Below are 144,179 nucleotides of genomic sequence, written 5' to 3'. Positions count from 1 at the left end.
ATTTAACAATAATAGATATAGTACTTTTAGGAATATATGGCTTACTGGTAGTAAAATAATCATAACTATTAGATTCTTTGACATATATGTGATATTCCTAATTCAAATACTCATTTATCTTTTTGCTGTAGCTTTCAGAATTCATTTCAGAATATGGAGGGGCAGATTGTATTTTAAATGAAACGTTTGTATTTGCAAAAGTTTCGGTCCGCCAATAGTTGGAAACAGTCATAAAATTGTAGATGGTCTTTTTGTATGGACAGTAGGATATAAATCTGTTTCCTTCTACATCATACCTTTCAAGGAGAAATGAGTTGATTATGAGCTTCTTCATGGTTGAATAATATTAGTAGCTCTTAGTCTACCCACCAACTGGACAGCCAGACTTCGATGCTCGGTGGGAACAAGATTTTTTCTCAATCTCCTCTCGTCCCAATACGGCTTAGGGTGTTCACTGGAGAAAGTTAGGAATAAATGCTACGTCATCTCTACGGATGCTCACGAGACAAGGGTTGAGGCTATTTCGTCTCGAAATGGTGTAAAAGTAATGTCTCTTTTGGGCCGTTGCTATTGGAAGTCTAGATAGTGGAGAGTTTTATTCGCACCCAATCCTTAGGCCTCCTATGGTCTGTCGTGAATGGGCAGGGGGAAGATTTAATTTTCTACGTGTAAACTTAATTCCCGTAAATTGTGATGTGTTCAGCTATTGATTGATTCACGTAAGTCCATTGTTATGCACTCAGAAATTACGTTCTCCCTTTTCAAATGTGATGTTACGTCCCAATTATTGTAAATATATGTTTAATTGTATTATTTATTACAACTGGCATTTCCAAGTTAACGTTCAATGAATTATTTGTTACACACTTTTGACATCGTACATTAAATCTCGCAGAACATTGCTATCTTGTTGAAATCTATTTACTGTATGCAATTCTCATAATTGGAGGGAACTCCTCAGCAGTGGACAAACTAAACGGCGTGACAAATATCTTGGCATTTGAAGGCGGCGCTCCAAGTTCCCTTTAAATGCGGCTAGCAAATGAGAGTGCTGCGGTATTGCCACGTTTATTTTGTTCCCATTCAACCTCTGCCACCTGATCGCGCTGAGTTGGTCTGCTTAGCCAAACCATAGCCACACCCCTTTCTCACTCAGCAACGTCGCGTCAGAGTTTGTGTTTTATTCGTTTAGCTGAAATGCCAAGATGTTTGTCACAGGCTTTAATTCTCTGTACGCATTCTCAGTTAACTACAGGAATGGAGTATGAGTCAAGGAGGACGAAAGTTAATCTTAAAGTTTTAGTTTCTGTTGATAATTCAATCAGAAATAAATTACAAATAACGGAAATATTCTGTAATTTTTTCTCGAAACTAAAATATTAAAAATTCCTACAGGTTAAGACACAAATATGGAAGGTAGAGCGAACTAGCACGAGTTGACGAAAGTTGAAATTTCTCCTTACGGTGCATATGTCGTTCTTCTAAATTTGAGAAGCACTCTTTGACATATCAGCCTGGGATATACAGACATATACATTTCTCTCTCTCTCTCTCTCTCTCTCTCTCTCTGTGTGTGTGTGTGTGTGTATTTTTCAAAAAGAACAAATTAGGGCCCTTCACTGAAAAATAGTTTTTTTTTTCTTATTTGAAATTCTTTTTTCTTGACTCCACTTCGATTTCCAAATGCCTTTTGCGATTCAAATATTACTTTGGACTTGGACCTTTGGTATGCAATATGAAATATTTTGGCAATTTTTGGAGTCATTGAAGAAACAAGCTACAGGAAGTGATGAAATGTTTTTCCCCGTATAATAAAATTATATCTTGGGGGCGCGGTGGCTCAGTGGTAGAGCGGTCACTTACGGTGCTTGAGGTCCCTGGTTCGATTCCAGCTCGCCTTGTGTGGACTTTGTGGTGGACAAACACCGTGCTTGGGGGGTTTTCTCGGGTTCTCCCACTTTCTTCATTCCACAATTTTCATTCATTTCTCATCATCAGCGTCTCCTTTAGCCTAACCGGCATAAAACGTGGGACGTAAAACTGAAAGAATTAATTTCATTTTCAAATTATATCTAAGGGGCCGGGTTTTGAATCTTCTTTATAATACTTTAAGAAATATCAATAGAAAATAAAAGGTATTGTAAGTAAAAATATTATAAAGTTACAGTTTTCCAACAAAATAGTAGCTGGTCTGTAACTACACGCATTAGAAGAGTGAATCAAGTTTAGGAAAGGGTAACATATGGTAATGGTTATAACATAGACCATACTTCTTTCTTGATGACAACGTGTAACATTGATGATCTGTTGATCTCTTTGCTTCTGTTGTTTCAACCTTAAATGATATCCTGAAATCAAATGTATAGCTACGAATTATCATTTTATTCAAAATGCTATATTTTATGTCTACGTTACCCTATATCCTTAAGCCTCATTGGAACGAGACTAAAGTGAGAAAAATCCATCCCGAACCGGAATCGAACTCTGAACATTACGTCCATTGAAGAGTCGATGATACCTTACTGATAGTGTTACCGCAGCTCTTCCAAATGATATTACGTTATCTTTTTCTCTCCAATTAGGACATCAGGTATCGTCTCTGACAGAGTGAAAGAAGCAGATCCTCCAATCAATCATCCTGCCAGGATTTTTTTTTTCAATCTAGCAACGCCCTTCCCTTGCAGGCCTAAATTGCATTGTTCATAAGACCACAGGAGCCCAACAGAAAGTGTTATTCCTTTTAATGGCCTTAACATTTTGCTTTATTGACCAGGCAACATACAAAGAAATATTACATACGTTACATAATGGCATTCTTTTGCACTAAACCAGATGGAAACAAAGGCCTATTAACGATATACTATGAGCCCAGTGAGAGGAACACAATAGCCTCACACATATTACAAAGAATGCAAGTACATTCAAGAATAAAAGTTTTGTTCAGTTTGCAAAAACAGCTATTCTAATAATTATATTCTGATATTTTCATTCAATGAGTCCAATATTTTAAGTATTTTTTTTTCCTGAATATAATTCATTTGATAATAACATAAATAATCGTGAAATCCATGTGCGGTTGATGGAATACCAAATTTCAAAAGTATTGTACCGTTAATCGAATAACTAAAAGAAAAGTACGTTTACTTTTATCCAGAATAACAAATAGACTCGAGTAATTAAGAAATGTAACTATAATTCCACTAAATAAATCGATAAATGCATGCTCCGTTATGTGAATAACTAATCGATAAATCCGTGTACTGTTATCCGAATAACAAATCGATAAATTCACACACTGTTATTCGAATAACTAATCGAGAAGTTCTTGTATTGTTTTATTGAATAACTAATCAGTGGCGTAGCTAAAGGGGAGCAGGCGCCGGATTGGAAGGGGGGGTGAAAAACTGAACAAATATTTATTTTTACTAAGGGCGGGGAAAGGAGTTTGAACAAACTAAAGTTCATTTAAAAATTACCTCAAAAACTTAACAGGACAACAACGACTCTCCAACCTTAGGATCATAACCATAGAGCATAAGTTAGCTTCAAACCTATCTTTTGAAGACATTGTAAAAACTTTTGCAGCCAAAACAGCCCGCAAAGTTAAAATTTAGTTCCAGCTTTTTGTGTTTTCATTTAACTTACATTGATTTAAGAGATTTGTACAATGTTTGAGTATAATACTCGAGACAACAGCTTCACTGTTTGTCATATTCTATTCTAAAGCAACAGACTGTTGATTCATTCTACACATATGCTCATCCAAAAGATATAATTCTTTATAAACATTGTGATTTGCAGTTATTGTGATAAGACTGTAAGGATATGTCAAGCATGCTACTCTGAGATTATTTGACAATCAAATACTAATTGGTTTGATGATTTGTACTAAAAATTAAATCATGTACTGCAATTTTGAAATCAAGTTTTACCACTTGAAGAAAAAATGAAATAGGAGAATTACTGTCTGATGACAATATCAAGTGTAGTAGGGGAGCGTTTTGGTTTAGTTGGTCAGGGGGCCGCTAAGGCGAATTCTTGCCCGGGCGACAACTAACTTAGTTGCTAGTTGTATTGTTATATGAATACCTATTCGATAAATTTCTCTCGTATATGTGTGTGTGTACAGGAGGGGGGAAGGATTCTCTAAGTTTATAAATAAAAACTTAGAGCATAATGCAATCCCATAGTCAGCAATCTCGACTGAGACGTTTACGAGCTTTTCTCTGAGTTCGACTAGGCGAATGCCGATATAACACTTTTAAGTATAGGCCTTGTATTTGTTGTTAAAGTATACATTGACTTCGGACACTTTGTCTGATCGTTAAATGAATAAATACAAACAAAACTGTAATAATAATAATAATAATAATAATAATAATAATAATAATAATAATAATAATAATAATAATAATAATAAATTATATGTTGTATATATTGTCTTGCCTGAGACAAGACAAGATAAAAAATAAGGTTTTCTCGTCTTGCCTTGTAAATTTAGTAGAGGCCTCGTCTCATAATTTTTTTTTTGTTTAAGTCTCGTCTCGAATCGATTCTCGAAAGATTCTTTCTCGTTCCATCTCGTTTCATAAATTTATGTATTTGACTTTTGGAAATAAACTTACAAGGCAGGATACCCCGGTGTAACACGCCGATTGTGATAAGATTACACACACATAGAGAACATCGAAAAAGAAACGACACGTATATATATATATATATCGGCCAGCAAGCGCATTAAAAGGGTCAAATAGGAGCATAAAAATGGGCTCAAAATGAGATTATGTGGAATATAACAAGAACGAGAAGATATATCGGAAAATGTATAATTGGATTATATTGTATAACAATTTGAGTATCTTTAAACGTTGATATCTGCTCTTTCTTTTTTACTTAAAATCATTTCAACAAATTATAGCTTATGCAATGAATCACATAACGCTAAAACAGTATTTGAAATCTTAAGACTTCGGTGAACTAGTGTTGACTACGAGATTCCTGAAATATTTCGTCTCATCTCGTCTCGAATTCAAAAGCGAATTTCTCGTCTCGTCTCGCGGCGAACACTAGGTCTATATAATAGAATGGAATCAAGAACAACAGAGTATAAAGGGAGCTCCTGAATTTGAATCCTGGCGGGACCTCATGTAATTCAGATTTTAAATCAAGCTTTAGGTAGACAAAAATCTTTCAGTTTTACGTCCCACGGTTATGCCGATTAGGCTAAAGGAGACGGTGATGATGAGGAATGAATGAAATGGTGGAATGAAGAAAGTGGGAGGAAACGGGAGAACCCCGAGAAAACCCACGAGCAAGGTGTTTGTTCACCAAAAAGTCCACACGGTGCAAGCTGGGATCGAACCAGGGACCCCAAGCACCAGAGGTGACCGCTCTACCACTTTTTTTTTAAAAAAAGTTAACTGATTCACTGAACGTGTCTCAGTAACTTACTTGAACTACTTATTACTTAATTTTACTTGCTTTATTCGTTTACTTGTCTTTTTTTCCAATCACTTAGAACGACAGGGACACGAACACAGAAACATCGAAGACAATTAAAATCGCAAAGGCTCTCCCGCCGGGAAACGAACCCGGGACCCTGTACACCAAAGGCGTACATGCTAGCCACTACACCAGCTGGGAGGGCACCACTGAGCCACCGCACCCGCCTGCTTTAGGTAGACGTTTCATATAGTTTCGGATTCGAGAGAGGTGTTACAATCTGAACTAAGCAACACCAGAATCCAGAAAGGATATCACACTACCTCTATGGTGCCCTGTCGTTGGTTCGATTCCAGACAGCATGCATTCGTAGTTAGGTTCCCCATGAGAAGAGCAATTCCACGAGTCTCGTTGGTAACTAGTTCACCCAAATCTTAAATTTCTAACACTGTCTTAAGTACTGTTACAGAACACATAGTAGGCTATAAAAACTATAAATTGATAAATGGATTGTACGAACACAACGAAGAGCATTTATCAGCACTACGCGTTATTACACAATCTACTACAATAATAAACATGATATGAATGCTGTTACATTATACCCTTCGTGATCCTCTCGTGATGCGGAAGGATTGTAATAGCTTCTAGATTAGTGTGACCAGGTTCTGACAAAAGGAAAAGTGAGGCACAAGTACAATAGTAAATAATAGCATATTGCGTCGGCAATACGCATGTCCTTATTTTAATCAAAGCTAACCTTAAGCTTCAGTGCCGTGCCGTGCCGTGGAAAATCAGCGCCCGGGGCGAAAGTATACGACGGCACCCTCGTACATATAAGTGAGGTCGATACCAGCCGCGAAGCGCCACCATGGTTGACGTGAAGCTATGAAAATTTTCAAAAATAAACCCTGCTTTTCCTTGATTTTGAACGCTTTTTATTAGTTTTTTTAACTTCCATTTTATATAGTTATGTGCACAAGTATAAACTTGACCCTGGCCAAATTAAATATTAGATTGAAAAATACTGCTGTTGATCTCAAATATTCCAAGTAATTTTTTCTCTCTGTGTTTTCGTTTCTTTTCCTCCCGAATTTTGCGGCCCTTGCTTCTGCTCCCGGGGCCGTTATGGCACTGTTAAGTTTGATTCTTCCTTTGCTAACAATAATCTTTTGAGTAGTGTTGAAAATCACAGCGGTTTATCATTCAGAAAAAAAAATGTCTGTGATTTGAAACGTTGTGTTATAAAAAGAAAAAAAAACATTAAAATACTGTAAATAAGTTAAATCAGGACATTTTTAAAAAGGAGGACATTTCTCGATTTTCTAGGTATCTTTGGAACACGCACGACATCTCTTTGAAAAACAGTAGTATACTGCGAAAATCAGTAACGTCTGGTCACCCTATTCTTGATGAAAGTAAGAAAAAAAAAATACTAGGTATAAATTTTATACAATAATTGACAACAGAGGAGGCGGCGAAAACTTTTCGAGACGAGAAAACCTTATTTCTATTTTCTTCCGGTCTCGTGGGTAACACTTACGGGTAACGGAATAGACTTAGACAACAATTTACCTGTTTCCAGTGCTGTAGTCCTAAAATTTTCAGAGGGTATACGCTGTTTTGTGATCATCTATGATTGACATAAGAGACATAGAAGTCATTTTTTTTAATAAACAATGTAAATCGTATGTATTAATTAATTCAATTTCAATATTTTATTTTATTTTATTTATTGAAACAGAACACAACAGGTATTATACCCAATTACAGTGTTCATCTTTCATGAAATAATATATTTACAATTTCCCTTTTAAACCTTGTGAGGCAATCAGCGTAAATATCTATATTTTTTGTCATTTTTAAGAGTATGTTGTAGGTTGCACTAATCCTCCACGTTGGCGACTTATTTAGGATATTCGTCCTTGCTTTTGCACAATAAAAGAAGTTATTGGATGTGTTTCTCTACCTGGAATGTTTATTTGAAAGCTCGAAAGCAATTCGTTGCAGTCTAGCTTATTATTAAGTACCTTGTATAAAAATATCATGTCAGATAACGTTCTTCTTTGTTTGAGGGTTAGAGTTTCAAAATTCCTATTTAATGAATTAGAGTTTTCAGTTCTTGGGAAAATGTTTGTTTCCCTATAAACAAGATATCTAAGAAATTTGGACGGATTTCTTTTATTTTTAGTGAGTTAATTTTTGTATCTGGGTTCCATACAAGCGTCGCGTATTCGAGTTTGGATTGAACGTAAGTTTGATACAATTTTTGAAGCCTGGCAGGTTTACGAAACTCCCTGCCAATTCTTAGAATAAACCCAAGATTTTTGTTCGCTTCATTTATTATGTTATCAATATGACGTTCAAATGTAAATTTTGTATCATACATTACTGCTAAATCATTGACAGTACTTACAACGGGTAGTTAAGTCTCATTAATTGAATATTTAAATTGCACTTTTTTTTTTTTTTTTTTTTACGTTTTGTAATACTCATGATTTTACATTTACTAATATTTACATTCAATAAATTACTTTGACATCATTGCACCACTGAATATAAAGAATACATTACTATTTTATAGTCTAAAAGCATTTCATCATATTTTCTCGATGACACTCAGACCCGTATCCAGGGGGGTTTAGGGGGCCGTGCCTCCAAAATTTTTACTACCCCTTTAAAATTTTCACGGTAGGTTCGCAAATGAACTATAATATGGTGATGAACTATATGGGTTGGATTCGCCCCCTCCCTAACTTCTATCGAGCCCCCCCCCTACATTTTTGGGCTGGCTACCGGCCTGATGACACTTCTTACTTAAATCACGCTATTAATAACATAAATGGGTTTAGGTATGGAGAAGGAACCAACTTCTCCAAGAACAGAAGAAATCGCGCCGGATTTTTTTCATGACATATATTTGAAGTCCTGCTAAGAATATACGAGAAAAAAGGTGATATAGTCACTTGGAGTCATGGTCCGATTAAATAAATAAATAAATAAATATAAACGAAACAGAACTAGAAAGTACTATACGCTTTGAAGCAGAAGGTATATTCTAATAACTAAGATTAAGCAGAGGGTATACGGCGGGTACCGTCGTGTACCTTCGACCAGAGATGGTCATTTTTCCTAACCCACCCTCACCCTCCATTGACGCCCTCACACTCACCTTCCATTGACGCCCTCACACTCACCTTCCATTGACGCCCTCACACTCACCTTCCATTGACGCCCTCACACTCACCCTCAATTACTTTATCGCCCTCACCCTCAACTACTAAAATGAGGGTGAGGTGAGGGTGAGAGCGGCCCTCATGAGGGCAAAATGAGAAAGGATGACCATCTCTGCCTTCGACTACAGCCCTGCCTGTTTCCTTAGCGCATTTCCACTTCCTCCCCAATCCCCTTCTTTATCATCATCCACAAGTGCATTCACCACCCGGGCGGGACTTATACCTTTGAGAGAACAACGTGGTACGTTTACCTCAAATTTTTCATTTTAAATTTTAATTATATTTACTGCTACGTAAATCATGTAATGTTTAATTCAAGAAAGCTATTTTTGTATACTTCATTGCATCGCGTATACGTACACTTGAATAGGAAAAAAACGAAGAAAGAGACAGGTAAACTTGTTTTTGCCCTTGTCTGCATATAAATTTTTAACCAGTTTAAGTAAATTTAGCTAATAAGTACCCATTAACATTTTATTCAAATCAAGAAGAAAAAAAGAAAAAGAAAAGAGACAAACGACTAGCTTTTAGAGGGAAAAAAAGAAAAAAAGAGAAAAATAAAAGTAAATGTTCAGAAAGACCGCATACAATATCTTGTATACAGACGAAGAGTAAACTTCACCTAAAGGAGTTACAAGTTAACCTAATTTATGTCTGCGACATGGAAATGTTTCTTTTGCGAAAGTACCTCCCCCCTTACTCTCCTCAATTGTGATCTTATATAATCACCTCTGGTTGTGTCCTTTGTCCTATCATTTTTTTTCCATTGGAATATGTGTTTGTTGGTTCCGTACAGTTGAGTGGACTCCCCTCCCTTTCTTTCATGAGAAGACAACTAGCCAGAGCTTTCGAGTCGACCCTGAGCCGTCATCGTTCCGTTCTCGTGTTTCACCTGAGTGACGTCACAGCCACGCCTTTTGATTCGCGCTGGGGGGAAATCTTGACATCTCGGACAAGACAAGTAGATCCGATGGATACGTTATAATATACCAATGTAGATAAAAGTATCGTCAGCGCCTCGTTTTTTGTTATTTTTTTTTTCTAGTAACAATCAGACGTTCTGTTCGACCAGTACACATGCAATCTCTTAAATGTTTTGAATTCTAGTTGAGCATAACACTTCTGTGAAATCAATATGTATACAAATATCAGTTAATTAACACGAATTTTCAAGGGAGTTTTTTTTTTTTAACCATGACCGAATTATCTTTACGAATAGGACCCTATCTTTCGCACGATTACTATAGCACAAAAAAAAAAACTTCATTTTCTAAAAATTAACGCATTCAAAATGAAATGAAATCTTTCAGTTTTACGTTCCACCGTTATGCTAAAGGAGACGGTGACGGCTAAAGGAGACGGTGATGATGAGAAATAAATGTAATGTTGGAATGAGTAAAGTGGGAGGAAACGGGAGAACCCCGAGAAAGTCCACGAACGAACACGGTGTTTCTCCACCACAAGGCTCACTTCGCGCGAGCTGGGATCGAACCAAGGACCCCACTCACCAGAGGTGAACGCTCTACCACTGAGCCACCCTGTGCCCCCTTTTACGAATTGAGTTATAGTTTTGATTATCGAATATTACGTAAGGATACTTTAGTTTTGATCCTTAAACATCATCCCACCAAAAATATAATTTCCATAATTGAACATAATGTCACGAAATTTTATTTTGATTATCATATTGAAAATTATAGTTTTAATTATTAATTATGTAACGAAAATGAATCGTCACTGTTGAACATTATGTTAAGAGTATTTTGTTTTGATTTTAGAACATTATATCATCAAATTTTGAGTTTTTTATTATTTGCTTTCTGAACAGTGGGTACAGTGTTCTTATCACCTATGCATAGTTTTCTAATTCAAATCATACTAAGGATTATTTGAAGAAATTGGCAGATTAGATATGTGTCTCAAATAAAGTTCAAAGAAATATATATTTTGGTTGGGATATCAAAGCACACCATATTGTTTTAGGTGATACCTGATTTTTCTTTTTTGTAATGCTAAACTATTGTAGTTTAATTTTTAGTTGTAGGATTATTTTTTTAAAGATTTTATTTACATTGTTGTACTGTTTTACTCATTGACTCTATTCGTAAGTTCAGCAGTCCCGTACCCGGCCTAAAAATGTAGGGAGGCCGGTAGAAGTTAGGGGGCGATCCAACCATATTATAGTTTATCACTGTATTTAGTTCATTTGCAAGCCTACGGTGAAAATTTTTGGGGGGCAGTAAAAGTTTAGGGGAGCCGGATACCGGTCTGAAGCTTACTTTGATGTTTACATTATGAGACTTAATATTGTAAGTCAAACTCTTTTAGTTATAATGTTAAGAGATAAAACATTCGAAAGATGTCCTACTGCGGGAGAGTTGGAAATAAGTGAGAATCCAGTTGGTCTAATTTTGAAGCAGAGAATAACAAGAAAGACCGATGTGGAAAAAACTACGATATTATCAGAGCTAATAAGCTTCATGACGGTATGAGTCAAAATAATACTACCGCTGTCATAATTATATCCAGTTGACAGTATGATATGTTTCTGCTACTGTTTTGTTTTGAAAACTTCAAAATAACTGTCATCAGAGAAACACATATTTCAAACATGGGGGAAAATTAATCTATGATACGTAAAAACTCGGGATGGGCAAAACCGGTTTTTATAAAAACTGGAAACCGGTTTCTAGAAAAAACGAAATCCGGAAAACCGACATTTCGGTTTTCTCCAAAACCGATTCGGTTTTTTCACGAAAATCGGTTTCGGTGAAAACTTTTGGAAGAGAGACAAAACTTTTTCTGTGGAAACGGAATCGGTTTCCAGAGAACAACAACAACACTATTCTGGTCAGAAATATAAGAAATTTTGGATAAAACCGGAACCGGTTTTGAAGAAAACCTAACTGGTTTTGGAGATAACCGAAACCGGTTTCGGTTAAGAAAACCGGGACCGGATTTTTGAAAATTTTCAAAAACCGGTTTCGGTTTTCCTAAAAACCGAAAACTGAAAAACCGGTTTTTGTGCCCACCACTAGTAAAAACAATAAGTGTAAAAACCAGAAACTACGTAATAACTTCTACCCAAACCTCAGAGGGTTAATTATATCACGGAAAATGTATCTTCATTGTTGAACATTATGTCAAAAAAACTTTCTTTTGATATGTCAAAATACTTTCTTTTGATTGTGAATATTATCTCAGCGAAGTTATATTTTTCATTATTGAATAATACGTATGTCACGAAACATAATTTTGATTGTTGAACATTTACCACTAAAATGTATTTTGATTTTTGGGTACTATGTCACCGAAGTTATACTTTCATTATTAAAAATTATGTCACGAAATATTATATTAATTATTTATCATATATAACGAAATTATAAACTGAATTTTGAGCATTATGTCATCAAAGTAATGTTTAGATTATTGAACGTTACGACAAGGAACTTTCTTTTCGTATTTGAATATTATTTACCAAAGTTATTCTTTTCATTTATTGAGCATTACATCAAAACCATTATCTTGATTGCTCTACACTACCTCACTAAAGTTACACTTTTCATTATTGAGCATTACTATATCACAATACATAGTATAGTGTATAGTATAGTAGTGTAGTGTATAGTATAGTAGTACAATGTATTGTATTTTGATTGTTGAGCATTATGTGATGAAACGTTATTTGATTTTTGAACATTAAATCGTGGAAATATATTTTATTTATTTATTTATAATAGGTTTCAGATACAGCACTAGGCCATTTTACACTGAAACATTTTGACTTTTGAGTAAGCCTATTACTACCGAAGTTATACTCTTCATTACTGAAGATTATCACAAAATTGTGTTTTGATTGTTGAACATTATGTTACGAAATTTCGTTTTGATTGTTGAAGATGATATCGAGAAACATTGTTTTGATTCTTGAACATTATATTACGAAATTTGTTTTAGTTGTTTAACGTTATGGAAGCTAAACTATAGTTTTCACCATTAAACAGTGTTTTAGGAAACTATAATTCCGAACGTTAGGTTCCAAAAAACATATTTTAATTAAATTGTAGACATATTCCCACTCTTTTTGAAGCAAACTGTTTTGCATTTTAAAATTGTTTTGATGTTCTAATATTACTAATTAATTCTTGAAATAATTTTCTTTAGTATTGCCACGAGATGAGACGAGACGAGACGAGATTTCATGTTTTCTCGTCTCGTCTTGTGCAAAGCATGTATCGTCTCGAAAAGATGTGCTTGTTTCGTCTCATGTCTCGTTCTGTGGCAACACTAGAGCGGTTAAAAGTGGTTAAAATTACAACTTGTAACAAAGTTTGGTTTGGTTACCAGAGCACAACACGCAACACGACTACAATCTTACAATAAGGACTGCTTAGTTGGGACTGAACCAGTAATGAATTACTACGACAGGTATATTTGTCAATACCGCCGAAAGGCAAGCCTTATCCCACTCATCCTGAGGTTCCTTTTCCAGAATCTCTGACACCACTTCAACAAATAAGGAGGCCAATGTACTTTCCGATTTCAATTCCGATTTATAAAATATTGCCAAACCAGCATCCTTTCAAAACACAGTACCGAAAAATGCTGACACGTTTTTGTCTTTGTTCGAGAAAGATCATGAAACAATGATTAGTTACTGATAAAACTGCTATTAAGAGAAATTGTACTTCTATAACAGAATTTTTATACATAGATATCCTCACCAGATCCCAGAATGAAATCTTCTGAAACACTGATCCCGAATGCTTTAACATTGTACTTGAATCTGGAGCACTATCACAATTAAACTTGAATCGATTGAAAAATTTAAATGAAAGCTGTTTGTAAGAATCATTTAAAAAATAATAACTTTAGTCATTCCTTGTTCTTTGTATGCTAGTTCTCATTTGAAATAATAAACGCTGATGTACATTTCGAAGGCAAATAATTTATTCCGATTTAATAAATTTTTAAAGAAAATTCAAAAACTGTCTTTGCATTTTATAGACACGAAACATTTCACGAGACGTCTTGTGTCTCGTTTCAAAAACGAGACAGACAAGTAGTCTGTCTCGTCTTGTGTCTCGCCTAAAGGGCTGTGTTTCGTTTCGTGTGAGACACGAGGAATATCTCATAGCATCTCTAATTTTGTTTCGGAAGGAATACCGAAGAATGATTATCACAAATTTATTATTATTATTATTATTATTATTATTATTATTATTATTATTATTATTATTATTATTATTATTATTATTATTATTATTATTATTATTAAGTATCTCGGATCTAATGATTTTTTTCCCTATTTCATTTTATTATTACTTTAGGCCTGCGCATAGAAATGATTCTTCCACGTTACTCGATCTTCAGCTTCCTCTTTTAACTACCAATATTTTCTTCTATTTTTCAAATCATCAATCAACATGCAGAAGACAATTTCTTCGCAAGATGTGTCCAAACCTTTCGACCTTTCTACGAAGGATGGTGGCTAGAAGGGTTCTCTTTTCTCCTACCTGATTTAAAACATCGTTTGTTACTCTCTCTCTGTCCATTTTATCTTCTCCATTTTCCTTCAACACCACATTTCGAAACTCTCTAAATATTTCTTCTCCAACTTCCGTAATATCCAAGTCTCTTAAACCATACAGTTCAATACTCCATATAGAAAAATATATTACTTGACCAACTTCTTCCTTAGTCTAATATTAAGCCTACTAGTTAAGGTTGGTTTAAAGGGACAAGTTTTGCCGATAGATGTCACTACATTCTTCGTATCTCTCTCATGTATTTTTTACCTTTCACAGAAATTCACGATTTTTCTTATAAATTTCAACCTAGAGACTTCGAATTTTTACAGAAGGCACTTCATAACCTATTTAACGCAACAATCCGTGCCGATTTTTTATTTAAAATTTTCTTCATTGTTGAAATGGCTTAGTTGTTGAAATGGATATTCAAACCTTTAATAGTATAACTATTTCAACAATGAACAAAATTCTAAATAAAAAATCGGCACAGATTGTTGTCTTCAATAAGTTATGAAGTTTCTTTTGTAAAAATTTGAAGTCTCTAGATCGAAATTTGTAAGAGAAATCGTACATTTTCATGAAAGGTAAAAAATACATAAGAGAGATACGAAGACTGTAGTGACATCTAGCGGCAAAGCTTGTCCCTTTACACCAACCTTAAGAGCGATCTTTTCTTGTTGAATGCTTCTTTGGCTATGGCAATTCTTGACCTGATCTCTTTGGTGCAGTAAGCGTTTATCTCCAAAATACTTCCATGACAAAATAATCGATCTCTTTTATTCAGCATATATACATTTCCAACACAGACACTTAAGTTGAAAGTTAAAGGTTAAAAAAATGAAATTATGACGCCACACTAAATTTTGGTATTTGATTGGTATTTGATCTTTCGTTCTTTTTCTTTTCTTTTTTTTAAAAAATCGTTTTGAAGAATAGATTGAGTTACGGTGTCTTGTTTCAGAAAAATATGACATCTTCATACCTTGTCAAGAGCCACTTTTATTTTAAAGAAAGGTCACTTGAAGACTTGAATTTTGACCTTTTTTTTTTTTTAATCTGATGTGTTGCACAGGCAATGTTTTGACATTTATGACAGGCGCATCAACACACGTAGGACATATGTTAATAGCATCGCATCTCAGATGACGTACGTGGGACAAGTCAATCTCCATTTTCATATTGTATTTGCATTTATCTCTTCTCTCTTTTCAAAACGGACGCGTGTCAAAGATGATGTCACGATTGGGGGACTACTTAAGAGTTGTAAAATGACAACCAGCAACACGTTTCAACTTCCAACATAATTCTTCCTCGCGAATATCAGATTAGCCCTCTACAAACCACTTTTAATACAGTGAAACCTGCTAACTTGTCCATTGAAAATTTGGTCTCTACTATAACTTGCTTACCGAATAAAATTGACTACATTAAGCAGGTTACCTCCACAATTTGGTCACTTGCTTAATGCAGCGAAATTAAGTTGGTTATCATCTAAACGTTACTTTAACTTAACCATCTATATACTAAAAGGCTAGAAAAGTTTATATGTTTGTGGCCAATCCTTTCGACAGAGTTCCTTTCGATCGGAACCATAGGCTCTAGAAAGATGCCGTTTTCACTGATCGATTCCAAATTTTGTGTAGATTAATCAGTTCTAATTAAATATTTAAAAAAAACATGGCCGTTATTTCTTTATTGCATTTTTTTAGGGATACACTGGAAATGTTGAAATTTTAAAAAGAAAAGCATCATATTCTACGAGTTATACATCCCAACATATTTGTGTACAGGGGTCGTATCAAGGTTACTAGAAGGAAAGGTTGGGCTATTCGCACAGACGCTTCGCTCCTCGTTTTGCGGGACGTCACCAGCGAGGAGCAGCAAGTAGGTATAGAGGTGTACGAAGCAGCCAGAATGTCTTTTTTCTTTCTTTATGCATAACATTTTCGCTGTCACAACATTCTCCTACACACAAATTACAAATAAATAAATAATAAATAAACCAGCAATAAATAGAACATCATCTTAACGCAATTTATATTATGGAAAATTAACGATGTACCTGTGTTGCATGACCATTTAATTATTTTTTGATTAGATTGATAATTGTTGAATTAGAATCACATTTTAAATGTATTTATATCTGAAATGTTGCTGTGAATGTATTTAAGCAAAGTTGCAGATAAATATGTGTTTTACCAGGGCAATCTCTGAAATTTCCGGTGCCTGGAGTTAAAATAATTGCGGAACCAATGATAAGGAAAGTTCGACACCCGGCATAAATGGATTACTTTGTGATTACTGATAAGAATATCTCAATAAATACTTAAAACAATGGATAATAATAATAATAATAATAATAATAATAATAATAATAATAATAATAATAATAATAATAATAATAATAATAATAATAATAATGAGAAGAAGAAGAAGATCGTTGATGCATTCAGTTGCGGAAGCCCTTTGAAGCCTAGCAATTTATTTTGTTCAATATACGGCACGCAGGCTTAAAGTTTAAAATTGCCAATTCATATCTTCTCCACATGATTATTAGAACGGAGCTCATCCGTGTTAAACGTCATGTCGACTATCCATCACAGATTATATTTTATGTAACCATTGTTGACCTATGATTGCACTTCGTGACATTAATAGTACACAGTCCGGAAAAATGTATTTGGTTTATATCTAAATATTTGTATGCTAACTAGTGTTACGAGTCGAGACGAGACGAGAAATTAGGTTTTCTCGTCTTCTAGAATCGATTTTCGAAAAAAGCTCTTTTATTCTCGCCTCGAAGTTTCTCTAGCCTCTTGTGTAAATGTATGTACAAAATTTGTCCTCGGGAGACCCGGGTTCGATTCCCGGCGGGAGCTCATGTGGTTCGGATTCCACGTTAATCAGTAGGTCCACGTCTCATATAGCCTCGCTGCTGAAAAGGGACGTTAAACTCAAAATCAACTCAAAATTTGTCCTAACCTCTTAAAGTCACGAGAGATCCACGAAGGATGATATATAACAACAGTTAAACCATATTTATTATTGTAGTATATTGTGTAATGACTTGTGTATCTTTGAATGCTCTTCATTGTGTTCTTACAATCACTTTATCAATTTATAGTTTTTTTATTTGTTTTTTTTAACGATGAACCATGCAACACTAAACCGGTGTTTAAGGTTTAATACTTGGGTGAATTCGTGTTGCCAATGAGACTCATGAAGTTTCTCAACTTGCCTCAAAAACGAGTCGAGAACTCCCATATTTTTAAATTTAAACGAATTTAAAAGATTGTTCTCGTCTCGAATTGCAGACGAAACGAGAAATTTCTCGCCTCGATCTCGTCTCGTGGACAACACTAATCTCAACAATGAATTAGAAATAGTTAACCTGCTAGTTTTCCTCAACGGTCAAACTCTTCCATTTTGTGGTGCAAGGCGTGGGGCAATCGCCCCATCTGTTCTACCCACACGACGTCCCGGAGTTTTACTCTGATTTCTAACTCAAATAAACATTTAGAGGACCAATAAGCAGAAAAAATATCAAAAAATAATTTTAAATTATGAACTTCATGCATACATAGAAATTTATGAAAAAGAATAAGGAAAATAAACTTACTTTATTTTACTTTGAAATCGGGAAATTGGCTCCCCTAGAAAATTTTCTTCGGGTGCCTATGATCCTGACTGAGGACCTTTGTCTTTTCTTCACTATTTTGGCATGGAGGGACTAAAACTATCAGTTAAGTATGAATAGTGCAAATCAAAGGCGTACACATGCATAAAGAAATCGATTGATTGTACAATTGATAATAATTTAGAACAACTTTTAACTCGAAAAGAAACCGATGAAATATAAGCGTCACTGTTAATATTAAACAAACTGAAAATAGTTTGAAAAATGTATCGGTAAATATTGGTGTTTATTTCCCAATGCCGATACCGATACTGCCAAAAGTGGCTGATATTACCGATACTGATAAATCGGTACATCCCTAATTCTATAATGTGGAACACTTGGAGATGAAAGACAAGTGCACATAAAAACATATATGTACACACGTACTCAAGTTCACACTGTCTTGCAATATTGCATGTCTGTACAGTCAATCCCACGTAAAGAAATCTTCCAAGATATAGACAGACCTTTTCTCTATTAAATAATATTCGTCCACGTACACCATTAGAAAAGAAAGCAACACAATTTAACATAGCAAAAACCCAAAATAAATAAAGAATTGTTTGTGGTCTTACTAGCAAATCTTCGCGCGCCAAGCAGACGACAAGCTCTAAGTTCCTCGCTGGTGACGTCACTGTGAGAAGAGCGTGAAAGTAGAGGTTCGGCACATAGGTTAAGAGCACCCCCTGGGTCGTATATCTCTCCGGCGTTTGTTTCATGGCTAAATGATAATGAAAAACGAAGGATAACCATTTCTCGAATCTAAGATAATTTTTTATTGTTTGGAGTGCTTTGTCCAATGAACACCATATATCACTGAATTAATTGTGTAATGTATTTGCTTATTACATACAGCATGCAAGAAGAAAGAAAACGCCGATCATACATGAATTAGAAACTCCAACCGGAAGTAGGCTCAAATCTTGCAAATGGTGCGATATATTGAAAAAAAATAATCTAAAATGCTGGAAAATAATGTACATGTACATATCCCTTTTACAGTACCTCTTACCGATTTTTATCAATACGCTTTTTACTTGTCTGTAAAGGAACATGTACAGATGTTCGAGGAATGACAAGGAGATTCATGCTCATGCGAATGATGTGTTATGTAGAGAGCGCAGGTTCAGCTAGTTTGCTAAAATTTGCTACTTATAATTTGAACGCATTCAGTTGGATATCTTCTAAATTTGGTCACTTTAACTTAACATCCCACATGCTAAAATTTGATGCATAACTTGGCCACCTGATTAATATGGCTGAATTAAATCCGTTATATTCTAAATTTGGCTTCTTTAACTTGGTCACATTCTAAAATTGACTAAATTAAGTTAGCTACTTCCATAATTTGCCCACCTGCTTGTTGTGGCCACATCAAGTTATTTATCTTTTAAATTTTGCTCCATTATGATGGTAACTTGCTAAATTTTACCATAATATGGTGGCTAAATACTAAAATTAGCCACACTAAGGTAAATGTAATGAGCCGAATATCGCCAACAAATGGTAGCACGTATGTCCTACAATTCCAATGTATTTTGTAGGGATAAACAATATTCAGAACATTTTAATCAATTTCAAAAAATAAATATTCAAACATTGTCCAAAGACAAGTTGAATAGATAGTTATCATTCGTAAATTTTTTGATTATTTTTTCACTGTACAGTGTGAACCAATAAATCCTCCACCATTTTGAAAAGATTAATAAAACAAAAAAAGTATTGCAGATAGAAAGTTGCTTATTCAAAAATGTCAAATGATTTTTAAAACAGTCTGTAATAAGGATGAAACTGTAAGTCTTCTTATAGATTTTTTTTAAAACTCTCTCTAGGAAGCGAAATAGCTACAATATGCTTCTTTGCAGAACGTTTTCGGGACTGCAAAACAGACTGTGTTATATATAGTCTCAATATTCTCAGGCGTACGAGCACTTTTAGGTCGGCCAGATAATTTTCTTTCTCAACGCTGAACCCGTTGTTCGGAAATTCTTGGCCCACTGCACGACAGTCTTCCAATCATGAAAATTTCATTACGTCGAATAGCAACGTTCTAGTGAAAAGATCTTTGCACTATAATAGCAAAACTGCCAATTTTGAAAAACATTTTGACTGTGCAGTAAGCGCGATGAGCTTTTGAGCAAACCATAATGACCACTGAAAACGGTAGGTGAGTGGTAAGCGGAAGCGACTTCCCCCCCCCCCCCCGACCCATTCGCCTTTTCACTAATAGCGCTACAGCGGATCAAAAAGTGGAAGGTTTTGTTAGATATTATTGACAATAATATAAATTTTTATAAATTTTTGTGTCATTTCAACAGAGCAGGACAAAGTAATTTAAATGAGAACAAAGTAATTGCAAACTGTTGTCAATAAACAAGTTTCTATCTGCAATATATATATATATATATATATATATATATATATATATATATATATATATATATATATATATATATATATATATATATATATATATATATATATATATATATATATATATATATATATATATATATTGGTTTATTGATCTTCAAAATGTGACAAGTTTTATTGGGTTATACTGTACGGGGTTCAAATTTTCTGCATAAAACGAAAGGAAAAATACCCGGGATGGCGGATGTTGGTTTGAAATTCATAGTTTTACCTCAAGGTCCGTCGACCCTACTGTTCCCGGTCGACGGACCTTGGTTTTACCTATGGCGTCGCTAAGATGTATAGTGACACTCACAACGCCGCTGAAGTTCAACTTCAGTCATCATCATCATGGGGGAAGGGCTTAAAATAACATGTCCAAAATAACCGATATCAGTGTCGAATCCATAATTTTTCGGGATCGCTAATTGGTGATTATCCTGATGATATTTAAGCCAACGTTTAGGCAAGGAAGAACATGTTGGCTGGAACGGGAATTGACAGAGGCAACGCTGGAGGAGTTGCTTTTTGGTTATTTTTCATTCGTATTTCTTTAGTTTCAAAAATGTTGCATAAATCTTATTCCCCCCTTGTGAAGAACGGTCTTTTCAGCTACTATATATATATATATATATATATATATATATATATATATATATATATATATATATATATATATATATATATATATATATATACATAATGGCGGATCCAAATGAGGTTAAAGCCTCCCCTTGACGCTCAGATATACACTGGATAAAATGGGCTTCAATCCTGTTTTACACTGGATAAAACGGCAAACTATGGTTTAGCCCCTCCCTTGAACATATCCTGGATATATATGAAACTATGTTTGACTTTGTAACTCTTGAACCACCCGACCGATCTCGATTAAACTTTGAACATAGATCACATTCAGGCCTAGGATAGTTTTTATCATTTCATTTTTACGGTGCAACGTAGGGGAGGGGGAGTGGGGAGATATTTAAAGATGATCGAGAATGACCGATATTAGTGTCGAATCCATAGTTTTGGAAGTCCCTGAGATGAACAGTGACACTTCTGATGCCATTTAAATCAAAATTCAGACCCGCAACTTGGCTGGGGAGGGAGAGATATATGAAAATGATCGAAAATGACCGATATCAGAGAACGTTTCAGTAATAGTTAAAAATGGCCAACGGAACATATTACTATAGCGAAGCCTGTAATTGACGCTAGTGTATGATAAAATGTCATCTTGACAAAGCCAAGAGGTATTTAACCATACCTAAAGTAGACAGCAGCAAAAGCAAACCATTAAAAATATCTTCGATATTACATAAAACAGAAAAATATTTTCTGAGATAAATCAAAGCATTGAAAAATGAAAGATGGCGCAGGTATTCAACAGCATTAAACAAGCAAAGTTTTGTTTCTACGAGTATCTAGTATGAAATTATTGTAGCGTAGACCTATGATTAATACAAAAATCATGAGTGGCTGCTGAAAGTACACAGTAATTTTTTCTTCTGTTGTTTCTCCCCCTCGCCTCCTCCCTTGTTCTGTACATACAACAGCACAAACCACAATCTGGGTGAAGGACAGGAAACAGGTGTCTTTGGCCAAAAAACAAACCAACAACAGAACAAAAAGAGTTTCATGTAAAAATTAAGACGAAGAGTTGAAAAAAGAAAAGAAAACAAAAACATTTTGTAGCAGTGGTATGATACATGTCTGTACTTTACTGTGTAACATTAAACTGTATTGAAAAAAAAATTAAAAAAAAAACAAACAAATGATGTAATCATTGTTACCGAAAGGTCATTTAAATTACACCAATCAAATATGGTTGCTTTAGCCTCAAGGCGGCCTGGCCTATTGCGTTTCAATTAAGTATATCACTTTCTTTGTTTTTTTCTCTAAAAAAAAGTATCTTGATATTTGCAACATTGACAATCGTAAGAATTTAACAATGAGAATCGTTAAATCTACGCCAAGAGAAGTGAAGTCCTTAAGATTTCTTAAGTAAGAAATATAAAGCATATTACAACAAATAAATTTACAACGACAAATAAATTTACAAGGGCAAATAAATTTATTTGTCGACAAATAAATTTACAACGACAAATACATTGGGAAATTTGTCGACAAATAAATTTACAACGACAAATATAGAGCATATTATAACAAATAAATTTATTACAACAAATAAATTTATTAGGGCGAAACAAAAACTTCAGACTCTTCCACTACCAATGAATTATCATAATGATATAATATTGACAGCCGAGAAAAAAATAATTAAATCTTTCCAATATTTTAATGCAAAAAAAAAAAAATCTCCTTCACGTTATTAGAACAATTGAATGAAGTTCGTGTTAATAGCTAAGAGTAGAAAAATTTTCACACAATTTTCAAATCAACTAATTAACAATGAAAACTATATGAAAGATTCTTTAAAAAAAGAAAAAAAAAGACCTTTAGGATCTATGGTAAAATTTTTAAAAAAGACAGTGTCCAGGAGAAAATCGGAAGCAAACAAATTACAAGAAACAAAAATAGGCCAACGTGTAACGACTTTATCATTTTATGCGATTCAAAAGTGATAATTTCTTGGAAAGAAGTATCTGAGCCCCAAATTTGTCTGTAGGTACTGCCATGCCTTTCAGGATTAAGTTTCTGAAATCAGATTATAACTATTATCAAAAACGAATTTTATGGAACATTAGTGACATTGAGAGACTTTAGGTCTCCATAGCAAGCAGACCGAAGATACGTGACCATGATGGGAAGAAGAAACCTTAATAAAACAGTGACTATTGTCCACAGTACGCAAGACTAACTACTGGAACTATTCATGGTAAGTACGACAAAAACAAATCGAACAGCAAAGATTTTGCATTGCACAAAGGCCAAAAATATTTAGAACTAAGATTGTCCATTGAACGTAGGACAAAAAGAAATTAAACAACAAGAGGTGTCCGTGGTACGAAGGACTAGAATAAATTAACCAGCAAAAGCTGTCAATAGTACGAAAATAAAAACAAACAGTAAAAGTTGTCCATGGTACGAAGAACAAAAACTAAACAGTAAAAGTTATCCATGGTACGAAGAACAAAAACTAAGCAGTAAAGGTTATCGATGGTACGAAGAACAAAAACTAAGCAGTAAAGGTTATCCATGGTACGAAGAACAAAAACTAAACAGCAAAAGCTGTCCATGGTACGAAGACAAAAATAAATTAAACCGCAAAAATTGTTCATGATACGAAGGACAAAAACAAATTAACCAGCAAAAGCTGTTCATGGTACGACGAATAAAAACAAACAGTAAAAACTCTCCATGGTACGAAGAACAAATAGTAAACGGTGAAAGTTATCCATGGTACGAAGAACAAAAACTAAACAGCGAAAGCTGTCAATGATACGAAGAACAAAAACAAGTACCAAAAGGTGTCCATGGTACGGACAAAAACAAATTAAATAGCAAAAGTTGTCCATGGTACGAAGAACAAATACTAAACGGTGCAAGTTATCCATGGTACGAAGAACAAAAACTAAACAGCAAAAGCTGTCTATGATACGAAGAACAAAAACAAGCAGCAAAAGCTGTCCATGGTACGAAGGACAAAAACAAATTAAATAGCAAAAGTTGTCTATGGTACGTACGAAGGACAAAAACAAATTAAACAGCAAAGGTTGTCCATAGTACGAATGACAAAAATAAATTAAAGGCCAGATCGTCTAAGGCTAACCACCAAAGCATATTAAGTGTTCATCGGCTCGCGTTAAGTAGTATGCGTACCACAGGTTGAGAAACCATGGTACTCAAGACAAAATTTCATTGAATAAATAAAAAACTGAACCATAGAACGATGCCTAAGGGTTCTACATCACGCCTATGGGTTTGTTGAGATTGTTTCGTTTCCTCCTATGCTAGCAATCCTTCCAGTATTATTCACTTTCATTAAATTCTCTAATTCTTTACCTACGGTTGAGGTTAGATTTACATTGTTTTTGCACTACCCAATCATGACGAAATATCACGTGGTATTATCATTGTGATAAAGGTGACATAAAACGAGCCCTGCGGGGCTTCTAACCCCTTTCGTTCGCTTACGCTCACTCAGCTATATTTCGTAGTGTAGATAAATAACCTTTTCTTATCGATAAAGTTGAGTATGCGAAGTGGACTAATATCACGTGACAAGTTACGCTCGGGTGGTGGAATTTCAATGTAAATTTGACCTCACCCTTACGTACAGGGCATAACCGTGGGACAAAAAACTAAAAGAAATTTCATTTCAGTGCAGGTACAATAGCGTAATAATAATAATAATAATAATAATAATAATAATAATAATAATAATAATAATAATAATAATAATAATAATAATAATAATAATAATAATAATAATAATAATAACAACTTCTTATTCAAATAATAAATAATGTATATTAGTAAATACAATAATTATGTGTTTTAAATATATAATTACAATGCATTTTCGATAATATTATGTAGTATATTACAGTGCCTAGATATCATAAAATACTACGTAATTTCGACTTTTTATATATACAGATAGACTGAAAAAAAAAGTTTTGCCTAACCGAACAGAATGCTCCATTAGGAAGCAAATGAAAGCGTGTTTTGCTTGAGGAAACACTCAAACCCTCTAATCCCCTCCCCAAAAAAAGCAACGCAGAAGAAAGTGTATTCACAATCAATGTACACAGTTATATATATATATATATATATATATATATATATATATATATATATATATATATATATATAGAGAGAGAGAGAGAGAGAGAGAGGGTAATCGAAGTACTATTTCAAGACATAAAATGGCTTTTCATGACGTAAGCCTGAAGGTGGAAAAAAAATTTTCTTCAGAAACGTAAAATGAAAACAAAACACATACAAAAAAGAAAGACAAATTAGGGTGAGTACTATCTTGAAGGGGCCAGAGGAGAGCGGGACTATAAGAGCCTGGAGGTTGTTTTAGAAAACAAAACCAAAAGAGAGAGAAATTATGTTCCAGTGCAGAAGAGAATGCGATGATGTCTTGTAGCTATGACTGTGAGAAAGACGGACAGAAGCGTGAGTGGCATAATTAACCTTCTGGGACAATTAAAGACGAGGGGGAGGTAAAGCGGCACTCCCTCCCCGATATGGAAACCTCCTTGGAGAAACAAATGCTAAGATAATAATGGCGCCATGAAGCTACAAGATGCCATCGAAGTTTGCTACCTTCTGTTCTAATGGTGGATACTGATTTCTATTTTTCTTCTCTCTCTCTCTCTCTTTTTAACACAGGAAAATAAGAAGTAAAATTAAAACGCTTTCTACAAAAGCCTTCAGGGAGAGGAAAGAAGAATCTGGGATAATGAACATGGAAGACATTTTTAGGGTTTCCGTAGTACTGGATGCCTTTGTTGATCTGCCTGATTTCCTTAATATAATTCCTTGAAGAAACTCTTTTGTCTTGTTGCTCTAAAGCACTTACAAAAAATATTAATTTATGCGACGATTTACATCCTTAACATCATCATAATTATTTTGCCATTGTTGGAAGTCAATTTACGGCAAATTGAAGTTTCTTTCCAATATGTTGACGTAGGAATGATCTTCCTTAGCATAATTTTCCTTCTTTCCTCCCTCATTTTCCTTTCATTGCGTCTCTCACAGTATTATCCTTCCCAAATAATATTCTAACTAATCCTCATCCCTGGTCTAGTGGCCTGCTGTTGTTGCACGAGGTGAGGACATTATCGTTCAGATACAAGGATATTTCCAAAAGTTTCAAGTCTGGCATTGAAATATTGCGCAACTGGTAATAATCCCACTGAAACATCACGCCACTAGTAATAGGTCCACTAAAATATCGCGCCACTCGTAATAAGTCCACTAAAATATCGCGCCACTGGTAATAAATCCACTGAAATATCACAACACTGGTAATAATTCCACTGAAACATCACGCCATTAGTAATAAGGCCAATAAAATATCGCGCCACTGGTAATAAGTCCACTGACATATCGTAATAAATCCACCGAAATATCGTACCACTGCTAATAAGCCAACTGTAATATCGCGTTACTGATAATAAGTCCAATGAAATATCGTGCCACTCGTAATAAATCCACTGAAATATCGCGCCACTAGTAATAAATCAACCGAAATATCACGCCACTTGTAATGAGGCTACTAAAATATCACGCCACTGGTAATAAGTCCACTGAAATATCGCGCCACTGGTAATAAGCCCACTGAAATATCGTGCCACTGATAATAAGTCGAATGAAATATCACGCCACCGGTAATAAGGCTACTAAAATATCGCGCCAGTAGTAATAAGTCCACTGAAATATCGCGCCACTGGTAATAAGTCCACTGAAATATCGCGCCACTGGTAATAAGCTAACTGAAATAACACGCTACTGGTAATAAGCCCACTGAAATATCAAACCACTGGTAATAAGCCTACTGAAACATCGTGCCACTGGTAGTAAGCTAATAAGCCCATTGAAATATCACACCACTGGTAATAACCTGTTCAAGGCATTCAGTGCCATCTATGGAAGAAATAATGTATCAGCTTAAACTGTCTAGCTGCATCAGTTCGTTGGATGCAGTCATTTGCAGTCACTCACTGTGCGTTGCTCCAGCCCATACAGCTATTGTTACCAAGGGTGCAGTACTAAATCTGGGCACTGAATCTCCTCGAAGACAATCTCTTACGGAAACAACCGTGTCAAACTGTAACAACAGCCCTGTGGACTGGAGCATTGTCATGTAATGTGTCAGAGTTCAACACATAGCGATTGATTCAAATGACTGCCTCCAACGAACTGATGTAGCTACACAGTTGAAACTGGTAAATTATTACTCCCATAGATGGCACTGTATGTCATGAATGGCCGCAGAACCATAGGCGCAATATTTTATTGTCAGTCCGGAAACATTTGGAAATACCCTTGTACCACTTTCCTAGGAGCACACGTGGTAGTGCCTACGAAGGCTAGTGGTCGGCATCGATGGGTAACTGCAAAAATAAGGTTGAAAAATATGTTGTCCCAATGTAGTTCAAAGTGAATGTTGGCTATCCGACAATTTGCCGCTATTTATGCAACAGTTTCAATCGCAATTTTACTTCATAATTTGCTACCTTACTTCTTGAAGTTTAGCATCTCTTTTCAACACTGAGACTGTATGAAACTTGTTTAAGGTGGATTCTGAACTACCTAATGCATTCAAATTCCAACACTTTTCCACCGGAAAGCGAAACCTTGAACCAAAGGTGTGCGTGCACAGCCACTAGACCAGCAGAGAAGGTTTTTATTTCTTTCGTGCGCTAACAATTGAATTCGTTGGCAAATGATCAGCAAAGCATCCAATTATAAATTAGGCAAAAGGTTGGCCTAGTCTACCATTTTGTGCTCTACTATTTTCAATATTTGTTCATTGATTCGAACTGTATCTAAACTGCATTCACTAAGCCCTGACTGAATTGTATACATTTAGAAGCCACTGAATTGGAATGTGGCTAATACTAACATTTTTGGTAGGATACCGCAGTATAATTCTGGGGACCCTTTCTAATGCGTATTTGTGTGTTCCGTTGTCTGATTCCATCTACAAGATATCAACGAGAATTTTAATACAAATATGGGGACCCAAGCAAAAATTGAGAAGAGAAAGGAAGGTGCCCCCAAATCCGCATTCGTGGGTATATGCTCGACCATTAAGAAATACAGAAGTTGATTCGTTGTACTGTATATCTGACCGTTTTCGAATCAGTGCTGTCACCTGGTGTATCGTGCTGGAACTATTAGTTTGCGGGCGAGAGCAGTGTTATGTCCCACCCTGTAGGTGCGTGGGTGTTAGAAGTAAATGGCGCCGGAAATCAACCGGTAATAGTAAGATTACGTAATGGCCCTTTTGCATGCTAAGTTTTCGTACGTACTCATTGTGAAAGAGTATTTGGAGAATGGGTTAACACACGGGGTGACTACTGCGAAAGATATTATGGCCCGTTACACATAACAGATTTCCCTAGCGGAACATTCACCCACGACAGCCACTACAGGAAGGGCTGCAAGCAAGTGACATCCATAGTACTACGGGGATCCGTCGATTGGCGAGCCGAGAAAATTCCCCGACACAACGTGATATAAGCCACATATTGCACCTCGCAAAGTCAACTGTGAACAAAGCAATTTGCAAGCGTCTCAGGTTGAAATGTGTGCAGAAGGCTTGTGTAAACCACCTGCTACCGCGTCACATTGCCGAACATAATTCGTACTGCACAAAAATGTATGAAAAGTACTTGGCGGGTTTGAAATGGAAGGAGGTTGTCATAATGGGTGAATCACATGTCCATCTCACTGCTGATATTCATATTCGGATGATCGCATACCGTGACATTGACGGTAAGGGGCGCAGCAACTTTGTACGTCAGTGCAGGGAAAGTTTCCCTCATTGCTTTATGGTTGTTACAGGATTCGAATATGAAGGTAAGTTGATGATACCAAGATGCACAAAAACGTGAAGGTGAATGCAAGATACTTTCAAGAATCCAGTCTGACACCTATCTATCGGAGAGACATTCGACAACTGTATGGAATGGACAATCCATATTGACAAGGTTTCGAGTCATACCGCCAGAACATCACTATGTTTTTATCAGAAAATAGCAGAGGAATTATGAATTCGTGTCATTCCGGTTGAAGACATTCCTGTAAAAAGCCCAGACGCCAGTCCAATTGACTTTTGCGCATTTGATCTCTTGAAACGACGCCTTCAACATTGCCGCCCGCGCACCCTGAACAGTCTATGGAAAGTATATAGAGAGGAGTGAGACAGAATTTCCATGCCTGTCCTGCGCCGGAGCTTGCTGCAATGGAAACTGCGATGCCGTGTGATAGTCCACACTGCTGGGGCTCTAATAGAACATGATCGGTGGTGGCGGCGCAGTATCTCTTAAGGTGAGTACCCGTCAAAAATGTTCGAATATAAAACGAACAGCCTTCTGTATAGCGAATACTTACCACTCTATACTCACGTTAAATTTAAGTCTCTCTGGACTATGAAAATGTTGGGTGGATAAACTCTGTATACTCCAGTATAAGCATTATTTCACCTCTGGTAAATTTATTCACTAGGTAAATCAATGGAGACATCAAGAAGCCAGAATTGGGCCAACTTTGTTAAACTGGTATGAAAAAATCTCTATATCGGTGTATAAGAATCGCTTCATTCTTTTATCTAGTTTTAGAGGAAAAATTAAGTCTTATAAGGTAGGAAATAGGTCTTATTAAAAAAAAAAAAATAGATGAAATGCCCGTTGTTCGCACGGCATGAATAAATATATGGAAAATATTTGGAAGTCCGTTCACTCTAAAAATACAAAGTTCTGAGAAGGTGTAACGATAAAAATCCGTTAAAAATATTTTTGAAATAAACATTTGAACCCATCTACCCATTTAGGATACGCCTTTTAATCAAAATGATGTGATAAACATCCAGGTTGAAATAGTTACTAACTATACCCCAAAATTCATTTTATGCGGATCAGCCGTTTTCCCATAATGTGATCACAAACAATATATAACATTGGTTTTGGACATTTTATTTTTCATCCTATGAGGATGGGGAGTGAACTTGAACTTAAAGGACATTGAGAGCGTCTCTACTCATCTTAGTGGCCCCAAAAATTTTGGGTTGGAGATTAATATCGGTTGCTTTCAATTAATTATATATGCCATCCATTCCCACTCCCTCACATATCCTCACCTTCTTATAAATGGGAACTGCATTTGCACTTAAACGGCATCTGAAGTGTCATTCTTCATCTCAGCCACCCGAAAAACTATGAATTGACCATTAATATTAGTCGTTTTCGATTATTATTATTATTATTATTATTATTATTATTATTATTATTATTATTATTATTATTATTATTATTATTATTATTATTATTACATATTACACCTTCCCGATAATAGGTTTATGGGAATATTTGAATCCTTTCCGCCTTAGAAAATGTTTTCAATGAAAATTTTACAACTCATGTGTAGGGAACCAACTTTGTTTTTATGTTATGAAGTGTTACCTAATATGTTAGGTACGATTGTAAAGACCTACCACTAGACCACTAGGTGCATTAAGGGTGTTTTACGGTACAAATTTGAAGTATAATAATATATAAGATGCGACAAATACGGTATTTTATAAAAATAAGTCGGTCTTTCGAGAGAAAAAGAACAGCCGAAATTAGACGCGATGAAATTCTTAAAAATAAAGATTGACTTACGTTTTCCTCTGCTGAAGAATACAATTTTTAAAAACTGGAGTATTAAAATTATTCATACTTTTATTAGCCATCATCTTGCGAATATTAGAAGTTGTTAGGTCCGAAGGCTCACCTGAAAAGAAAACAGAACGATTTCAATGTAAGCATAGTTAAGAATTCAATAATAATAATCCAACAAAAGGAATACCTACATCTAAGAAGCACATTCTTTACAGAAACAATGAATTCTATTTGATTTTACGCTGTCCAACACTGTAATTGGACACTCAACGTGTGGCATTCCATTCCAAATAAATAGAAGTTACTGTATATAGCTTCCATTGACCCATAACATACGTACAGCATTCAATAGGAAAATAAGCAAATATAAAAAACCTAGCAAACGAAATCAAAAAGTTATCGAAATGTCAGAAAGTTACAGTAACACCAATCATTATCTCAACTACAGCAGTTGTTTCTAGTACTGTATATTATGATTACTCTGTATACATTTAAAAGTAGCTGCCGTGCCATTGCTTATTAAAATTTTACAATCAAGTAATACTAGAAATCCTATTCTAAAAATCCACCAATCACACTTATTTTCTGTAAGTTGGCCACGTTTCAATGGAACCGATGGTGGCCAACATAGACAGGTTTCACTGTATAAAGAATATACCTGAATCATTTTCTGAGGTTCTACAGGATGAGGCAAAAGACTGGATACACCCCTATAAAAGTCAAACGATGTGAGGAATCATAATGTCGTTTGATATCGGGTGTCTATAGGTGGGGGCGCGGCTTATAGGAGCTATGGCGACAGCGGCGGCCATATTGAAGTCCGCCATCTTGGGTTTACGTTACATTTTTCAAATGAGAAGAGGGTCATGTCGCATATTATTTTAGACTGCCTTTTTCTGTGAAATAAATCTGTGTAATCCGATTTGCAATATCTTTATTTGTGTAGGAGTTCTGACCTGTTAAATTTAGAACACTTGTCAGGGTCGGCATTACAGCGGAGCTCAATGACCTGCATTGCGCTCGATACACAACAGAATTTTTTTGCCAGTCCTGCTGCACACGTCGCAGTGTCTGTGGGTTAAGAGAGGCACACGCCTGCACAATACGCCGGCAGAGATTGGTTACATTGTTGATTTTACACACAACTGATTTCAAATGACCCCACAGCAGGGAACGGTGATGGCCATTCCATAGGACCCCTTCTACCTATCCAATGATCGGGAAATTGTTCATCCACCCAAAAACTGTATGACGTCGTAGCATAGTGGGGAGGTGCACCATCTTGTTGGAAGAAAGTTGGGAAATCACCCTACGGATTCAAAACGTTGAAAACCCATAATCACGGAGCATGTTAAGATACCTTTCCCCATTCAAAGTTCCATCGATAAACGCCGGACCCACGGTCTTGTGTCCCAAATAACACACCAAACCAACACTTTTCCACCACCAGCATCTTTACAGAAATCCACCCACGAGAGGTTTGCATCTGACCGGTAATAGTGATTCTGTTTGTTTACCTCACCTTGCACATAAAAGTTAGCTTCGTCTCTGAACAACACCTATCGTATGAAATTTGGATTACTGTCGCACTGATCTAGAGCCCATTCTGCAAGCTGTAACCGCCGATCAGGGTCATCCTCCGAGAGATGATGTTGCAACTTTTAACTGTACGAGTGCCATTGGTGTGTGTGCAACACACGCAGGATTGAACGCTGACTGACACCGGATATTGCTGATAACCGGTGCGTACTGCGATGTGAACTTTTCACAACCGATGCCACAATTGCTGTTGCAATCTCCTCGTCGGTGACTGTTCTTGGACGTTCACTGCGTGGCTTGTTTGCCACAGAACCTATTGCACGAAATTTGTCCAACAACTTGGAAACTGTCATAGGTGAAATGTCACTTCTGTCACGATGCCGGTCATTGAAGTCACCAGCAATCATTCTGCCACTTCGTTTACCACTCATTAACACAATTTCAATGTGTTCCTCCTGTGTAAGTGCCATTGTGGATCACCTGCATCCAGTGGCGGCGATTGGACGTTAAAAGTGGGGGGCAAGACATAATCTGAATATTTATATATCGATGTTAGTTTTCCTGGTTGAAGAAAGGTTGTATAACTAATAGTATAGTATCTTTTTCAGTTAAAGTACCGTATATCGTATTTCATATTTTATTAAGTAAATTGACAAGAGCAACGCAAGTAGTTACTAGCCCTTTGTACTCTTAAACAACGAAAGTGTAAGAAGAGATTTGATTCCTTGCTTATGAACATCTTAAAATTCTGTCTGGAAAATTGTGTGATCAGATAATTTAATAACAAATTTGCAAAACAAATAAATAGGAGGGATAATATTAATAATAGCAATGAAAAATGAGGCTTGTTTTCTAGAAGTTGTATTGAAACTGGGGATTAATGAACAACTGGGGATTAATAATATGTAATTGCAATATTAATTACTTTGAATTGCAATTAACACGAAGTTCCTGTAGCTTTCTTAATTCCACGGGAAGACAAATAACCAATACGTACTCACACAACGGCAAATATTATATCGCACCATTTTCTTTCTGTGAACCTGCAATGCATACAAAAACTTTACATTTCCAAATAAAACTATATACATTAAGGGGTCACTTCAAAAAGTGGAGGACAACTGACCCCTCTTGTCCCCCTAATCGCCGCCCCTGCTTGCAACGATAAAGAAAATTGATCACCTTCTTGTAATTTTAAATTTTAACAGTTCATTACTCCTACACAAATAAAGATATCGCTAAACTGATTGCACAGGTGTATTCCTCAGAAAAAGGCAGTCTAAAATCATATGCGATTATGACTGCCTTCCCATTTGAGAAACGTAACCCAAATCCAAGATGATGGATTTCTAAATGGCCGCCGCTCTCGTCATAGCTCCTGTAGAATAAATTGCGCCCCCACCTATAGACACTCCATACCAAACGACATTATGATTCCTTACACCGTTCGACTTTTATAGAAGTGTATCCAGACTTTTGCCTCACCCTGTACATATTAACTATAATAGCGTTTCAACACCCTCGTACAGTTCCCTATATAGTGGTTTAGTTGTTAGCGTTTCTCCGAGCAACTTTCATCAATACGAGGCGCTCTTAATATTTTATGATGATAAATACAAAACTTACGCAAGCATACATTAAATGGGTTGGGCTACGGAGTTTAATGCCATACGCGATTTGTAAAGCATGACGTTCTAAAATTTGAAGTTTGCTATAAAGGCCGATACCTGCTCTAGCCAAAACTGTATGACCAATTTGATTTGATTTTCAATTTTTAGCATCCCTTTTGAGCAGCGAGGCTATATGAGACGTGAACCTACAGTCTAACGTGTGATCCGAACCGCATGAGCTCCGCCGGGAATCGAACCCAGGTCTCCCACTACAAAGGTACGTACACTAACAGCTTAGTCACGAGAAACCTCGCTGTATGATTAGGTTTGAAGCTTGAGCGAAGAAACGCCTTGTAAGTTTGACCAAGATGGCTCACCGACAACGCTTCCGTGGTTCTCAAAAGTGATTACACCCACTTCATATATACTCCAAAATAAATATGCAGGTATGTATTTATTTATTGAGTACTACTGACATAATACTTTTTTCATTTCTTTCTTAGTGGTTGGATCAACTTCACATAGACCTCTATACCACAAATATAAATATGTCTCGTATTCTCTTATTTATTGTGCACTAACGAAATCTGGAATCATGTGGGATTGAAAGCACTGGCTACGTGCTAAATACTGATGTAAAACATTTGCATTGTTTTCAAAGTGGCTGGACATCTTCACATAAGATCTATGCCCGAAACATAAGTATGACCTGTATGCCATTATTTATTGAGCACTAATTCGGGACCATATGGGATTGAAAGCACTAATTAAGTACTACATTCTGACGTGAAAACTATTCGTTTTTTCGAAGAAGTTGTTCAATTTCACACATATCCCAAACATAAATGAGTTAATTTATTGAGCACTAATTTTGGGATTATGTGAGATGAACAACACTAATTAAGCACTAAATCCTGTGCAATTTAATCAGCGACGCAACTAGGCTAGTTGTTCCCAGGGCAGGAACTCGTCTTTTCTTCCCCCTCCCCGTGACCAACCAAAGCAAAACGCTCCTTCTATTCCAATTCTCCTATTCCATTTTTTCTTCAAGTGCTAAAGTATGATTTCAAAATTGCAATACGTAATTTAGTTTTTAGTAGAAGATAAAACACTCAACTAATTAGTATTTGATTGACAAATATCCTGAAAGTAGCATACTCGAAATATTCTTATAGTCTTATCATAATAATTGCAAATCACAATGTTTTTGGAATTATATCGGGATGTGCATATGTGCAGAATGAATCAACAGCCTATTGCTTTATAATAGAATAATTAATTATGACAAACAGTCAAGCTGTTGCCTCGAGTATTATACTCGGACATTTTGCATATCCCTTAAATCGACGTAAGTTAAATGAAAACACAAAAAGCTGGAACTAAAATTTAACTTTGCGGGCTCTTTTGGTTGCAAAGGTTTTTACAATGTCCTCAAAAGATAGCTTTGAGACTAACTAATACTCTATGGATATGATCCTAAGGTTTGTGAGTCGTTGTTGTCCTGTTAAGTTTCTGAGTTAATTTTTTTAATGATCTTTAGTTTGCTAAAACTCCTTTCCTTGCCTTATAGGGAAAATAAATATTTGCTTAGTTTGCGCCCCCCCCCTTCAAATTCGGCAACCGGGGCACAAACACCGTTTGCCTCCCCCCTTAGTTACGTTACTGAATTTAATTTTGATTATGATACGACTTTTAGGACGTATGAAGTTGGCCCAACCATCTTAGTAGAGCTAATCAATATATATCTCTAAAACAATTAAAACACTAATTATATGTACTTGAGTATTAATAAGCACTTGATCTTGGCATAAAAGTTTGCGTATTTCTCTTATGTGGTTGGGCCAAATTCACATCACAAGCAAAGGATTGTTATGTATTAGGGCTGACCAAAATTTTCCTAAATTTAGAAAAGTTCGGAATTGAGAAAAATTCCTTCGATTTTAAAAATTTGGGAATTGGTCATCCCTATTATTTATCAAGATACTTCGACACTTTAAAGTAAGAATACTCGAACTTCATGTTAAGTTTGTTTTGTCTAGTGGGTCCGCAAGTACTCTACAATACTAAATCATTTTTTTCTTCTGAATAGTACGGAGAAATTAATAAAAATAATGAAACACAAACCAATTAAAGTTCACTACAGTCTATTTGGAGCTCTGGTTTAGGAACTACATCCACACTTAAAGAAGAGAAAAGAAACATGAAAGAGTTACTGCTGTGTGTGTCTAAAAACAAAATCATTAAATAAAGAGACGACACAGCCATCTATCGTACTTTTTTCTACCTTGAAATTTAAGAACTATGTACAACTTTTCTTTGTACGCACCGTATAAACGTGTTGAAAGGAAAATAAATAAATAAATAAATAAATAACAAGACACTGAGAGGTCAAAATATCAATTTGGTATGATTTATTTTAATTGATTCAAAAGAGAGCGTTTCAAACGCTGCGTGATTTCTTCATTAAATATTCAACAGAGGCCACCATCATTCTACATGTCAACACAACCATTTCTATCATTGTTTTGTAATACAAATACAAAAGGAAAAAAAAAAGAGCATCGGAATGTTTAAGTGTTGAAACATTCAGACGGACGAAAATCCAATGGATAGAATGTTAATAGTTTTAAATCGTGTTTGAGAAGGTGGGGGGAGTCTAGGAATTTATAAGTGATCTTGCCCTCTCTCTTCTGAAGATGACTTGTGCAGGACCATCAATTATATTTCGTCAGTTAGAGATTGTACAGTACATAAGCGCGATAATCAACAGAACTTTTTTATAATGTTTTACTAGGTTATTTTGTTTGTTTGTTTGTTAATGTCAAATCTTGCAACTTAATTTTTACTGGCAATTTTCATACCAACTAATGAAGTTGTATCAAACTTTTTTTCATGTGGCCGTAATGATACATCTATATTCAAGTGTATACCCTATCACGATATTTGTGTATTTTTCATGTAATCTTAAACATTATCTCTTGTATTTACGGGCAATATGTGCTACTGAAGTATGCACAAGATAGTTAAAAGAAGAAGAAGAAAATATATTTTCTGATATTATCAAGGATCATAAAATAGAGGATCTGCCCTTACAACAAAATCTTGAAGCCACGTCACAGTTTCGCCACCGCCCAATAGGTTCGCAATATTTTGAGCCAACAATCATGGCGGAAACGAAAGTAGCCAATGAGATGATGGCGGAAACGAGAATAGCCAATCAGACGTGCCGATGCTCGTTTTTTTTTTTTTTTTTTGGCTTCATTGTTTTAATAGGATGAAGACACATATAAGCAGATCCTCTATTTATAACATCCTTGGATATCATTATTGATGTTATGTTAACATAGTAATCTGACGATATGTGTTATTGGTCGTTATAGAAACGAGAAACATTAAATATATCCATCTTGTAGAATCAACATGTATGTTATTTAAAAGGTGTAAATGTTTACTTCATTTCGCATTTTATATTAAATGGTAATATCAAGATGGAGTATTTAAATGGATTTTGGTAAAATAGTAGACTAGATTATAAATATTCGGACTGTGAGCTAAAGTGTAACCCTAAAAATATAAAAGATAAATATATTGGTCGTTACAAACCACATATTTAATCAATTCTTAATTTAAATAATGGGTAACTACAGTGGAGTGCACACGGAAGAGACTCAGCAAGAAGGGCTTAACGGTCATGAGCAAGATATTATGCAAAAATAAATATTTATCATACGAACACTTTAAAATGATATGATCTCGGTCTCGGGACCTTGAATCTTACTTTACAAATTTTACTATGTTACTGGGTAACTATATCCAAAACAAATTAATGCATTTATTACTTGTTAATAAACCCAGTTTTACTATAAACTGGAGATCATGGTTAAATTTAATAGAAATATATTACAGTTAGCACGCAATAAATATTTTTACAAAAGCATAATGCACTGCTGACACAATTTTACATTCTCTTTAAGAAACGAGCGTGTACCTCCAGGAGAACGCGTAACCAAGGTTGAACACCACGGAACTCCAGGTCTAAAATTCAGCACGATTACACTATGTTAAACCCGGCAACAATACAATATTTTCACATAAACATATCGTTTCGCTGTATAATTAATCATTACAAAATGTATTTGGATTACATATAAATGTGTAAAGAGCATCAGTTAATTAAGCGTTACTCCAACAGATGGGAGAGTGGCTCAGTGCTAATCAGAAACTTCTTTGTAAAGCATTCAAGGAAAGGGTAGAATGTTTTGCGATTTACAACGTACTTTCAAAATTAATTTAAATGGTTAAATATTATAACATGAAAAATATTTCCAAAAACAATGGTTTTATAAAATGCACATTGAGAAAAAAAAATGTAGGTGGCATACTTAAAAAGATAGGTAACATGCGTAATTCCTGTAGTTTTTGGACTGAACGTACAGCAAACGTATAACGCATGTTTTATAATACTTTCTGTCAGGGTTGGCTGGTTTAAACCAAGGTGGTTTAAACCATGGTTTAAACCAAGGTTTAAATCAGCTGGTTTTTTCAAAAAAACCAACTGGTTTAAACCAAAAAACAAAAAAATGTTCGTAAAAGTGTAAGTATTTGTAAAATCTTAATGAACACACATTTGTGGGTTATCACGTTTCACTCCCGTATATTATTCGTATTATATTCAGACCTAAATTCCCCATTCATTACTCAAAAAGATTATACTACAAAAGCAACTTTTTTTTTTTATATAAGTTTATAAACGTTTATTTTGTGATTTTTTTGTAGTTATTATTGTTATGTAATTGCAATCGAAGAAAAATTCTAAATATTGTTTCGTTTCAATGTTTACTATTGATAAAATACATCGAAAATGCCGTACTTTTTGTGTGTGTGTGTGTGGGGGGGGGGTCATACAGACCTCACAAGAGGCATTTAGTGAAGTAAGTATCTTTGGTATCTATTTATGTATAAACGAGTCTGAGCCAAAGTGGACTCAAATAATTCGTATCTTTATTCACTTTTCTTATTGATATGCAAATTAAGTCGGTGTATTTCTTTAATTTGGACCAATAAAAGTCGTTATTAACTAACTTGAACTAAATTAGTTCTTCTGTACTCCGTAGTACTTTGAAATTGTTCATATGTAATTCTGTGTAATGGTTTCAGTTGTGCAACTGTTTATCTTTTTGTTCTTCTGAAATGACTCTTGACAGAGATCAGTACAACGTTTTTTTTTTTTTTTTTTTTTATCAGGATTCCTTCGTGAGTGAGTCGGCAGACGTATCGCATTTGTGGCCAATTAGTCCTGGTTCCGAGTTCAAATGGTGGACAATTTCTCTCGGATGTAACTCGAGAAGCGGTTTTTATTCCGCTTTAAGCTTATGTGACCCCTTCCAGCATAACTCGGTTGTCGCATAATAACATCAAGGCAAAACAAACTTATTTCTGTCCATATATGATATGAATATATAGAGCAAATTATTTAAACCATAAAAACCTGGTTTAAACCAAAAAAACCGGTTTATTTGGTTTTTTTAATAAAAACCATGGTTTTTGCCAACCCTGCTTTCTGTAAAATGAAATGAAATCTTTGAGTTTAACGTCCCACGGTTATGCCGGTTAGGCTAAAGGAGACGGTGATGATGAGTGATGAATGAAATGGTGGAATGAAGAAAGTGGGAAGAAACGGGAGAACCCACGCACACGGTGTTTGCCCACCACAAAGTTCACTTGGCGGGAGCTTGGATCGAACCCGGGACCCTAAGCACCAGAGGTGAACGCTCTACCACTGAGCCACCGCGGCCCTATAATACTTTCTGTATAAGTGTTCCATCTATACGTACTTTCCGTATGAAACAATGTAGGCGGTCAGGATCTCACATACAAATGGATGTATATAACATATAGCTGACGAAGGTAACATAAATATATGCATGTGATATACGGAAAACTGTTAGATGTCAGACATCCTGCAACGGCATTATGTAAAAGCTGAGGGCAGTGCCTATGTAGCATACGGATAACGTATGCTCCGTGCAGATTTCTATAGTAAGCACGAGGATACCGTATATTTGTACAATATACCGCTGACCGGAGAACGGATTTTTCTCTGTACACTAAAAGAAGATCAGAGGGGTTTAGAGCAGGGCGCAAAATTTTCGGTCGCCATTGGCGACTAGAAATTTAGAGCTGGCGACCAGTGTTCAATAGGAATAGTTTGTGCCTAGGCTCACAGGGCTGCGCAGTGTCTGTTTCGCTCGAAAATAATGTTACTGAGTGAGAGAAAATACGGAATTTGATATCTTCTTAACGGACATGGAAAGTGAAGTCTTTACAACGTTGTAATTTGCCGCTCCTTTCCCACCCTCAATCGAAATGGTTTGGCTCATAATTTGCATGTGAGAGGTACTGGTGACCATCATTTTTGGATTGGCGAGTGCGTCTGACTTTGAAATTTTGCGCCCTGGTTCAGAGGAGCTTATTTCCAAAAGGTACTTATATACTTCTTCTTCTTTTTTTTTTTTCAGAATTAGAAATTTTATTGGGAACATAAACGCTAGTGGTACTTCTGCATAAATATGATGATAATTTATATCAGAAACCTCTGAAAACCGTGTTAAAACATACTTTAGAAACACATTTGTCTCAATATGTACTATATCCAGCAATTATTTGTTTCAAAACATACTATATCCTTTCTTCATTCCATAATGTACTGGGGGCCGCGGTGGCTCAGTGGTAGAGCGTTCACCTCTGATGCTTGGGGTCCTGATCCCAGCTTTCGCCAAGTGAACCTTGTAGTGGGCAAACACCGTATGCGTGGGTTTCCTCGGGGTTCTACCTTTAGTTTTAAAAGCCACGGGCAAAACTCTTTTTGAACTGCTATTTTTCGAGCTCCTGTTTTTCTACTTTCACGATACGCAAGAGACAAGATTGGAGGCGCACGAGACAAGATCTGAGGCTGTCTCGTATCGAAAATGTGCTGTAAAAGTGATTCCTCGACTCGAAAAATGTATATTTCTCTATTGGAAGAGTTGTGTCTCGACTCGAACCTTGTCAGGAAAATTATATCTGGTCTTGTCTCATGTGCATCCCTACTCGAGATGAGACACCATCAATCCTTGTCCCGTAGTTAAGACAAATCTGTCATACGGACCAGATTCGAACTCTGGGCATTCCGAGTGCGGAAAACGCAAACTGATAGCCTACGCCGAGCGATTAACTCAATGCACGTGCTTCTGATTCAACACGTGGCTTTAATACATAGTATCAATTATCTAAGACCGCAGAATCATAGGAAAATTCCAGTGGTGGCGCCAATATTAAAGAAATAAACAACCCAGGGTCTTCTAACTACGACTGTTCCATGTGAACTTCTCGTATTTTTATTTCTGTAAATGATACTCTGATATCTTTTTAGAGGACTAAGTTACGCTGTTATCGCGTTTTGGTCAAAGGGACTCAGAAATAAATAGACATGTTGTGCTATTTATAACCATTATAGGTCACCTAAACACAGTCACATGATAGGATATGAACAAAAGGTCATCGCACACATGTAGCAGAAGTCAAGCATCCGGTGATAGATTTCCCATCTTCGTCCTGGGGACCTTTCTCATTTTGTAGTACTTGTGTGAGAAATGGAAATATAGGCTTCCTGTTGCCTTACAACAAGCCAGGAGAAGCGCTTTCAAATTAGCTACTGTGAGGGCGCATCAAACTTCAAAGGGATCAAAAGGGCTCAAATGGTAGAGCGATTACCTTGGTGCCTGAAGTCCCTGTTTCGATTCTTGGTCAAGTAAGTTTGTGGTGAACAACATCGTGTCAGTGGGTTTTCTCGGGAGTACTTCCGTTTCCTCCAACTTTCCCATTCCACCAACTTTTCCATCACCATTCATATGCCTTAATCATCGTTTCTCTTAGCCGAAAGGGCATAATCGTGAGACATTAAACTGATATATTTAATTCCATTTGATTTTGAAAAAAGTTGTCCAAACTTTTCATCATCATACTAATTTGTCTAAAATCGTTAAATTTAAAGATACTCAAATTTATATCTTACAGTAACCGTAAATTAAGTAATAATAATTTATTATACAGTAGAGTATCGATATTCTGACGTTCTGTACAGCTCGGGCCCACCAAAAAGATCTGAGCGTTCAGAAGTACGAATCTCGTTACAAGTTTCTATGAACTCACTTACGTTGTTATAAATCCTTTAAAAAAAGAAAAAGAAAAGAAAAAAGTGTACGTATTGAACTAATTTAAACTTCACTGTTCGTTCTTCATTCTTCCTGACCACTCGGATCGTGCCGTGCTATGGAAAATCAGTGTCCGAGGCGAGAATATACGACGGCGCTCAAAATAAACCCTGCTTTTCCTTGATTTTGAGTACTTTTTTTTTTATTACCTTTTTCCTTCAATTTTATATATAAGTGCATATACATTCTTCTAACATAAGTAACACTTTTCCTCTCTCTGTTTTCTTTCCTTCCAAATTTTGCGACGTCTTATTTTGGCGCCAAGGGCCGTTGTCCCGCTCGCCCCCCACCGCACGGCACTGCACTCGGGTTTAGTTCTCACTATTTCTAAAACATTCAGTTAGTCTATTTGTGATGTTCACTAAATATTGATTTGTGAAATATAATAAAGATCATTCGATTCGTTTGCGAAAAAGTGGCAATTTTCGATGTTTACTGTACGGTACAACGAAAAAGAAATGTCTAATTTTACGACGTACGCTTACATAAATGTGGGAAGAACCTTCTAACCTTCCAGATAACCCACGGGCACGATGTTGTGCACCACAAACTCACATGGACTGGGATTCAACCAGGGACCCTACGCACTAGAGATCAACTCTCCCCTACACTACCCTCATTTCTGGGGATAGTAAGAAAATGAAATCTCATATCCCCGAAGAATTTTATGAATCAATTTTTAAACAAATGAACCAAATGAATTTTTAAGCACTTAGTAGAGCACTGACCTTGAGCCGTTTTTTTTTTTTTTATCACACCAGTGTTATTAAAATGAGTGTCTTATTAGAGAGAGAAAGGTACTTAAAATGATCCCAGAAACAGGGTACTTCAGGAGCCCCTTACCTTAGGGAGATGAAACTCGAAATATAAACTTTTTAACCAAAAGAAATAGATACGTGCCTCAGAGTTCGGAAATTACGCTCCTCAGGGAGAAGAGCCAATTTCTATAATTTTTTTTCTTAATATATAAATACGACATCAAAATTGTCTGTTTCATCATCATGGAAAAACGACGAACCATTTAACATGAATTTATGAATGTAAAAGGGTGTCTCATAAAGAATGCAACTTTTGAAATAGTAAGTTGGCAGCATTGACCATTACATGATTTTCATCTGTTGTCTTTTGGTTATTAGCCATGGAGCGCCCAATAGCGCATAATCGTCATCGCCAAGCATTCACCAATCGCTACACAACAACATTCTCCGCATTTGTAATACGTTTTCACTATGACAACACGCTGTTCCGTCGTGAATAGGGATGCGCACGAGACGAGTCCAGACAGGATTTTCCTGACAAAATTCGAGTAAAGACACGGCTCTTCCAATAGAAAAATATACATATTCGAGTCGAGACATTACTTTTACAGCACATTTTCGAGACGAGACAACCACAAATCTTGTCTCGTGCGCATCTCTAGTCGTGAAGCGATCCATTCCTACCCGTACAGAAAACAAATGACAACCATGCGCTATTCGGCGTTCCATGACTACTAAACGGCGTGACAAACATCTTGGCATTTGAAGGCGGCGCTCCAAGCTCCTTTTAAATGCTGCTAGCAAATGAGAGGCCAGCGGTATTGCCACATTTATTTTGTAGACACCCACGTCTATCCTCTGCCACGTGATCGCGCTGTAGTTCGTCTGCTTAGCCATAGCCACCACATCCCTTAGCACTCGGCAACATCGCGTCAGAGCTCGCGTTTCATAAGTACAAAGTCAACACATGAAATGGGGAGCATATCAAAAGTTACGTTCTTTATGAGGCACACTTTACTTGGACACGAATCTCAGCATTTTGGAAAAATTAGCTTCTAAGAGTGGAAGTGGGCAAATTTATATATATATATATATATATATATATATATATATATATATATATATATATATATATATATATATATATACAGTACAATCCCTCAAATCCGAACTAATTGGGGCTGAAGCCTGTTTGGATTTCGGGGGTGTTCGTATTACCCGGGAAATAATATTACGTGCTTATTTCGTCACTGAATTGGCGGTAAAACAACGACTGAGGTTAGACAGGGTGACCCAGTGGTCGAAAGGGCAGTGACCTTGACTGGCGGGTGTACACTCACGTCCAAAATGATTGTCGCATATCTATAACTGTCTTCTTGTAAGAATATAATTAGATAATGATTTTGAATAAGCATTAAGTCTAAAAAGTTGAAACCTTAAAAAAAAAAAAAAATTGTGTGATTAAATCTATTTTTTTTCATTTTCCAGCTGTAGTTATTTTTTTCTTCTAAGAACGTGTTCGGATTTGCCGGGTTTTCGGATTTCCGGGGTTCGGATTTGAGGAGTTGTACTGTATATATATCGCCGGATTTAGGGGTGGTGGTGCACCGGAGCACGTGAACTCCCCTCCCCCCGTCCGTTCTGAATATACACTATCTAAAGTGAGAAACTGGCAGTGGAAATAGCAATACTTTCCTACAATTTCATGTCATGTTTCTGTTTCGGACTTAAAAGAAAGCGGTTTTGCTAAATACAATAGTTTAAGTTAGTTCCTCATACACATCACAGATGCCTAAAGGCATTTTAAAAATTTTAAATGAGATTCAGATGTACTGATAGTTATAGGTGCACCCCCCTCTGAAAATCCTGGATCCGGTCCTGTATATATATATATATATATATATATAGTGATTCAGAACGACGTTGTCTGTCTCAACATAACGAAAAAACAGTGATCCGTTCGAAACAAATTTTAGAACATAGTTAACTCATAAATTTAGTCGGTTTCTGTTATATTGCTTTCATTAAAATTCATATTCTGAAAATAGTATGTCGCAGCGAGGTCCTCTTTTCGGAAAATAAAACTTGGTATACGCTATAAATTCCTTATTAAAAGTAAGTAAACATGTGCTCCAACCTTTCAGAAAATTTCTATGCTAAGGGATGAAGGGGAAATTACTATATTTTTCTCAACATCTGAAAACAAGTCAAATATGCCTTTGAAATATTTTTCATAAACATATTTCCGTTGAAGAACAGATATACAGAGTGGCCCAAAAGTAGGTATACAGTCCCGTACTGATCGGTCATGACTAGAGAGCAGATTTTAAGGTGCCACCTTTTCTAAAAATTTAGTTGTTATAACAGCCAAAGTTTATAAAATATATTTCCGGGCACAAAACGAACTTAATAAACGCACTTGGTTGCACCTTTTCCGTGACTGTTGCACCTTTTTTCCTAGATTAATAAAATCCCCCCTTTACTTCTTTTAGCCTTCAGCACCTTTATTGTCCCTTTTTTCTCCTTTTTTTAAAAAAAAATATTGGACAGAAGAATCTGTTTTATTTTCAATCTGGTTTACATATAACATTCCATAAATTTAGAAGCAATCTTGACAGATTTTCTAGGGACAAATTTGAACTGAATTTGCGAAACAATTCCGACGTAGAAACCTTTGCAACTTCAATTTCCTTTCTATGTGCTTACAAGATATGCATCGCTGGTTTCCGTTGATGTCGAGCGAAGTTTCTCCTCATACAAGGATCTCCTGAGTTCCAAGCGATAGAAACTAGCACTCGAAAATATCGAAATATTGTGCATAATCAAGTATAACCAGTTTCTGAAAACATGTAACGGGTTCTCAAGCCACAATATTGCTAAATTAATGTTTTCTTTTTTAAAATACCGAGTTGGTTTTAACCACAATTTTATTACAAGAATGTTGAATGTTGCACAAGTTTAAGATTAAATAAATCAATTTTGCAATTTATGTTAAATGTTTAAAGCCAAGATTTTAACAATATTTGCTGGTGTAATGAATAAAGAATGTTCATGTAAGTGTATACTATAGCACTTAATAAAGATATCCTATTTGCACTTTTTTGGCGCCCTTTTTGAATGATTTTTCAGCACCTTTTATTCCCTTTTTCCTACCACATTTTTTCACCTTAAAATCCGGTCCCTAGTCATGACATATCATTTACTCATTGTTATCCATACAAATATTGACTTAGTTTCTTCCTTATCTGTTCTTAATTTATTTTCGCTTTTACCTTAAGCTCGGAACAAATCAAAGAAATTAAATTAATTATTTTAATAAATTAAAATGTCCTACTTGATCGATGCTGGTCTGTATACCTACTTTTGGGCCACTCTGTATAAGGTAGTATCACCTAGTCCATTATAAAGGCTTCGTAAAATAAGTTTTTTTCTGTCAACCAAAATAGTAAATAGTTGAGAATCAGTTTACTGCAATAGGCCCATATTATCTGAGTAGAATCAATTTACTGCAATAGGCCCATATTATCTGAGTATTAGCATAAGAAAAAAGAATACTGCGTATGGCCTTAACTATAAATAAATGACAGATATTTTAAACATAAAGTTACTAAAAGAAAATACAGAATATTTTTTATATCCCTTTGATTGTAAAGCAACAACAACAACAACAACAAACTTAATAAAAACAGCATTCTTTAAACAGAAAAAAATCGCGTTTTTTTCTTGTTCTTTTATGACCAGTGTGCAGTAAAAGTGCATAACTAAGAGTTTTATAAATATACACAAATGGAAAGCAAATCTTTATGGGATTTCTTTCTCTAATTTACTTATCAGTTCTTTCTAAGCTCACACAATAATTTTCTCTCTCCTACCCAAAAACCACTAAAAGTTTAGTCTAGCAGTGTTGCCAACAGACTGACTCAATAAGTTACTAAAGAAAATGATATACTGTTACTTTTTTATCGTTAAAATATATGTATCTTGTGATCGTGTAAATTTTTGAATTAGACATTTCAGTGAATTGACACATTTTAAGCACCCTACATACCGAAAAAGTAATTTTTGGATGTCTATTTGTCTATTCATTCAGATGCATGTAGACATTTATGCCTAAGACCCTACGTTCAACTAGCGCCAAAACAGATATTTTTTCTGGGGGGAAGCGCGTATTTGGGCCCCCTGGAAAAAGTTGTTTTTCTAATTCTTGGGCCCCCTCTATCGATCTTTCTCTTACTCTTTATGGTCCCCCGGAGCCTCTGTGGACCTCCCGCACGGCAAGGTCTGCAGGGCCGTTAATTACGCCCCTGGGCCTGTTTCTATGTTAATAAATTTTTATTTTGGTGCCACCATTTGTCCAGATAGTTTTCGAGCTCCATGTACTTCATAAATAAATATTTAATTAAAAACTCTATAATATGATACTACTCGTTTCCCTGAATATATATACCCAAAACAGGTTAAGTTATTTTTCTGCTTTTTTTTTTTTTTCATGAAATGATCAAAAAATTAAATGAAATCTTTTAGCTTAACGTTTCGAAATTATGTCCTTTAGGCTAAGGGAGAAGAAATGATTAAAGTAAGTGAATGATGACAGAATAATTGGTAGAATGAGAAAGTGGGAGGAAACGGGAGTACCCCGAGAAAACCCACGGACAAGATGTTGTCCACCACAAACTTACTTGGCCGTGGATCGAACCAGGAAACCCCACTCTCCAGAGGTGAGCGCTCTACCACTGAACCGCCATCTTTTTTTTTTTTCGGATAATGCTCTTAAAAGCGACTCAGGCGATTTTGTGATTTCATAAGAAAATAAATACTCCATTAACAGCCATACAGTATGACATTCCTCATTCGTTTGGAAAAATCCTCAGGTCCACATGTTCAGTGACCTTACAATAACTCTATAGGATAAGCTATTCCTTAATGAAAGATATAGGGCCTATCGTTGTAGCTTACACCATATTTTATTAAATTCACTGCAAGGAGAAGGCAGCAAGTGTTGAGGTTTCAAAAATGTTTGCAAATGGTTGATAAATATCGAAAGGCTCAATCTGACTCTACAAGACAATCGGTTTGGCAACACTGCAACAGAGTACACTATGGATCAAAGTTCTTGTATGTATTTTAATCCCAGCCACTCTAGTTTATAGTATGTCGTAAAGCAAGAGGCCTTAAAAAGAGAATAAATACACGAAATGCTTCTTCTGTATAATAATCTTAGCTAAGTCTCTGTGGAGTTAAGTGCATTTAAAAGCTGAAGAAGAGATGGCAGCATACAAATAAAATATATTTTTATCTTTTACATTCATTGGCTCGTATCTTTTCTTCAGTATTCATTTCTCCAAAGAGAGAAAAAAATACGTCCTTGTGCTATAAATATCACGTTCTATCACCCTCCCCCTTCTTCCCGCGGCTTCTATTCTGTCATTCGTCTGTGCTCTTGATACAAACACACATTCTACGCATAAATAACAAAATTCATATACACGACACATGAGGCGAGCACAGAAACACACAAAACACATACACACGAATATATACATAGTAACATGCCTCAGTTAGTATGTTTATACACACACTTGCTTATTAGAAATGTACATATTTATTCTTCTGTATCTTCATGCGTGGTAACATATATATATATTGCTTTACCACACTTGAATACACAAAACACAATACGGAGTCGTTGCTATGTAGTTTATTTTTGGCTCTATACAAAAACACTTACTTTTACATTTTAGTTTTGCATTTTTCAGTATTATACTGATTGGAACATACGTACACTCATGTCCAAAATTATTGTCGCATGTCTATAAATATGTTGTTGTAGGAATAAAATTTGATAACGAATTCGCCCGGTATTTCTTACAATGTTAGTATATGCATAATCGGCAAAGACATGTATGTGGCAAATTTCATGTCGAAAGAGCATTAAATAAGAATAATAAAACTAAAATAACACTTTCTTGTCCGTTTAGCAACATTTTGTTTTACTCATTCTAAATTTTCATATTTATAATTCTTTTCCTATAAATTTTATGACAAATACACATTTCTTGATTATACACATAGTGTCAATATTAAAAGTACCCTGGGAAATCATTATCAAATTATATTTTTACAAGTAGACAGTTATAGATATGCGACAATTGTTTTGGACATGAGTGTACCTCAAGTGAAGGCAAGTAAAGGGTATATCCGACTTACCATAAGGACCAGATTGTGTTACGTGATCAGATCAAAAGTTAAGTCGCTTCCTAAATCGAGTCTGGAGATACCAAATCCAGATGTTAGATATATCAAGCACGTAACCTCCGCGTGGGGCGCCCTGGGTAATTCGCAGAAAATGTATATATTTTATCATTGTTATTTATTTTACTCAAACAATTTAATTTTTGACAATGTTTCATCCATATTTACCTTAAGTTCTATGTATACATCGTTTTTTAAGTTCTTCATTATGTCTGCAATAAGCTTTTAATTAGCCAGATCCCAGCTCGTGTCAAGTGAACTTTGTGGTGGACAAACACCGTGAGCGTGGGTTTTCTCGGGGTTCTCCCGTTTCCTTCCACTTTCTTCACTCCACCATTTCCTTCATTTCTCATCATCACTGCCCCTTTTAGCCTAGCTGTCTTAACCCGTAAAACTTGAAGATTTCATTTCATTTGTTTCAATTAGTCATCTCCGTATTATAGTTTTTTAGATATGTGGACGAATTTATTTTTGTTAATTAATTTTCCATTGACATTAATGTCAATATTTCGTGCGTTTTTGATTATATTCCATCCATTTAGGGACAATTTCATTTTTGAATATAGAATCTGCATAGTCTGTTTTGAGTTGAATTTCTCCCATCTTCTTCTATTGGTTTTTGAGATAAGTGGAGGAATTATTTTCCATTGACATTATTGATAATATTTTGTGCGTTTTTTGATTATATTTCATATATTTTAGAATAATTTGGTTTTGTAATATAGAATCTACATAGACTCTTCTACATTTGAGCTGAATTCAAGCCATTTCCTTCTTTTGGTTTTTGAGATACGTGGAGGAATTATATTTAATTGATCTTTCCATTGACATTAATGTTAATGTTTTGTGAGTTTTTGACTATATTCCACCCATTTTAGGACAATTTGGTTTTCTGATATATAATCTACATAGTCCCTTCTACATTTGAATTGAACTTCAGCCATCTCTCTCAAAGTCTGTTCACATCATTGCAACAGGATACGCCCTTTCTAAAAGCAACAATGAATCCAGAGAGGGGGGGGCAGCGGCGTAACTAAGGGCTCGGGGGCCACCCCGCAGACTACGTGGAGTAGGGCCCCTTCTCTACGTCCTATTTCACGATTTGGGGCCCCATGGTGGCTTGAGGCTCCCCCGCAATGCAGAGTCTGCGGGGCCCTTATTTACGCCCCTGGGTGTGTGTGTAAAGATTACTGTGTGTTACAAATTCTTGCTTGTATTCTACAGAGCGCAGAACTAGTTTCAACTTCTCCACGACTAAGTTCACTATGAGTTTATTATGAAAGAATGGTAAGGGTGAAGCCCATATTCTCTCTTTGAAGCCCCTACAAGCAACGTTGGATTCAGATTTTCCGCACGGTTTTTTTTTTTAATACACGGGGGATAGCAGGCCCGTATCCAAGGGGTCTAGGGGGCCGGGCCCCCCTAAATTTTTGCTGGCCCTCCCTGAAATTTTCACGGTATTATTGCAAATAAACTTGTAACATTCGCTCCCATGAACAATTATTCTTATTTATTTTCAATATATAACGTTCAAAATTATTTTATATTAGAATACTTATTTTTGGCAGTCAAAGTTTCTCTTTTTAAAGTAAACATCCCTTCTCCTAACCTCCGAGAACCATTGCCTTGCATCGACCACCCACTTTCACCGAAGAAGGGTCAGAAAGGTTCCCCCTACTCTGGCTGAAGGAAGCACACCACCCAAGTTGAAAACCGTATTTTTTTTAAAGAAAGCAGAAAACTGGACAATGGTCATCTACTCTACTACGCCATCCTTCACAACGGATTTTCTTTTAAAATAAACCAGCCACTAACACAGGGAGTTTCTAATTTTTAAATTTTCAAAGAAGAGAAAAGAAAAAGATTTTTGTTGGGAGTTGTTTAAAAGCACTCAGGGAAGTTAGTTGGTGCAAGATCTTAGTGGTGCAAAGACCCACATAACTCAAGATTCCTACATTCCGTTCACATATTTTTTTGTGTGTATAAAGAGAAAAATCAGAATGTGTGGCTAAGTGCATAATAGTGGTGCTTTGCTAGGATAACCCGCGTGACAAAATAAATGACAGTTACTCGCTCCAGAACCATTTATATGTATAAAATCTAGATTTACTTACGTACATAAAACTATATATATATATATATATATATATATATATATATATATATATATATATATATATATATATATATATATATATATCGTTCGAAATTTTTTTAAACATTTTTTTAATATGGTTAAACGACGTAGTAAGCGGCAAAGTTACATTCCCGCTCCATAGTGGTGACAAAAATTCTTAGATTAGTGCCTGATGGAGAATCTCAGTGAAGGCGTGCGTAAAAATTCAATATTTATAAAAGAGAGAAAGATTAGATGACCAGTAGGAGATACCAGTAGTGGGGAAAACCTTCCAAGAATCCTCGTCTCGAGAGGAGGTAGCTTGAGGATCAGAAAAGACTCATCTGCCAGAAATGCAGCCGTCGGGTTATGAAGGAAGGACTTCCATGATCCACGGTGTAGTGTATAGCAGGAACTACATCGCGTGCAGTGTAGTGTGGTGGCTTCGCATCACTGAGGTAATTACATCTATAGTGGACGATCCAAAGATGCAAGGCAACGGCGAAAAGGTAGGAGAAGTTTTAAACATTTTTCTCCCTTGTTACGATTCAAAGCCGGAGTACTTTGGCCGATCCCATCCTCTCATCTATAAACTCTGTGTAGCATCAGGTCGGAATAATCATCAATATTCCAATTTTCTGTCGTTGGACGGAAGGAACGATTTATAAACTTTATTTTTTTTAAAATTTACATACCATAGCCAGGATGAGTTTTCTACATTATTTTTATTTTATTATCATGACCATGCAAAATATAATTGGAATTTCTGCTATGATTAATTAACGTTATGTAATATATTTAGAAATGGAATTATATCTTAGTGTAAAAAAAAGTTAACAAACAAGGGTTTCAGATCTCAGTTCAGCATTTACAACCTTTTTTTTTTTTTGTTGTTGTTGTTGTTGTAACATAAATTTATCAATTATACTGGTATTCGTTTAATACTGGTAATGCAGTGTTGTAGAGATATCAATTTTAAATCATTGAATAGGCATTATTTGCAAGGAGAAAAGTTCTTTTTTTTAAGTATGTGGTTGTAAGCTTACTGTTCCTAAAATATGAGAAATGTGTCAACAATATATAGCTAGGTCATATAAACTATGAATACGAGTAGTGTTTAATGAAAAGAACATGTAGTTAGAAGTTATGTGCAACTGTATGTAGTTCATCTAGACCGAGTGATAGAGAGTAAATAAAGGAAATGAAATATATATATATTGCGGCATCAAACTATGAATTAACGTGACTCAAATTCGATTAGTTTAGATGAGGAATATTAGGCTTAGGCGTATCCCCGCAAAGGAAATATTTAGAAATACAGATATTCCCCAGCCTAATTATCGTTATTAAGAAATATTTACAAGAAACGTATCTATAAATTCAAATGTCGACATTCCCTGGAGTACTTGGCCAAATACTCGTTTAACCTCCTTAATTACCACCATGAATATTTGTTTAAAAATATATATATATATTCTGTGTATATGTAAATGTGTATGAAAATACCATATACAGTGAAACCTGTCAACTTGGCCACCTCTCTAAGTTGGCCACCTGCTTAACTTGGCCTAGTTCGTCTTGAACCTGCATTTTCCCATAAGACATTCGTTATTTACTACTCTATAAGTTGGCCACCTGTCTATCTTGGAAGTTGGCCACACTGAAGCAATGTTTACCCTATGATGGTAATGATAAATTTACCTGCGTATCTTGGCCACGAAAAAACACAGTTTTGTTATTTTTCCTAACTCTTTCGAAGAGGCAGATGTTCTGTATTTATGACTGGACACAAAGAAGAATAGATTCGCACGATTTGTTCTTGGAGGTCAATGACCAGAACACTACCCTCATAAAAGGGTGGTGAAGGAAGATGTGAATAAGAAAAAGCACGTACAGGAATTCAGGAAATGGTTGTACATATTTGTTTACCCTGTCTGTTTTGGTAAAACCATTAGCTATATCGGCTCCTTTCATTAGTGGGAAGCTTTAGTAATTCCGGAAAATTCTCAAGGTTAAAGCTCAACTGTCATTTATTGGCACCTGACTGCATGTCATAAGATAGCGGAGGTTTCGAGATATGAATTCCCTCAAGATTTTCTCAAAACATTTTTTGCTCCGAGGGAAACATTCTAGTTCATTAACAAGAGGTAGTTAACTACAATATTAGAATGTGCATATCTGCCAAAAAGAATAAAGCAAATATGTCTAGAATGAACCACCATTCAGTAACAACTAAAAAGAAGTCATATAAATTGCATATGAATTTCTCAATTTATAACTTAGCTTTTCTTGTTTTCAATCTGAATAACTCAGTGTGCTATAATATCAATTTCAATAAACTGCGTACATACACTTTTATTTCATGGTTGTTTGTATTATTGTGTTTTCAATCCGAATAATCCAATGTACCAGACTAGTTTTCAGGAAGAGAAAGGTATGCATATATATTAAACATACTATCAAGAGCGCCGATCCTGGGGGGACCGAGGGGGCCCGGGCTCCCCAAAGCTCATGTGGCCCTTATTTTATTTATGAGTATACAATATTTGGTATAATTTGAGTGCAATTTGTCTTAAAATCTTCATATATATACCTTCTGCATCTAAATGGGCCTCCCCAAATTTACAGAGAAACGGCGCTCTTGCATACTATAAAGTAATATTTTCTAGTACTGTATATTTTTGATTACTCTATATACATTATTTATAAGTAGCTGTCGTGCCACTGCTTATTAAAATTTTACAATCAAGTAATACTAGAAATCCTATTCTAAAAATACACAAATCACACTTATTTTCTGTAAATTGGCCACCTGTCTAAGTTGGCCACTTTTCGGTGGAACCGATGGTGGCCAACATAGACAGGTTTCACTGTATTATTATTGTTATAGAAATAATTGATATCATTAAATGTCTTGTCTTGAGGTGATTTATTTTTTTTTTAATGCTGAATATGTGTATAAATTTGCTTATATGATTATTATGTAAACCAATGCATAAACAATAAGGTTTCAGAAGTGCACGTCTGTCCTATCTTCCTTTCTATATTTTTTTTCTGATTGTTCTAATCTTGCTAGCAAGTCAAAACCTATTTATTTTTCTAAATTCAAAATTACATAATTATCTCTCGTTAATTCACCTCTTTCTACTTTCATCAATTTCTTTTCATGGTTCTCCTTGATAAATATAATATGTGTTTCATGAGTACTTTTATATTCGCTAAAACGATTATTTTGCTATTGTCTTAAGTTAACAAATCATAAAAACAGAGAATTTATTTCAATTTTTCTATGTAACTGTTCTAAAGTGTCAAAATAATTTTGTTCTAGAAGTGCTCCGATTTTGTAGTATGTTATGAAGAGAATAACAAAAATAGTAAAACGATAAACAGGAGACCGAAATCCTTCAGATTTCGTGAATAGTACCCAATTTAGCATCAGTATAGAAGAATCTGGTTACTGAAATATCCTTATTTGAAGGAATTGAGAACATTTGTTTAATTCTTTTTTTTAATCTATTATTATTTTTTTTTAGAAATCCATGTCATTGTTATTTTGTTAACTAATTATGATTCTTTTAATTCATTTTTATACTCTTAAAAATAAATTTTATCACTGTTACCTAAATTTCATGTAACTGTTGTCATTTGATGCATTGCCCTTTTAACTTTCTACCCTCTCCAAACTTTGATAGATCATTTTTGTAATTGTTGCACCAACATACTGAGAGACAAGCTGAGCTGACCGTTTTCAGGCTTAACAATCTAAATTATTATTATTATTATTATTATTATTATTCACTTGCTGCATGTGGGATAGTCAGCACAGCCCGTCTCTTGAGTACGAAACTAGTATGTTATGTTTCTTTCAGCTTTGCAGCATGTGGATATTCTGCGAAATTAACCGGCGATTTCTATACCTAAACTTTCGTAATAACTACGCGCCTACTTTTTCCTAGCGCCCTGGTTACACCGTTTTGGGGAAAAAGTAGAGTAAATATTAGTTAATAGTAACACTTTTACTCTCTCTTTTATCTTTCGGCGAACAATAATCAATTTTAAACTTGGAGACCTGGAGTTCGAGCCCCGTGGCATTAACTTCAGCTCTCCATGAGCTACGTGCATCTCGGTATGATAATTTACGCATCCATTCTCAGGAATTGAAATCAAATTTATCCCATCATAAATTTGATTCCCCTATAATAGTCTCTTTTTTTACAAACTATAACATGGTGATGAACTATAATATGGTAGGATCGGGTCCCCCCTAACTTCAGCCGCCCCCTCCCTACATTTTTGGGCTGGCTACCGGCCTGGTGGATAGTACTGTGAATAATAAAGAGATAGCAAGTAAGATAATAAATCATATAAGAAGGTAAAAGAAACAAACAGGCACATCAGGTCTACATTGTGTAAAACAAGAAATCTACAAAAAGAATGAAGACAAATGAGTGCCATATTTGTTCAATTTGTGTTTTAGATAAAGTGAAATCCATAAAAGATGGAAATACTCAAATTTAATAATTTTTAAGAAATCAGATGATGAAAAGAACAGGGCCGTGCCGTGTGTGGGGGCGAGCGGGGCGAAGTAAGGGGCTAAAAATTCGGGAGAAAAAAGGGAAAAGATAGGAAAAATTGCTTGGGATATATGTATGGGGGCGCCGTCGTATACTCTCGCCCCGGGCGCTGATTTTCCACTGCACAGCCCTGGAAAAGAATCACATTTCCAAATCAAACAAACCTATATGTCTGCTAAAGACAGGATCCGGTAAGGATGTATAATGATTTTGAAAACAGTCTTACACATTTATTTTTGAACGAATTCAAAAATTTATTACTCATTAATGTTACACTTCCATTTGAAAATAGAATTGAATGTGGAATCTTTTCTTTTCCATGACTATGCATTTTAGGCTAAAGGGGGACGGATGATTAAGGCACGTCAATGATGATGAAAGAATTGGTAGAATTATGATGTGGGAGGAAACGGCACTAACTCGAGAAAACCCACGGACACGATGTTGTCCACCACAAACTTACTTGCCTGAGAATATTGAATCAGAGACCTCACACACCAGAGGTAAGCGCCCTACCACTGAGCTACCATGCCCCTTCGTCATTGCCATTTTAGATTACCCATTGAAACATAAGAGAAAATATATTTAGCTGCTCAAAATTACATCAGTTAGGCGACGTCCATTTCTGTCGAGGCATTCTTGTAGAAGACTGGTGAAACTGTCCACATATCTTCTAAACATGGCACGCGGAACTCTTTCAATTTGTAGCGTTATGGTATTCGAACGGCTTCAATTGTGTGTGGTTTGTTTATTTAAACTTTGGTTACTAAAGTAGCCTCATAAAAATAGTAACAAGATGATAAGTCTGGTGATCGAGGAGACCGCTCGACATCCCCAGGTTGTAGAAATTAGGCGTCCAAGAAAATATCTCCAAAAGTGATAGTTACTCTTAATGTACGGCAAGTGGCCCTATCTTACTCTGTTGAAACTACGCTCTGTTGAGATTAATGCGAGGTCTTCTTAATTCTGGCAGAAAATAATCACGCAAAATGGCAAGGTTGCGATATGTTTTACTAGACACTTCGTCCCTTTTCAAGAAAGAAATATATATATATATAAGGCTCAATAATGCAGGTTCGAGATAAGCCACATCAAACAGTTAATTTAATGCAGTGCAGAGGTTTTTGATGAAGTTCTTGTAGATTTTCTAATGCCCAGCACCGGAAATTCTGTTTATCACCTCTAATAAACGGAAGTAGTTTCTTCACTCACGATCAAAACGATGTTGTTTATCAGCAATCCTAAGATTCTTTCTGCGAACCTATGTCGTCTGATAAAGTCGTTTTGATGCAGTTCCTGAACAATCATTAATTTATAGGATAGAAATGGAGGTCCAAGTATAAGAATCTGCAAGAGCGAAAGCGTGACGCACCGGCGTACTACGAGGGTTGGCTTCCAACGTTTGTGCACCTTTTCAATGTTTCCTGGGGTCCGTATAGTTAGATCACTTCCCCGTGCAGTCCCTGATCTTAGAGATTCTGTCGTTTGAAAGTATTTAATCAGTTCATAATAGTAATTTCCGCCTTCCCCTGATCTGAGGCTTAATAAAAGAAAAAAACCTACGAAAATAAGAGTAGAGAGAGAGAGAGAGAACAAGTCTACAAGAGGCAGTCGAGTCTACCATTAATGAGACCTTATGCAATGGCAAAAGCAGCGGGAAGTGGAAAGCAAATAAATAAATAAATAAATAAAACTGAATATGCATAGGCTATATCCCTCACTGAGGTACACTAGAACATTCTTTCTGATAGAATACTCAGATAAGACAACAATTGAAAAACCACAAAGTGATTTTTTAACATTCTGTATAACACGGAGGGAACCGTTTTAGATTTGAGTGCTACTTTTCCTTTAGAAAATAATTAGCAATCGTCTTACTTAATCATTAGCCCGCTAGAGGGAGTCTTAAAACGATAACAGTGATCGATACAGAATATATTATGATACAGACCTCTGAGGGGTATTTCTCATGGCCCTGCAGGTCAACTAATAGATCGGGGTTGACACGTTGTCCACCCATGCTGTATGCAGTTGATGTGTTGACCTCCTCTGCTATATACGGTTGACGCGTTGGCTACCGTTATTATATGCGGTTGTCGCGTTGATCACCCTTTATGTATACGGTTGATGCGTTGGTCATCCCACCTCTAGGCGGTTAACGCGTTGGCCACTCCTGCTTTATAAGTATGCATATTATACAAAAGTTTTAATAAAAATGTTATTTTTGAGGTGTAAAAATATGGACGATTCTTTGCAATACTTCTCAGGAAGGTGCGAACAGCCATTGGAAGTGGAGGCACTTGTAAAACTAAAATGAAACTCATTAATATTTAGATCGAAGCAAAATTTATAGACGTAATTAACTTTAACATTTATCAATCCAAGAAAGAAAAGGGCCAAAAAATTCTCTTTACATATAGCGTTCGGTAAAAAAGTGAAAATTTGTTGCTCAAAGGAAGAAATATTTGCAATTCTGAAAGGTTTTCAAATACTTAAAAAAAGTTTTAAATTAAAAAAAACAGTAAAAAAGGAAAGAAAGAAAGCACCCGTCCATCAGGTTTACTATCAATGAATATTCAATTGGGCAAGAAAGTGTTTTTGTAGTCGATAGAAGATCGTATGGTTGTCCTAATTGCTCTGATGGCCTCACTGAGCTCATAATAAGGTTTCATGATGACAAGCCCACACGGCGGCGACATCTAACACAACACACAGGGATCGAAACGCTTAATTATTAATGGCGGCAACTGTGCGCTCATTAAACTCCGTCCAGACAGCAGAACAACCAAAATAACTTAGGCTAGACAAGCACAGCGGCTACTCTTAAATACGCCTTCACTCTTCAGTTAATAGGGATCATGAGTTCGTTTCGCGGGTACGGTGGGTCAAATAGTGACGGTGTTGTGGTCGTTCTGAGGCATTAGGGTGAAAAAATGAATGAAATGAAATCTTCCATCCACGGTTATGCCGGGTAGTCTAAAGGAGACAGCGATGATGAGAAATGAAGGAAATGGTGGAATGAAGAAAGTGGGAGGAAACGGGAGAGCCCCGAGAAAAGTTACGCACACGGTGTTGTCCACCACAAAGTTCACTTTGCGCGAGCTGGGATCGAACCAGGGACCCCATGCAACCAGAGGTGAACGTTCTACCATTTTCTTTTAACTTCTTGAGTTATTTTCTACTTCAACTACATTTCAGGACTACTAGACACGACAGGGACACGAACACAGAAACATCGAGGACAGTTAAAATTTCACCCTTGCTATTCAGAGGGACTCGAAACCCCAAAGAGCTTTACCTCACGATCATCAGCCTAAGGCCCCAGACCGCTAGGCTACACCCACCAGCTAGGGATCGAACCAGGGACCCCATGCAGCAGAGGTGAACGCTCTACCACTGAGCCACGCGTTAGGGCGACGATCGGAGTTCGAATCCCTCTGCAGGGCAAAGGATCTTTGACTGTTTTCGGTTTATATATGTTTCTGTCCTTGTCTCGTCGTTCACGAGAAATGTTCTTTAAGTTCGAGACGCGACAAGTTTTATGAGTCTCATGGCCCAACACTAGTTCATCCAAGTTTTAGACCTCAAACACTGTCTTAGTGTTGTATGATTTATAGTATAAGAAATATAAATTAATAAAGGGATTTCAGAAACACTATGAAAACATTTATCAATATTTTAAGACAGGGAAGTCATTACACAATATAGTTTAATAATAAAATTGGTTTAAATGCTGTTAGATCTCACACTTCACTGATCTCTCGTGATGCAAGGTGGATCACTAGGTGTTCTCGGTGCTATGATAAAAACTGCTTGAATAATGCGGCATTGCCAGGTATTGTCATGTGTTTACTGGTGCCAGATAATAAAGGAAGTAATCATGAAATTCTGCTTGAATACTTACTGAAGAAATTAGTTTTTGACCCTTACCGCAATTCACAGCTAAGTTCCGCTTCTAGAACTACAACGCAAGAATCCAGGAATTAAACGTACAAATTTGGCAACAAAGCATTATGGCATTCTGAGCAAGTTTCTTCTCAAAATCTATTTCCTTAAATGTAAATTAATATTTAAATAAAATGTGAAACATAACACAAAAAACGGTCAAACAATATATCTAGTTTGTAATAAGATCGTTGCTTCAAAGTACTTTACACATTCAAATAAATATTTCATAAATTTGAGCACTTCTTGTAATATCTAATATTAAGTGCCATCTTGTGTGCTCATTGTAAAACGAATCAAATATTTTCTTTTATTTGTTATTCTTTTCGATATCAGAAGACACAACCAAATGAATCAGTGTCTTGTATTGTAGCTGAAACATATGTTTATCTTATAGCACAATATTTAAAATATGTAACGTTTCATTGCGCAGTAGTTAAGGGAACGAGCTGAAATATGTACTGACTTCCGGGTAAGAAAAAAAATCATAGTATAAATTTCTACATTAATTTACAAAATGAGACGACCTTATTTCTCGTCTCATTTCGTAGGCAGAACTAGTAGTAATCAAAAGTGACAAAAATAACAACACGAAAGTTTTTTTTTTTAAATGACAGAGCGCTCTCTTTTTGCATGGAGAGTCTCTAGTTCGATCCCAGATTATATAAGTTTGTGGACAATCGTGATTGTGGTTTTTCTCCGGATTCTTCCAACTCCCCTTCCCCCCGCTCGTTGATCATCGTAAAGGGCATACCGCGTTGGATGTTACGTTTTTGATGAATGAAAGACAGAAGCACAGGGCTCATCATTACCCATCCGCCATAAGTATATTACTAAGAAATGACCGTATTCAAGAAGGATTCCTGTAATTCAGCCACTGCCTTATTTCAACAAGCGGCGAACGTATGCGTGTTTCCGAGTTCGTTTCCAGCTGAGGGTACTTGACTCGGATACAAACAAGAGTGCTGACTCATTATAACTTTCAGCAGTAATATGGGGAACATGCGATATTTAGAAGGTTCTCTCATGTTAGTGACGTGTAGATATCACGACATTTAATAAAACCACGTTTGAAGGCAAGGTAAATCCAATCTCTATAGACACCGATGTCACCCTATCATAGCGATAAGTTTTTAATTCACTGATTGTTCCAACAGGAATAATTTGTTGGGGAGTTGGATTTATTTCCTACCCTAGATAGTTTCGAACGACCCATCCTGCTTAGAATGAAAAGGGTTAAACGGAAGGGACAAGATGTTTGATCAAAAAAAAAAAAAAATCGTTATCTATGCAAAAAAAAAAAAAAGAGAGAGAGAGAGAGAGAACTAATATAAATTCAACACAGTTTACTGTACAGTACATACTGATGCACTGCAATTAACAGGTAAGTCAAGGATGTTATAAACAGAGGATCTGCTCATATGTATGTTCATCCTATTAAATCGATGAAGCCAAAAAACAACCGAGCATCGACACGTCTGATTGGCTATTTTCGTTTCTGCCATCGTGTGATTGGCTACTTTCGTTTCCGTCATGATTGTTGGCTCAAAACATTGCGATCCTATTGGGCAGAGTGGCCAGAGTAAGGGTGGCGAAACTGTGACGTATGGCTTCAAGATTTTGTTGTAAAGGCAGATCCTCTATTTTATAAGATCCTTGGTATAAAGGAATATTAACAACATGTAGATGCATTTCACACAACAATCCACAGACAGGTTTTACAGTAAAATGCTATAAATAAAAGCATAATGAAAAACTTCATTGGTAAGTTGTTCCAGTTACTGAAATCGTATTTAATATTCAAAGATGCATCTTAATTCTGATGTTACAACAATAGTTTGGGAGGTCGATTCTATAACAACAGCGCATGCCTTACTGCACATGTCAGTAGTTTAGTTTCCGCTATAGGATTTCTATCCGTCATTGCGAACCAAGAACTAAAGAATCTTTTTTAAAAAAGACATTTCATTTCTCAAAAATTGTGCGGGTATTTAGAGAACGATTAAAATAACATCTTTAATTTTTCGTCCCACGGTTACAGTGAATTTTTAAAACTTTAAGGCAAAATGCGTTTGTTTAAGTTGCGTTCACATGCATGCATACGTAAATATGAAATTGTTATAGATAGCCTATGTTGTTGGTGGTGATGTTTCAAACAATGGAAGGTTACGGAAGATTTAATCTCCATCTTTCAACATTGTTAACCATTTTCATCAATTTTTACATTGAAGTTTAAAGAATTATCAATAACAGTTATTAGTAATATGGGTAACTGGAATCTAAGTCTGCACCTGAAGATATAAAACCTCAATTAAGGATGTACAAGAAAGAAGAATAAAAACTACATGGAAATAGTAGAATAGTGAAAAGTGTAGTTTGTATAAATATTGAAAATTAGAGCAAAGGATGCTTTTTCAGGATGATGATACAGAAATTAGATGTAGAAGATAATAAAGATAACTTGCTATGAGGAATAAAGTTGTTGATCGATATTTCAAGCGTTATCATTAGGCTAAACTAATAGTATCTTGCTCGTTGATTCCTGAGCGCCAACATTGAAGAATTCCTTAGAAAAATGCAAAGACTAGACAAATTATAAATATACTAAACTACTATTAATTATGTATAAACTAATTACCGTACAGTTACAGGTACGTACCGTATCGTACAGGTTTACTTTCGGTGCACCGCTAGAAAGAATTGTTGAAATATTATAATTCTTTCACTAATTTCCTTCTTATTGTACCCTAAAACGTTTCAACTGGGCGACATGAAAATATCACACTTGGCATACATAAAATTCAAAGGGATCACGAGAAGTAATTGTCGAAAAATTACAATTCTTTTATGATTTGCATATAAATACGGCTTCCGGATGTGTAGCATAAAAATTAGAATGTATAAAACACAAACCAACCCGTGTTAGGTGGCTACTAAAAATGATAAATGCTATCTAACCGAGTCAGAGCTGGGCGAAGCTGGTGGGTTTCACGTAGTGAGCTATAATAATTTTAATTAGAAACTGGAATAGTTTTATTTAAAATAATTTAAAATAATTTATTTAAAATAATACAAAAGCTGTATTATGAGTTCATGTCGTGTGGTTCCCACATGAAGCTGTAAATTTTCGTATCGTATAGCCTCAGTGCTTAAAGGGGCACAAAACTCAAATTCAACCAAAAAAGTCTAAGCCTTTTAACTGCATTTTAAGAAACAGTTTGCATCTCTTAATAGTCTAACATCCTTTTTATAATACACTCCAAAACTCTTTGGAGGACATTTCGAAATTCAAAACTGTTTGAAGTTCCTTTGATTTCGGTAGTTCACATTCGTTTTTGTTTCTGACATTCCCATATCATCATCGACAAAAATTGCGATATGATCAAGACTGTTGACAGACGAAAGCTAATATCTAAAACCAAATTCTTCCTAATCATAATATTGGAGTGGCGGTTAGATAGAATATCCGGTTACGTCGTTTCACTGTGCTCTTAATTGTGTCTGAGAAATTAATTCCTGTAATTACAGGTATTTTCTTTTTGCCCAAACTTAGTGTAAAAACATCTTAGTCCAGAATATCGCTTCTAAGAAACCGTATAACGTGTCGGAATAAAACTTAAAAAAAAAAAAAAAAAAAAAAAGATCTGGTAACCCAAAGCGACTAAATATAAAATGTACCAACTTATCAAATATGTAATCTCTCTTCTCTTCTCTTTGTATCTGACGGTTTTTAGAGATTGGGAGTACCGGGTTCCCTTCTGGATCCCTTGCCTGCTATCTGCGCTGTGAAATCATGTGAAGTAAACGCATATGATTTACGAATTGATCCATTGTATTGATAGGTGGTGAGTGGCACTTTAAATGATTGGTTCTTGTGGTAGCCTTTTTTTTCACACGTCTTTCATTCCCACCCGGGGATGGCCGGGCCGCAGAAGGTTATGCCTTCTCTATGGCCAGAGATATATAACGACTGTTGATGATGAGAAAGTTAGAAAGTTGCAGGCTGTTATGAAATGGTGTGAAATAGAAAGGGTCATCTAAATGTGAGTTGAAGTCGAAAGTCAGCTATTGATCAGTAAGGAGTGAGATATTAAGCGATGTAGGAGGACAGGTGGTGATCACGGACGATGGATATGTACATTTTGGGTGTAGATACGACGATGCGGGTTGTATTGCGCAGGTGAATGGTCCTGTACATATATGGCTAACAGATGGTCTATTGGTGGATAGGCATATTTGGGTACCGCAGGCGTTTGTTGCAGCAGTTCGTCAATAATAGGATGTGCATGGGCAATACGAGTAAAGATATAGCGGGTGCGTAAGCGGCGAAGATGTGGGAGGATAGTGGGCATGGTGGTTCGGCGGTATACCTCCCTTGTTGACGTCTGTTGAGGGAGACAATACGCAATTCGTAATGCTCGCCGTTCAAGGAGTTTGATGCGGTCATAAAATTTGGATGTCGCTGATAGCCAGGCGAGATGACCATGAGTGAGCGCAGGGCGGACAAATACTTTATATGTGTATAGTAACAGTTTGGCGTTAAGTCCCCACGTTGTGCCCTTTAGATGTCGTAGGAGATTGAAGCGATGGCGGATGTTGGCGTCCAAGAGACTAAGATGGGCGTTCCATGTTAAATGTTTATCAAATGTGACACCAAGATATTTGAAAGTATCGTGGAGCGAAAGACGTGTGTCCATTGTGGTAGCCATTTAATATATTTATATATTTCATTGGAGTACATGAAATCATTACGACTGTAGTTAAGAAATACAAAAATTAATACATAAAACAGCACTCTGCCTTAATGCATAACATACAGTATGGAGTTATATGTCTTTCTCCTAAACATCTATAAAAAAAAATCAACAAATATATTTGCAAGCAAATGGTATCTGAGGTCCACATATTAATAGAAGCGCAGAGACATCTCGTGGCTACTAAAATTAATTTCTGGAACAAAATCTAACCTAATGTTATTCTTAAAATTAAAAACAGCCCAGAATTGGAGCTAAAAGTTGAAAAACCAGTTTCGTTAGCGAAATGTTTCTTAAACTAAACTTGTCTTGCTTCGTACAATTTCCACAGAAATTCTGAGCACTCTAATTTATATGAGTAAGAAACACATTATCTGTTTTTAATCGCCGACACTTGTGAAACATTATGGTACATTTCCAACTTTAATGAACGTATAGCATGCAATACATATTATATACGCCTGAAGCATATTTTTTTATGTATCACGTGGCAGGATATATGCGTGGTTTCTTAGAACAGCTTTGCGAATATATGATATTTTGATGGACAACTCACGGATACATTTCCATGTCTTCAGGCTAGCCCTTTCCCAGTGGCCCTACACCAACTGGTGTCTGAAAGTTTCTCATATACAGAAATTACCAACCAACCCGTAAAGCTTTAATGCAGCGTTTCCCAACCGGTGTGCCGCGGCACACTGGTGTGCCGCGAATGGGCCGCTAGTGTGCCGCGAGGAAATGAAAACAAAATTATTAATTATATAGGAACCTGATTGCAAGACAGGAAATATGTGTATTTAAATTTCACATTACTGTCAACCTCTACAATGAAAAAATAATGTAATTGTAATATATTATTGTACATACATTACTACTACATAGATTGTATTTCGAAAACAGAATTTTATTAATATTTAAAATTGTGACTTATATTAACCATGTTAATAAATTATAAGTTTCACACTGTGTTACTTATCTGTTCATTTTTAATGTTGAAAAAAGTATTAATTATCATTGTTTTGACCATTATTGTTTCTTTATTGTTACAGATTATTTCGTAATTTGAAATTTTAAAATCTCATTCTATCCTTTCGACAAAGCAAACACTCATACAAATGACCGCAATTCTGTTTTAAAAGTACAAGAGATTTGTTTGTTCGTTCGTAATTTAGTTATCTTCCTTGTGAAAGGTTGGATACATTCTTCCAAAAAGAAAGTGTATTTTTTTGAAAGACTGAGTTCTATATTTCATTGGAATTGTTCTCTATTTTTTAATTTGAATGAAAAGTAAGTATAATGATTTACGATGGAGGAAAACCAGTGATCGAGTTTTCTTCTTTCTGAGAAGGAGGTCAGTAATGAAAGAAAACAAATACGACGGTATTTTCTATTTACAAATAATAATAATAATAATAATAATAATAATAATAATAATAATAATAATAATAATAATAATAATAATAAACAATAATAATAATAATAATAATACCTATGAGTGTGCCGCGAGAATTCAAGTTAGACCCGTAGTGTGCCGCAAGTTGAAAAAGGCTGGGAAACGCTGCTTTAATGTAATAATTTCATCGCGTAGAACTAATCTCCATATAATTTACGATTATACCAAACGTTTCAGAATAATATTTCATAGTTACAGAGATTTAAAGCATGGCAAATGTAGTCTGCTTACGCCACGGAAGGAAAACCGACCTGTTACTGACTTGACATCACAGATCGGGTCCCCTCTTTATTACGTATCGTACAGAAAGTTTGAAAGAATACTTTTGTATTACAGTTTCTTACCGTTCACTATGAATAAATTTAATGGAGTAGTAAATGAAAAAATAAAAAAAAATAAATCATACTTCCTTATTTAAAAATAACGCGTTAATAACTTTTCTACTTACGAGGGAATCTATCCAAGTGCAACTCTGACTTCGAGTCGAGACTATGGTCGTTGGATACCTTGTCCCAAAGGAACATAACACGAAAAGTGACATCCTCGATCGCAACCGTTGCAGAGATATAAGCGTGAAAAGTTAGAAATTGAGCTCCATACTATACATTATAAAGTCAGTTTCCAGGTCAGATTTTTCGGAAACGGTCAGGTAAGGAAACGCAGCGAATACATATCAAATTAGTGTTGGGAGCCCACCACCTTTTGGGCTCTCTATGATGACCCTGTGCAAACGGGCAACTGGTCAAAATGTCAATACAACCTACATCAGACAATATATGGCCACTCTTCTAAATCCGTTAAGTTGAGATTTGTTCTATCTTCTTTTATTTAACAATAGCTTTCATACAATATGCTACTTGACCCCCGGATCCATTTGCCAATTTTGAGTTGGACCCCGCCTGGGACCCTGCGAGTGCCCCGGGGGCAACATTTTTTCATTCAAAAGGTGGTGGGCTCCCAACACTAATTTGATATGTATTCGCTGAGGTTCCTTACCTGACCGTTTCCGAAAAATCTGACCCGGAAGCTGACTTTGTAATGTATAGTGTGGAGCTCAATTTCGAACTTTTCACGCTTATATCTCTGCAACGGTTGCGATCGAGGATGTATCACTTTTCGTGTTATGTTCTTTTGGGACAAGGTATCCAACGACCATAGTCTCGACTCGAAGTCAGAGTTGCACTTGGATAGGTTCCCTCGTTAGTTTAAAATATACTACAGTATAAGTTATCTGTAATGATCTATCATATAATATTTTAGACATTCCAGCAAGATCATATATCATTACTGTACAGTACATAAGACTAAAAGTATTAAGAGACTGCAAATGAATCAAGCGTAGATAAAGAATACCGAGGCCACTACACTGCATCTACACATACAGTTTTCCTTTCTTTTTATTTATAAAACTCGGCTTTGGCTACCACTACTTTCAAAGCTCATGTTCATTGGTATCTATATACTCTTCCCATTCTTTATCGTTCACATTGAAAATTTGATTTATTATCATAGAAACACTTGTCCAGTGTTCTATTTATTTATACATATATATTTCTCGGCATTACCTGAAATTATGAAGGATAAGATACATCGGCGAGCAGACTATCCGGGGAATGGGAAAGGAAAGAAGCGGCCTGCGATCTGTTTTTTAGGTACCATCCCATCGTTAGCCTGCTGTGGATGAGGAAAACCCAGGAAAACCACTCAGGGCAGCTGGCCTAAAAAAGGTGTTACACTTTTTCGACTGAATGTCCCCACTGGACATCGAACCAGGGAAACTTTACTGCTGGATCGTCTATATAAGGTCAAACGTGATCAGAAAGGAACTAGCGCCGTAAAGTGTGACATTCAAATTTAAGGTATCGAGAAAATAAATCAATAAATATTTGAAAAGTTGAAGCATTACCAGATCCAAGCGACATTCAGTAGTGAGCCTATATGAGACATGGACCTACAATTTAATGTGGAATTTGAACCACAGTAATGTGTTCAAATTTAAAAGTTATCTAACTGGGAATCGAACTTCGGACCATATATCAAAGGCGGGAGCACTAGACTAGTGGGGACGCCCAAATGTTAAGTAGTAATACGAGTCAATAGGTAGATCGTACATTTGGAAACACTCTGTACATATTTGTGCTCTGAGTCTCACATCCAATTCGAGATTAGCTAGAAATGATATTTATGTGCTACTAGCAGCGTTCACCCCGCTTCGCTGGGGTCACCCCGGAACGCAATAAACCTTGTTAATTAGATAATTTTTACTTTTTCGCTTTCAAGTGATATGATAAAAACCATAGTAGATTGCAGTAAATGTTAACATTATATCGCCTGTCATTTATGTTAACCCACCGAGTGACACGGTCATGCGGGTTGCATATAAATACGTTTATTTTTACCTATGATGAACTAACAAAGGATTTGTACGTTATGGACACTTGAATGGTCAATTATCTCAAGACACTGGTAATTGAAAATTAAAGTGATATGATAAAAACCATCTAGGGTCCAAATCCTAATAACCCCCCAAAAATGAAAGAAATTGGTTCAGCCATATTAGCGTGATGAGGGAACAAAGGATTTGTGCGTTCTCTTTTATATATAAGATATTAACAAATAAAAGAAAAAATAAATCCAATAATCTTATCAAAGTTCTACTATTAAATGAATAATCCAGAGATTTGTTCTATATATACACAGCAGTCAGGAATGACATCAAACCATCAAACCACTTGGTATCAGGCGCCCTTCTGATATCGTTGGATTATATTTTTATACTTTGTCATTCAATCAGATTGAGCTGATATTATTGGATGCCTATTTATAGATAGCAGAAGAGCAAAATACCTGGCGGAGGAAATTATATTCTATCAACACAAACCGAAGCTTCCTTTGTAATCTTCACTAGGAGATAGCGTTGCCAACGGGGTTCCCGTATTTGCCACATTTTTTATACTTTGTCCTATATCCCAATTTCAGTTTAATCTGGTAGATCATATCTCCTGTGAGTCCCCTTGTGGATAAGCGGTAGACATAAGAACCTTTGCTACGGGAGACCCGGTTCGATTCCCAGTGGAAGCTCAAGTGGTTCGGATTCCACGTTAAGATGTAGGTCCAATGTTAAGACGGCCTGGCTGCTCGGGACGCTAAACTTAAAATCACAAATCATACTTCCAATAGTTAACAAAAAGAATATACGTGTTGAATGATGAAAGTGACCCTAAAATCTCAATTCCTAAAGCTTATCTTGCTTTTTTTGTGTTTTACATACACAATCTTGTTTTACACACACACACACACAAAATATCTTGCCGTCACCACTGGTCTAGTGGCAGCGTCCGAGTGAGTTTTCATAATTAGAATAGAGTTGTAGCTAGTTAATTAATAGCTAGAGAACATAGGATATGGGAAATAACCAAACTGCAGTATTCGAATCAAAGCTAAAATTCAAATCTGAAACAACAATTTCGCTGTCAGCGATAATTTTCTAGTATTTCCAGAAATACTAGTATTTATACTGTAATTTGAGTTGATTTTGAGTTTAATGTTCCGTTCAGCAGCGAGGCTATATGAGACGTGAACCTACTGATTAACGTGGACTCCGAACCACTTGAGCTCCCGCCGGGAATCGAACCCGGGTCTTCAGCGCCTATACTGTAATTTGAATGCATGGATAATATGAATTGATACTAAAAAATGTACAGCTGTAAGTTCAAATCTGAACTAAGAATTTTGCTAACAGGGATATTTTTCCAGTGATTCCAGTAGCTGCAGTAATTATAAAATGAATATATGAATAATATAAACACACAATAAGAAATACATCGGTAAATTTAAATCTGAAATTAGAATTTTGGTGTCGGGGTTAGTTTTGCAGTAATTTTTACTAATTCTAGTAACTCTAGTAATTATATAAATATAACCAAGAAAGTTCTGTCGCTTTTTGTGGAGATCTGTGTTCAATTGGCACTCACGCCGTGAGTTGAATGAGAATGGAGATAAGGTGAAGGTCAGTTGTTGGTGTGAGCATATCCAACATACTACCTGGTTGTGGCAGCTCAGTTACACCGTGAACTTGCGTAAGGACAGGGTGAACATGGGACCTCCACAGAGTGTGCATGCTGTATGAGCTCAAACTGGGGTCAAACGCCGCTGCAGCGGGGCAGAAGATATGGCAGGCTTTTAGTAAGGGTGTCGTGACTACGCTGACAGTGCAGCGGTGGTTTAACAAGTTAAAGGATAGTCACGAAGACGCACTACCTGCCGGAAGACCAACACATGTACAAAATGAAGATCTTCAGGCAACAATTGAGGCGAGCAGTGGCCAGACATGTCAAGAACTGAGACTATAATTCAGTGTGAGTGGATAAACCATTCGGCAGCACCTCCATCAACTTGGAAAGCACTACAAGTTGGGTAGATGGGACCCACATGATTCGACTCCAGGCAAGAAGGCAACGCGATCAGACACCTGTGTTTCTTTGCTGTCTCGTATGAGGAAGGAGTCATTTCTGGATAGCTGTTGTATGTGATGAGAAGTTTGTTCTGTACGAATCTCCACGACGCCGTCATCATTGGTTAGCATCTCATGATCCGGTTCCAAAACAGACGAAACGAGCACTGCACCATAAGAAGGTCCTCGTGTGTGTTTGGTGGACTGCTCGCGGTATCGTGCATCGGAAACTGCTACCAGCTGGTAAAAGCATCAATGACGCCAGTCCAAATCCGTAGTAGAGGTGCAAAATGCACTTGATACCTTCTTCGCTACACTGCCCACCAAGTTGTACCGCGATTGAATCCATGGCCTTCCAGAACGTTGGCAGAAGGTCATCGATGCTGATGGGGACTATTTTTGATCTTCCAGGTACGTCTTAGGTGACATATCGATGTTCTAAGGTGGTGGGTGAAAATTCGACAGAACTTTCTTGGTTACCTCTCTAATTTGGACGTACGGATAATATGTCATTCTTATTTTCAGCAAATTTAGTGAATTTGTGGAATGAGGTGGTAATATTATCACCTTTACATTTCTCGCTTTTTCTCTTTTTTTGAGGTTGCCATTATTGCTCTCATAATTTTTGATATTATCTTTAAGGGTCAATCTATATGAAGTAATATCTAATGAGAGGTGCTTGACCATTTTAAACTTTTAAATTTTTTATATACTATTACCATGCACAATCTAGTTGAAAAAATCTTGAGCACCCACTTCTCTTTGAAAAGCCTTTAACTCTTAACTACAATATTGGAATTAAATAAAACAAATACAGAGTTAATTTAGGCAATTCAGAACTTTATTTATTTATTTTATTTAACAATCACCAGATACAGCTCAGAGGCCATTTTACACGGGATATCTAACAACAACAATGGAAAGGATTTTGGGAAGGTATCGGCCAGGGCCTGTTTAATAGATACCATCCCGGCATGTGCCTGGTAGGACTGAGGAAAACCCTGGAAAACCCCAGTCAGGATGGTCGGCAGCGGGAATCGAACCCGCGACCTCGCGAAAGCGAAGGCAACGCTGTGGTTGGCAGAATACAGCTTTCTAAAGCAATATAGGTGGCTTCGATTTTTTGAACGAATCTGTACATCGGCAGTACCAGGCCCGTAGCCAGCCCGAAAATGTAGGGGGGGCGGTGGAAGTTAGGGGGGCCCGATCCAAAAATATTAGTTCATCCCATATTATAGTTCATTTGCAAACCTACCGTGAAAATTTTAGAGGGGGCCAGTAAAAATTTAGGGGGGGGGCGGCCCCTAGACGCCCTGGATACGGACCTGGGCAGTACAGAACTGGTTTTCATTTTAAAAAAAAATCCAGTCCGATTGTGAGTCGTGACTTTTTAAAATGTTTGTTTAAGCAGTGCGTGCCAATTTATGACTTCAGATGTTAGCATAAACTTGTATATCTTAGAACTGGATTATTCAAAGACATTGAAACAAATATCATTTTCATCAGAACTTGCTCCTCTTCAACATTGTCTCTTAGTATGAAAAATCTTAATTGAGCCCAAATAGATAAAAATTACTCCCTAATCTTAGTATTAAAATTTAACAAATTCCGTTTTTTTATTGCTGAAGTTTATAATGAAAGGGTGGCATATCAAAGTTGATTTTTTAAAACTATAGATGGTACTATACATAATATAGCTAGAGGAACAATATTGTTAAATGGCTTCCTATAATTTTTACGATTTTTACTATTATTTCAGATCGTAATAATCCTTACTATTTACGACAGATTGTGATAATTCCTATAATTAATACGACGTGATATAATATTAATGGAATTGTTAATGCTATTCATTAATTAAAGTTCGTAACCTCAGTAACTGCGGAAACTGTAAATGTAATTGTAGTCATTAAACAAGATGAATCCAACGAGGCCCACAAGTGGTTTGAGTTTTTCGATATGTCCTGCAAGAATATTTTGAACGTATAAAAATCGATGTAGTAGAACTGTTATGAGATACAAAGTTTTTCATTAAAATACAATTAAAAGGCAAAAAAAAAAAAAAAAAAAAAATGGTTGGATTTGAATTCAGTGTCCCTTTCAGCATCGCGGCTATGTGAGACGAGGATCCAAAGTTAACGAGGGATCCACACCGCATGAGGAATTGTAATATACTCATTTTTTGTTTTGTATGTTGTAATTATCTCTAACGAAACCGTCCTAGTTTTCAATTAAAACTATTATTACGAGGGCTGATCAAAAAGTAAGGTTACAAAGTCTGCAGTGAAACGTGTATGTATTATTTCATACAACCAATACAGCCAACAGATAATACATTAGGTTATTTTCCGACATAGTCTCCATACCAGTTAAGGCACTAGTCGCATCGTGGGTTGAGTTTGAAGATTCCCTCCTGGTAAAAATCCTGTCCTTGCGTGTTCAATCACGTTGTCACGAAGCGTTCCACCTCCTTTTCTGAAGCGAAGCGACGGCCTGCCAGGTGCTCCTTCAAGTGCGGAAACAGGTGAAAGTCGCTTGGTGCGAGGTCCGGGCTGTAAGGAGTGTGGTCGATAATGTCCCAGCGTAACTGCTTCAACAGCGTGCTGGTTCGGCCACTGCGTTCCTCGTCGGTGACGTTTCCTCTACCAGCCGCAAACATTCGATACCATTCTGCGACATGTTCATGAGACATTACAGTCTTTCCATAAATCTCTGCCAGCTGCCGGTGAATTTCAGCCGCGGTTACACGCTTCGACCACAGAAATCGAATAACTGAACGGAATTTTTTCGTGAGATCAGTTTTCCAAACGAGTCGCCATTTGTGTTTATATACAACTAACTCGCGCCGTAGGTGGCGGGTGACTGAAACTCTGCACAGTTGCCAACTCCATGTATTAAAAATTACCGCACAGTCCTCATTCCTCTATAACAAAAGAAAGAAGAAAAAGAAATATCGACCTTGTATCCTTCCTTCCTCTCTCGTACGGTGAAACCATATACATGTCAGTTGTAAACAAATTCTAAATATCACCTTTCTTCCTTTTTCCATCCTAAAAATCGTAGACTCTAAACGAACAAACAAAAAAAAATCCGATTAACCCTTGCTATGTTATAAATTTCTTCGTAATTACTGTGTAGCGTCCTAGGAAAAATCGAACAGTTCTTTTTTTTTCTTTTTTCGTGGTTTACCTCGAATTTGGCTGACAAAACGTTTTATTTAGAAGTGTAACATTGCGCTCTCTTAAAGTTAAGGCTCTTCGCTAAGGTAATTATTAAAAAAAAAAAAAAGTGAATAACTGAAAGGTAATGAAGAACATTAAAACTGTATGACAGTGAGCCAAATAATATCTACAAAACGCTACTGAGTATACTAATAATCGCCTCCAAACCCTCTTCTTATAGATCGGAAATTTGGGTGCACAGTTAATGACGTCCTAATTGTTGGGCACTCAAATTTATACACTATACCCAGTCGTGCCATAAGTTCTGTTCCTAAGTTCACTAGCTCCGCACGGCCAATTCGACTGACGTTCGTTACCACCTTTGTTTACGCAACATCGTTCCGAACCTGTAATGCAAACTAGTCCCCAGTTTGTGTCGTCCACTCGTCCAGTTAACATGGCATGGGGCATCAAAGAGAATCGTATCGTTGTGATCGCGTTGAATAAGTGCAACAAGTCGCCGGTAGAGATTTTCAATTTTCTAAAGCCTTCGCAAATTACGCAAAAGTTTGTGAATGGGTGCATCAAACGGTTCAACGGCACCTCCTCGATCGATGACAAAGCAAGAAGTGGCCGCCCGCGCACTTCAAGGACATCCAGTAGCTGTGAAAGTTGTGGCTGCACGAATTCGTCGAAATCCTCTCCAAAAACAGAAAATCATGGCGCGGGAGAGGGATATACCGAAGAACACTATGCCCCGCATCATCAAACATAACTTAAACTTGGGGGCTTACAGAAGAACTAGCTTTAAAGAGGACACAAGTCACAAGAGCCAAGAGGTTACTCCAGCTGTACGCGAACGGAAAACACAGGCAAATCCTGTTCAGCGATGAAAAATATTCACCGTACAAGAAAAATTCAACTGAAAAAATGACAGAATTTATGCCCACAGTTCTCTGGAAGATGCCGAACAAACTCCTAGGGTCCAAAGAGGCCACCACCCAGCTTCCGTGATGGTTTAGTGGGGCATGTCTTACGACGGTGTCACCAAGCTGCACTTTTGCTCTCAGGGAGTCAAAGCCAAGACAGAAAATTACCAGAACGACGTTTTGGAGAAGGTGAACCAGCAGTGGTTAGCTAACAATGTTTTCCACTCCATAGCCGCTCAGGATTGGCCTTCTGCGAGCCTGGACCTCAACCTGCTGGACTACCGCCTTTGGAACTACGTAAAGGAAAAGGCCTGCAAAAAAAAAAAAAAAAAAAAAAAAATCTCGCCGCAATACTGAGTCGCTTAAGGCCGATTTAGTAAAACCAACCATTTCCATATCCCAAGATGTGTGTGAAGGCCAACGGAGGCCATTTTGAATAGACTAGGATATTTTCCGTTTCTTCGGTACTAAAGTACACGAGGTAATAAATGATTTGGCGTACTACAAAATTTTGCCTATTTGAATAAAGGATAGAACAAATGCCATGATATGAAAGGTCTTCAAAATAATTATCAGTTCATATAATAAGAGTTTTGTAGATATTTTCTAGCTCCTTTTCTACACGTTTAATATTCTTTATTACTTTTACGTTATTCACTAAAATTCAAAAATAGTGTGGATGAGTTTTAACCTGCACAGAAGAATGCAATATTGTCTATTACACACAATTATTGAGGGTGGTAAAAATCAATTTTGTTTTTAAAGCGGCAGGATTCGTGCAATGAATATCTAAATAGGCGATTATTCTCAACCTGCACCGCAAATTTCGGTAACTAGAAAGGTTTAAAAGATCACTGGTCTCTGTAGATCAATAGTATCTAATATTGCCAATACGTGGATCAAATTTATTTTTGTCAGTTTTACGGACAAAAAAACTTTTATACACTGACAAAATTAAATACCGCTTCCTTACCATCAACACACGGTGAAAACTATCGAGAGGCACTATTTTATATATTCATTGAAAAATTGTTACAGTGCTCTAAAAACTAAGAATTGAAAATGAAGAATTAGATCAGTTTGTGAGTCACCTCATTAGTTTGTAACAATAATTGGATTGTCGTGTTAAAAAGACCAGTTGCTACAGGTTCTTCAACGAGTTCTTTTTTTTACTATAATGTAATCCGCCTCTTTTGGATATATTATGCCCTCTGTAGAGCATTTTCTTCTTTGCTATCCAAGTCGCGTTTTTAACTTCAGTAATTAAACATCGTCAGGCAATGCCCCTTACAATGATACATGAACGGCATGAGCCAAGGACATCATAATACAAGGCTCCAGATGTCAGTAAAAAATGTTATAAGAATCAGTTCTGCGGTTATTATTCATATTTAAAATAGCCTAATATTGAAAAATAATCGCCACATATAATGCGAGAAATTAAATCGAGGGATTTTCCTAGGTCAAAGGCGTCCTCAGGATTTCTTCAACGGGGGAGGACCGACACACAAGTGAATACACACCTTGATGCATATAATACCGGGTTATTACAAATGATTGACTTGATTGCATAAATTCACTGTAGCCTTCTCGAGTTGATTTTGAGTTTAACGTCCCGTTCAGCAGCGAGGTTATATGAGACGTGGATCTACTGATTAACGTGGAATCCGAACCATATGAGCTCCAGCCGGGAATCAAATCCGGGTCTCCCATACCAAAGGCGCGTATGCTAACCGCTTAGCCACGGAGATGCTCTGTAGCCTTCTTATTGGACATATTGTAAAAAAAAAAAAAAAAAAAAAAAAAAAAAACGGCAGACGGATTGAAAAGCTCGAAAAGTTGGTTTGTGTTGCAGGTTTGCTTCTAATTTCTTCTACGAGAGTGCATCAGTGAGCATTTATGTAAAGTGGCGACAGGCGCAAAGAAAGCTTATGTTGTGCTCAAGTTTTTCACTCACATAAGTTTGTCTTAACAGTGCAACGACACTTCCGAACGAAGTTCAACCAACTGCCAAAGATCCACTTAACCTAACCTAACCCCACTTCCATCTCGATGTTCCTGAATTTCTAAACAACTGACTGAAAAACCTATGAATAAGTTTTCTTGGCGCCTGTCGCCACCTTGAATAAATGCTCACTGCTGCGCTCTTGTGGCAGAAATCAAAGGCTGACCTGCAAAACTACTTTTTTTTTATTTTTTTATTTTTTTTAAGGTTTGCAATACGTTTCCAAAGTTTTGTGATAATACGTCCATATAATAAAACTACATGTAAAACAATTGTTATTGATGCACATTACATGACTTTATGAACTCAGTAAAATATTAAAAATTCCACTGGATGAGTAAACAAATTTAATATGTTTTGACATGTGTTTAATAACCGAACTCCCTTCGAAAATTCAGAGGGAGTGAATTAATTGCCCCTCTTTCTCCCCGCTGCTGGTATCAATGTTTCCAGCGCTTGTGGACCGCATTAGGTGACATTATCACAGACGATGACACCAAACTGGCAGAATTTTACTAAAACTTACATTTCTTATTTATTTATTTATTAAAACTAATAATCAATTTCCTGATTGCAGAAATATCAGTGTTTCATTAAGTTTAGAAAATTTTTACAAGTATAGCGATGGGCGTCCACAGGCACGCATCCAGAAAATTTTGTCCAATAATACAAGACACATTGTTTAGTACCGAATGGATTTTATTGTACAGACAAAAAAAAAAAAAAAAAAAAAAAAAAAAAACTTTTCAACACGAAGTAACCACGAAACACGTAATTCGGTTGAAATCTTCAATAGACTGAAATAGTGTGACGTCACATTCTTTTCGTTGCTATGGTGATCGCCATTTTATTTTCTAAACAAGTAGCTTAAAGACCTAAATGCAAAGCGGAAACAGTGATGAAATATTTCGGAATTGCAAACATTAGAGTGAATTAAATATTTGTTTCTTTTTAAATATTTCTAATCAATGAAACAAAAAAACAGAGATATAGAAAAAGAATAGGAGAAAATAAATATACTTATCTTGTTCATAATCAGATATTAACCTTAAATAATTCTGGAAAATTTTTGATTAAGTTTCATAACATTGCATACGTGGACAGGATTGATGTTTAACAATTGTTAAGAATGTATGCTGTACCATTTATAATAGGATGTTTTCTTATTATACTGATTCTATTTTTTAAAAAAAAGTTGATAGAGAACATAAGAAAAGTTCTGATCTACGATCCACTGATAGCCCGAATTGAAAATTTCCAGGCTTTTTTTTTAATATTGTAGGCACTAATATTGTGCACTTCCATTATGAAGACTAGATATAAGAAAAGGAAATGTCCCAATAGAATGAACATTGTTCTAAAAGATACTTTTTCTTTTTAAAAAATCGTGTACGCTATTTTTTACACTTTTCCTTGTGCCGACAGTTTGTCAATCTGCACGTTAGGGAGTTTATATTGTGTATAATTGCTTCTTAAGGTGAATTACATGATAATGACGTTTATATTAATTATTTGATTTCTACCTTATTACTTAGAGATGTGACGCTTTTAGAAATAAGTTCCTTAGATCAGTGGCGGATCCAGGAGGGACGATCGGGGCAATCGCCGCCCCCCAGAAGAGGGAACTTTCTTATTTTATACATATAAAGAAAACTCATTCCAGAGTTTGAAGCTGTTAAAAGTAGCTCTCAGTATGACAACCCCCTGCCCCCCGCCCCAAGAAGTCGGTCCTGGATCCGCCCCTGCCTTAGATATTAGTCTTTCTTTATGAATTTCCTTGATTTTATTCGTAGTTTCCTAAACGCATTTCCATTTTCTAAATCTGTACCCTTTCTCGCCAGCTTTATTAGTCGTTAAAATATTATAATTGCAAATAAATTTACAGCCGTTGTCCTTGTTTGTATTAGACTTTAAAATACAGTACACCATTCGCTTCACGCGTTTGTATAGAAAAATACATGGCGATCACCATGGTAACGGAGAGGAAATGACGACATCACTATTTCAGTCTATTAGATTTTTTTTAACTATTACTGTATTATCTTCTTTCGTATTGTTGCTTGAAACTAAAAATAAGGAAAAAAAGTGCTTATAAGCGTAGTATAGCCGCAATACTATTAATAAAAATAACGATGAAAAAGTAGCTACTATTGGCTATTTTGCAATGCACCTAACCTTAGTCTACGAAACAGAACTTATTACTTCAACACACGTGAGCTAGCTATACTATAATAGGAACAGCTACCGGGATTTTACAAGTAACATGACCTATATTAACATATTTTGGATTGTCCCCAAGTGTTCCTATTGAATAAAGTCGGGATCTGCATACGATATAGAGTCTATCGAAACAGTTGGCTTCACTTATTATTAGTAGCCAATCATTTTCTTTCCTGTCTGTGAACGCCATAAATCATTCTTAATTACCTTGACACAAACAGTCGATGAATTAAAAAGAAAATTCTCTTTCACTCTCGGGGTTTCAAACGACAAATCAAAATTGTAATTTAAATGTTTTCATTCCAAGCGATAATTAAAAAAATGAAATGAAATCTTTGAGTTTTACGTCCCACGGTTATGCCGGTTAGGCTAAAGGAGACGGTGATGATGAGAGATGAGTGAAAATGGTGGAATGAAGAAAGTGGGAGGAAACGGGAGAACCCCGAGAAAACCCACGAGCACGGTGTTTGTCCACCACAAAGTTCACTTGGCGGGGGCAGGGATCGAACCCGGGACCCCAAGCACCAGAGGTGAACGCTCTACCACTGAGCCACCGCGCCCCCCAAAGCGATAATTAAATCGTCACGCTAATACGAAAGGTCAACCACTAGCGGCGCTGTCTATTCAGCAATTTTCTCCCTTCCCACTTAGCTATAACTAATTTACTAATGCTTTACATCTGGTACCCTTGCCACACAAACACCGACAAACAAGACAAAGAGTGCCAGAAGAACGTGTCCTAAATTTGAAATCGAACAGAACTCAATGTCAGGTCTTATTGATAACAATAATTAAAATAATTTTAACCACAAAACAGTATCATGTTTCCCCTAGATTTCCCTACTAACTTATCGATCTCTTCTTTAATGGTATGTGTTCTTCAAATACAAACTGAAAAATTTTATACACATTTTTAGTTTGCAATTCGTTTACACCACGATTCCTCTTCTGGGTACTCCTGTTTACTTAGAGACTAAACTCGGCCCCGGGGCCAAGGGCGACGATGTCTCTGCAACTTGGGGGGGGGGGCATTCAGGGGCGTCATTTAGGGAGGGGAAGAGGGGGCAATTGCCCCCCCCAAGAGTTTGAGGAATACATATGCTTTAATAGATTGTCTAGTAATATACTAGTACAAAACGTGAGATTCTTATGTCAGTGATGCTCTTGCCCCTCACAAGCAAAGTCTGAAATGACGCCCCTGGGCCCATTCATAAAAAATGCATATAATAATACACATAACAATAAAAAATGCATGTAAAAATACATATTCATAAAAATATCTGGGGCCCACATGAGCTTTGGGGGGACCCGGGCCCACCCGGCCCCCCACGATCGGCGGCCTTGCCCGGGGCGATATCTCCGATCAATCTCCAAATGTGATAGCGGTATTTTCGAAGTGTTACTTTTCATCCCCAGGGTACTGAAAATTCTCCCGGGGGAAAGCGAATCACTGGCATGGTCTCAAACACAAGTCGTAATAGGATAAATTATGTCACGTGATTACGAACACATTTTTCAGGGCTGTTTGTGGAGAGAGGTTATACTTCTTATTTTATGAAACTGTACCCGAAACTACACGAAAATGAGCAGAAACTAATCATAACATAATATGTGTATAATTATCACCTCAATGCGCTGTTATTGTTAGTATGTGCAAGCGAGGTACGTAGGATATGATGTGTCATGTTTAAAAAAGATGCATTTAGAAACATTCTATCTTAGTTTCCATATTTTCAATCTGCATAAAGCGTTACTTTCAATCTTGTAAACAGGGCCGTGCCGTGGGGGGGCGAGCGGGGCGACGGCCCCGGGCCTCGAAGTAAGGGGGAGAAAAATTCGGGAGAAAAAAGGAAAAAAAGATAGGAAAAGTTGCTTGGAATATATGTATGGGGGCGCCGCCGTATACTCTCGCCCCGAGAGCTGATTTTCCACGGCACGGCCCTGGTTGTAAATGACCTTATGCTGCAGAATCAACCTGGAAATTTCTGTTGAACTTTTACTAACATCTTCTTCTTGTTTACCTCAACCATAGGTTGGTGGGCAACATGGAAATGTTAAAACTTTTCTCTCGCTTGGGAGAGCTGTTTTATACTTTGATAAAGCCTCTTCTTCATAACAGCAACTAGAAATTCTATCCTTGGTCTTCCTTTTCCTGCTTTTCCTTCTGCCTTCCCCTCTATCAGCACGGTGATCCAATCAGAGTGCCGAATAAGATGGCCAAGCATGTTGTTTCTTCTTTTTCCTATTATCTTCATGATCTGTCGTCCTTCATTAGCTTCCTTTAGTAACATAGTTAAAGCAAAAGTTAACAAGAATAGATTAAAATTTGATAATTCAGTCACCTAACAAATACAAAGACTGTTGAAAGTAGACTGGATTTTTTTTCTGAACGAAAATGCAGTAGGCTCATTCCAGGATGTACAGTCAGCGACAAAAGTTCTTTCCGTTTGGTAAAATTTATTTTGGGAATAACGATCGTATGGCTGAAACGTATAGAAAATTACATTCTTTTTAATTTACTGAAAACTACGTGTATACTAAAATTTTCCTTCCATTCTTAAGTTATTTACGAAACTAATTTCCTAAAACGGAAAGAACTTTTGTTACTGACTGTACCAAGGGACATGGCATCTACAGCCCTCCTTGAATATTCTAGACTCAGTGAAGTCATTTTTCTAAATGATTTCTTATCATAAAATAATTGCAGGCGGTAACGAAACAAATCTTTTAGTTTAACGTCCCACACATATGTCCTTTAGGCTAAGGGAGACCATGATTAAAGCAAGTGAATGATGATGAAAGAATTGGTGGAATGAAAAAGTGGGAGGAAACGTGAGTACCCCGAGGGAACCCCACGGACATGTCTACCACAAACTGACTTGGTTAGAGATCGAACCAAGGACTCCACACACCAGACGTAAGTGCTCTAACACTAATCAAACATGGCTGCCAGCAAAGAATCATGTTAGCGAGAAGGCCATTTATGTTTCTCGTGTAAAAGAAAGTAATTTTTGGCTTCAACATTTGGAACGATATTTCTTGTTGCATGTAAATATAAGTTCTTGGATTGGGGTTGCAGCGCTCCTTTCAGCAGTAAAGGTAAATGTAAGTGACAAACAAATACTACAATATATCTATTTTGAACGTCTATTTAACGTTTCTATATGTAGACCAGGTAGTTTCAACTTATTATACACGTCTTCTCAAGAACGGGATTTCACTTATGATGTGGCCAATGGTCGTACACCAAGACACAATACTTTGGATATAATAAGCATTATTTGTTGCAATAATCTTTATGAAAATATTTAGTTTTGAAAACAAGATACCTAATTTCATACTCATTCATATCTTTCAACAAATGAAGTGATAAAAGTAGGTGTGTTCAAAAAGTATCGAACCTTATTTGTTTCCCGCGTAAACCAATGAAGCACGGGATACTTTCTTCAATGAAGATGTAGAGGGGACACTCATGCGCAGTCGTGAATGTTTACCAGACCGCGTCAGTAGCTGGTAGTCAGCCAACGACTGAAGACGTGTAGTGAGCGGTCGTCGAATTTCATTTTTTTTTTTTTTTTGGTAAAATGACAGAAAAACTTAACCAGCGATATTGCATCAAAATTTGCCCAAAAATTGGTCATATTCAAGTGGAAACCATTCAATCGCATCGGTACATTCAATTTCGAACGATAATTTGGACATGAGGAGAGTGTCCTCAAAGTTTGATTTACGCTTTCATCGCCAAACATAACATTCCTGTGTGTCATCAGGCTCCCTACTCACCCGACATGGCTTCGTGTGACTTTTGGTTATTTCTCAAGCTGAAAATGACACTAAGTACCCGGCTACTTGAGGCGATCGCAAAGCGTATTTATTGCTCATGCGTACGCTTGGAATATGTTGACCATGTATTTAAATGTCGGTGGCTAATCTCAAACGTGAAAGCAATAAAAACGCGGAGAAAACGTCAGTTCGAGCGTATTTGGTGCGTTTCGGAACAATAGACCGCCTGCTGTTTAAAAGATGTCTAAAGAAAAGACATGTGTTGCCAAGGAAGGGGATTGTAGCAAGAAACAGCTGCTTGGAAGATGGTTTGTGCAGAGTATTGGAACTCTGCTAGTATAGACCTGGACCTGGTAAAGGACCGGAAAACTCTGCCTGGATCACAGTATGATTTACAACTCTGACAGAAGTAAAATTATTGAATAGCCACCTTGGCCGCGTTCGCTACAGGGAGTAACGCATCAAAACCGCTTTCTCGAATAGCCACTCTGTAAAAGGGATCCGATTTGAGTCAAGAAAAGCGATCATGTGGAATGCGACGACACACTTGCTCACTATTCCAAAAACTGCGTTTCATAAGTGTTTCCAACAATGGCGGGAACGCTGGAAGAAGTGTATGCATTACCAAGGACACTACTTTGAAGGGGAATCATGTTTCGGATTTCCAAATCAATAAATATATTTTTGCCAACCAATGCTTCAATAGTTTTTAAACATACCTCGTATTTGTTTTTAAACGGACACTGTGCTCCTTGCTATTAAAATTAATAATGCAGCATAAAATTCAATTCTAACGAGAAAGAAGAATAGGTTATGATTACGGATTTTTGTAACAAATAACTTAGTCGTTGAAAACAATCGGCTACCATTACATTTAATCCTGTTTCTGGGTACAACAACCACTATTCCTTTGTACATACTACAGATGTATCAGATGTAACAAAATGACCTCCCCGGCTAAAAAAAAAAAAAAAAAAAAAAAAAAAAAACTGCTCTGGTGTTATTCTCATTGGTGCAATCTCATTGGTAACTTAAACACTATGAAGCTGAAATATCAAGCCAGTGATGCTAACCTGAAACGTTATAAAATCCCATCTTGAGAGGCAGAAATTCCCATTTTGCTCTCGAATTTCCCACGCTATACTAATAACAAAATTCTCTAAACTTAGAAGACACGAACAGTGAAATTAGTATATATCAGCCATTTTCTTCAATATACGAATGTAACATTCACAAATTAAATTCCTATTATCTATGTTACATGTTTATCAAACTTAGGGGCGGATCCAGGGCGGACTTCTGGGGGGGGCGGTGGGTTGTAATACTGCTACTTACAACCACTTTTAAAAGCTCCAAACTCTGGGATGGGTTTCATTTATATATAAAATAAAAGAAAAGTTTCCCCTTCTTGGGGGGGGGGCGATCGGTGCAATCGCCACTGATCAAACTATTATGAATAAGCATTTTCTTTAATTCAAAGAGAATTGAAAATGCTGATGAAAATAAGCACATTTTGTTCTGTTTAGTATTTGCATTACGCCTTTGTGTCATGATCTACTACTGAACGTAATAAAAGTAGATAAACTTCACTCATTTCGTATGGAACGATTTGGAAATTGGACGTTTCTCGTTTTATTTGCTTCTGTTAATTTTGTCCTTTCTTTCATTTCTCTTTTTCTTTTTGAATACCAGAGTGCAATTAATGTCCCTTGGCACTCGGTTTTTGAGATTCACAAGTCACTACACAAATCACTTTAACATTAACGTGCATCTTACAGTAACAAAATTTGACAATTAGCATGAATTTCAAGTTTGTTGAAGGCTCATTTGTCTACCCTCGACTATAAACAATTTTGTTGGCGTCAGTGGAGTAGATATATGAAAAATCTCAAAAATTATGCCATTTTTTTTTTTTACGAAAATTCCCTTTATCCCATTTCGAAGAATCCTTGTCAAAAAATCCCACAATATGGGATTTTCCCCACGGGTTGGTATCACTGTATCAAGCTATGAGAAATATATATTTAGCCTTGCACAATTATACCTACTTCTGTAAAGAAAATATTTAAAAAAATGTCCCTGGGGCGAGCAATTTCCTCTACAACAAACTACAATACCCCAATGGTTCAAATAACTTCATACGACAGATCGAATGAAACATGAGAAAATAATAATAATAATAATAATAATAATAATAATAATAATAATAATAATAATAATAATAATAATAAAAAAGTAAGTACTAAAATAAAGCTGAATCATTTCTTTAAACACTTGACAGAAGAAAAAGTGAGAATTGTAATAAATTTCGAAGTCCAAAAATTTAATTGATGGTGATTTTTAAGCCATAAAACTTCACAGGAAACAACTTTTTGAAATTTATAAGTAACTTAATTTAAATACACCAACAAGAAGCTTACGTACCTATATAGTGTAGATACACAGTATATATTTAAAAATTAATTAATGGATTACATGTTCTGAATTCCAAACCAATCAATTTTCTCTTTTATTTATAAGTCCATTGTGTGTTCAAGCATGTATTTCCAAGAAATAATTAATTTTCATTCTGTCACAAGATTTGTCACACAGCTAAAGAAATAAATCTACAGCTAAAATTGTTTTGGTTTATTAGCAAAATTTTTTGTTGTAGCGTTTGAAGTAACTGAAAGTAAATAAGTAAACTTATTATTCTTAAGAATGTAACAAACAACTTGACAAAAAGATCCTCTTGGCATTATATGGTGTTGACATACTAACATGGTTTTACCAGATATAGAACTGACAAAGACATACAGAACAATCTATTGGGGTCTTTTAATTTATTTGTTTATTAACTGCAGTAGTTGTAACAACTGAAATTACTTTCGACTTTAAACAGGTCTCTAAATAGAGCTACATATAAACACTAGATGTCTCGTATGTACCTATTTGCATCATATTTATTTTTTTGCTTATTACTGAACTTATCTAAATATAATCTGTATTTCTTGTCTTGAAGAAAATTTATTGCTTTCAGTGAAATATAAATTATTTTATACTTCTTTTGTAATTTACGCAGTATGTGTGTGTGTGTATGTGTATGCATGCGCGCAATTATTTTTCTACTTTGTTAGTTTGGCTCAATATATTCACAGATGGCGCCAAGTTATTTAGACTGCAATACCTCTACTCAGTTTATTATTATTATTATTATTAAGGTTTAAGTTGCGCGGACGATTGTACGCATAATACAAAATATAAAACCATAACAATCGGTTCCAGAATGCTCCCAGCATCATGAAAAATCTCGGGGTTAAATTCCGTTAAGCTACACCACCGTTACTTACATTATGGCCAAACATAATCTAAGGCGAAACACAGGGGCCTTTCAGTGGTGCTATTCAGCCGGTTCGCACCTGTACGCTAGAACCGGTTTGAGTTCGCAGAACCGTTTGTTATTCCCAGACATATCAGTAAATTTTACCCAGTTGTATCCAGGAACAGTAAATTTTAGTTTAACTACCTTTGTTTTTAGAAATTCTTACATCTACAACATTAAACATGTGATCTCTCAGAACAAGGTATAAGCATTCATTTCTTAATCTAAAATGCTCAGATATCAACTTACCACAATTTTGCGATTATGATCGCAAAGATCATAATGTCCAGGTTTGTGATAATAAATAAATAAATAATAATAAATATACAAAAATCACTTAGCCCATCAACCTGCTAATCCTTAAGCCCTATCCCATAACTCCCCCACCTAGAAGAGGGTGTAGCCCTCTAAGAGGATGCTAGCCTCTGGCTAGCAAAAAGAAAGAAAAAAAAAGATATCAATAGACTCCGGATTTTTAGGTTTTAAAAGAGTATGTTTTAGATGCCTAAAATAGATACCAAAAACACTAAATTAGACATTAAAAATGAAAAAAAGTCGGTTCTTATAAAAAGATACTCATTTTTGAATGGAATGATGCATTACGATCTGAATACAAATTTTAAGATAGAGAAATGCACGCACACACGTCATGTTTCCTTACATGAAATATTGCTGAAATGTTTGTAGATAAATCTTCAGTACAGAACACACCTTCATAGTTCTGCACCACATAAGCCATAATTGGCCTCACAGTAAATAACAAGTACTTTTCCCAAGTTTTCTATGGTGAAACGATGGCGTTTGTTCTTGTTGGTGAGGATGAGCTTGTATGTACAGAATGAACGTTTCACATCAACTGACGTGATAGGGGCAAGCTTCAACTTGGGTACATGTTCGATTGCTATTTTGCATTTGTCTTCGCTTTATTTCCCAGCAAAAATATCTGCTGCTACACACAAACTCTTGAGATCCAAACTCTTTTCCAATACCCTTTCAAGTTTTACCTTCACTTTATCTCCAACTTCACCGGCCACTTCCACGACTTTTTGCTTTACTTCTTGAATAAGCTCAATATTCTTAGAACGTGGTATTCTCGAGCCCTCTAATTCTGCAATTACCCGAACAAGAAATGTGCGGTGCGAGCGGATATATGCCAAATTAGTAGGGATAGAAGGATCATTCATCAACACTGTGACAGCACTATCGCTATAAGCATTTTGCACTAAATTTTTTCGTGGTTTTCCCGTGTTTAACCTTTCGAAAATTGTCGCATGTTTACTTTACACAAAATAGGATCTAACGTTCAATTAGGCATTTTTAGGCAAAATAAAACGGTGTTAGTGCTTTAATTTGTAATTTGTAATGCTTTTAATTTGTACGACTTTATTTTTCATTCTGAGCTAAGGAAAAAATAGTTTTTTTTTCCCCTAAAGATCTGATGTCTAGATATCAAGAATGAGAACTGAGATCACATGAATGTAATGGTGAGGGTTAGGGGTAGACTTACACATGTCAGCATGGATTTTTTGACGAGGATTCCTCGAAATGGGATAAAGGGAATTTTCATTTTTAAAAACTGGCAAGATTTATGGTAATTTTCATATATATCTATTCCATTGACACCAATATAATTGTCTATGCGGAAGTAGTAGACTAATGTATTCAATATACTTGAAATTACTGTTAATTGTGAAATTTTCTTACTATAAAACTTAGTGTTAAAGTGATTTATGCAGTGACTTGTGAACCTCAAAAAACAAGTGCCAAAGAACGTTAATTCCACTTTTGTATTTTTTTTTTTAAAAAAAAAGAAAGAAATTAAAGAAAGAAGAGTATTAAAGGAATAAGGAAACTTCCAACTTCCAAATCGTTTCATACGAAATCACTGTAGAATGAAGTTAATCTAGTTTTATTACGTTCGGTAGATTATAGCACAGAAGCGTGGTGGAATTGCTGAACACAAAAAAAAAAGAAAAAAAGAAAAGAAAAAAGAAAAAAGAAAAGAAAAGAAAAACTTATTTTCATCAGTGTTTTCAATTGTCTCTTTCAATTAAGGAAAATACTTGTTCATATACTATTGGATAAATGTAGATCACTGGAATCTTTGAATAATTGGCTGATATATTAACGGGAATGGGAATTTCTGCTTGTCGGGATGGGATTTGATAACGTTTCAGGTTGGCATCACTGTAGGAGCAAACATTATTCCTCAATCCAAGAATATGTAAATAACTAAAAAGTAAAAAGGAAGCGGCAAATGGCAAATCTATGAAATCTCAAACGCCGCCTAAATAGTCTGACACATCAATCGTCCCTTATTGTAACAGCAAGTACGTTGAGAACCAGTGATTCTAGATGACCATGCAAAAATTTGGTTTATATAAAGGTAACCAAGAAAGTTCTGTCGCTTGTTGTGGAGGTCTGTGTTCCATTGACCCTCACACCGTGAGTTAATGCGAATGGAGATAAGGCGAAGGTCAGTTGTTGGTGTGGTATACCCAATATACTACCTGGTTGTAGCAGTTCAGTTACACCGTGAACTTGCGTAAGGACAGAGTGAACATGGGACCTCCACAGAGTGTCATAAGGGCGTGTATGTTGTACGAGTTCAAACTGGGGTCAAATGCCACTGCAGCGAGGTGGAAGATATGCCAGGCCTTTGGTGAGGGTGTCGTGACTGCGCGGACAGTGCAGCGGTAGTTTAACAAATTTAAGGACGGTGACGAAACATTCGAACACGCACTACGTGCCGGAAGTCCAACACATGTATAAAATGAAGATCTTCAGGCAACAATTGAGGCGAATACTGGCCAGACATGTGAGGAACTGGGACTACAATTCAGTGTGAATGGAGAAACAGTTCGGCAGCACCTTCATCAACTTGGGAAGCGCTACAAGTTGAGTCGATGGATCCCACATGATTTGACGCCGGGCCAGAAGGCAACGTGAGCATACACCTGTGTTTCTTTGCTGTCTCGTATGAGGAAGGAGCCATTTCTGAACAGGGTGTTGACATGTGATGAAAATGGGTCCTGTACGAAGCTCTATGGCGCCGTCATCATTGGTTAGCATCCCATGAACCGGCTCCAAAACAGCCGAAACCAGCACTGCACCAGAAGAACGTCTTCCTGTGTGTTTGGTGGACTGCTCGCGGCATCGTGCATCGGGAACTGCTACCAGCTGGTCAGAGCATAAACGCAACTTCGTATTGTCAGCAGTTGAACCGTGTTCAAGAACAACTCAAAACTCTGGAGCCAGCACTTCTGAATCGCAAATGGGTCCTCCTGTTATAGGACAACGCTAAGCCCCACATGGCTAGGGTGACCCCAAACGCCATTTTACGCCTTGGATGGGAAACATTACTGCATCCGCCATAGTCCCCGGACATCGCACCATCCGATTATCACTCGTTCCATTCCTTGGACAATCACCTTAGAGGACGCCAATTCAAATCTCTCGTATAGGTGCAAAATACACTTGATACCTTCTTCGCTTTACGTCCCACAAAGTTCTACCGCGATGGAATTCATGGCCTTCCAAAACGTTGGCAGAAGGTCGTCGATGCTGATGGGGACTATTTTTGATCTTTCATGTACGTCTTAGGTGACATATCGATAGGGCTGTGCGATATCGAAATTTCGATATCGACATTCGATATTTTTCTGATATCGATATCGAATAGATATATCGATATCGACAATATCGATATCGATATCGACAATATCGGATATCGATATCGGATATCGAATATCGATATCGACAATATCGATATCGAATATCGACAACATCCAATATTGATATCGAGAACATCAAATATGGATATTCAACATATTGATTGGTCTTGAATATTCATGTTGATATATACAATCTGGTCTCAAAACGTTTCAATGGGGGATATCTTAGAATACTTGTTAGTCACAGAAAACTGACTTGTGTTCCTTCAATCCACCAGTCTTTCCTCAGAAAAAAGTTAATAAAAATAGTCATTTAATTTCTTTCTCAGCTATTATATTGGTATCATTGCGGAAGTAATGAGAGTGAAACAGGGTGACATAGAATATGCGTGTAGGTGTTTATTTCATGTATGTGCGATTGTGAATGTGCACGTGTGGCGGTATGCGTTTCAGAGAGAGAGAGAAGTTCTTTCTATAGCATAACACGTGCGTGCGTTGTATTTTAAGCTCACGCACAAACAATACTTGATCCAAATATGGACGATAGGGTCCGTGGTGGCTCAGTGGTAGAGCGTTCACCTCTGGTGCATGAAGTCCCCGGTTCAAACCCTGCTCTTGCCAAGTGAACTTTGTGGTGGACAAACACCGTTGCGTGGGTTTCATCGGGGTTCTCTCGTTTCCTCCTACTTTCTTCATTTCATCATTTTCATTCATTTCTCATTATCACTGTCTCCTTTAGCCTAATCGGCATAATCATAAAACTCAAAAACTTCATTTCATTTCAGATATGGACGAATGACGTACCCGATCAACAAAAGCAAAATCGGGGAATCCCCGTTTTTCTTTTGTGCTAATCATTTGATGCCTCACTGCAACAGGAAATCGATGCATATCTGTCAGTGCCATCTACAGACAATGGTGCTATTCAGCCGGTTCGCACCGGTTCGCTAGAACCGGTTCTTAATATATTTCGAGTTTGCTAAACCGTTTGTTATACCCAGGCATAACAGTAAATTTTATCCAGTTATACCCAAGAACGAGCAAGTTTCAGTTTGTTTAGCTTTGTTCTTAGAAATTCTTACAGCTACAAGGTTAGATATATGATCTCTCAGAATAAGGTATAAGCGATTTTTTCTTAATTTCAAATGGGCTGGTTAGATATCAAGAATGCAAACTGGGATCACATGAGTGCAATGGTGAGTGTTATTTACATTTGAAACGCATACATACCATTATCAATAATTGTTGATCCATTGCTGGATTAAGGTGTATCCAATAGTTCTTGACAAACATCTATTTTGGATAATTAGTTTCCAAGATATTCGCAGTGCTACCTAATTTCGTCACAACACCTTATATTAGGTTGCTGTGTAGGTCTCTACTTGTCACTTGTGGTATCCAGTGAAAAATTTGCCTTTGTCTATCTTGCATGATTTGCTTCCTAAGAAAGAGGGAGAGAGACAGGGGCGTAAATAAGGGCCCCGCAGACCCCGCATTGTGGGGGCCCAGGCCATCACGAGGCCCCCAAATTGTGATGTAGGATATGAAAAGGGGCCCCATTCCACGTTGTCTGCGGGATGGCCCCCAAGCCCTTAGTTACGCCACTGGAGAGATATATTTTTCTATGTATCCATCTACTATCTCTCTCTCATATATATATATATATATATATATATATAACCAGTCACCAAAAATTAGAATAGCACCACTGCCTACAGATATGGAACAAAACCTCCTTCACTGGAGGAAATCTCATGACACTGAATTTCCAAAATTAGCTCTTCTGGCTCGTAAGTATTTGTGTAGGTACCAGCGTTCTATCGGAAAGAGTATTTAGTTGTGGATGCAATATCGTAACTGATGCTCATACTTCACTTACAGTTAGTGCAGAACATGCGAAACAACTGATTTTCTTTCCATGAGCTCGTTCCTAAATAGCAGTGTCATGAACTTCAATGCATCATACATTTCTAGTTGAAAACTCAGTGCTAATAGGCATATTTCTAAACAAGACATTGTTCATTTTTCTCTGTATGTTTGATGTGTCTGTTTGTGTTCTTCTAAGTTAATCCGTTAGCTTTACAAATTTAACACTTGGACTTATTATTTTGTAGTACTCTATTTTAATATCCAATTAAAAAAAGTACGCGATCAATCGAGATCTCTTTCATGTTATTATTAAATTGATAATCTTTTTTATTAAAGAGCTTTACGCAAAGACGTGGTCATGAACTTAAGAGATTTCTTCTCATTGGTTTTGTGCAAACTCATATCTAAAAGTGTTGATGTTTTCATTAAATTTAGGCTAAACCTTACATCTTATACCATTATTCAGTTCTGCTTATGAAATCAATTTAGAAAGGTTGTAAGTCATTCCTAATAACAGTGCACCTAATAATGCATATTCTAATACTTAAGCAAATCCAAAGAAATAGAAAAGTGTTAATACTACCTAAACAGAATATGTAGGTATGTGTAGTGAAATGACAGAATGGAGGGTTTTGTTTGTTTTAGTGGGCTGAATTACGTGGCTCAACTTACATCTAGTAACCACATACAAATAAACGGAAAATTACTACTTTGCACAAAAAACTAGTAAATTCTTGTTTCCTTGTCTGTTTAGATTTAAGCGAATTTTAGCACAGGCATTTGATTTTTCACTCGCAATGGCAATACAGCACAAACATTAATTGTGAGGATATCAAGTTGACTCGATTAAGGAATGCAGCCATGTTAATGATGAGAAATATTTTGGAAGGCATAGCTCCCCGGGTCTGCACTGGTTTTGGATTTATCTTCGAAAGGAACATCATTTCTACCCAATACAATTTTTGCACAAAGTTTGGTTTGATTCGGTGAAGAAGTGTAGCCGATAATATAAGTTAAATACACAATATTTAGGTGGATTAAGTAGACGTAGAAACATCCCTACCCCACCGCCGCCGACATGGACTATCTTCAAAAGGAACGAAATTTTTAACCCATACTAATCCTCTGTAAATTTGGCTTCGTTCTGTTAAGAAATGAAGTCAAAAGATAAAATTAAATATTAACATGGAATGTTGGGAAGCATAGTCCCCAAGCCATACATTAATTTGATTCATGAAACGGGGCGTTTTTCTGCCTCATACGAGTATCGTGCAGTGTGGTTTCATTCGGTTAAGAAATGCAAATGCAGCTACTATCGCGAGCCAAAAAGCGTTATATATATATATAGCAAAACCCGCCGCAATTTTTTCGAGGAAGTGTGAAACACCAATATCGAATATTGATATCGAATATCGACAATATCGGATATCGATATCGAATATCGACGATATCGGATATCGATATCGAAAATATCGGATATCGATATCGAATATCGACAATATCGGATATCGATATCGAATATCGACGATATCGGATATCGAATATCGACAATATCGGATATCGATATATCGACGTCGATATTTTTGCGATATCGATGATCGATATAAGATGATATCGATATCGACTATATCGATATATCGACATATCGCACAGCCCTACATATCGATGTTCGAAGGTGGTGGGTGAAAAATCGATGGAACTTTCTTGGTTACCTTTATATTCATCAATCTATTTAAAAGAAGGAGATGCAAGAACTAATTTTTTTTTTTTTTTTTGTTTTTTTTAAGAACGGAACAGAAACCTCTCTGCTAAAAGAAGTTCGTCCTGACTGACTAACGCCTAAGCCAAAGCACTCTGAAGCAGGTGTTTCAATGTGTTTTGATACTTCATGTAGATGGGAAGAAAGATACGGTTGGTTCATTACGATGCCCATTAAAGGTTCGAATTTCGTGTATAACTTCGAATTCAGACGTATTCTATTTTAAAGACGCAAAAGGAACAACGCAAAATATTGCTAATCGTAGCATGTGGGGTCATTTGGGAACAAAAAAAAAAAAAAAAAGTATATGTCCACTGTGCTGCACTTCTGGCTCCCAATACTACAAGTGCAAAGCCCACATAGAAGCTGAAAATATTACGTGTTACAATATTCTCTTCAGCTGGTGATGACACATCCTTATTTAGAGTTTTTTTCTACTCTTTGGGTTTAACATCTTCGTACTTACTTTATTTTTATAACAAGCTTCATACTGTAGGTGTTTACTTGTACATACTTGCAGGATGTATCTTTTTTGCATTTCTTTAAAATTTTACCTACGCAAACACTATCCTGGAATCATACGTGTCTAGTAATAAATAATACATACATGTAATAATACTTATCCATGTGTTATTACTAGACAGACGCTCGTTGACTGTTATTCAGTTCAAAATTGTGTTTGCTACCTTTATAAGGAAGGCAACTCTAAATATAGAAAGGCTGGCTACATAGAAAATGTTCCTGGGTTATGAAGTACACCTCCTACACATGAAATGCAATAAACACTTTTTTACTACAAAGAAACAATTCATGCCATTTTTAGACAGATTTGGCGACAGTCAAAGGTTTCTGATAAATTACGTTGTTATCAACAAATACTTTGTCCGAATTCTTGATTCACTTTCGTTTAGATGTCCTTACGAATTAATCTGAAGCAAGACTGCAAGCTCGTAATGAGTTGGAGATAACCGCCATCATACATACATACATACACCAGAAAGCCATCTTTCGGCTTAATTTTTACCTGGATATAGAGCTATTGACTTCTTGGTTATTGGGCCACTGGAAGACGTATGGGGCACGGCGACCTAGTGGCAGGACACTCATCTCTGGTGTGAGAAGTCACTGGATCGATTCCAGGTCATGTAAGTTTATGGTGGACAATATAGTGTCCGTCGGTTTTCTCGGGCTCGCCGGTTTCCTCCAACATTCTCATTCCATCAACAATTTCATAATGATTCTCTTTCAATAATCATATTAGGAAGTAATTCTCGCTGTTGACGAAGAGAGGGCAGTAGTTGCGTTAATGTAGAATTGCGGTGACACGAGGCGTATTTAAGGTGGATCACTAAGTGTTCTCGGTGATATGCTAAACGCTGCTTGAAAAGTACCGCGTTTGCCAGATAGTGTCGAGTGTTACTGACGCCAGATAATAAAGGAAGTAATGATGGAATTCCGCTTGGATAATTACTGGAGAAAATAGTTTTCGACCTTTCCCGCAGTTCACAGCTAAGTTCCGCTTCTCAAACTGCAACGCTAGAATCCAGGAATTTTCTTATTATGACTACCACAGTAAACGTTCAAATGTGGCAACAACGCATTATGGCGTTCTGTGCAACCTTCTTATCAAAATCTATTTCCTTAAATGTAAATTAATATTTAAATAAAATGTAAAACATAAAGCGAAATACGGTAAAACAATATATCTAGTTCGTAATAAGATCGTTACTTTACAGTACTTTACACATTCAAATAAACATTTCATAAAACTGAGCACTTCTAGTAAGATCTAACAGCAAGTGCCATCTTGTGTGCACATTCTAAAACTAATCAAATATTTTCTTTTATTTGTTATCCTTTTCGATATCAGAAGACACAATCAAATGAATCAGTATCTTGTGTGTTATCTGAAACATAACTCAATCTTATAGTACAATATTTATAATATGTAACGTTTCATTTTGACTTCCGGGTGGTGATCCACCTTAAGGGCATTCACTACAGCGATATTAAACTACAGCTAATTTTAGAGTTTTTCTGTAACATCTTCAAAACAAATAAAAATATTTGAAAAGCAGGAACGTAGTGAACTAGATTATACGATTTTGCATGTGATATCTTTATCACAAACCACCTATCTGCTTTTGGTGTGCCGCTATTTACAGAACCCGCAAAAAAATGCTAAATCTATTTACAGTTGCAAATCGAAAGCAGATAAATGAGTTGTGATAACAGTATTACATGCAAAATAATATTATCGAGTGTGCTACGTTTTTGCTTTTCGATTTTTTTTTTTTTTTTGAAGATATTACAGAAAAACTCTAAAATTAACGGTAGTTTAATTTCGCTGTAGTGAAGACCCTTAATAACAGAAAGATTAGGCTTTCAGGTCTGTGAGTGATTTTCGAGTGGAATGAAAAGAACATACCTATTTTTTGCGTTCAACATGTTAGGTTTTGTACCTTAAAAATAAAAATGTGTCTGGTTTCATCTCAAGAAACCTGCTGCGGAAAGACACCCTTTGCTAGTGGGAAGCATATTGAGAACATGTTCTGTCGGAAACAGCGTGCAAAAGATTGGTGACGATTCAAAGAGAACGATTTTGAGGTGAGTAACAAAATGCGTCCTGGACAGCCGAAAAGTTCTGACGACGTGTAGTTAGCGGCGGATGATTACATCGAAAGATTCATCTAAGACGCTTGTACAGTTGCCTGAAACACTAAATGTGGATGGGTCAACTGTTAGTAAGCGTTTAAAAGCATCTGTGAAGTTTCAGAAATTGGGGAACTGTGTATCACATGAATTAACAGTAAGAGACGTTTCGAAACGCTTAATCATTTGTGAAGTGTTGCTTCAAGGACGAAAACGGAAGTCATTTTTGCATCGCATAGTGACCGGTGATGAAAAGTGGATTTGTTACGACAATCCGAAGCGCAAGAAATCATGAGCGCCTAGTGGTGAACCATCAACATCAACATCGAAAACGATGTTCATGTCAAGATTATGCTGTGTATTTAGTGGGATGAAGCCAGTGTGGTGTATCATGAGCTGCTGTGACCGGGTCCAACGGTGAATGCTAAACGCTACGGAGTCTTCATCCTGGCGAAATTAAAATACCGCTAATTTTACATTAATTATGTGATATCTTCAAATAGATAAAAGATAATCGAAATGTAGAACAAGAGCGCCCTAGACAATATCATTTTACATGACAAACCGTTATCACGACTCACTTATCTGCTTTCGATTTCGAGCCATTTTGAAAATCGGCATTTATTTTCGCGTTTCAAAACAGCTGAAAACATAAAGCCACTAGGTGACTTGTGATAACGGTACCTTACGCAAAATAATATTGTCTAGGGCGCTCTCGTTCCATATTTCAATTATCTTTTATCTATTTGAAGATATCACATAGTTACTGTAAAATTAGCGGTATTTTAATTTCGCCGGGATGAAGACTCTTAAAGACAAATGCCTGCAATATCCTCAGAGACATGGCAATGTCATTTTGCATCATGACAATGACAAACCACATGTTGCAAACCGAGGAATGATATGTCTTGCTCCCTGCCACATTTACCAGACGTCACCCCTTCCGATTATCATTTGTTTTGGTCCATACAACATAGCCTTTCTGTACAACACTGCACATCTTTTAACGATCTCGAAAGCTGGCTCCATGAGTACATCACCTCAAAAGAACCTACATTTTGCGGAATCCAATTGTTATCCGAAAAGTGCAAAAAGCTCGTCGCTGGCGACAGGCCGGTAGCCTGCCCAAAAATGTAGGGGGGCGGGGCGGTAGTAGTTATGGGGTCGATCCAACCATATTATGGTTCATTTACAAGTCTACCGTGAAAATTTTAGGGGGGGCCAGCAAAAATTTAGGGGGATTCCAGCCCTCTAGCCCTCCGTAGATACGAGTCTGGCTGGCGAAGACACTACTTTCAGTAAATTATCTCGTACCATTCTATTAGAATAAACATGTGTTTCTGTCCAACAGACATTAAGAATTAATTCATCTAGCTAATAGTTCTCTCTTTAACCTAAAGGGCATAACAGTAGGCTACTAAATTAAGATTTTGTTCAATTTTCATGTGGAAACCCCAACACTTGATTGATTAAACCGTTGAGTTTAACATCCCTTTTTCAGACGAGTTTTTATGAGACAGGACCTACTAGTTCAAGAGGGATACGAACCAGTACTTGACTTTACATCTGACAATGAGACTAAGTATCCTCAGTGGAAACTGAAACCACAATTACATGTGAAAAAAGAATGCAAATTAACTACTCACACTCAGTTGCTGTAGTAATTTATAATGGTTCGCTTATACACTACCCTAGCTTTAGAATATTAACCAAACTTGTCGCGGTTAATAGGGGAAAACCTGTTGAACTCTGCTCTCGTAATGAATGCTGCAATTAAAGCCTCAAGTGGAGTTCATATTAAAATTACACAAGTGAGATTCGTTTGAGATTGTCGCGGTGTCTCAGTGTCTCAGTGGTAGAGTGTTCACTTCTAGTGAATGGGCTCCCTGATCCGATCCCAGTTCGCGTCCAGTGGACAAACACTGTGTGCGTAGGTTTCCTCGGTGTTCTCCCGTTTCCTTCCACTTTCTTCATTTCACCATTTTAATCATTTTATCATCATCACTGTCTCCTTTAGTCTAACCGGCATAACCGTAGGGACGTAAAACTCAAAGCTTTCATTTCATTTCGTTCGGTTTCAGATTATGAAACTATAGTAGACTGCAACACAATACAAGGATCCCATGCTGAAACCAGACATAAATAGCTGATCACTTCTAATTGCAATAGACAGGACAAGGACTGAGGGATCCTGAATACGTATTGAAAATACATTTTTTACCATATTTTGACGCTGTTCATATATCTGGATTCCATATTGAAACCGGAAGTGATAGATACTATTTCCGGTTTAAACAGAGTTGTAAGGGCAGAAATCATGCCTAAATTGGGTCACTGAATCTATTCAAAAATAAAACATTTCTATCGCTTTTATTCAATGCAAGTCAAATATTATAACCGAAAGTAGTAGATCAATATCAAGACAGAGCTAAAAATCGGAAATTTTTCCTTTTTATCATTCAGTTTCTTTTTCCCCCTTTAAAGGGCCCTCAAGAGAGTGAAGCCTGAGCTTGTTTAGTTTATAGTAAATGCGACACTGGGTCAAGTTAAGAGGATGTTTACAACTTAGATACATAATTGCCAGGTTTCCACGTACAACATGTTCAGGGGTCATTCTTTGGACGACCTAATGTTCTTTATCTCCCTTGCGACATCCACGATCACAGTAGAAACTTAAAGGATAAGTATATATCTACGGAATTTCCTCTACTTTTGAACAATAGTTGGACAACGAAGAGCAGCATTGCCTACAAAACTAAAAGTCTTGTCTTGTCTCGAAAACATAGTTATCTTACAAAACACCATTTCCCAACTTTCGAGTTGAGAGGCTCCACGGGACGTAGAGCGAAATTTTAGAATTTAAAAACAAATGTTGTAGGTACCAGCAGGTCTGTCAGCCTGGGCTTTATACAACATATTTCATTCTTAGCGTGAAGTCGTGCTAGATATACAGATACGTTATAGATACGTTAAAAGCAACTTTCAAACAGACTATACCAGTCAGCGCCTACAAACGCACCAACAATAATCAATACTATGTAAAAGCTAGCTTTTAATTTGGGTGTTATTACCAGGATTGATTACCCGCTTCACGGGTTGAAATAAAAATGTTAAATGCAGAACTCCTTATCTGATGTGTTTTGGTACCCGTGAAATATGCTGTTTTTGTTTTTATTAGCATGGATTTAAACCGCGTAGGAACTGCCACTGTTCATCTCAGCGACCCCGGAAACTATGGATTCGGCACCAATATCGGTCATTTTCGATTTATATATATATATATATATATATATATATATATATATATATATATATATATATATATATATATATATATATATATATATATATATATATATATATATATACCTCCCTCAGCTGCAAGGCACGGGATCGGAAGTCTCACTGTTCATCTCAACGACTCCGAAAACTATGGATTTGACACTAGTATCGGTTATTTTCGATCATTTTCACATATCTCACCTCCCCCAAGTTGCGGGCTGAATTTGGATTTAAACGGCACTGCTCTTCTCAATGACCCTGAAAATTATAACATCGGTCATTTTCGAACATTTTTAGATATACTTCCTCCCCTAAGTTGCACAGTCCAAGTGATATGATAAAAAAAAAAATCCCAGGCCCAACACTCATCTATGTTGAAAATTTGATCGAGATTGGTCCTGTGGTTCAAGAGTTATTAAGTTTTATTTTTTTATATAATTCTCCTCCTCCCCTCCCCTAAGTTCTACCATCAAAGTGAATAACTAAAAGCACTCCCAGGCCAGAACTGCATCTACGTTAAAAATTTGATTGAGATCGGCGGGCGGTTCAAGAGATTAAGAGTCACAAAAATAGTCACTTTCAATTTTATAATATAGATTAGTGTAATAGAAACTAAATAAATGTGACACGACATTGTGGACTTTCTGTAGTCTGTCATCAGTAATAAAAAAAGGAAAGAACTCTTATAATACAATATTCACAAAGCAATATATCAAATAATACTCTAATGTTTCTCTTCCTCTTTCTAAATACAGTGGACTCACGGGCTTCGAACTTCGTCTATTCTGTAATGCTGTTTGATGCTTTAAGTACTGTAGAGCAATTCATTAATCGAGTTTTATGCAATTTTCAAGATTACTTGAGTTATTATACATATTATCATTATTATGTATATTAAACAACATGAAACAAATCTAGAAAATGTACTGGTCAAAATAATCTATAGCAGTGTTTCTCAAAGTGTGGGCCGCGAGAAGTTTTTTCCTTGTAATTGTGAAAATTTTATTGTGTGCAGAATCATATATTGTGAAGTACTATTCAGAAAACGAAAATTGGAAGCGTTTGTTAATGAGGTGAATACTAAGTGGTTACCCAGAGATCTGCCCTATTGTACAGTCAGTAGAGATACTGGGTTAGGACGCAAAGAGAGTGGGTGAGTCAAAATATATCACGGGGTAGGACATTGCGTCGGGAGTAGTGTTAGCTCTGTGTTACCTTTCTATGGGTAAAGGATTAATAACACTTTAATCCTTTTTGGGCATGTGTACAATTTCATATGATACTGAGAAATACATTTACATTACACTTGCTCGACCGTCACCGACTGATATTGTCGTACCGACAGGGCTACTATATTCATAAATTTACATTACAATTTAGTTTGAAAGTGAGATATTTAAGACAGGCATAAAATAATCCAACTAAATTTTGATTTATTAAAATTTAAGCATCGAGCTCTACTTTGTAACATTTGTGGTTGCTCGGGATGTTCACATCATCTCCAATAAATTACATGTTAATCACTCGTACGAACTGTTATTGAACGAACTGGAATTAGAGACAAGGGCGCCCATGTTGTGGTTTCCAAGGGGGGGCAAGTATAAGCGTCATTTCAAATGTAGTCTCAAATTTTACAGTAACTATTCTAAATAAAATATCGATTTGGTTTTCGATCTTCCGAAGCACAATTTCCTCTAAAGGGGGGGGGGTGAGCGCTCCACCTTGCCCCCTGATGGGCGCCCTTGATTAGAGATATCATTTACAAAATTTATTAGTTTTGAAACATATTACTATTACGTATAATAGAATATCAATGTGCATTTGAATAAAAGTAAGTGTGCCACAAAATACTTTTTATTATTTTATGTGGGTCGCGATAACAAGTTTGAGAACCACTGATCTATAGTAACCCCTCTTATTAAACATTCCGCTATTATTTTACAGAATATGAAACACCTTTCAATCAAGACTCGATCTTTATATAAATAATCTTGAATAACAATTAAAAACTGGTATGTAGTATACATCTAGTGGATCAAAAATTTATTTGATGCACCATTTGATATTTTGTAGTAGATATTTTGTTTCGTGGAATTGTTTTCTTTTTCTTTTTTTTTTTTTTTGATATACGAAATATTATACGATAAACATTACTCATTAGCATAGGGTAAGAATTAGCGGGGGAATTTTCTCACTCAATCACATCTTAATTCACCACTTCTCGCACATCAAAAGAACTTGACTAAAGTATTTCTACCAGCAGGACTAGCTCGGGAGTTTAATACTCCGGGAAGCAGGAACTAAATACACGGTTCTGATTGGTTGGCGTTACTCGTTTCTTGCCACTAGCATAATCATATATCAGAAATCAAACACTTTTACTCTTGGTCCTCGTGGCCGAGCGTGCTAGAACTACAAGCTAATAATGGAACTCGCTTTTGGCGTGGGTTCAAACCCAGCTCAACGACAGTTTTTCTTTTAATTTTCATAACATTTCTTCTTTAAAATAAGATGAAAATAATGTTCAAAAAAGTGATTTACTTACTTTTGTGCAGATAAGTAGTAAGTAATAATAATAATAATAATAATAATAATAATAATAATAATAATAATAATAATAATAATAGGGACGGGTTAGAAGCCCCGCAGAGCTCGTTTTGTTCCACTTTGACCCCCATGATCAGTGGCGTATTTAGGGGGGTGGCTATCGGACTCAAGCCCCCCCCCGAAATAGATAAATTTATATACAGTAACTGTGTTCCTACATAGACCCAGTATATATACACTCACTTAGGAAAATGTGCATAGTACCCCCGGAACAAAATCATAAATACGTCACTGCCCATGATTTAAATTTTGTGACCAACTTAAAACAGCTGACTAGGGTAACGGGCGAAAAAACTTATTTCTGGGAGTATTACTCTCCCGAGTGGGTCGTCTACCGGCGAGAGTTGATTCTCATACCTTCAAACCATGCTTACTGATAAAAAAAATTTTAAGTATACATTATCCAACTCCACTCCTTTTGGTTCTGTCACGTATAAATACAATGTAACGTATTATCAACACTATATTCAAATACATTCGGAAAGGTTAGGTACGGCCATCACAGGCAGTCAGTGGCGGATCCAGAAAGTAAAAGATCTAGAGAGAGAGAACACTGACAAAAGTTCGTTATTCGGACAGCAGTATATCGTACAAATATACGGAACCCTTATGTTTGTTACGGAAATCAGTACGGGGCGTACGTTATCCATATGCTACTTACATTTCCCGCTTAGATATTACATCAAGACATTGCAGGATGTATGACATCTAACAGTCTTCCGTATTTTACATACACATATGTTACATACGTCCATCTACAGAGGTCCTGACCGCCTATATACATTTCTTTCGTTTGTACGGAAAGTATATAGATGGAATACTTAGACCCTATACGAAAAGTACGTTTATTCGGAACACTTATACAGACAGTACATATAAAATATACTTTCTCAGTTATGCGTTTGCTGTACCAGAATTTACACATGTAACCTACGTTTTTACGTACCCACATACGATTTTTTTCTCAGTGAAAGGGTGTCATTATTTCATTTTGAATGACTGCACTTTTTCAGACCTCTGCGTCTTGTTGGACTTCATTTTATCTTCCCAACATCAGTAACCTAATTCGCACACTACTTATCAGACAGACAATACTAGCGTACAGGGGCGTCATCTGGACAGGACGGGGGGAATTTTGTACCCTGAGTAAGAAATTGTATTAAAAAAACGCGAAATTTTTATGTGGATAGACAATCTTGCACCTTACTCCATGGCAAGCCCGTATGCACGGGGGTAGGGTAGGCCGGCCCCCCTAAATTTTCACTGTCCCCCTAAAATTTTCACGGTAGGCTTGCAAATGAACTATAATATGGTTGGATCGCCCCCCCTAACTTCTACCGGGGGCCCCTACATTTTGGTGCTGGCTACTGGCCTGCTCCATGGCAAAACCTTAAATGATCTTACCGCTAGCACATAGGGAATGTATTTGAAAATCATATTCAAACTTCTGTCACACATCAACGATAACTCTCTCGAATTGTAAGTGCTTAATCAATTATTAGACGCGTATTCACTAACATTTGAATTTAACAGAGCAAACTAGTTTTAGGAATATACTAATGCCGTTACATTAGATCTAGGCCATGTGACATTAGAGATATGAAAATAAATCCTATTTAAAGTTACTATTGGACAAATTAGATGACACTTTTGTTACGTTTGCCACTAATTTAAAAGTCTGTTCTTGGATTCACAGTGTACTAAAGTCAATTCTAACAAGAATATTGCATTAATTGACTAATTTTATCAACGAATTCTGGTTTTAAGCAACTAATTTGCTAAGACTAACAAAATTTTAAGATCATTCCAAGATATACAAGTAAAATTAAAGCTCACGTTCTTAAAGTTTAAACTCACGTATTTATAATTACTTGTTTTCATATCATAACATCCAGTAGTCACAACAGAAATACAAAAATAATTTATTTAGATGTAATTTCTTAATCCAAATATTCCGTATATTAGGAATAGGATTAATATTACACAGTTCATACTTACAAATGAAATCAGCAGATCTTTCGTTACTCACCTGTAACAAGAATAAAAGATAAAGCATCAGTAAAAAAAAAAAATAATAATAATAATAAAAATAAAAATAAAAATATTCAATTCACATTATATATGTTATACCTAACTATATACGGTACAGTTGTGCGCAAGACGAGATGAGATAGGCCTCTTCCAATAGAAACATAGATTTTCGAGACGAGACTATCTCAGCTCTTGTCTCGAGCGAACATCCTTGTACAGTCAGCAACAAAAGTTCTTTCCGTTTAACGAAATTAGTTACGTAAATAACTCCAGAATGGGAGAAGAATTTGAGTACAGTCTTCAGCAAATAAAAAAAAGAATGTCAATTTTTGTACGTTTTGGCCATACCACCGTTATTCCCAAAATTAATTTTACCAAACGGAAAGAACTTTTCTCACTGATTGTACATACACACTGAAGGAAACGCATTTAAGAACACACTGTGTACGTTGTCTGATTCGAATGAAATTCGCACTAGAGAACGTGTGTCTACAGAGAAAATATTTATCCAAGTTCCAAGAATTTAGCACGTTGGCTACCCTAGGAGGCAGACAGAACATCGTAGTGGATGTAGAAATCATGCCTATAGTAAGCTGAAGGTCGCTGGATAATACAATGAACATAATTGTGTATGCAAATTGTCCACACTCTGTGTTTGTAGCGCTAGGATAACGTCAACGGACGTGTGGCCGTAAGTGAGGCTGAATTGGTCAGGTGATCTTGCCGTTCTTCTGGGTACAGGTGTACACCATAGCAAGCAGAAAATTTCCACAGCAGACATTTTACGCACCGAAGCTCGTCAGGACAAAAGATCCATCAGGCTCCCTAACTTCAGGAAGGCAACGGCCAATGCTATCAGAGCAGTTGTAGACCTCGTGGAAAAAAAGCGTAGAAAACAGTACACAATGGATTATTGGTAGCAGGTCTCCCCCAAAATAGAAAATATCCCCTATTCACTCCTTAAAACAGAAATTTTCAAAAACGTTGGGAGGTGTGTCCACTCAATTTTAATGAATAGTTCATATAAAAAGTTTCATTTCCCAAATTTCAAGGACTCATGTTGCACTCTTTTTTTTTTTTAAAAAAAAAAAAAATCTCAGCATAGTATTTCCCTTTAGAAGCGGAGTTTTTGCAGACGCTGAAAAATACATATTCCTTTATTTTTATTTAAGAGTTTACATACCGATTTTCATATCTCCAACGTACATCTGGCAGTTCGTGAATAAATGAAGGGAGATTTCAATATAAAAATTGTCTCTTTCCTATTTTTAGGAGGAAAATTTTCACAAACGATTAAACACATATTCTCTTATTTAAAATTTACAGTTTATAGGGTATTTACCGAATATCACAACTTCAACTTAAAAGAATCTTGACATTCGACACGTTCTGATTAAACAAAAGGAAATTTAAGTATTTTAGAATTATCGCCGTTCCGTACTTTAGGAGATAAATCTTTGAAAACGCTAAAATAAATGTTCTCCTATTTTTGATGAAGAGTTGATATGTTGTTTCATCTTTCTGAATCCAGGTGAGCTTTTTCTGGACTCCAGGGATTTTTTAGTATTTCATAAATGAACGTTTCATTAAAAAAATTGACAATACTAGCTGAACCTGTTCTATTTACACAGCACATAGTTCTAATATGAGCGTGAATCTCCTTCCAACTTCTCACTATATCTGTGCAAGTCCCTTCACAAACACAAGTAAAGAACAGGAAGACTCACAAACAAAATGAATTGCTATAGATAAACATATAAATATAGTATTTTAATATATAGAATTTTGGGGGGAGTTTGTGGTAAACTTGGATAAGTAATAGATGATACCAAATGCAAACATTTGTTTCTTATAATTCCATATCCGAGTACGCCTCATTGTGGGCCCACGAGTCTTGAAGTTAGCAGGTTACAATAGGTTTTGTCACTCTTGTAAGCGCCCGAAATGTCCATCAACCCGCTATACGTAGCTCTCCTCTACTGGCTGCCTATCACAAGGGTCAATAGGACCAAAACGATGCCTAAAATGTGGAACAGAAAAATGAAGACTAAGTTTTTCGAAAATTTGAATGAGAAATGGCAATTCTACACAAAATTTGAAATCGACCAGCGAAAACGGCACGTTTCTGGCACCTGTAATTTTCGAGATCTCATTATCGAAAGGATTAGCCACAAACACAAAATCTTTTCTAGCATTTTAATACATAGACTAGCTGAACCTGCGCTCTCTACACAGCGCATCATTCACATATGAGTATGAATCTCCTTGTTATTCCTCACATTTGTACATGTCCCTTTACAAACCCAAGTGAAAGACGTCTTGATAAAAATTAGCAAGAGATACTATAAAGGGAAGATTTTGTCGATTAATTTTTCAATATCTCGCACCGTTTGCAAGATTTGAGCCTACTTCCGGTTGGAGTTTTTAATTCATGTATGATCAGTGTCTTCTTTCTTCTTGCATGCAGTATGTAATAAGTAAATACATTACACACACACAATTAATTATAATGTCAGTGATATATGGTGTTCATTGGGCAAAACACTCCAAACAATAAACATTCAACTTAGAGTAGAGAAATCGTTATCCTTCGTTTTTCATGATCATTTGGCCATGAAACAAACGCCTGAGAGGTATGCGACCCCCGTATACAATTATTTGGTGTTGGAATGTATAATGTGTAGGATATGATGTTTTAGTTTTTTTCTAATTTCAACACTTCCATTGTACCCGTAAAAATGTAATAAAGAAATAATGGCCGTGTTTTTTTTAAATATTCAATTAGAACTGGGCAATCTACATAAAATTTGCAATCGATCGGTGAAAACGTCATCTTTCTAGAGCCTGTAGTTTCCGAGATCTCATTGTCGAAAGGATTGGACACAAACATATAAACGTCCACAAACATACGTATAGTTTAGAAGAACTCCAAAGATGGCAGCACAATTTATTTGCATTGATTTTGGAAAAGGCTTACAAAGGCTTTGAACAATAATTTAAAAAAGATAAACTTTATGAAGGGAGTGGGCCACACAAAGGGCTCACTCTTAAATTTTGCAAATTGTCAAGAGGGGCACGGTGGTTCAGTGATAAAGCGCTTACCTCTGGTGCGTGGGGCCGCTGGTTCGACCCCCAGCCAAGTAAGTTTGTGGTTGACAACATCGTGTTGGTGGGTTTTCTCAGGGTATTCCCCTTTCCTCCCACTTTTTCATTCCACCAATTCTTCCATCATCATTCACTTGTTTTAATTATTGACTCCCTTAGCTTAAAGGGCATAACGTGGGACGTTCAACTGAGATATTTCATTTGCTAAGTTATGGACTCTTTAATGCTCAAGCAATGCTTCCTTAAAAATCTCCAGATGTGTATAAATCACTAGCTAGAGAGAGAGAGAGAGGTAAAGATATTCTAGGGGAGGGAGGAATGATCCCTCTCTAGTTACACTATTCCTATATCTGGTCTATCATATTGAGATAATGATTAAAAACTCTTTGGTTCCAGTGAGATCTAAACCCAAGACCGACATATACAGGAAAAGCAGGTATGTTAATCATCAAAATATTGAAAACAATCAATAAATAAACCCTCGTAACAAAAATCAATCATCATTTACCGCATCAATAAGATCGCTAAACATACTTTATAGCTGCAGATGGAAAGCAATGATGAGAGAAAGTTATGTTGTTGACCGGAATCTTGATATAAATTTTGACATATGAGTCGATTTGCTTCATAATCATTACGGCAATAAAACCAAATATGTGTTCATCGTTATACAAGTTAATTGTTAGCTTCTAATACAGAGTGTATATATATATATATATATATATATATATATATATATATATATATATATATATATATATATATATATATATATATATATATATACAATGGGTTATATCGTGATTTCTTCTTGTTTGAAAAGCTCCTACGAAGCAAATTGGACGGTAATTCTTTAAAATAGTGAAAGACTGGCTGTCAGTCGCTGGTACTAACTAACTACGAATCACGAAATATATTCATCTGCTTGTATAGTGTTTGTGGCTGTCTTTTCATAAATGACGTATGACATATTGCCCTGTTTTCACCTGAAAAAACACAAGAAGGTTGTTACGGAGAGGTTTTGGTTGTTAGCAAAGATCAAACGAGAAAGACCACTTATACATACACGACGTATGGGTAAAATATACATATGAGTACGTATGTATATATGTATTTGGAAGGGGAACAAGGGTTATCTTTTTAAACCATCTACTATCTGTCTGGTGGGGCTTGTCTTGTTTCGAGAACCAGAGAAATAAAAAGAAAACCGTAAGAAGTCATGAACTTTCTTTTTGTTTTGTTTGTTACACCGCGCAAACAAAGTTGCAATTAAATTTCCACGGTGGATCCCTTTTTAAAAAACTTCCTTTTTGCGAACTTTCGCATTCATCATGGCTGACAACCAATAGGGGAGGCCGCCAGCAGCCGGGTTTGAAAAGTCATCAGATAATTCTTTGCAGCACCAACCCTTTGGCTTTGCTTTTACGTTTCTTCCTTTTTTCTTTTAAGCGCTATTGTAAATTTACAAGAGCTCATAAATATGTCCAGATTTTCTCTCTTTCCTTCTCGGCTGTTCAAGTTTTTGAACACCCGAGTTTGCAAAGCTTGACACCTGCGATACTTAACAATCAGTTCAAAAAGAAGCACTTAATTTTTGTTTATCTTTGTTTTGCACTGTGTGGATTAAAAAAGAAAGAAAGAAAGAAAGAAAAAACAGTGAAAATAATGAGCTTTACCTCCTACTGAGCTAAATCCACGCAGCGTTGGTTTCCTCTTTGTTTCGTGGTTTCTTCTATTTGTCTTTATCAAGACTGATAGTAACTTTGTTTCAAGGTGCATTTATTTTCTTTTCTCTCTCTCTCTCTCAAGTTCTGTATTTGCTTAAGGAAGTAAGATGTGTTGATATTCTCACAGAGGTTGAAAGATCCTCAACAATAGTTCAAAATACGGAACTAGAAGCAGGCCCGAAACCATCCACAGAGGTTTGGGGTGGCCATGAATATGTTAGGGGAGAGCAAAAGCATTTTGTATTGAGATCTGGAGGGGCCATCTTCATTACACCATTTCATTCATATCTCATCATCACCGTCTCCTTTAGCCTAACCAGCATAACCGTGAGACGTAAAACATAAAGATTTCATTTCATTTTTTTCACCTTTGGTGCGACTGGCCTCTGGTTCGTTCCCGAGTCATTTGAGTCTGTGGTGAACAACATCATGTTGGTTGGAATTCTCCCGGGCCTACCCACATTATCGTTCAGCAATTGTTTTCAAAAGTATAAAGTTCCACTAATCATTCGTCTAGTGTGGTCTACAGGGCATAAACATGTATGTAAAATTAAAATAAATAAATAAATAAATAAAAATATCCATGGACGGCAACATCACAGGAGAAATTCACAGACTAATTAAGGCTAGGCTAAAGTACATGCGAAAAGAATAGCTTCATATTGAAAGTAAAACGCCAATGTACGTACTTAAAATGTAAAATCCCCAATGAATGTATTCTGCCTACTTTTCATACGAGTCGAAGATAGGGATGCGCACGAGACGAGTCGAGACAGGATTTTCCTGACAAAATTCGAGTCGAGACACAGCTCTTCCAATAGAAAAAAAATATATTTTTCGAATCGAGACATCACTTTTACATCACATTTTCGAGACGAGACAGACACAAATCTTGTCTCGTGCGCATCCCTAGTCGAAGACACGGATATTAATTCAAGTAGACGTTGGGATGCACGGTGGCTCAGTGGTAGACCGCTTACCTCTGGTGTGTGAGGTCCCTGGCGAGGACTAACTTGAGTTCACCTTCCTTCTTCCCTGCTAATTTTTTGAATATAAATAAAAAAAATTCAGGGGTGAGTGGGTGAAGGTGGTCGCAAGGGTAGGTCAGTCCCCCTCTGGTCACTCGTTAGCTACGGTTACAGACCCCACCCCCCAACAAAAGGAAAGGAATCAGATGAATTAAAAGAGCGATAGGATTGACGAATATTATAAAGAAAATAAGGGTACTAAAGCGACATTGGATCTTACATATATTGTAAATATATATATATGTATATATATATATAGGGGAAGGTAGTACACAGTGGATCATTGTACACAGTGGATCAGAAGGCGTTATTCGTTTATTTATTGCACAAATTCAGCTAGCGCATGTCAGTTATTCTGTTTTCACATTACACACTTATGAACGAAATGTCAACAACAATGGATGCCTCTTATTTGTGGTGAAGTGAAAAATCTGTTTTCCTTGTGCTGAAGTAAAAAATGAAGTAATAGAAGTGAATGCTCTGACGCTGTGATTTATCTTGTAATTTAGAATATCGCGGACGTGGGAGGTAGGTAAGAATGCATTTGTAATATAGCATTGTTTATTTTGTTCTTCTACTTTAATAGTTCCTTGTTGTGGGAAACTGTTTGGGTTGACACCAACAAGTACACAGTGAATCACATCAGTGTGGTACACAGTGGATCACATCGGTGTGGTACACAGTGGACTGATCCCTCTGTACCTCATTGTGTTTATAGAAGTTCAATGTAATTTGGCATACTCGTTTAGAAACAAGTCATAATATTGGCATTTCACGGAGCTTTTAATATCATGTTACACGTTACAGGTTAATGGTTCAACCACAAGGAAATATACGCAAGGCAACATGAAAGACATTTATTTAGATGAGAGAAGCAGTGCAATTAGTGGTGGGGCAGGGATATTCTATTAGCAGCGTTGGTAAATTGAAGAACATTGATTACACAACTTTGAGCAGATGTGTCAAAAAATAAGAAAGTACCAGGTGACAATGTTAAAATGAAGTCAAATTATTCTGTACGACAAATATTCACTTCAGAATTGGAGCATTTATTTCCGAAATATATAAAAATGTGCAACAAAATATCTTAGTCTACATTGCCGTGAGGCGTTTGGCATATGAAATTGATAAGAACAACAATATACCGATACCTGCTTACTGGGAAAAAAGCAAAATTCTGGTCTAGAGTGAATCGTAATAAAGATCTTAATATTCGAAATCCCGAAGATGTGTTGAATAGCGTCAATCTTAGACTCTCAAGATTGATGTCATTCAACAAACACAATGCTGAGGCATTCTTTAGTAATTTACGTAACTTATCTACGAAATATCCCAAATTCTGTAGCCTTTTACGTATTTCCAACTTAGACATGAACTAGAACAGACCAGACATTCAAGAAAGTAATAACAGAGAAAGAAGCACGTGAATAAAAGGAGTACAAATTCAGCAGCAATCTGAAGCAAAACGGATAAAATAAAGACTTTCAGTCCTGAAGAAAGGAAAAGAAAACGATAGTTCAACGGGAAATGATGATTTTAAGTCAATTATATTATAAGATTCTTTAGATGATGATGATACTTTAGAAAACGAAATATTTCAGTTTAACGTCACACGATTATGCCCCTCACGCTATGGAATATGGACCATGTTACTTTAGAGACAGAAAACACTACCGTACTTATTGATGATTTGGAACAGAGTCAAAGAAAAGTTCAACCTGGTGATTACGTTCTTGTAAGATTTCTTTCACTTACATTGGTCAAATCACGACTAGGAAAGACAATAAAAATGATTTTTAGATTTCGTTTCTAAGAAGTGAGAAGATACATGAAAGTCCACGTCTCATATAGCCTCGCTGCTGAAAAGGGACATTAAACTCAAAATCAACTCAACTCAAGATACATGAAAGTTTCGTCCACCCAAATAATCCAGATATTCCACCCACACACAATATCTTTTATTGTGAAGAATAAAATACTGTCTGTTAATATCAGGTTGCCGGTAGAGTTCCATGGAATTGATCTCCGCTAACCTTTTGAAGTTTCAAAGGATGATAATGTCGAGTTGGACATATATTTTTGTCGTCATAGCGAAACTAATAATTTGAATAATCAGACTAATTGAACTCAGTACAGAAAGTTAAATTCTCCATTTTATAACAAATTGATTATGCTATTGTGCATAACTACTAAATTTACTAATCCAAAACCAAAGATTCTCCGTACAAGATATCAATTTAATTGTCTAAAAAGTTTGTTTTATAACAGTCGTTTACATTGTTTATTTTGGTAATCAATTTCTGAAATTAATACTATGCTATTAAGATGCTTGTAATACTTCGATTCTAACTTTTATTTAGAATTTTAAAATTTATTTTGTATTGTGAGTAATAGAGATTTTGACAATAATGCTTACAATTTTATGTAGATTTGGAGATTTTCAGATGATGGGCCCCTTTATCATACGGTTTCTATTCATTACTTTCAATACATTGTTCCTTTGATCCACTGTGTACGCATATATGATCCACTGTGTACGATGGTGGTACACAGTGAATCACTTTACAAGCATTAGCGTTAACTGTAACTGTAAAATACAGAGCAGCGCTTCATATTAATAAATTACTTACGAATGTAGTGGAGACATGTGTCCATGTTCTACACTAAACAAATTCCAGTAATAGTTGCATTAAACGGATTTATGCTGAAAGTTTTAAAAATTGATCCACTGTGTACTACCTTCCCCTATATATATATATATATATATATATATATATATATATATATATATATATATATATATATATATATATATATATATATATATATATATCCATGGACAAAAGCAATTCTGAGTTGCATACCAAGAGACATGAAGTACTCGATTCTTAGATTCACGACTGTATAAAAACATACCTATCCTTTGAAACATCGTAACAAAAATTTTCAATACTTAAGAAACTAATCCGTGAGTCATGTTTTCCGAAATAAAAATATCATACAGGCAATACAAACGAAGAAATAGATTCGAACATTTTTACACATCCATAAATTTTGGAGCGAAGACACTAATTCGTTTATTGCCGTCCTGAGGAACAAAAAGCAGATAATTACAAATGATATATGGAGCACACTTCTAACTATAATAAGCGAAGTGCGTGTTTTTGTCTGTTTATGCGTTGGGAATGTGAAAACAAAATATGGCCATCCCTAAAAGAAAATGTTGCTTCGTTAAAAATCATTGCATATGATTTTACTGGTTTGTAAATAAGAAATATATGTATGTACACATATGAAAGATACTTTGTTTAATAATAGCGGCTCACTTTATCCATGATTTGTATTCTGTCACCTCATGAGATGTTACTTAAGGGATATTTATGAAGCCCTAAGTTCTCTTTCTCTCTCTTTTTCTTCCTTCTCTCCGCCCCCCCCCCCCCGATATATATCTATTTATACACCTACATTTTTATATAAAGTAGAACCTCTCTCGTCCGCCCTCGGCTGGTCCGCCAGTCCGGTTGATCCGACCGTGCTCCAGCCGAACTTGTTCCGACTCGTCGCTGACTCACAAGGCCCCTTGCCGTTTACTGCCGTAACGGCATTGTTGTTTACTTGCAGTTACCGCTTGTCCGCTTTAGTGCTACGGCACATCTTGTATAGTTTCTTATTTTTTGTCCGTATTTTTGTACTGTATTGTGCACTTTTTAGTGCTTATTGTTCGTTCGTTTTTACTGTAGACAAAAATACAGTCACTCTTGAGTTCAGAGATCGTTTATTTTACTATAAATCTGTATTTTTTCTGTATTTTATGATAATCCGACCTTTTTTTGCGTTCCGACCATACCCCCAGTCCCAGAGGTGACGGGTTAGAGCGGTACATATATACAACAGCAAGGAACTTTGTATTAGTAATGTTGTGTTACAGTTTCGCCAATATATCTGTAGTAGTCTTCTGATAATATTTATATTCTTCTACAAGAATACATCAGGTGATGGTAAAAGTACATTGGCAAAACTTTGATACACGGTATTATATGTTGATTTAAATTTAGCACCCCCTTCACCACATTGGCTATGTGAGATATGAGTTTAAAGCTTAGCATGAGATCCGAACCACATGAACTCTCACTGAGAATCGAACCCAGGTCTCCCGCGTCAAACCACAAGGTATTAAAATTCGTTAATATAGTACAATATATTGTAAAATTCTGTCATTTAAGGCAGAGCTAAAAGATGGTATACGGCAATTTAGGACTTCTGTCAATTTAGGACTTCTCTTGGATATTTTGGTGAAATTTATAGGAACCCATTGACCAAGCACGTCATAAGGTGACAGGAACCAATGCCAAGGCGTGTGTGGGTATCTCTCAGAGACCATGTGTCCTAGAGGTCCAGGATAAAACCCAAAGACTAGGACTCCAAGGAGTGCTGAGCAGTTTGCAGAGACTAGGCGTCCTAGGGAGTGGTAAGAATAAAGAAGCTCTCAGAGACCAGGCGTCCAGAGAGTGGTGAGATGTTTGCAGAGACCAGGCGTCCTAGGGAGTGGTAAGAATAAAGAAGCTCTCAGAGACCAGGCGTCCAGAGAGTGGTGAGATGTTTGCAGAGACCAGGCGTCCTAGGGAGTGGTAAGAATAAAGAAGCTCTCAGAGACCAGGCGTCCAGAGAGTGTAGGACGTAACATAGTTTTTGATTGGTCAGTCATTGAAAAGTTGTCCAATCACCACTCACTTTAGAAAATCACCGGAAGTACGAAATGATCTAGTAGCTTCTAGAACTTTCTCGAAGCTGTTCAACCGGAAGTTTCAACATCTTTGAGACGAAGAATTTCTGCTTTGCACACACACACATTCACAAGAAAAGTCAGTTGGTGGCGTCGAAAAGAAGTCATGGGCTAAACGAGTATGCACATAGTTGCCAACTACCATGTTTTATCACCAAAAGTCAATTATAAATTTAATAAAATATACGCCTTAATTTTCCTTGCTGTCGGTAGTCGATAGCAAGTGGTGAGATGTTTGCAGAGACCAGGCGTCCTAGGGAGTGGTAAGAATAAAGAAGCTCTCAGAGACCAGGCGTCCAGAGAGTGGTGAGATGTTTGCAGAGACCAGGCGTCCTAGAAAGTGGTAAGAATAAAGAAGCTCTCAGAGACCAGGCGTCCTAGAGAGTGGAGGTGATGATCAATCGGTGGAGATTGATTGATACCTTCTGCGGTGTATTGGCTCCTTTTATCCAAAAATACTGCTGACTTCAATCTTCTTGGTTACTTGACGATCGTTGACGATGACTGGTGTCTTCTTTGTCATTGTCGTCTGAAGTTGGATTACAGTCAGCACGTGGTGTTACGAGGTGGTATAGAACCTTGCAATATCTTTTAAGATATGAGGGCGTTGAGGTCTGTGACATAATATAACTTTAAGAATTACTATCTATCAATATACTCCTGAAGAAGATGCAATGTCCAAGTTCGTTTGTTCGTTTGGTTGAGTTTAGCGCCTTTTCAATACCGCTACATGAAATATAACAGTCAAGCTATATGGGACATTGACCTATAGTTTAACGTCAGCAGGATCATTTCGTGTTTTGCTTGAGAGAGGTAAGACAAACTCAAGGGGAATATGCCTCCTTAACTCCCAAATGACGAGGCTGTTTAAGGTGTAATTTGAACTACTGCAATTCCTTCAATGCTCTAGGGAAAACGCTATGACCATTCCGTCTGCCTGTCCCGTTGTACTTTGCCTCAAATACAACCCAACAGTAAATCGAAGAAAAAATCAAAATGGAAATTAGGCTAAAAGAAACAGATGATTATTGAAACTGACAGAACTGATACAAGGAGAGTGTAGGAGGAAACGGCAGAACCAAGGGCGCCCATGTTGTGGTTTCCAAGGGGGGGGGGGCAAGTGTAAGCGATATTTCAAATATAGTTTCAAATTTTGCTGTAACTAATGTAAAAAAAAAAAACTATTGGGTTTTCGATATTCCCAAGTACAATTTCCCATAGGGGGCGAGCGCCCCACCTTGCCCCCCTTGATGGGCGCCCTTGGGCAGAACCGTAGAAAAAACCCACGGAGATGATGTCCACTACAAAATCATAGCCTGGAACTGAAGCAGGTACCCGCTCGCAACAAAGGTGGCCGCTCTACCACTGCGCTCTCGTGTCACCTCTTCCGTCATCTGAAATCTTATCTGAAAAATGACGAGCAACTTGCTGTCATCAGAGGTTGCAAAATTCTATGACGAAGGAAACCAAAAATTTGTTGTTCGTCAGGATAAATGCTTAAACCAGGAAGAAAATTATGTAGAAAATAGATAATTGTAAGTAAAACCAGAGAATTCAACAATATTATTACAGTTTAACAAATTTTCTGAGTGAAGTTGATTTTAAGTTTAACGTCCTGTTCAGCAGCGAGGCTATATGAGACGCGGATCTACTGATTAACGTGGAATTCAAACCATATGAGCTCCCGCCGGGAATCGAACCAGGGTCTGCTATGCCAACAGATTTTTTGGTCGAAAGATAATATAAATCGCTAGTCCTTGTTTAGCTGAGTAAAATGATATACTTGACTGGAAAACCTCATGCGTAGTTTTTGAGAAAGTGGAGAAAAATAAGTTACTCACTAAAGCTAACAATCTGAGGTGAACCAAACTGCCGGCGTGCAAAGCTGTGGAACACATCTGTTGCTAAACTGAGATTTTCCCTAACAGCCTATCACATATCAAGCTTTATTCTTTAAGCAGTCGGCTACTTGCCCACCAAATTTGGTTAAGATCCCGCTAGTTACCGAGAAATAAATACCACATGCAAGTAAAAATCGAGCCTTTTCCTGACCAAGCTAGGCTACTAAATATAGCGAGCTTTATTCCTTAGACGGTGGGTTACTTGTCAACAAAATTTGGTTCATATTTAAACACTAGTTACCAAGAAATAAAATGCCACGTACAGATCGAGCCGAGTGTACCACAGCGACCCTAGCGAGCCGAGTCTACCCTAGCCAAGTCAGACCACCAAATATTGCAAGCTTTACGGTGGGTTACTTGCCAACGAAATTTGGTTCATATTTAAATACTAGTTACTAAGAAATAAAGCACCACATACAAATCGAACCGACTCTGTCCTTAGCCAAGTCACGCCACCAAATACGGCGGTCTTTATTCTTGAAACAATCGGTTAGTTGCCCATTCAAATTTGGCTCAGATTTGGCCAGTAGTTACAAAGAAATAAAGTACCACATACAAGTCTAGCCGAGTCTGTCCCTAGCCAAGTCAGGCTAACAAATATATCTAGCTTTTTTACCTTAGACGATGGACTAATTGTAAACTGAATGTGGTTTAGATTTGGCAACTATTTACCAAGAAATAAAGTACCACATACAGGTCGAGCCAAACCTATCTCTATCCAAGCCAGGCCACCAAATATGGCGATCTCTATTCCTTAGACTATGGGCTATCTACTCACCAAATGGCTGAGATTCGGCCAGTAGTTACCGTGAAATAGAGTAGTTACAAACAGGCAAACATATACACCTGAGAGAAACTACAAGCTTATGCTTATGCTGGGAGCTAAAAATTAGTGTTGTACGAGTAACATGCCACTTATGGAGGTAAAGCTGATATTGGCACCTTTATTAAGCTCTTCATTGTAACATTAGCAAGGCGACAGTGCATAGTATGGTTAATGAAGTATAGCATAAACTTACGATTAAGTCTTAAATTTCAATTTCTGTTTGCCCAAAATATTATCCAAAGACAAGAGATACATCAGTTGATAGAGAACATTGATCCGAACAAAATAACATGTGAAGGGAATTCTCATGCGTAGTTTTTGAGAGAAAAAAAATAGAAAAAACTAATCTCTGTAGCTAGAAGAAGTATGTCGTTCGGTGGCAATAATAATTCGTAGATTTTTTTTTTTTTATTTTGGTGGAAGAAATTATTTATTTATGGACTGTATATCTAGCAAAATACACATTGCATCTATTGTCCTTTATGTTTTACTAACGGTGACACTCGCACACATAATGAGAGCTCCTCCGTGGCTAAGCGGTTAGCGTACGCGCCTTTGGCGTGGGAGGCCCGGGTTCGATTCTCGGCGGGAGCTCATGTGGTTCGGATTCCACGTTAATCAGTAAGTCCACGTCTCATATAGCCTCGCTGCTGAACGGGACGTTAAACTCAAAATCAACTCAACTCAACTCGCACACATAATGCACACAACACTTGTAAATATTTATTTATTTATTCATTGTATATTGAAAGCAACAGGTGTATACACATCAGGGTGTATTTATTTAAATCAGTCTGAGGGTATAGAATAGGTATTAGGGGTAAACGTGTATCGGTAAACAAGCTTTTCCTTCATATCTATTCCGTCTATTAACACGAAACTTGGTACACACATTTCTTATCCCTTATAGTATTTTTCGAGATACATTTGGATTGTGTGCTTTTGCCAGAGACCACCCCAGAGAGGGCCAAAGTTGATTGGAGTAATTTTTGGAGGCAATTTTCCCGACATTTTCTCAATTTTTCATGTTTAAGTACTAATGGGTCCAAATGCATATGGGCCTCTGGAAAGTTTGTTTCATACTGAACAGAATGAACTATAAACCATTACTTTGCAATCAACAGTGTTGATGCAATAGCTATTTCACTGCGAGTCTACGATTTTCTTTATACTAACAGGGTTAATGGGCTCCAGGGACTTACTCTGTTGTCCATGGCATTTAATTTTTTGTGCATGAACATATCTTTGTTATGTTTATTGAATGGACTAAGTTTTATTTGGATGTCCGGATGACAAGTTCATGTCCGTTCCTTGTCAGATTTATTATATGCGACTTGAAAGTTTTGCATAAATAAATAAATAAATTAGCAATATCTATTTCAGTGTTCAATTGACGTGCTTCATAAATCAGAGTTGTACAGTCGGAATTACGTTTTTTGTTCTGAACGTAAGTTAAAAAAAAAATTGAATTTGCACGAATATTGGATTCGCAATCGTTTATGTATTTTTCATGAGCGCTTGAAATTTCCCGTTTAGATATAGCCCGTAATCGTAGTGTACGGGGAAAACAATGATAACGTAATTTTAAAACCAGGGAGTTAGTTACATAAAAATAACGATAACAATCATGTAAACTGAACTGTAGAAAGAGTTCAAGTTTGAAACAACAGAATATTCATTTATGCTATTTTTTCTATGAGTGTTATTATTATTTTTTCTGTAACTAACTCACTTGGTTTTAAGATGAGGGTTATCATTGTTTCCCCCCGAACTCTTCAATTCTTTAAATTTATTTGAATGATACGTAATATCCCCGATTCCCTTTCTCCATTTTCTTCGACGATGATCTTTACTCTTTATCAATTTGATTATGCCAGGTGTGAACCAAACAGGATATTTCTTATTAATTTTCTTACGTGGTACACACTTGTCAAAAAATATCATTTATTATTTTATAGAAAACAAAAACAGCCTCGTCAACCGTGTAACTATTAGCTACCGTTTCCCCGTTGGCAGATTCTACTTTCCTAAATAACTGCCGAAAATTAGCTTTGTGAAAGTTATAATTTGATTTACTATGTTCACCTTTAGTACGGGTTTAGTTACTATAGCGAAAATCAAAATATGTTTTTTTGAACAATGTTTTGTTTCGTACTTAAGAAAGAAAGAACCCTCGTATATTTTGTTAGCAGCACTAGGAGTTTAATAACCTATAATTGTCCATTGTGCATTAGAATGTAATGATATCTAATAGAAGAATGACAAATGAATACACATTTTCGTATTGACAAATGCTGTTTTTTTTCCTTTTTTTCTTTATCATTGTTAACACAATGATTAGACAAGATAAACACACACCACTGCATGTCACTGATGGAACGAAATAATAAATCCGTCCTTCATTTGTTGTAGATAATGGAAAATTACAATGATTGATTATTAACGTGACAGTCACTGAAAGATTGAAGTAGTCTCTGAGAAAGAGGTTATTTCATTTCAATCGCTTCTGTCCTCAGCTATTTTACATCTATATATATAAAAGAGAACGCACAAATCCTTTGTTACCTCATCACGCTAATACGGTTGAACCAATTTCTTTTATTTTTGGGGGGTTATTAGGATTTGGACCCTAGATGGTTTTTATCATATCACTTTAATTTTTAATTACCAGTGTCTTGAGATAATTGACCATTCAAGTGTCCATAACGTACAAATCCTTTGTTAGTTCATCATAGGTAAAAATAAACTATAACGACTCTATAGAAAAGCGTCGTCAACCTGGTTCGTCTTGTAAAATATCAGTTACGAAGCGATAATTACTTTTCTTTATGCAAAAATCAACTCAGATATTCAAAGATTATTAGTCTCACCTTTATTGCTTGATATGTCTTAAATATTCTCTTTAAGACCGTAAAATACATAAATTCACTTGACTAGGTCAACACATAACATGTACATAGCCACAACTATCCCATAATAATCTCTTACATATATTAAAAACATTCTTCTTTTTTTTTGTTAATTTAAAATGAACATTCTACTAAGTATATTACATATTTATGAGCACTTTTTGCCCACGGTACAGGTAAATATTATACTAACTAAAGTATTTCGTTATAGAAAATGTCGCCCGATAAAGGGACTGAATATAAAAGTCATGAGCGGGCTTGGCTTTTATATTCAAGAACCACTGGTCTGATTAGATTAATGTTCGTACATTACATATGTTCTTTATATTTTAATCACACCTCGTATATATCTTCATTACTTTTTGGTTAACCCTCATATATATATAAAATATTTATTATCATTCACATAAATACATTTACAATAAATCTTTGATTTCATTAATATTTCTCTTTTATTACATTATTATTTATTCTTTATCATTAAAAACATCGTCGCTTAGAAATATAATTAACGAGGGTGAAACACAAATTATCAAGATTAATAGTTTCGATCATTATTATAAACGATGATGTGACAAATAATATTTGTTCTTTTCGGGCGCATGGTATAACAAATAAGTTAGATGTTGCAATTGTAATGTATACATAGTAGCACTAAGATGTCCAAAATAAAGAAGAATTTCACTCAAGGTAGTCATTGAATAATTGATTTTATAGAATGGATCTTATTCTTAACATAATCTTTGATAATTAAACACAAATCAATCTGATATAAAATAATTTTTGCCCTTTAACTAATTATAAATTGAATTATGATTCTTCACATTAATAAGAAAGAATAAAAATTAAACATAACCTACGTTTGAATAATCAAATGGAAGTAAATAAATTTATTTTACAGAAACAAAAGACACCCTTTTGTTATTAAATAAACACATTTTTCATTATTATTGTTATTTTTCATTCTTATTTATTTGATCAAGAATGTTGGGTGCTACTAACTCTTTAACTAGATGCATTTCAAATATTTATAACCATCGTTTTCATTATTAATATTAACACAAACTTTAAAACGAAAATTCACAAGAATCTATAACCAACATGAGTTTAACCTAATTTCGTTAACGGTAATCATGTTACATTCGCACTGGCATATGAATCTAATAAAGTGCATTGTACCGCACAATCGTGGTTAGGTTCTACATTAGGTTGTACATGTCTTTCATCGTGATTTGAATTTGGATACGAAGTACCATCTCGTGAACAATGATTATGTCTATACATAGGATTGGTAGCATCTCTAGGATTTCGACATGTATTTCTATTATTTTTGTGTCTACTTCGGTTGATTAGGTTAGGCGGATTCCCTACATAGCCTTGTCTATTTTGTTCATTTTGATTGCTAGAGCATACTCGTCTTAGGTTCGGTTCATTATTATTCACACTTCGGATATTCAAATTCCGAACAGGGACCAAATGATCAGAATTATTCTTATTTTTACCCATTCCTGATTGTGTTAGATTCATAGCATGGTATTGAGTTTCGTAGCATTGTACAAGCATTAATAAATGACTGAAACTCATACACTGTGTGGAAAATAAGATCTGCTGTAATTTAAATGGAAGCAAATTGCGAATCGATGCAATTATTCTTGATTCCGATTGCAAGGGATTAACAACCTTTAATTCATTATAGACATTTACAACAAACTCTACAATAGATTTGTGCAATCGAGGATTGAAATGTTGATTTCTAAGAGTGGCATCTCTGTTTGCCAGCAAAAAGTCATTTTCGTAATTCGCGATCAATGCCGCTTTAAATTCCTCATATGTACTAATGTGATCACGTATTGCCTTAAACCATAAGGAACAAGGTGGGAGTAATACATGGGGTATTAATTTCATGTATTGTGATCGGTCGATAGACATTATATTGCATTCATCTTGGAACTTCTCTAAGAAAGAACTAGCATTTTCATTGCACTTACCACTAAATTTACTCATGGCTTTGATTTCGCTCATCTTGACACTCAACTTTACCTTTCTTTTCTCACTCCTTGTTCTTGTGGTGGGATTGTTACGGTCCGTAGCGTGCTGTGTCATGATACCATTTATATTTCGTTCATCAGTGATCTTCGGACAATTTTCCTCTAATATAATATCCTCCTCAGATTCCGGCGAAGGCGTATTTATATCCGGTGATTGGGGAAACTCGAAGCGATCACTGCCCAGATTATTGCGATAAATGGTGTCTCTAGCCTGTAACGTTTTAATTTCTTCCTGCATAGTAGCCAACTGGATCTTTTGATGTTTAACGGAAGATTCTATTAACGTTAAATCCTTTTTTACAGCACAGATTTCATGATTTTGATGATCGTGCTTTTCTTGACACTCATCGGCTAATCTTTTTAACTTCTCTTCAAACTGCGAGGATATGTCGTTCATCACCTGGACGATTGTTTGTTTCGTATCGTCTGATTTCAGTTCTATCCGTTCTATTCGTTTACTTAATTCTTCATACTGCTTGCTAGCTTCGTTGAATTTCAGTTCTATCTTCTTTTCCATGGTCTGGTTAGCTTCATAGAACTTCAGTTCTATCTTCTGTTCCATGGTCTGGTTAGCTTCATAGAACTTCTGTTCCATGGTTTTGTTAGCTTCGTTGAATTTCAATTCTATCTTCTGTTCCATGGTCTGGTTAGCTTCATAGAACTTCTGTTCCATGGTCTGGTTAGCTTCATAGAACTTCTGTTCCATGTTTGTGTTAGATTCATTGAGCTTCTGTTCCATGGTTTGTTTTATTTCAGTCGTCATTTGCATAATTTGTCGCTGCACAGCTAACAAAAGTCGATCCTCAGATGACAAACTTGGTGTTGCACTAATTTCACCTGGATTACTGGTATTAGATTCCTGTTGCACTATTTCACTATCCATTTTTCTTTTGATGACCTTACCGCTTCGTAATACGGTTAAGTTCGTATTCATAAATGGTAATATCCAAGTAAATTCAGCCCTACTTTCCTTCTTCGGGAACTGAATTTTCAAAAGTCCCGGGTTTGGTAAACCAAATTTTTATAACGACTCTATAGAAAAGCGTCGTCAACCTGGTTCGTCTTGTAAAATATCAGTTACGAAGCGATAATTACTTTTCTTTATGCAAAAATCAACTCAGATATTCAAAGATTATTAGTCTCACCTTTATTGCTTGATATGTCTTAAATATTCTCTTTAAGACCGTAAAATACATAAATTCACTTGACTAGGTCAACACATAACATGTACATAGCCACAACTATCCCATAATAATCTCTTACATATATTAAAAACATTCTTCTTTTTTTTGTTAATTTAAAATGAACATTCTACTAAGTATATTACATATTTATGAGCACTTTTTGCCCACGGTACAGGTAAATATTATACTAACTAAAGTATTTCGTTATAAAACGTATTTATATGCAACCCGCATGACCGTGTCACTCGGCGGGTTAACATAAATGACAGGCGATATAATGTTAACATTTACTGCAATCTACTATGGTTTTTATCATATCACTTGAAAGCGAAAACTTCCGGGGTGACCGCAGCGAAGCGGGGCGGGTTAACATAAATGACAGGCGATATAATGTTAACATTTACTGCAATCTTCTATGGTTTTTATCATATCACTTGAAAGCGAAAAAGTAAAAATTATCTAAGTAACAAAGTTTATTGCGTTCCGGGGTGACCGCAGCGAAGCGGGGTGAACGCTGCTAGTCTTAAATATATAACCTTTTTCCAGATGTACACTCATATAAAGAAAAAAGGCATCTACTTTCCTTTGGAAATACTTGCACTATTCTTATTAAAAAAAAATTAATTGATTGGCTGATTTCGGCTTTTGATGTCCTTTCATACTCAGAGCTCCCACATAGCTATGTGGATAGCGTACGCTTCTTTGGTGTGGGAGGCCCGGGTTCGAGTCCCGGTGAGAGCTCATATGGTACGGATTCCACGTTAAGCTGTAGGTTTACGTCTCACATAGCCTCGCTACTGAACGAGACGCTAAAATCAAATTCAATTCAATCCCATCCTTTCAACACTGAGCTTGTATAAGACATGATCCTACAGTTTAAAATGGTATAAGAATAACGTTAGCTCTTATCGGGAATCGAACCCGGGTTTCCCGTGCCGAAAGTGTTTATGGTAATCATGTAGTCATACATAGATCTCGTGTCCCCTATTGATCTAGTGGGTAGCACGTGCGAAAGTGGTACACGAGGTCTCGTGTTGGATTCCCAGTGGAGTCTTCCCGGCCAAGTAAGTTTGTGGCAGACAACATTGTGTCCGCGAGTGTTCTCGGACTACTACTGTTTCCTCCCACTTTCTCACTCCACAAATTCTTCCATCATCATTCACTTGGATATATCAATTAATAATTAACTTTAGCGTAGGTATGAATCACAAAGATGTATAATGAGAAACGTTTAACCACACCTATGATTCGTGAAGTATGCGACGTATACACGTATATAAAAGAAGTAAATCATTCGCTCTTGTTGATCTAGTTAACTCTGGTTCCCATTAGATGACAGAAGAGATAAACATTGGCGTAACCAGAATATTTTACTAATGGGGGAGCGTGGCTCTTTACTTCTTCAAAGCCACAGTTTCATACTAATGTGTTGCATTGCAAAATTGCATATATTCGTGTCCAGAAATGTACTTTAAGAGGCACACCCAAGGGAGCCCATGTTGTGGTCTCCAAGGGGGACAAGTATAAGCGACTTTTCAAAAATAGTTTCAAATTTTGCTGTAAGTAATGTAAAAATTCTATTGGAGTTCGATATTCTGAAGTACAATTTCCTCTAGGGGGCACAAGCGCCCCACCTTGTCCCCCCTGACAGGCGCCCTTGGGCACACCCAAGGGAGTCCACAGGGTCCGGACCGGACCCTCCTAAAATTTCCTAACTCAACATACATTTGTTCATTTTCTTAAAATAAAACCACACTTGTTTAACAGGGAAATAATTGATGTAGCATGAACACTTGGTTTTACACTTCATCTGTACTCTTCCTCTTATAGGGGGCCGCGGTAGCTCAGTGAATAGCGTTCACCTCTGCTGCATGGGGTCCTTGGTTGGATCCCAGCTGACTCCAAGTGAGCTTTGTGGTGGACAAACACCATGTGCGTGGGTTTTCTCGGGGTTCTCCCGTTTCCTCCCACTTTCCACCATTTCATTTATTTTTTATCATTACCGTCTCCTGAAAGGGACGTAAAACTGAAAGATCTCATTTAATTTTTTCCTCTTATAAAAACAATCTAGTTTTATATTTTTTTCTAAAAAATATAAGTGAAGGTAATTTACAAGTATTTATCGAGTACAGAATAATACCTGTTTTCAATAATACTTCAATGTAGTGGCAGGCGTGTAACAGCCCCAAAATGTAGGGGGGAGCCGGCTGAAGTTAAGGGGGCCTGATCCAACCATATTATAGTTTATCATCGTATTATAGTTCATTTGCAAGCCTACCGTGAAAATTTTAGGGGGCAGCGAAAATTTAGGGGGCATAGACCCCCTGGATACGGGCCTGTGTAGTGGCTGGTAGTATTGAATCCTTCCCCAAAGCTTGGATACCCCAACGAAAATTTCTGGGTGCGCGACTGACTTAGAGAGAAAAAATAATACCTCAATCCATACACAACTCAAAATATTAATCTTATGAATGTTCAATTCATATTATAATTTCTATCGTGATCATTGTTCCTATGTTTCCTTAAGGTTGGTGTAAAGGGACACGTTTTGCCAATAGATGTCACTACAGTCTTCGTATCTCTCTCATGTATCTTTTACCTTTCACGAAAACTCACGATTTCTCTTACAAATTTTAACCTACAAACTTCAAATACTTAGAGAAGGAACATCATAATATATCGAAGGCAAGAATCCGTGCCGATTTTTTGTTTAGAATTTTCTTCATTGTTGAAATGGCTTGATTGTTGAAACGGATATCCAAACGTTTAACAATATAACTGTTTCAAGAATGAAGAAAATTCTAAATAAAAAAATCGGCACGGATTGTTGCATTCGATAAGTTATGAAGTTCCTTCTCTAAAACTTTGGGGTCTCTAGGTTGAAATCTGCAAGAGAAATCGTGAATTTTCGTGAAAGGTAAAAAAATACATGAGAAGGATACGAAGACTGTAGTGACATCTATCGGTAAAACCTGTCCCTTTAAACCATTCTTAAGAAAATTTCCCTCAAGTGACAAAATTTTGCCTTTTCTTATCAACAAATTTTCCCTAGTTTGTTGAGTGTTCACTTCCTATGTCAGAAGTTATGTCATAAGATTAATTTACTACACTAAAGGACAGGGGCGGATCCAGGGGGGCGTCGCCCCCCAGAAGAGGAAACTTTCTTATTGTATATATATAAATAAAAACCCATCCTAAAGTTTGGAGCCCTGAAAGTAGCAGTATGACAACCCACCGCCCCCCCCCCCAGAAGTCGGTCCTGGAACCGCCCCTGCTAAAGGAAGTACCAAGCAAATCTGTTTTATTCATTTGTTTTTTGTTTCTGTTTTCCACTTTTCTTTCCGATTTTTTTTACCAAAAAAAAATACAAATATAGTACTCCGCCAACCAGTAGCGTACTCAGGAATTTATTTCGGGGGGGTTCAAACTAAATATGAAGGTATTTTATATTAAAATTCCTAAAATTGCCCCTAAAATTAGGCAAAATTTTAAGAAAGTCGAAATTTCGGGGGGGCCGGACCCCCGTGACCCCCCGTGAGTACGTCCCTGCCGCCAACAATAGGTGTAGCCTAAATTACGCTACTTTGAACACACACACAAACTATTATTATTGTATTGGTTTATTTATGAACAAAGAAAAAAAAGATTTTATCATATTGATCAATCAATCAGTCAGCGCGAGAATTTCCCTTGATTTTCAGGTTTTATCGAAAAATTCTCTTTTCCCCTCTTTGCTAAATTTACCTTATTTGTCTCAAACTGTGAACACTGATTGTGATCTAGTAGTTCCTCAACAGTAAGATGGATCACTAGGTGTTCTCGGTGCTATGCTAAACGCTGCTTGAAAAGTGCCAGACTGTGTCGAGTGTTACTGACGCCAGATAATAAAGGAAGTAATGATGGAATTCTGTTTGGATAATTACTGGAGAGAAATTAGTTTTCGACCTTTCCCGCAGTTCACAGCTAGGTTCCGCTTCTCAAACTGCAACGCTAGAATCCAGGAATTTTCTTATTATGACTACCACAGTAAACGTTCAAATTTGGCAACAACATATTATGGCGTTCAGCGCAAGTTTCTGATCAAAATGTGTTTCCTTAAATGTATATTGATATTTAAATAAAATGTGAAACATAACACGAAAAAGAATCAAACAATATATCTATTTCGCAATAAGATCTATACTTTAAAATACTTTACACACAGAAATAAACATTTTCTAGTAAGATCTAATAGCGAGTGCCATCTTGTGTGCTCATTGAAAAACTAATAAAATATGTTCTTTTATTTGTTACCTTTTTCGATATCAGAAGACACAACCAAATAAATCAGTATCTTGTGTTGTAGCTGAAACATAACTCTATCTTACAGTACAATATTTATAATATGTAACGTTCCATTGCACAGTATTTAAGTGAATGAGCTAAAATATGTATTGACTTCCGGGTGGTGATCCACCTTAATACTAACTGTAATCATAACGTGAGACAATTATTGGAAAAATAACCTTACAATTAACTTCCGAATATATATTTTATAATATATATTCACATTGATTAAAATAATTTGCGCGAGTGGTCATGATCATGCGATTCATATCATACAAATATGCGATTTATATTGATCATTTACATTTACCGACAACTGTAGTTATCCTTTTTAAAAAGAGCATATTGAAACCTAATACGGAAGTTTTGACAGAATTACAATCAGATTCAAATAGCAATATATTTATTCCATCTCTTGAGTGGATATTATGTTGACAAAGAGAGAGGGAGTCAATCTTAATGTACGTAATATTAGAGAGGAAACAAGCTCACGTTGGGCACCAAACATTATCTGAGCGGAAGCAAACGAAAGAAAGAAAAAAAAAATGAGATAGCAAGGTCACTGACTGCTTTATATGACAGCGAACAAAGTATAGCAATTTTCAATATTTAATTTAGACGCTGATGAGCTTACAGGAACGTCCATGAACAAATTCATGCTTACTTCCTCCAGGTAAAGAATTCACAGACTCCTATTTCTAATAGAAAAAGATATCAGTCTGTGTGTAAGTTTATTCCTAATAGAGATTGAAGCTAATGGGTGTCAGTTAGTACCACTAAAACAGTAAGAGAGAGAGCAGGATTCTTTGAATATAGATTTAGAACCTCACTAAAATTCCATCCCCGCCTTTATACTACTGTTGAAACTGGGTGTTGTAGTTTTTCCCGGATGTCGCCATATCAGAGCAAAAAGGGGAATTCCTCTCCGCAGATCCCAAGCTCGATTTCCGGTGGGAAAGCAGAATAATTAAAGCAGAATAATTATTCATTTTCATTAATCACCCGTCACCTTTAGCCTAAAGGAAATAACGTGAGACGTTAAACTTAAAAAAAAAAAAAAAAAAATCCAGAGCAAAAAGGGTATGAGGTACAGGCCCGTATCCACGGGGGGCTAGGGTGGGCCGGGGACCCTTAATTTTCACTGCCCAACCTAAAATTTTCACGGTAGTCTTGCAAATGAACTATAATAAGGCGATCAACTATAATATGGTTGGGTCGGGCCCCCCAAATTTTCTACCGACCCCCCTACATTTTTGGGCTGGCTACGGGCCTGATGAAGTATACGAGAAATGTATTTCAACGAAGTTAAAAAAGTTCGTTACTGAATTCTCTCTCTCTCTCTCTGTGTGTGTGTGTGTGTGTGTGTGTGTGTGTGTGTGTGTGTGTGTGTGTGTGTGTGTTATTTGCGATTTTTACTATTTTGAGGCCTCCCTTCGATAGAGCATCAAAAACTATCCGAAAGAAGTGATAGAAATTTTCGCGTTACTATTACCGTTCCTGAGATATTGTTGAAAAAAAAAGTTCGGATTTCGAGAGATTTAAGGAGCCACATTTCGGGAACCGTAAGTCATAGAGAGATGACATTTTGCAATTTTTTTTTTTTTTTCAATTTTGAGTCCTCCATTTTGGGCATGTGTCTTTGTAAAACAACATATTGTAGAACTTTTAAACAAAACAAGTGGAAAAACTTTAGTAATTACTCAAGGAAATTACAAATGGGTAGATATATTAAAAGAATTGTATATTGAGTATAATAATAAAATAGAGAGAACAACTGGTATAAAGATAGAACAATTTGTAAGAGGTAATAACAAGAAATAATTCTTTTATAGTTCGGTCTGGCAATGCTCTTCGAGAATTCTCAACTGGTTAAATATGGTTGAATTTTACATGAACATATTCCATATTCGCCCTTAACTCTCTATTGAAACCGAAAGTGGGAGTTCTTCCGGTTTCAGTGTTAAATACTCGTAATAGTTTGGAGGTCAATCATTGTTTGCGAATAACAGTGGCATACGTAAAATTTCATCAATGGGCCAGTCCAAGTACAGTGACTCCCGAGACGATAAATTTCACGTTTCGTTGGATAGCAAAACAAGACTCAAGATGGGAAATATCTCTCTAATTATTATAAATGAGAGGAGAGGAGAAAGGCCATTTTCGTTTCGTTTTCGAGATGAGAAGTGAGACAAGTTAATAAATTTCTTTAATTTCGTGAGCAACACTAGTTCACCCAGCTCTTAGATCTCAAACACGTTTTTAATGTTATATAATTCATAGTATAAAAAGTATAAGTTGATAAAGTTATTATACGAACAAAATAAAGAGCATTTATTAAAAGAAGTTTAAAGATGCACGAGTCATTATACCACATACTCCAATAATAAATATGGTTAAAATGTTGTTATATGAGCCTTCGTAGGACTCTCGTAACAGGGAAGATTCTGATAGTTTCTAAATGAAATTAAGAAATATACTAGGGCATAAATTGTCTACATAACTTTACAAAGCAAGACGGGAAAAGCTTTTCCAGAATCGAGGCGAGACCAGTGTTGCCAGATCTATCAGTTGGAAAAGCAGAAGATTCGAACATAAAAAAACAGGAGAAAGCAGTATAAACACATAAAGTGGCAACATTTGAGTGCAAATGCAGGGGGGACCAAAAAATTTGCCATTATTAAGGGGACAGTGGTCAAAACAAGAGGTCCAGAATTCATTATTACTTTAATTTCAAAATAAAACAACACATACAAAACATAAATTTGAATTTTAATTACTTCAAAATAAGAGCTGACGATCGTGGAGAAGTGAACCAACCAGGGGTAAAACTAGTTCTGAAATAGTAGGGTGACGCATGATAGGCCGTAGGCCGTCCTCCTTGCCTATGTTTATTTACTTAATTTTTTAGGAAGTGGGAGACGCCATAGATATTTTTGGAAGTGGGATAACGACGTACCCCCAGCATACCCCTCACTCTTACCCTGCTTCCAACCCAAGTCCCAATCTAAACAACCCTTACTCGTAAATCTTACAGTAAATCATAAAGATAGCCAACCAACATGCATATAGAAGATGACGTACAGTTATATCCTTGTATTCATATTATATACATCAAAAGTTTATAACTATTTGCGCTACAGAGCTTTGTGTATGGATACAGAGAAATTTCCTCTTTTTATGTAAGAAAAAATGAAAATTCAATATTTCTTTAACTTCTCGAAGTAAGGAAAAAGCAGGAGATTGTTCATTTTCTTTTTCTTTCACAGTAGATCAGTAGAACGTAGAAAAATCAGGAGATCTGCAAAATCAGTAGCTCTGGCAACACTGGACGAGACGAGAAAACATTTCATCTCGTCTCGTGGGCAACATTTAATTGATTACGTCTACATAACTGATTACGTCTACATAACTGATCACGTCTATATAACTGATTACGTCTACATAACTGATTACGTCTATATAACTGATTACGTCTATATAACTGATTACGTCTATATATATCAGTTCAGAACATACGCAATATTTGCATTCATATTTTAACACGATAAATTTTTATTCTTCCATAATATTTTTAAGAAGAATAGTTCACATCCGATAATCTCCGTTTGCGACTCCACTGACACGTAGAATAACCTGCCAAAAATGTGAACAGGAATTTGGAACATTCTGTATATAATGATAACAAGACATGAGCTTATATGAAAGAGATTATGACGGTTTGTTTTTACCACTTGATAACAACTGGTTTTAAGTTCACCCAAGTCGCATAGAGGACAATACATATGTATAAACATAAGATTGCACTTCATAAACAGAGACACTTACATCCAAACGCTAATGCATACAAACAGAGCAAACGAAACCAGATTATTTTCCTTTTCGTCTGTTGATTTTTGTCTTCGTTATTTGCTGATGAGAAAACTGGATCAAACCGCACATGAAGCAGGTGACAACCGGAGTAGTCGAGGCATATAATAAACGATACATCACGATTTTTCACTCACGATAAATGTTCCTCCCCAATTCACAAATGCAGATTCCTTTTTGCATTCGTTGTTTCGTAAGAAGTTATACGGCCACGAGCCGCAAAGGGTGAATGAGTTCTTTCCCGTGTCGATGTCCTCTTTGAAATTCCAGTTCGCATTACTACTAACAGTGTACCAGGTGAAGTTAACGAAATACTTTTTAAGTGTACACACTATATATTGGACTAGTAATATCTAAATCTCCTGCTTGTTATGCAACCAGAAAAACATCGTGTGCTGAAGGTTCTAATAAATTTCAGGCATATATTCTATTATTATGCATATCCATATTCATTGGCGTATTTAGGGGGTGGCTCTCGGGCTCAAGACCCCCCGAAATAAATTTGTTATATGCGCAACTTCATTAACATTTGTCGGCACACAAAGGGAAAATATTAGTGCTTCTTCACATGTTGTACATAGTCCTTCCCGAAAGAAAATCCTAAATACGCCACTGTCCATATTTATTTTTTATCTAACTGAAATGCCCGTTCTTCGCACGGGTAGAAGAGATTTATGAAAATTTCCTGAACCCCTTCTGTCCTTAGGATAAGCATGGGGGGTGAATTTAGATTTAAACAACGACGAGAATGTCACTATTCACCTCAAAGACCCAAAAAGTATGTACTACACTAGCGTTTCTCAACCTTCTTCCTGTGAGCCACACCAAAATACGTTCCAAACTTTCGCGACACCCCTGCATGTGATTCTTTCTTCCTAGATGCAAAAAATAGCAAATACGTAAAAATACATAGACCCTACAATACTTTTTTTTTTTAATTATGGAACTTCTATGTGATACTTATCTCACAAGCAAATTACGTAAGACTCTTGAATACAAACATATTAATATAAAAGAAACTTATGATTCTTAAACAGGAATATGAGAAAGAAATATTATTATTATTAAAAATATAAGAAGACATCAAACTTAAAACTATTGAGATATTTGTCCCTGGCGACTATTGGAAAGCATATCTATGCGTGGACGAACTCTAGACAGATACACTGTCCAGTATTTCTTTCCAAAGAAAAACGAACAGCGTTAAAAGCAAACTTTCCAGCTTTAAACTTGGAAGACAAGTGTGAAATCGAGTCAATTGGCGATAAATTTTTATTTTCTACTAAAAATAATTTCTTTGCGAAAGATCTTAGAAGACATTAAAAATCTCACGACACACCAATGTGTCGCGACACAGCGGTTGAGAAACGGTTTCAACACTGTGAACCTTTTCAGGACTTCAAGGACTGAGCAAGCAGTTTAAACCTCCGTAGCTCTTCTCCTAATTAATGTAGAGAGATGATTTAGGTGTCTATCTCTTCAGGAAGGTGAAACTTTCCAACGGTGTGTGGAAGGGTAAGGAGGGAAGTTGGATATTTTAGTTCCCCCTCCGCCTCAGCATTTGGAGGGAGGGAACTGTTCCCCCAAAAGGAGCTACAAGCATTAAAAGTGGTATCAATAAAGATAAATGAAGATACTAACTAGGCCATTGGTTTGTGAGGAATGAACGAGAGGAGTATTGAGTTGAGTTGATTTTGAGTTTAACGTCCCGTTCAGCAACGAGGCTATATGAGACGTGGACCTACTGATTAACGTGGAATCCGAACCACATGAGCTCCCACCGGGAAGAGAGGGGTATTGAATTTACCCCTTTTTCAGTATACATTTTTATAAAAGAAAAATATATTACTTGAAAATTGTGGGACGCTGCAAACAATGTTATTGTGGGACGCTGTCGAAAAAAATAATGCCATGTGTACGCCAGACATTCGGAACAATCATATAAAAAGATGAAAGGCGAAGAAGATGAAATAGTAAAGTAGAAAAAAATTCGGGACATCATACCTACGAGAATCATTCTGGAAATACATTGTCGTCTACCCTGATGTTGGCAGCCGTAGCGACGCCCCCTAATTGTCACAGAAACATGAACGATATCTCGTTGAAAAGTTTATGGAGCACAGATTCCAACAAGGTAATTTTCATGTCTCCCATGTCCAATCCGTAAAAGGAGAAGAAGAAGAAACAATCAAAAAAAAGTGGGAAAAAATAAACTTCTTGGAAGTTTCTAAGACTCTGGCAACACTGTTATTGTCGTACGCACGAGGGGCACAAAAGTTACCTCGTTGGAATGTGAGTCCCATGACCTTTCCAACAAGGTATGGTTTATATCTCTGTGACAATTAGGGGTGTCGCTAGAGCTCCCAACGTCAGGGTAGACCAAAATATTTCGAAAAATATGTACTGGGTGATTTTCTTAGGAAACATGTTCAGAATATTTTCTCACTTGGTATTGAACTTTCGCCCTTCATTTTTTACAGGATTGTACCCAATGTGTAGCGTACACGTGAAAATATTTTTCCTGTGTACGACAAGTAACAGTGTTGTCAGCCTCTCACAAATTTCCAAAAAGAAAAATTTTCATTTTTTTTTTACAATTTTTTTCTTTATTTTCTTCTACGGGTTTGGCACGGGGGGTACAAAAGTTACCTCTTTGGAATCTGTGTTCCATAAGCTTTACAACGAGATATGGTTCATGTCTCTGTGGCAATTAGAAAGTATACTGGGGCTGCCAACGTTTCTTGAAATCCCTACCGGTCCTGAAAAGGTAGTAGAGTGGTACAAAGAGAAATTTGAAGTGAATTATAAGTGGAAATTTGTTTGCTATAATTATAGTATACATTCCTTCCAATAACAAATTTTAACTGCAAATTTTTTAAGATTTGGAAGATATAAAGTAAACTTGTATACCATTCCACCAAGGGCGCCGATCCTGGGGGAGCCCGGGCCTCCCAAAAAACCTCATGTGGGCCCCCTATTCTATTTATGAATATACAATATTTGGCATAATTTGAGTGCAATTTGTCTTAAAATCCTCATTTATATACAGTACCTTCTGCATCTGAATTCCCCCTCCAAATTTACAGAGAAATCGGTGGTGGAATGTCAAATCTCGCGTAACTATTAACTTTTATTAATGATGTATTTTCCTTATTCTACAGAGCATAATTTACAATCGTACAACTAATATTTCATTTCATGAATCAGCACAATTTACACGAGATTACATTTTCATCCTAATTTTGAAATTCCACACGGAACATTAATTAAGCTTTGTTTCGGTAAGCACTGAATGATCGGAACATGTATCGTTGATATATACACGTTGATAGCTCTACACATGTGTATGTTTAAAAGGTGTGAGTAAATGAAAAACACAAGGGTCACAAACACACCACACATGCAATTACGTATAAAACCACACCCGTCGACATCTGTAAGTAATTATCTGAAAGTATACATTACAATCGCTGCCAATTAGGTCAAACATAGGTTCCTGTCACTCATATTTCGACACTATCACGTCATCAGATTAATCATTGTAAAGTTTGTTTGATATTTCTCTCTCTAGATAGCATATTAGAACATATATTATTAATGAGCGATTGACAAATAACTTGGTGCAGGTTTCAACTCAATATAAAGTTATCAATTTTAACTAAATAGCCTTTCTCATGTTGGGTATTTAAAGAATAACATACCTGTAGAAGCTACCTTTTTCGTAATCTGGTTTAGAACAATGCATGTATCAGAGGCATATCTTTTCTTCTGTAAAACAACTAGATAACTTTATCAGGCACAAGCTTGAATGTTCCTGCTTTCTTTGTTTCTTTCACTTGATATATTTTTGATCGATTTGTATTTATACAGAATGGCCCAAAAGTAGGTATACAGTTCCGTACTGATCGGTCATGACATTTTATATCATTTACTTATCGTTATCCATACAGATGTTGACTTAGATTATTCCTTATCTGTTCTTAATTTATTTTCACTTTTACCTTAAGCTGGGAACAAATCAAAGAAAATAAATGCATTATCTTAATAAATTAAAATGTCATACTTCATCGATGGTGGTCTATGTCCTTACTTTTTGTTGGAATTAGGATTGGGATAGAAGTGCTTACAAATATGAGTATGTCCTATACGTAGCTAAAAAGATATAGGCCTAGTCTGTGCAAATCTCTACACAGAGAAAAATCCGTTCTCCGGACAGCGGCATATTGTACAAATATACGGTATCCTCTTGCTTACTATAGAAATCAGTACGGAGCATACGTTATCCGTATGTTACATAGGCACTGTCTTTAGATGTTACATCATGCCGTTGCAGGATGTCTGACATCTAACAGTTTTCCGTATATCACATGCGTATACTTATGTTACCTTCATCAGCTATATGTTATATACGTCCATTTGTATGTGAGATCCTGACCGCCTACACTGTTTCATACGGAAAGTATGTATAGATGGAACACTTACACAGAAAGTATTATAAAACATGCGTTTTCAATTATACGTCTGCTGTACGTTGTCCAAAAACTACGGGAATTACGCATGTAACTTATCTTTTTAAGTACGCCACCTACAATTTTTTTCTCAGTGTATGTTAAGAATTTGTCATTATATCTTTAGTTAGTAATTCATATAATTTTTTTGTATTTTTTCATCGGTGGTGTATTTGATACATATTTTTGGACAGATTTATGAATATCGTGTTTCGTGTGTGATTAAAAGACACGCTGAATAATTTTATTAGACACAAAGCAATAAGCCTATATGGAATTTAATTTAATCTCCTTCAAAGTACTATCCTTGGCTAGCAATACACTTATCCCAACGTTGAATCCATGACTGGAGGCATCTCTGGAAGACATCTTTTGGAAGGGCGTTCACCTGCTCTGTCGTATGGCGCTCTAAATCTCAGTAATGGTGTCAAAGTGTCTTCTTTTTAGCATAATTTTTATTTTTGGGAAGAGTGTCAGAAGTCGCATGGTGCTATATGCGGAGATTACCGTGGATATGGACAAACGGGAATATTTTTCTTTTCTGCCAAATACTCGCGCTATGAAAAGCAAGGTGTGGGGAACGGATTTCGCACTCAGTTTTTTTCATTTGCCAATCGGTTTTTAAAAAAGCTTTAGAGCAGTGTTTCTCAAAGTGTGGGTCGCGGGCCATTTCTTTGGTAGGTCGCGAGTTTTTCCTTTTAATTGTGAAAATTTTATTTTGATGCAGAAATATATGTTGTAAAGTAAGTACCATTCAGAAAATGGAAATTGAAATCGTTTGTTAATGAAGTGAAGAGTAAGTGGTTACTCAGAGCCCTGCCCTGTTGTACAATCAGTAGAGATGCTGGGTTAGGATGGAAAGAGAATGGGTGAGTCAAAATCTGTCACGGGGTAGGGAATTGCGTTGAGAATAGTTAGTGTTAGCTCTGTGTTCCCTTTATATGGACAAATTAGAATTATAATTTGCAAAATTGAAATACCACCATTTCGTAGAATCACAATGTGTATTTGAATAAAAGTAGGTGGGCCACAAAATACTTTTTAATATTTAATGTGGGTCGCGGTAACAACAAGTTTGAGAAGCACTGCTTTAGAGGGATCCGTATGAGATGTTTAGCTCTTTGGAAAGCTTTTGAAAGCTGTTTGAACGAACAATTTATTACTACAAGTTTTCTTCTGTTTTTGAGGTTCATGGACGTCCCGAACATTGCTCGTCTTCTACCGAGTCATTTCCGCTTTTAAATCCCTCATATCACTTGTATACATTCTTCATTGTACAGCATTATCGCCATACACCAATTACAACATTTTATGCGTTTCTTTAGCACCTTTTTTGCAAATTGAAACAGACATTAATGTTTAAGCTTTGTTCGAAATTCATGATGCGTGACAGACACGGTAAACCCAATCTCACTCTAGTGGCTCTGGATGCTGACTGAGAAGTCAGAATCTATGTTCCAACTGTCTCAATGGTTCAAGCTATCGGACAAATTACATCAAATGATTGTAGTGTCAGCATTTGCTGCTTAAAAAAAAAAAAAAAAACATTCACCGTATTTTTTGGTCATACCTTGTATAATGGTGTTCGGAAAAACACCAAAAAACTTTGGAAAATGAATTCTCAAATGAAAACATGAAAAAAGTCTAGATCAACATGGGTTCAGAACTATACCTCCCCGAAAGTTGGTTGGGAAAATATCAAAAGGATCATGACTGGAGAACGAAATGTCCAATGAAGGTTGAGTAAAGGAATATAACATTTATTTCAAGTCTAAATTCCATTACTATACCAGTGGATGTTTAACAGGGGCGGCGAAAGGGATGGACGCAAAGTAATGTTGACCAGGAGATAAGATGAGACGACTAATAAGGTATTTTTGTCTCCCTTTATACATTTTTGTTCAATACCCGTCTCGAGGGATGTACGCAGGGGGCGGGTCCTGGGGGTCCGCACCCTCCCCCCGAAATTTCGTGTAATTTTGTGTAAATTTAGCCTAATTTTAGGAGCAATTTTAGAAATTTTAATATAAAATACCCTCCTATCGAGTTTGGAGACCCTCGAAATAAATTGCTGCGTACGCTACTGCCCGTCTCATCTGGATTCTGGAGCACGCGACATCCACAAAGGGTGATAGAATACCACAACTTGGCTAAATTTTTTAAACGATAATAAATGCTCTTCATTGTGTTCGTACAATCACTTTCTTAATTTATGCTTCTTCTTCTTTTTTTTTAACTATAATTCATGCAGGACTATAGTAGTTTTTAAGATCTAGGCCTTGGGTAAGGTAATGTCTCCACGAGACTAAGGAAATTTCTCCTCTCAATCATAAGACTACCTCGTAAGATGGAAGAAGATTTATGAGATTTCTTATAGATCAAAAACTAAATTCTGCTACATATTTCATAGATATTGATTACATTTATGGAATCTAAGCACAAAAGAATTACAACTTTCTTTACTCAACCTTCATACTATATTTCATTTTGTAGTTATGACTTTTTTCCATATCTTTTCAACCACTTTTCGACAGGCTTTAACTTCGAAATTACGAATTTGTGTAACCACGTTCGATATATACGAGAATCAGTCAATATGTTTTTGCCCCTATATAGAAATTTTACAGCTAGTTAAATGAAAGTTATGTACGAAATGATGGAATTGTCTTATGAGATTAATTATGGTTAATTATGATTAATTATGATTAATTATGAGATTAACTCTTATAGTTTCAGGTTCAAAATTGTTGAAGATATGGCGTCTGGAAGTAATAAAAGCGTCCGAACTCTCAAAAATGGAATATTCAGTAGTCATAATAAATCTCCTACTTCTGAAGCGGATGGACGCTTGAGTTGGAGGACGGACCGAAGGATAGCAGATTTTGTTCAGCGATTTCTAGGACAGTGACATCGTTACTTTTTGAGAATAATGAAAGCAATTTAAACAGAATTTCTTCAATTTTCATGTGAATTAAACGATTGTTTATAAAAGCACTCCCCAACTTGTCTTTTCAGTCATGCGTAGATAGGTAATGCTTTTCAAAAGTAATTTACTTGGAAGCATTTTTTTATTTTACTTTTCAGTACGACTGTTTTCATTTTTATTTTAGAAAGCATGTTACATTTTTCTAACTTTCTAATGCGATCTGTTGTATTTTGTTTGTTAAAACTGATATATTTTAAAATGCAATGTTATTTGTTTTTAAATGTTATGAAAAACCATGAACATCTGAAATTTTGTTCGAATTTCTGAATGTTAATTCCTGTGCACTATGTGATCCCTCTTACTCACGAGTTAAGCAGGTTGCATATGAAAAGGCTGCAAAAGATTGTTAAAATCAAACAAGAAATCTATGTATAAAAATTAAATTAAATTTCAGTTTAACTCATATATGCCCGTATCTTTTTTGTTTTGTATTTTGATTTATTTTGGAAAATAGGTAGTTATCGACCTATTCTTGGTGAATTTAGTGTCATTTCTTTTTGCTGATCATCCATTTGCTAATTATGATACGGGGTCGAAAACGACCCGGGGACCAAATATATAAGCTTTAGCAATAACAAAATACAGTGAAACCTGTCTTTAGCGGAATCGAGCGGGACTTGCAAAAATTTCCGTTAAAGTCAGGTTTCCGCTTAGCGGAGGTAGACCTTTTTTTTTTCTTTTTTTTTAAAAAAAATACATGCTTATAAAGGAGCATACTGAGAAAATATATTGCTGTACGTGCATTGTTCGATTACAGTACTTCTTTCTTCTACGAATAAATACACAAAAAATTAAAATGAATACAAAATATACTATGCACGTTTTCTTTATTTTTCGAATAGCCAAACAGGGTTTTCTGTGTACATTGCTGCTTGGCTGCTTGACTTTCCACATACACTTTAGCCTGAGAAATTATACTAAGTGAATCAGAATCATTTTTCCGTAAGGCAAATTTTTGCAGTTATTTTAAACTTCTGAGATCTTGATATGTATTTATTCTACACTCTTCTTCGAACTCGGTATCGTATTCCTCTTCTTCCTCTATCTCGTTTTCTTCTTTCCGACATTCCGTATGATTCTTGATTAAGTTGCGGGGATTAAGGACAATTTGTGGGGGTGAATATGAGTAGTGTTTGGGGAAGGTCAACACTGTCCAGAAATATTTAACAAAAGAACGAACATTTTATCGCAGACAGTGTAATATATATGTCTCACAAAATGTCTAAACATCTTCTAAACGCTGTAGTCCGGAACTCAGAATTTTCCGTTAAATGTTTATTTTTCTTTCTGTTGTCCGCGTAACACAGTTTCCGCTTAATGAAGGGACTTTTTACACGTGTTGTTCTCCAAAATTCATGGGACCGTGAAATATTTCCGTTTAAGACAGTTTTCCGTTTAATAAAGGGTCCGTTGAAGACAGGTTTTACTGTACTAAGCAGGTCGGTTTCGACCCGGGGTTAATGTCCAACAATTATGACCTTTAAGCTAAAGAAAACGATTATTAAAGTAAGTAAATGATGCTGGAAGAATTGGTGGAATGGGAAAATGGGAGGAAACGGAAGCACCCCAAGAAAATACACGGACACGATGTTGTCCACCAAAATCTTACTTGGCCGGGGATCGAACCACCGACATCAAACACCACAGGCAGGCGCTATAACACTGAGCCACCGTCCATCCTATACCTATATCTAAATACTGTACATAGAAATATATGAGCAAGAATAGAAATTTGTATTTCCACTCGTCTTATGTAGTTGTACAGGATTTGATCATTGTATGACGCTGGAAAATAAGCTAAATTAACGACACCATATTTGAGAATATGGTTAAAACATTAGGAGCTGAAGTAAAGCATGTAGAAAAGAGTTATAATAACACAGATAATTATGAAAATAGAATACCACGATACAAGAAATAGTAGATACGAATTGGAATACGATTCAAGTATAATTTCAAGAATTGAAATTAGTTTACCAACGTAACTTAATTGCATTTGTAATACCAATATAATAATGATAATACAAAACGATTTTTTTTTTTAAATTAACGTCCCATGGTTATGTTCTTAGACTAGAGGAGATGAATACTTAATGAAAATGAATTATTTGAAAGAATCCGTTCGATGAAAATGTAATAGGAAATGGGAAAAACTCGAGAAAACCCACCAACATCATGTTGTCCACCAAAATCTCACATGTCCTAGGATTGAACACGAGACCCATTACAACAGAGGTGAGCGTAATAATAATAATACAGCAATAATGTTTATTTATGTGCTAAAATAGTTCTGCGAGAGTCACACAGAGACGAACGTTGTAATGTTACCACTTGATATAACTATGATGCTTTTCTCGTAATTCATATTAGCTAAGTTGCCGGTAATAAGGGTGTAAATTTAACCACTATTTCTTCTAATTCTATGAGAAATTAATTATAGTTAGTCGACCGTAATAAAAGTCTTAGATTTATTAATTATTTCTTGTAATTCTACGAAAAAATGTAATTAAATATTTGAGTTTAACGCCTCGCTATTATGAACGTTAGACTAAGGGAGACGATAATTAAGGCATGTGAATTATGATGGAAAAACTGGTGGAATGAGAATAAGGAAGGAAATGGGAGTACCCCGAGAAAAATTACTTTGCCGGGAATAGAACCAGGGATTCCACACACCATAGGCAAGCGCTCAACGATAGAGCCACCAACCCTCCTTCCATATTAAGTTAGAACATTTAGCGATAATTTCTAGTAAATTTACAAGAAACTGATGAATAAAAACGACAGTAATGAAGCAGTGAAATTAACAGCTATCTCTTGTAATTCTCTATAGAGAAAAGTTTATATTTTTCTGTAAGTTCCGTGCCAATTAAGAATACAGTATTTGTCACAATAATTATAAAACTTTTTTTCAACAAAAATCTTAATCGACTTCAAGACAAGATCTGTTGCGGTATTTCGTGGTCTAGTTCTAAGGATTACCATTAGATCCTGAGGAAAGTTATATGAGACTACCGGGAAGGTTTACTCTACTACTACTACTACTACTACTACTACTACTACTACTACTAATAATAATAATAATAATAATAATATAAAATCGGTATACATATGTTGAAGTTTAGCGTGAACATACCCAGTGGCGGATTTAGCCCGGGGCCGGTGGGCCTAGGCCCTCCAAGTTTTTTGAGTGACAAAAATAATTGAAACTTTTATTTATTATATTTTTGAAGTTTATAATGGACGTTGTCTTTTATTCTTTATTAGGAAATTTTTGAAACATTAGATATACTTACAGTTGCAGTTTTTCTGTTATGCAATGTATAAAACAATATTTGACATATATCGTATAGTATCAAGGTCCAACCTAGCCATAACAAATATCGTCAGAGAGTTAAGTTGGGAAGTTCTGTAGGACCCATGAAAAATTGTGAACAAGTTATATATCTATCTGCTCCCCCCTCAGTTTTTACCTTCAACAACAACGTATATATATATATATACAGGGGCAGATCCAAGGGGGGCTATAGCCTCCCCCTTGACCCTCAGGTATACATAGGATAAAATGTACTTCAATCCTGTTTTACACTGGATAAAGCGGCAAACTATGGTTTAGCCCCTCCCTTGATCATATCGTGGATTCGCCACTGTATATATATATATAAACGAGTTGAATTGTTGAATTAATAACCAGCTCCCTCTTCTTTATTTTTAACTCGCTAACAATAGAGATATTACAACAAAACTTTTGTAGGTGGTTATACTAGAAATGACATAATAGACATACTACCTAAAAATAAACAAATCCCGAAAGACGTAAAGGAATAACCTTTGCGAAAGGTCTGTTTGCAGTCACGAGAACTGAACGTAAACCATGATTAAAACTTGCAGGAGATCTAACAGTCAGCAGAGAAAGTGGTATTTTTCCTGGGGACGTGGTACCTGCGTGTTTCCCATTAAATAGCCGGCACGAAGTGAACGGACGAAAAGTATTTTAGGAAGGTTATGTCTGTTATACGCTGTGTTTTGTTTTGTTTTTCCACTGGAAGTAACTGTTAGATCGATTATATGATGAAATTTCAAAAGAGAAGGACGCGTATATCAGAAGCTATCAATTACGCCACTTTTTAATGTCGGTTTCTTCACATGAAATGCAATTTGATAAGAATGCATTTGGTTCAAGGTCATTTCTGTCCTTTTTTAATTTTTTGTCTGGAATCCCCCAGCTATGTTCTTTAACCTCACTAACCATAATCCCAGATACTTTCACACGGTACGCAATTTATGATTGTTTGGAATTGAGGGAGGGTGAGAGAATTACCTGGAAGACAAATACCGTAATTCTTTATTAGAACCTTCCACTGAATTTTCGGAGCTGCTCAAGTTCGATTCCTGGCAGGGGCAGATCCAGGACAGACTTCTGAAGGGGGGCAGTGGGTTGTAATACTGCTACTTAGAGCTAGTTTTAAGAGCTCCAAACTCTGGGATGGGTTTTATTTATATACAGTGAAACCTCTACTAACGGACACCTCTCATAACGGACATATTTTGTAATCCCCAAACACTGTAATAGGAAAAAACCATGTTGACAAACCTCTCTAAAGCGGACACTCTCTAGTACGGACACGGACAGTCTTTTCTGTCTCTTATAGGTATTATTTACCTCCATATTACGGACACTTTCTCTAGAAACAAGTTGAAAAGTACAGAAAAAATACATTTTCAGAAATGCATACATGTATCACCAAGGAAGCATTGTAATAACAATTTTCCTCGTCAACTGGCTGTTCAGAAACTCAGATGAAGCGTCTTTGTTTAACAACACCCTCAAATCCTTTGCTTGCATTCCACTCCCACCCAACCTGTTTTAGAATCAAAAGTGATTGACAGTTGCCAGCCATTTGGGATAACACGTCAATCTACTGTTGTGCTGGAATCAAGCAGAAGACATGTTTGGTATTTTTTTGTCCGCGTATACGCATATTGTCTTTAAAGGCCAATCTACACTATAAAAGATCTTGTACAAGATCTTGTAGCTGTCATAAAAAAATCTTGAAACCCAATCTTTCTATTTACTGTCTACACATATCAACTTCTTGAAAGCAAGAAAGACATTTCCACCCATGCAGCACTGCGCTCTAGTGGACAAATAGTGAACCTTCTCATTACAGGGTTCTGCCTGGATGACAAATGGGTTTACCTGAATCACCTGAATGAAGTCTATCTATATATTGTATTTTTCTTCACATTTATGTGGCTTTCAGATATTCACTATTTTTAATTAAGAGTTCAAATACAGAATTACACACCTCCAATTTAAAAAAATCCT

At 36.2% G+C, this 144,179-nt stretch overlaps 1 long non-coding RNA gene across 1 annotated transcript; it reads left to right on the top strand.

The window, feature by feature from the left end:
* The first annotated feature begins 51,251 nt into the window (after positions 1 to 51,251).
* LOC145684966 (uncharacterized) lies at positions 51,252 to 139,097 on the top strand. The gene is made up of 2 exons (XR_014131440.1): positions 51,252 to 51,649; positions 138,595 to 139,097. It is a non-coding gene; the product is annotated as an uncharacterized LOC145684966 (long non-coding RNA).
* The last annotated feature ends 5,082 nt before the right edge of the window (positions 139,098 to 144,179 follow it).

This window comes from Thermobia domestica, chromosome 5 (genome assembly GCF_964235325.1).
Source record: "Thermobia domestica chromosome 5, izTheDome1.hap1.1, whole genome shotgun sequence".
NCBI classification, from domain to species: domain Eukaryota; kingdom Metazoa; phylum Arthropoda; class Insecta; order Zygentoma; family Lepismatidae; genus Thermobia; species Thermobia domestica.
Note: the sequence above shows the minus strand (reverse complement) of the source record. Positions and strands in the feature narration are given on the sequence as shown.